Source organism: Astyanax mexicanus, chromosome 20 (assembly GCF_023375975.1).
Source record: "Astyanax mexicanus isolate ESR-SI-001 chromosome 20, AstMex3_surface, whole genome shotgun sequence".
In the NCBI taxonomy this organism is placed as follows: domain Eukaryota; kingdom Metazoa; phylum Chordata; class Actinopteri; order Characiformes; family Acestrorhamphidae; genus Astyanax; species Astyanax mexicanus.
In genome coordinates, this window is record NC_064427.1 from 15305558 (window position 1) to 15424261 (window position 118704).

At 38.5% G+C, this 118704-nt stretch overlaps 4 protein-coding genes and 1 long non-coding RNA gene across 5 annotated transcripts; 1 reads left to right on the forward strand and 4 right to left on the reverse strand.

Annotated features, from left to right (window-relative positions):
* Nucleotides 1–29569: 29569 nt before the first annotated feature.
* Nucleotides 29570–43697, reverse strand: LOC103022541 (alpha-1-microglobulin/bikunin precursor). Its single transcript, XM_022680933.2, has 10 exons — nt 43553–43697; nt 40979–41121; nt 39796–39872; nt 34940–35056; nt 34207–34308; nt 34061–34101; nt 32955–33033; nt 31988–32155; nt 30542–30715; nt 29570–29737 (listed from the first exon to the last, which is right to left on the reverse strand). The coding sequence occupies exons 1-10, from the start codon at nt 43661–43663 to the stop codon at nt 29709–29711; spliced, it is 1041 nt and encodes a 346-aa protein (XP_022536654.1). The 5' UTR covers nt 43664–43697; the 3' UTR covers nt 29570–29708.
* A 1456-nt stretch (nt 43698–45153) lies between these two features.
* ptgdsa (prostaglandin D2 synthase a) lies at nt 45154–57161 on the reverse strand. Its single transcript, XM_022680934.2, has 7 exons — nt 56988–57161; nt 52415–52554; nt 51098–51174; nt 50839–50949; nt 46954–47055; nt 46542–46567; nt 45154–45674 (listed from the first exon to the last, which is right to left on the reverse strand). Exons 1-6 carry the CDS (start codon nt 57078–57080, stop codon nt 46542–46544), a joined length of 549 nt encoding a protein of 182 aa, XP_022536655.2. The 5' UTR covers nt 57081–57161; the 3' UTR covers nt 45154–45674.
* Nucleotides 57162–60105: 2944 nt separating this feature from the next.
* LOC125784862 (uncharacterized) lies at nt 60106–88215 on the forward strand. The gene is made up of 2 exons (XR_007427458.1): nt 60106–60151; nt 88026–88215. It is a non-coding gene; the product is annotated as an uncharacterized LOC125784862 (long non-coding RNA).
* Nucleotides 61754–99891, reverse strand: slc27a4 (solute carrier family 27 member 4). Its single transcript, XM_049468822.1, has 12 exons — nt 99582–99891; nt 91098–91259; nt 88423–88817; nt 79249–79484; nt 78317–78404; nt 75724–75833; nt 75316–75525; nt 74306–74432; nt 73320–73457; nt 72123–72287; nt 69833–69979; nt 61754–68523 (listed from the first exon to the last, which is right to left on the reverse strand). Exons 2-12 carry the CDS (start codon nt 91256–91258, stop codon nt 68366–68368), a joined length of 1935 nt encoding a protein of 644 aa, XP_049324779.1. The 5' UTR covers nt 91259; nt 99582–99891; the 3' UTR covers nt 61754–68365.
* A 4197-nt stretch (nt 99892–104088) lies between these two features.
* swi5 (SWI5 homologous recombination repair protein) lies at nt 104089–109172 on the reverse strand. Its single transcript, XM_007231445.4, has 5 exons — nt 108996–109172; nt 107100–107148; nt 106898–107007; nt 105659–105753; nt 104089–104358 (listed from the first exon to the last, which is right to left on the reverse strand). The coding sequence occupies exons 1-5, from the start codon at nt 109097–109099 to the stop codon at nt 104294–104296; spliced, it is 423 nt and encodes a 140-aa protein (XP_007231507.2). The 5' UTR covers nt 109100–109172; the 3' UTR covers nt 104089–104293.
* Nucleotides 109173–118704: the final 9532 nt, after the last annotated feature.

Consider the following 118704-nt stretch of genomic DNA (forward strand, 5'->3'; position numbering starts at 1 on the left):
GTGTGATTGCAGTAATGCAATCACAGTATTGTTCTTCTTAAGTCTTATTCTTCTTCTTCTTCTTCTTCTTCTTATTATTATTATTAGTGTGATTGCAGTAATGCAATCACAGTATTGATCTTCTTAAGTCTTATTCTTCTTCTTCTTCTTCTTATTATTATTATTAGTGTGATTGCAGTAATGCAATCACAGTATTGTTCTTCTTAAGTCTTATTCTTCTTCTTCTTCTTATTAGTGTGATTGCAGTAATGCAATCACAGTATTGTTCTTCTTAAGTCTTATTCTTATTATTATTATTATTATTATTATTATTATTATTAGTGTGATTGCAGTATGCAATCACAGTATTGTTCTTCTTAAGTCTTATTCTTATTAGTGGGATTGCAGTAATGCAATCACAGTATTGTTCTTCTTAAGTCTTATTCTTCTTCTTATTATTATTATTATTATTCCACCTGTTTTTTGTCCGGTTAACTAGTGCCGCAGTTTTCGAAATATCGACTTCGTTCAAAAGAGAAAACGTGCGTCCATATCGGGAATGGTGGGCTTGTATACAGCTTTCCGATCGGACTTACGTTTTTCGTAAAAACTTCGTAAGTACGCGTTTTTTTGACCATTGAAAATGAATGGGCAGAACTTTGCACGCCCGTGGACGTCGCAATTTTTGAAATACGAAGATGAAACCAATTGAGGACCTGTAGAACTTATTGAGCTCTTTCCGAAAATATGCGTTACGAAAAGTTACGTCGTACGGATTTCGTACGATTGTCGTACGAAGTGGCCCCATTGGAATGAATGGGGCCAATCGGAGGACGGCAGCTAGATCGAAGGACAGGTAGCTAGAACTCCAGTACTGTGAGTGTATGGAGCAGCTATGGGATAAAACAGCATTAGGTCAAAAGTTTGGACACCCCGGCCCCCTAGTACTGTGTGTAATGGAGCCACGGGTCAAAAGTTTGGACACCCCGGCCCCCCAGTACTGTGTGTAATGGAGCCACGGGTCAAAAGTTTGGACACCCCCGAACGGCCAGAGCAACCTAGCGTGCATAGCTGATTGATGTATTTGCACGTTGCGTAGCAACGTGCAAACACCATTTAATCTAATTTATGCATATAAATCACCTAGCAACCACCTAGAAACACCATAGCAACCACCACAGATACCATAGCAACACCTTAGCAACCGCCTAGCAACACCTTAGCAACCACCTAGCAACCACCTAGCAACACCTTAGCAACCTCCCCGGATACCATAGCAACACCTTAGCAACCGCCTAGCAACACCTTAGCAACCGCATAGCAACCACTTAGCAACACCTTAGCAACCACCCCGGATACCATAGCAACACCATAGCAACCGCCTAGCAACCACCTAGCAACCACCTAGCAACCACCTAGCAACACCTTAGCAACCACCCCGGATACCATAGCAACACCTTAGCAACCGCCTAGCAACACCTTAGCAACCACCTAGCAACCACCTAGCAACACCTTAGCAACCACCCCGGATACCATAGCAACACCTTAGCAACCGCCTAGCAACACCCTAGCAACAACCTAGCAACCACCTAGCAACACCTTAGCAACCACCCTGGATACCATAGCAACACCTTAGCAACCACCTAGCAACACCCTAGCAACCACCTAGCAACCACCTAGCAACACCTTAGCAACCACCCCGGATACCGTAGCAACACCTTAGCAACCGCCTAGCAACACCCTAGCAACCACCTAGCAACCACCTAGCAACACCTTAGCAACCACCCTGGATACCATAGCAACACCTTAGCAACCGCCTAGCAACACTCTAGCAACCACCTAGCAACCACCTAGCAACACCTTAGCAACCACCCCGGATACCATAGCAACACCTTAGCAACCGCCTAGCAACACCTTAGCAACCACCTAGCAACCACTTAGCAACACCTTAGCAACCACCACGGATACCATAGCAACACCTTAGCAACCGCCTAGCAACACCCTAGCAACCACCTAGCAACCACCTAGCAACACCTTAGCAACCACCCCGGATACCATAGCAACACCTTAGCAACCGCCTAGCAACACCCTAGCAACCACCTAGCAACCACCTAGCAACACCTTAGCAACCACCCCAGATACCATAGCAACACCTTAGCAACCGCCTAGCAACACCCTAGCAACCACCTAGCAACACCTTAGCAACCACCCCGGATACCATAGCAACACCTTAGCAACCGGCTAGCAACACCTTAGCAACCACCTAGCAACCACCTAGCAACACCTTAGCAACCACCCCGGATACCATAGCAACACCTTAGCAACCGCCTAGCAACACCCTAGCAACCACCTAGCAACCACCTAGCAACAGCTTAGCAACTACCCCGGATACCATAGCAACACCTTAGCAACCGCCTAGCAACACCCTAGCAACCACCTAGCAACCACCTAGCAACACCTTAGCAACCGCCTAGCAACACCCTAGCAACCACCTAGCAACCACCTAGCAACACCTTAGCAACCACCCCGGATACCATAGCAACACCTTAGCAACCGCCTAGCAACACCTTAGCAACCACCTAGCAACCACCTAGCAACACCTTAGCAACCACCCCGGATACCATAGCAACACCTTAGCAACCGTCTAGCAACACCCTAGCAACCACCTAGCAACCACCTAGCAACACCTTAGCAACCACCCCGGATACCATAGCAACACCTTAGCAACCGCCTAGCAACCACCTAGCAACCACCTAGCAACACCTTAGCAACCACCCCAGATACCATAGCAACACCTTAGCAACCGCCTAGCAACACCCTAGCAACCACCTAGCAACCACCTAGCAACACCTTAGCAACCACCCCAGATACCATAGCAGCACCTTAGCAACCGCCTACCAACACTCTAGAAACCACCTAGCAACCACCTAGCAACACCTTAGCAACCACCCCGGATACCATAGCAACACCTTAGCAACCGCCTAGCAACACCTTAGCAACCACCTAGCAACCACTTAGCAACACCTTAGCAACCACCCCGGATACCATAGCAACACCTTAGCAACCACCTAGCAACACCCTAGCAACCACCTAGCAACACCTTAGCAACCACCCAGGATACCATAGCAACACCTTAGCAACCGCCTAGCAACACCCTAGCAACCACCTAGCAACACCTTAGCAACCACCCTGGATACCATAGCAACACCTTAGCAACCGCCTAGCAACACCTTAGCAACCACCTAGCAACCACTTAGCAACACCTTAGCAACCACCCCGGATACCATAGCAACACCTTAGCAACCGCCTAGCAACCACCTAGCAACCACCTAGCAACACCTTAGCAACCACCCCGGATACCATAGCAACACCTTAGCAACCGCCTAGCAATACCTTAGCAACCACCTAGCAACATCTTAGCAACCACCCCGGATACCATAGCAACACCTTAGCAACCACCTAGCAACACCTTAGCAACCACCTAGCAACACCTTAGCAGATACCAGCCAGCACTGCAATCACACTCGCAGTTTCTGCAGGAACTGCAATCTAGTTATTATTATTATTATTCCACCTGTTTTTTGTCCGGTTAACTAGTGCCGCAGTTTTCGAAATATCGACTTCGTTCAAAAGAGAAAACGTGCGTCCATATCGGGAATGGTGGGCTTGTATACAGCTTTCCGATCGGACTTACGTTTTTCGTAAAAACTTCGTAAGTACGCGTTTTTTTGACCATTGAAAATGAATGGGCAGAACTTTGCACGCCCGTGGACGTCGCAATTTTTGAAATACGAAGATGAAACCAATTGAGGACTTGTAGAACTTATTGAGCTCTTTCCGAAAATATGCGTTACGAAAAGTTACGACGTACGGATTTCGTACGATTGTCGTACGAAGTGGCCCCATTGGAATGAATGGGGCCAATCGGAGGACGGCAGCTAGATCGAAGGACAGGTAGCTAGAACTCCAGTACTGTGTGTAATGGAGCAGCTATGGGATAAAACAGCATTAGGTCAAAAGTTTGGACACCCCGGCCCCCCAGTACTGTGTGTAATGGAGCCACGGGTCAAAAGTTTGGACACCCCAGAGCCCCAGTACTGTGTGTAATGGAGCCACGGGTCAAAAGTTTGGACACCCCAGCCCCCCAGTACTGTGTGTAATGGAGCCACGGGTCAAAAGTTTGGACACCCCAGCCCCCCAGTACTGTGTGTAATGGAGCCACGGGTCAAAAGTTTGGACACCCCAGAGCCCCAGTACTGTGTGTAATGGAGCCACGGGTCAAAAGTTTGGACACCCCAGAGCCCCAGTACTGTGTGTAATGGAGCCACGGGTCAAAAGTTTGGACACCCCAGAGCCCCAGTACTGTGTGTAATGGAGTCACGGGTCAAAAGTTTGGACACCCCAGAGCCCCAGTACTGTGTGTAATGGAGTCACGGGTCAAAAGTTTGGACACCCCAGAGCCCCAGTACTGTGTAATGGAGCCACGGGTCAAAAGTTTGGACACCCCAGAGCCCCAGTACTGTGTGTAATGGAGTCACGGGTCAAAAGTTTGGACACCCCAGAGCCCCAGTACTGTGTGTAATGGAGTCACGGGTCAAAAGTTTGGACACCCCAGAGCCCCAGTACTGTGTAATGGAGCCACGGGTCAAAAGTTTGGACACCCCAGGGCCCCAGTACTGTGTGTAATGGAGCAACTGGTCAAAAGTTTGGGTACCCCGGTCAGCTCTGCAATCACACTCGCAGTTTCTGTAGGAACTGCAATCTAGTTCCACCTGTTTTTTGTCCGGTTAACTAGTGCCGCAGTTTTCGAAATATCGACTTCGTTCAAAAGAGAAAACGTGCGTCCATATCGGGAATGGTGGGCTTGTATACAGCTTTCCGATCGGACTTACGTTTTTCGTAAAAACTTCGTAAGTACGCGTTTTTTTGCCCATTGAAAATGAATGGGCAGAACTTTGCACGCCCGTGGACGTCGCAATTTTTGAAATACTAAGATGAAACCAATTGAGGACCTGTAGAACTTATTGAGCTCTTTCCGAAAATATGCGTTACGAAAAGTTACGACGTACGGATTTCGTACGAATGTCGTACGAAGTGGCCCCATTGGAATGAATGGGGCCAATCGGAGGACGGCAGCTAGATCGAAGGACAGGTAGCTAGAACTCCAGTACTGTGAGTGTATGGAGCAGCTATGGGATAAAACAGCGTTAGGTCAAAAGTTTGGACACCCCGGCCCCCCAGTACTGTGTGTAATGGAGCCACGGGTCAAAAGTTTGGACACCCCGGCCCCCCAGTACTGTGTGTAATGGAGCCACGGGTCAAAAGTTTGGACACCCCGGAACGGCCAGAGCAACCTAGCGTGCATAGCTGATTGATGTATTTGCACGTTGCGTAGCAACGTGCAAACACCATTTAATCAAATATATGCATATACATCACCTAGCAACCACCTAGAAACACCATAGCAACCACCCTGGATACCATAGCAACACCTTAGCAACCGCCTAGCAACACCATAGCAACCACCTAGCAACCATCTAGCAACACCTTAGCAACCACCCCAGATACCATAGCAACACCTTAGTAACACCCTAGCAACCACCTAGCAACCACCTAGCAACCACCTAGCAACACCTTAGCAACGACCCCGGATACCATAGCAACACCTTAGCAACCGCCTAGCAACACCCTAGCAACCACCTAGCAACCACCTAGCAACACCTTAGCAACCACCCCGGATACCATAGCAACACCTTAGCAACCGCCTAGCAACACCCTAGCAACCACCTAGCAACCACCTAGCAACACCTTAGCAACCACCCCGGATACCATAGCAACACCTTAGCAACCGCCTAGCAACACCCTAGCAACCACCTAGCAACCACCTAGCAACACCTTAGCAACCACCCCGGATACCATAGCAACACCTTAGCAACCGCCTAGCAACACCCTAGCAACCACCTAGCAACACCTTAGCAACCACCCCGGATACCATAGCAACACCTTAGCAACCGCCTAGCAACACCCTAGCAACCACCTAGCAACCACCTAGCAACACCTTAGCAACCACCCCGGATACCATAGCAACACCTTAGCAACCGCCTAGCAACACCCTAGCAACCACCTAGCAACCACCTAGCAACACCTTAGCAACCACCCAGGATACCATAGCAACACCTTAGCAACCGCCTAGCAACACCCTAGCAACCACCTAGCAACCACCTAGCAACACCTTAGCAACCACCCCGGATACCATAGCAACACCTTAGCAACCGCCTAGCAACACCCTAGCAACCACCTAGCAACACCTTAGCAACCACCCCGGATACCATAGCAACACCTTAGCAACCGCCTAGAAACACCCTAGCAACCACCTAGCAACCACCTAGCAACCACCTAGCAACACCTTAGCAACCACCCCGGATACCATAGCAACACCTTAGCAACCGCCTAGCAACACCCTAGCAACCACCTAGCAACCACCTAGCAACACCTTAGCAACCACCCCGGATACCATAGCAACACCTTAGCAACCGCCTAGCAACACCCTAGCAACCACCTAGCAACCACCTAGCAACACCTTAGCAACCACCCCGGATACCATAGCAACACCTTAGCAACCGCCTAGCAACACCCTAGCAACCACCTAGCAACACCTTAGCAACCACCCCGGATACCATAGCAACACCTTAGCAACCGCCTAGCAACACCCTAGCAACCACCTAGCAACCACCTAGCAACACCTTAGCAACCACCCAAGATACCATAGCAACACCTTAGCAACCGCCTAGCAACACCCTAGCAACCACCTAGCAACACCTTAGCAACCACCCCGGATACCATAGCAACACCTTAGCAACCGCCTAGCAACACCTTAGCAACCACCTAGCAACCACCTAGCAACCACCTAGCAACACCTTAGCAACCACCCCAAATACCATAGCAACACCTTAGCAACCGCGTAGCAACACCTTAGCAACCGCCTAGCAACACCTTAGCAACCACCCCAGATACCATAGCAACACCTTAGCAACCACCTAGCAACACCTTAGCAACCACCTAGCAACATCTTAGCAACCACCCCGGATACCATAGCAACACCTTAGCAACACCTTAGCAGATACCAGCCAGCACTGCAATCACACTCGCAGTTTCTGCAGGAACTGCAATCTTTATTATTATTATTAGTGTGATTGCAGTAATGCAATCACAGTATTGATCTTCTTAAGTCTGTTTCTTATTATTATTCCACCTGTTTTTTGTCCGGTTAACTAGTGCCGCAGTTTTCGAAATATCGACTTCGTTCAAAAGAGAAAATGTGCGTCCATATCGGGAATGGTGGGCTTGTATACAGCTTTCCGATCGGACTTACGTTTTTCGTAAAAACTTCGTAAGTACGCGTTTTTTTGACCATTGAAAATGAATGGGCAGAACTTTGCACGCCCGTGGACGTCGCAATTTTTGAAATACGAAGATGAAACCAATTGAGGACCTGTAGAACTTATTGAGCTCTTTCCGAAAATATGCGTTACGAAAAGTTACGACGTACGGATTTCGTACGAATGTCGTACGAAGTGGCCCCATTGGAATGAATGGGGCCAATCGGAGGACGGCAGCTAGATCGAAGGACAGGTAGCTAGAACTCCAGTACTGTGTGTAATGGAGCAGCTATGGGATAAAACAGCATTAGGTCAAAAGTTTGGACACCCCGGCCCCCCAGTACTGTGTGTAATGGAGCCGCGGGTCAAAAGTTTGGACACCCCGGCCCCCCAGCACTGTGTGTAATGGAGCCACGGGTCAAAAGTTTGGACACCCCGGCCCCCCAGTACTGTGTGTAATGGAGCTATCGGTCAAAAGTTTGGACACCCCAGAGCCCCAGTACTGTGTGTAATGGAGCCACGGGTCAAAAGTTTGGACACCCCAGAGCCCCAGTACTGTGTGTAATGGAGCAACTGGTCAAAAGTTTGGGTACCCCGGTCAGCTCTGCAATCACACTCGCAGTTTCTGTAGGAACTGCAATCTAGTTCCACCTGTTTTTTGTCCGGTTAACTAGTGCCGCAGTTTTCGAAATATCGACTTCGTTCAAAAGAGAAAACGTGCGTCCATATCGGGAATGGTGGGCTTGTATACAGCTTTCCGATCGGACTTACGTTTTTCGTAAAAACTTCGTAAGTACGCGTTTTTTTGACCATTGAAAATGAATGGGCAGAACTTTGCACGCCCGTGGACGTCGCAATTTTTGAAATACGAAGATGAAACCAATTGAGGACCTGTAGAACTTATTGAGCTCTTTCCGAAAATATGCGTTACGAAAAGTTACGTCGTACGAATTTCGTACGATTGTCGTACGAAGTGGCCCCATTGGAATGAATGGGGCACATCGGAGGACGGCAGCTAGATCGAAGGACAGGTAGCTAGAACTCCAGTACTGTGTGTAATGGAGCAGCTATGGGATAAAACAGCATTAGGTCAAAAGTTTGGACACCCCGGCCCCCCAGTACTGTGTGTAATGGAGCCATGGGTCAAAAGTTTGGACACCCCGGCCCCCCAGCACTGTGTGTAATGGAGCCACGGGTCAAAAGTTTGGACACCCCCGAACGGCCAGAGCAACCTAGCGTGCATAGCTGATTGATGTATTTGCACGTTGCGTAGCAACGTGCAAACACCATTTAATCTAATTTATGCATATACATCACCTAGCAACCACCTAGAAACACCATAGCAACCACCACAGATACCATAGCAACACCTTAGCAACCGCCTAGCAACACCTTAGCAACCACCTAGCAACCACCTAGCAACACCTTAGCAACTTCCCCGGATACCATAGCAACATCTTAGCAACCGCCTAGCAACACCTTAGCAACCGCATAGCAACCACTTAGCAACACCTTAGCAACCACCCCGGATACCATAGCAACACCTTAGCAACCGCCTAGCAACCACCTAGCAACACCTTAGCAACCACCCCGGATACCATAGCAACACCTTAGCAACCGCCTAGCAACACCTTAGCAACACCTTAGCAGATACCAGCCAGCACTGCAATCACACTCGCAGTTTCTGCAGGAACTGCAATCTAGTTATTATTATTATTCCACCTGTTTTTTGTCCGGTTAACTAGTGCCGCAGTTTTCGAAATATCGACTTCGTTCAAAAGAGAAAACGTGCGTCCATATCGGGAATGGTGGGCTTGTATACAGCTTTCCGATCGGACTTACGTTTTTCGTAAAAACTTCGTAAGTACGCGTTTTTTTGACCATTGAAAATGAATGGGCAGAACTTTGCACGCCCGTGGACGTCGCAATTTTTGAAATACGAAGATGAAACCAATTGAGGACCTGTAGAACTTATTGAGCTCTTTCCGAAAATATGCGTTACGAAAAGTTACGACGTACGGATTTCGTACGAATGTCGTACGAAGTGGCCCCATTGGAATGAATGGGGCCAATCGGAGGACGGCAGCTAGATCGAAGGACAGGTAGCTAGAACTCCAGTACTGTGAGTGTATGGAGCAGCTATGGGATAAATCAGCGTTAGGTCAAAAGTTTGGACACCCCGGCCCCCCCCCCAGTACTGTGTGTAATGGAGCCATGGGTCAAAAGTTTGGACACCCCGGCCCCCCAGTACTGTGTGTAATGGAGCCACGGGTCAAAAGTTTGGACACCCCCGAACGGCCAGAGCAACCTAGCGTGCATAGCTGATTGATGTATTTGCACGTTGCGTAGCAACGTGCAAACACCATTTAATCTAATTGATGCATATACATCACCTAGCAACCACCTAGAAACACCATAGCAACCACCCCGGATACCATAGCAACACCTTAGCAACCGCCTAGCAACACCCTAGCAACCACCTAGCAACCACCTAGCAACACCTTAGCAACCACCCCGGATACCATAGCAACACCTTAGCAACCGCCTAGCAACACCCTAGCAACCACCTAGCAACCACCTAGCAACACCATGGCAACCACCCCGGATACCATAGCAACACCTTAGCAACCGCCTAGCAACACCCTAGCAACCACCTAGCAACACCTTAGCAACCACCCCGGATACCATAGCAACACCTTAGCAACCGCCTAGCAACAACCTAGCAACCACCTAGCAACCACCTAGCAACACCTTAGCAACCACCCCGGATACCATAGCAACACCTTAGCAAGCGCCTAGCAACACCCTAGCAACCACCTAGCAACCACCTAGCAACACCTTAGCAACCACCCAGGATACCATAGCAACACCTTAGCAACCGCCTAGCAACACCCTAGCAACCACCTAGCAACACCTTAGCAACCACCCCGGATACCATAGCAACACCTTAGCAACCGCCTAGCAACACCCTAGCAACCACCTAGCAACCACCTAGCAACACCTTAGCAACCACCCCGGATACCATAGCAACACCTTAGCAACCGCCTAGCAACACCCTAGCAACCACCTAGCAACCACCTAGCAACACCTTAGCAACCACCCCGGATACCATAGCAACACCTTAGCAACCGCCTAGCAACACCTTAGCAACCACCTAGCAACACCTTAGCAACCACCCCGGATACCATAGCAACACCTTAGCAACACCATAGCAGATACCAGCCAGCACTGCAATCACACTCGCAGTTTCTGCAGGAACTGCAATCTAGTTATTATTATTAGTGTGATTGCAGATCACACTATTGATCTTCTTAAGTCTGTTTCTTATTATTATTATTATTATTATTATTATTCCACCTGTTTTTTGTCCGGTTAACTAGTGCCGCAGTTTTCGAAATATCGACTTCGTTCAAAAGAGAAAACGTGCGTCCATATCGGGAATGGTGGGCTTGTATACAGCTTTCCGATCGGACTTACGTTTTTCGTAAAAACTTCGTAAGTACGCGTTTTTTTGCCCATTGAAAATGAATGGGCAGAACTTTGCACGCCCGTGGACGTCGCAATGTTTGAAATACGAAGATGAAACCAATTGAGGACCTGTAGAACTTATTGAGCTCTTTCCGAAAATATGCGTTACGAAAAGTTACGACGTACGGATTTCGTACGATTGTCGTACGAAGTGGCCCCATTGGAATGAATGGGGCCAATCGGAGGACGGCAGCTAGATCGAAGGACAGGTAGCTAGAACTCCAGTACTGTGAGTGTATGGAGCAGCTATGGGATAAAACAGCATTAGGTCAAAAGTTTGGACACCCCGGCCCCCCAGTACTGTATGTAATGGAGCCATGGGTCAAAAGTTTGGACACCCCGGCCCCCCAGTACTGTGTGTAATGGAGCCACGGGTCAAAAGTTTGGACACCCCCGAACGGCCAGAGCAACCTAGCGTGCATAGCTGATTGATGTATTTGCACGTTGCGTAGCAACGTGCAAACACCATTTAATCTAATTTATGCATATAAATCACCTAGCAACCACCTAGAAACACCATAGCAACCACCCCGGATACCCTAGCAACACCTTAGCAACCGCCTAGCAACACCCTAGCAACCACCTAGCAACCACCTAGCAACACCTTAGCAACCACCCCGGATACCATAGCAACACCTTAGCAACCGCCTAGCAACACCTTAGCAACCACCTAGCAAACACCTAGCAACACCTTAGCAACCACCCCGGATACCATAGCAACACCTTAGCAACCGCCTAGCAACACCTTAGCAACCACCTAGCAACCACCTAGCAACACCTTAGCAACCACCCCGGATACCATAGCAACACCTTAGCAACCGCCTAGCAACACCTTAGCAACCACCTAGCAACCACCTAGCAACACCTTAGCAACCACCCCGGATACCATAGCAACACCTTAGCAACCGCCTAGCAACACCTTAGCAACCACCCAGCAACCACCTAGCAACACCTTAGCAACCACCCCGGATACCATAGCAACACCTTAGCAACCGCCTAGCAACAACTTAGCAACCACCTAGCAACCACCTAGCAACACCTTAGCAACCACCCCGGATACCATAGCAACACCTTAGCAACCGCCTAGCAACACCCTAGCAACCACCTAGCAACACCTTAGCAACCACCCCGGATACCATAGCAACACCTTAGCAACCGCCTAGCAACACCCTAGCAACCACCTAGCAACCACCTAGCAACACCTTAGCAACCACCCCGGATACCATAGCAACACCTTAGCAACCGCCTAGCAACACCCTAGCAACCACATAGCAACACCTTAGCAACCACCCAAGATACCATAGCAACACCTTAGCAACCGCCTAGCAACCACCTAGCAACACCGTAGCAACCACCCCGGATACCATAGCAACACCTTAGCAACCGCCTAGCAACACCCTAGCAACCACCTAGCAACCACCTAGCAACACCTTAGCAACCACCCAAGATACCATAGCAACACCTTAGCAACCGCCTAGCAACACCCTAGCAACCGCCTAGCAACACCTTAGTTACCACCTAGCAACCACCTAGCAACCACCTAGCAACCACCTAGCAACACCTTAGCAACCACCCCGGATACCATAGCAACACCTTAGCAACCGCCTAGCAACACCCTAGCAACCACCTAGCAACCACCTAGCAACACCTTAGCAACCACCCCGGATACCATAGCAACACCTTAGCAACCGCCTAGCAACACCCTAGCAACCACATAGCAACCACCTAGCAACACCTTAGCAACCACCCCGGATACCATAGCAACACCTTAGCAACCGCCTAGCAACACCTTAGCAACCACCTAGCAACCACCTAGCAACACCTTAGCAACCACCTAGCAACACCTTAGCAACCACCCAAGATACCATAGCAACACCTTAGCAACCGCCTAGCAACACCTTAGCAACCACCTAGCAACATCTTAGCAACCACCACGGATACCATAGCAACACCTTAGCAACACCTTAGCAGATACCAGCCAGCACTGCAATCACACTCGCAGTTTCTGCAGGAACTGCAATCTAGTTATTATTATTATTCCACCTGTTTTTTGTCCGGTTAACTAGTGCCGCAGTTTTCGAAATATCGACTTCGTTCAAAAGAGAAAACGTGCGTCCATATCGGGAATGGTGGGCTTGTATACAGCTTTCCGATCGGACTTACGTTTTTCGTAAAAACTTCGTAAGTACGCGTTTTTTTGACCATTGAAAATGAATGGGCAGAACTTTGCACGCCCGTGGACGTCGCAATTTTTGAAATACGAATATGAAACCAATTGAGGACCTGTAGAACTTATTGAGCTCTTTCCGAAAATATGCGTTACGAAAAGTTACGACGTACGGATTTCGTACGAATGTCGTACGAAGTGGCCCCATTGGAATGAATGGGGCCAATCGGAGGACGGCAGCTAGATCGAAGGACAGGTAGCTAGAACTCCAGTACTGTGAGTGTATGGAGCAGCTATGGGATAAAACAGCATTAGGTCAAAAGTTTGGACACCCCGGCCCCCCAATACTGTGTGTAATGGAGCCACGGGTCAAAAGTTTGGACACCCCGGCCCCCCAGTACTGTGTGTAATGGAGCCACGGGTCAAAAGTTTGGACACCCCCGAACGGCCAGAGCAACCTAGCGTGCATAGCTGATTGATGTATTTGCACGTTGCGTAGCAACGTGCAAACACCATTTAATCAAATTTATGCATATACATCACCTAGCAACCACCTAGAAACACCATAGCAACCACCCTGGATACCATAGCAACACCTTAGCAACCGCCTAGCAACACCATAGCAACCACCTAGCAACCATCTAGCAACACCTTAGCAACCACCCCAGATACCATAGCAACACCTTAGCAACCGCCTAGCAACACCCTAGCAACCACCTAGCAACCACCTAGCAACACCTTAGCAACCACCCCGGATACCATAGCAACACCTTAGCAACCGCCTAGCAACACCCTAGCAACCACCTAGCAACCACCTAGCAACACCTTAGCAACCACCCCAGATACCATAGCAACACCTTAGCAACCGCCTAGCAACACCCTAGCAACCACCTAGCAACACCTTAGCAACCACCCCGGATACCATAGCAACACCTTAGCAACCGCCTAGCAACACCCTAGCAACCACCTAGCAACCACCTAGCAACACCTTAGCAACCACCCCGGATACCATAGCAACACCTTAGCAACCGCCTAGCAACACCCTAGCAACCACCTAGCAACCACCTAGCAACACCTTAGCAACCACCCCGGATACCATAGCAACACCTTAGCAACCGCCTAGCAACACCCTAGCAACCACCTAGCAACCACCTAGCAACACCTTAGCAACCACCCCGGATACCATAGCAACACCTTAGCAACCGCCTAGCAACACCCTAGCAACCACCTAGCAACACCTTAGCAACCACCCTGGATACCATAGCAACACCTTAGCAACCGCCTAGCAACACCCTAGCAACCACCTAGCAACCACCTAGCAACACCTTAGCAACCACCCCGGATACCATAGCAACACCTTAGCAACCGCCTAGCAACACCCTAGCAACCACCTAGCAACCACCTAGCAACACCTTAGCAACCACCCCGGATACCATAGCAACACCTTAGCAACCGCCTAGCAACACCCTAGCAACCACCTAGCAACACCTTAGCAACCACCCCGGATACCATAGCAACACCTTAGCAACCGCCTAGCAACAACTTAGCAACCACCTAGCAACCACCTAGCAACACCTTAGCAACCACCCCGGATACCATAGCAACACCTTAGCAACCGCCTAGCAACACCTTAGCAACCACCTAGCAACCAGCTAGCAACACCTTAGCAACCACCCCGGATACCATAGCAACACCTTAGCAACCGCCTAGCAACACCTTAGCAACCACCTAGCAACACCTTAGCAACCACCCCAGATACCATAGCAACACCTTAGCAACCGCCTAGCAACACCTTAGCAACCACCTAGCAACCACTTAGCAACACCTTAGCAACCACCCCGGATACCATAGCCACACCTTAGCAACCACTTAGCAACACCTTAGCAACACCACAGCAGATACCAGCCAGCACTGCAATCACACTCGCAGTTTCTGTAGGAACTGCAATCTAGTTATTATTATTATTCCACCTGTTTTTTGTCCGGTTAACTAGTGCCGCAGTTTTCGAAATATCGACTTCGTTCAAAAGAGAAAACGTGCGTCCATATCGGGAATGGTGGGCTTGTATACAGCTTTCCGATCGGACTTACGTTTTTCGTAAAAACTTCGTAAGTACGCGTTTTTTTGCCCATTGAAAATGAATGGGCAGAACTTTGCACGCCCGTGGACGTCGCAATTTTTGAAATACTAAGATGAAACCAATTGAGGACCTGTAGAACTTATTGAGCTCTTTCCGAAAATATGCGTTACGAAAAGTTACGACGTACGGATTTCGTACGAATGTCGTACGAAGTGGCCCCATTGGAATGAATGGGGCCCATCGGAGGACGGCAGCTAGATCGAAGGACAGGTAGCTAGAACTCCAGTACTGTGTGTAATGGAGCAGCTATGGGATAAATCAGCGTTAGGTCAAAAGTTTGGACACCCCGGCCCCCCAGTACTGTGTGTAATGGAGCCACGGGTCAAAAGTTTGGACACCCCGGCCCCCCAGTACTGTGTGTAATGGAGCCACGGGTCAAAAGTTTGGACACCCCCGAACGGCCAGAGCAACCTAGCGTGCATAGCTGATTGATGTATTTGCACGTTGCGTAGCAACGTGCAAACACCATTTAATCAAATTTATGCATATACATCACCTAGCAACCACCTAGAAACACCATAGCAACCACCCCGGATACCATAGCAACACCTTAGCAACCGCCTAGCAACACCATAGCAACCACCTAGCAACCATCTAGCAACACCTTAGCAACCACCCCAGATACCATAGCAACACCTTAGCAACCCCCTAGCAACACCCTAGCAACCACCTAGCAACCACCTAGCAACACCTTAGCAACCACCCCGGATACCATAGCAACACCTTAGCAACCGCCTAGCAACACCCTAGCAACCACCTAGCAACCACCTAGCAACACCTTAGCAAACACCCCGGATACCATAGCAACACCTTAGCAACCGCCTAGCAACACCCTAGCAACCACCTAGCAACCACCTAGCAACACCTTAGCAACCACCCCGGATACCATAGCAACACCTTAGCAACCGCCTAGCAACACCCTAGCAACCACCTAGCAACCACCTAGCAACACCTTAGCAACCACCCCGGATACCATAGCAACACCTTAGCAACCGCCTAGCAACACCCTAGCAACCACCTAGCAACCACCTAGCAACACCTTAGCAACCACCCCGGATACCATAGCAACACCTTAGCAACCGCCTAGCAACACCCTAGCAACCACCTAGCAACCACCTAGCAACACCTTAGCAACCACCCCGGATACCATAGCAACACCTTAGCAACCGCCTAGCAACACCCTAGCAACCACCTAGCAACACCTTAGCAACCACCCCGGATACCATAGCAACACCTTAGCAACCGCCTAGCAACACCCTAGCAACCACCTAGCAACACCTTAGCAACCACCCCGGATACCATAGCAACACCTTAGCAACCGCCTAGCAACACCTTAGCAACCACCTAGCAACACCTTAGCAACCACCCCGGATACCATAGCAACACCTTAGCAACCGCCTAGCAACACCTTAGCAACCACCTAGCAACACCTTAGCAACCACCCCGGATACCATAGCAACACCTTAGCAACCGCCTAGCAACACCTTAGCAACCACCTAGCAACCACCTAGCAACACCTTAGCAACCACCCCGGATACCATAGCAACACCTTAGCAACCGCCTAGCAACACCTTAGCAACCACCCCGGATACCATAGCAACACCCTAGCAACTGCCTAGCAACACCCTAGCAACCACCTAGCAACACCTTAGCAACCACCCTGGATACCATAGCAACACCTTAGCAACCGCCTAGCAACACCTTAGCAACCACCTAGCAACCACTTAGCAACACCTTAGCAACCACCCCGGATACCATAGCAACACCTTAGCAACCGCCTAGCAACCACCTAGCAACCACCTAGCAACACCTTAGCAACCACCTAGCAAACACCTAGCAACACCTTAGCAACCACCCCGGATACCATAGCAACACCGTAGCAACCGCCTAGCAACACCTTAGCAACCACCTAGCAAACACCTAGCAACACCTTAGCAACCACCCCGGATACCATAGCAACACCTTAGCAACCGCCTAGCAACACCTTAGCAACCACCTAGCAACCACCTAGCAACACCTTAGCAACCACCCCGGATACCATAGCAACACCTTAGCAACCGCCTAGCAACACCCTAGCAACCACCTAGCAACCACCTAGCAACACCTTAGCAACCACCCCGGATACTATAGCAACACCTTAGCAACCGCCTAGCAACACCCTAGCAACCACCTAGCAACCACCTAGCAACACCTTAGCAACCACCCCGGATACCATAGCAACACCTTAGCAACCGCCTAGCAACACCCTAGCAACCACCTAGCAACACCTTAGCAACCACCCAAGATACCATAGCAACACCTTAGCAACCGCCTAGCAACACCCTAGCAACCACCTAGCAACACCTTAGCAACCACCCCGGATACCATAGCAACACCTTAGCAACCGCCTAGCAACACCTTAGCAACCACCTAGCAACCACCTAGCAACACCTTAGCAACCACCCCAAATACCATAGCAACACCTTAGCAACCGCCTAGCAACACCTTAGCAACCGCCTAGCAACACCTTAGCAACCACCTAGCAACCACCTAGCAACACCTTAGCAACCACCCCAGATACCATAGCAACACCTTAGCAACCGCCTAGCAACCACCTAGCAACCACCTAGCAACACCTTAGCAACCACCCCGGATACCATAGCAACACCTTAGCAACCACCTAGCAACACCATAGCAGATACCAGCCAGCACTTCAATCACACTCGCAGTTTCTGTAGGAACTGCAATCTAGTTCCACCTGTTTTTTGTCCGGTTAACTAGTGCCGCAGTTTTCGAAATATCGACTTCGTTCAAAAGAGAAAACGTGCGTCCATATCGGGAATGGTGGGCTTGTATACAGCTTTCCGATCGGACTTACGTTTTTCGTAAAAACTTCGTAAGTACGCGTTTTTTTGCCCATTGAAAATGAATGGGCAGAACTTTGCACGCCCGTGGACGTCGCAATTTTTGAAATACGAAGATGAAACCAATTGAGGACCTGTAGAACTTATTGAGCTCTTTCCGAAAATATGCGTTACGAAAAGTTACGACGTACGGATTTCGTACGAATGTCGTACGAAATGGCCCCATTGGAATGAATGGGGCCAATCGGAGGACGGCAGCTAGATCGAAGGACAGGTAGCTAGAACTCCAGTACTGTGTGTAATGGAGCAGCTATGGGATAAAACAGCATTAGGTCAAAAGTTTGGACACCCCGGCCCCCCAGTACTGTGTGTAATGGAGCCACGGGTCAAAAGTTTGGACACCCCGGCCCCCCAGTACTGTGTGTAATGGAGCCACGGGTCAAAAGTTTGGACACCCCCGAACGGCCAGAGCAACCTAGCGTGCATAGCTGATTGATGTATTTGCACGTTGCGTAGCAACGTGCAAACACCATTTATTCAAATTTATGCATATAAATCACCTAGCAACCACCTAGAAACACCATAGCAACCACCACAGATACCATAGCAACACCTTAGCAACCGCCTAGCAACACCTTAGCTACCACCTAGCAACCACCTAGCAACACTTTAGCAACCTCCCCGGATACCATAGCAACACCTTAGCAACCGCCTAGCAACACTTTAGCAACCGCATAGCAACCACTTAGCAACACCTTAGCAACCACCCCGGATACCATAGCAACACCTTAGCAACACCTTAGCAACCGCCTAGCAACACCGTAGCAACCACCTAGCAACCACCTAGCAACCACCTTAGCAACAACCCGGATACCATAGCAACACCTTAGCAACCGCCTAGCAACACCCTAGCAACAACCTAGCAACCACCTAGCAACACCTTAGCAACCACCCTGGATACCATAGCAACACCTTAGCAACCGCCTAGCAACACCCTAGCAACCACCTAGCAACCACCTAGCAACACCTTAGCAACCACCCCGGATACCATAGCAACACCTTAGCAACTGCCTAGCAACACCCTAGCAACCACCTAGCAACACCTTAGCAACCACCCTGGATACCATAGCAACACCTTAGCAACCGCCTAGCAACACCTTAGCAACCACCTAGCAACCACTTAGCAACACCTTAGCAACCACCCCGGATACCATAGCAACACCTTAGCAACCGCCTAGCAACCACCTAGCAACCACCTAGCAACACCTTAGCAACCACCCCGGATACCATAGCAACACCTTAGCAACCGCCTAGCAACACCCTAGCAACCACCTAGCAACACCTTAGCAACCACCCCGGATACCATAGCAACACCTTAGCAACCGCCTAGCAATACCTTAGCAACCACCTAGCAACACCTTAGCAACCACCCCGGATACCATAGCAACACCTTAGCAACCACCTAGCAACACCTTAGCATCCACCTAGCAACACCTTAGCAGATACCAGCCAGCACTGCAATCACACTCGCAGTTTCTGCAGGAACTGCAATCTAGTTATTTATGTTATTTTGTATCTTAATTGATAATTTTACTTTACCTTTACTATTTTTTTCCTTTTTATATTTTTTTCTTTTTATTCTGATGACCTCTCTGTATGTACAGCACTTTGAGCTTCAATTTAATTGAATTGAATTAAATTTTATTTATACAGTGCTTTTTACAACAGAAGTTTCACAAAGCAGCTTTACAGAGAAAAACAGCTCTACACCTCTTATGAGCAGTACCACAGAGATGCCAATTTTATGGTGACACAGTGGCAAGGAAAAACTCCCTTTAAGAGGAAGAAACCTTGGAAGGAACCAAGACTCAGTCCGAGGAACCCATCCTACTCGGGTTAACCTGCTCAGTACAATCAAATAACAAACAACAAACAAATAACAAGCTGCGTTTTAATGTATGAAAGGCGCTCTATGAATAAATGTTTTTTTTTTTTTTATTTGATTAAAACACAAACTCTTTTTATTAAGTGTGTGAGTGTGTGTGTTTAGGGGGGTGGTATTCTGAAGCGAGGGATCCTAACAGAGGCAGAAGAAGTAAAGAACACCCCCCCCTCCCCCTTCTCTCTCTCTCCTTGGCTCTCTCATTCAGGCCGGTTGGAGATGTGGATGTTAACTATTTGTGGGTTTGGTTTAAGGGAAGTTGAACTTGCAGATCAGGCTGTGTAACAGAGCGAATAGCTCAACACAACAATTCTGCTTTATACAACCTGAAAACGAGTCCCTCCCTCTGTTCCTCAGTCCCCCCGTCGCTGTACCACAGTTTAATCTTCGTCTCTCAGCAGGAAGAGCAATCGCTCTCTTCCCAACCAGCCTGAGATCCTTTACTGCAGCTCCAGCAACTCCAGCACTCACATACCAAACATTACTGCACACAGAGCAGTTTCCCATTTCCAAGTCAAGTGTCCCATGACTTTTGCCAGGTCCTATGGAAGGCTGAGGGATACGTTTGTGGGGGATCTGTTGTATTGAATGTGAATGGGAGAGTCTCTGGTGCACACGTGACACTGTGGATCAAGAAATGTTAAATGCACAAATGCACAACCCTAAAAATGGAAAAACATCAAAAATGGGAAAAAAATCTTTTCCTATTTGAAAAGCATCTCAAAGTTCTTTCCAATATGCAGCTCTAGTAGAAACTCAACCCCAGCAAGACTGACCCTCTGCTCATTCCAGGAACTACAGCTCTTCACCACAATCTCACCTTCATCTGAAGGACTTGCTGGTAAATCCATCGGCAGAAGCACGAAGCCTTGGCATAGTAATGGATGACCAGTTATTGTTCTTGAGCCATGTTGCAAATCTGGTGTTTCTACAGTCTCTTGTCATCTCAAGGCTTAACTACTGCAACTCTCTACTGACTGGTGTTCCAAAAAAAAAAAATACATTTCTAAATTAATCTGCGTTTATGTGTATTTTTTGTGTATTTGTGTACGTAAGTATGTAAGCTTGTGTGTGTGTAAATATACTGGTGTGTATGACTGTGTGACCTGATATGGATTGGCCATCTGTGTTGAGTAAAATGCTCAAGTGCCAATGCATTTCTCCAGGTGGACGGTTGTTTCCGGTTGAAAGTACGCTGTGCGCTATTGGTTGCCGCTTCTCACCGGTGTGTGGATGAGTGCTGAGTTTAAATAGTTGTGTGTAAAAATGTGTTTAAAAAAATAAAATTATTTATTTAAAAGTACATTTTACATCAGATTTCTCCTTTAAAAAGGCTCTCAGTGGCTTCATTTGGGTAGTGTACCTCTTGGTGAGAGGTCACTGACTGTTAGACGTGACTCTGTGATGCACTCTAAAGATTTTGAGGGGGGGCACATCATTGGATGGAGAAAAGCAAGGTAGTCTTTTTGTGTAATTGTTCACCTTCTAGGCATTTTGTCAGAGAAACTGGCTTCCAACTGGCATTTTTCAGCAGGAAAATGCTTGCCCAGGAACATCTTGGTCAGATTGTGACACTTCTTTGGTCGCCTGGTTGCCAGATTTATTGCAGATTAAGCATTTATGGGACCAGCTGTGACGTTAGCTTTGACGAGTGTAGAGCAGGATCTACAGGCCCAACTGCAACATCTGAGCATAAGTGTGCCTCAGGATGCCGTATAGAACCTGTATGGCTCCATGTCTAACTGTATACCCAACAGAAAGTGCATTGTACTTGCTTTCCTTAATAAACCCATTCTTTCACTCTAATATATGTAAAAGAAAACACTTTTCTCATCATCTTCTCACGTTCTGACATTTTTCACACAGCACGGACGCATTTAAACTCCCCAGGCCTCAGGTCTCTGGTCAACCACAGCCACTGATTTTATCTATTGAGGACGGTGATGGGGTTGTGCTGTTTCTCTCTCTTGCTGTGATGGAGCTGTACTAGTTTCTGTCGGTTTGTGATGTTTATCACTGCTGATAAGATCAGGGTGGTGGAGCTTCTGTAGGTGCACAGCTGAAATCAGGTTAACATGAGCAGTAAAATATCTGCTGCACTGTGCAAACGGCCACATTCAGGCCACCAGAGAAACTGTGTGAAAGTGGAGATGCACCAATAACAGTATATTTCAGATTTCTGGGTTGTGAAAAGTTGTGAAACGGTTCACTGTAGAGATTAATCTGTGGAGTCATCAAATCTACAGTGCATTTAGAGGAACCAAGCAAAACGGACCCCACCACAGACCATCATCAGTATCAGTCTTGGCCAAAAAATAATATTAATAACGTTATAATAAATAACTTTGGTTATTTATTTCGGTTCGCAGTTCAGTTAAATAAACTTAAGATAAATAAGGACATGTAAGGTTAATCATATATTGTCAAATATAAAGAACAGGTTGAGGTTTTGTTGTGTTGTTTCCATGATTTGTATGTAAAATTATGTCGGTAGCTTGTGTTAAAGACATGGTAGCTTGTGTGGTGCGCATGGATACTGCTGAACATGTTCCAGTCGGGTTATATTCTACTGTCAGCAACTGGTGGGAGCATGCCCTTAAGGGGGGATTCTGATAACAGTGTAGTTGTACTTTTCTGTGCTAAACATCACAGAATTTAATAGGCCTTTGACACAGTTTTTGGTCATTTTCTGTGTTGGGGAGTTGAGGATAAAGTAATTGGGTAAAAAGATGATCATCCACTGTTAAATATATATGTTTTTGAAAAGGACAAGAAACAGTGTGTCCTACAACATAAGAATGGACTCTTTGAAGCAGATAAACCTAATCAACCTAATGAAACAATGTGTAATGCTCTTGTAATGTGTAAACACTAAAAAAAAAACAAAGTATTTCTTCCAGTGCCAGAAACCACATAAGTGAATCTTAGGCTACGTTCACATTACTATAAGCCACGTTGCTCAAATCTGTTTTTTTGCTCAGATCTGATTTGTCTATCTTGACGGTTCACATTCTCTGTAAATGTAAGTGATCTGTATCTGTGTGTAATGTGAAAGAATCTGTTTCTGAAACGTCTCACATGCTGCACATTGATACCTGTATAAACGTCTCCTTCTTCACCAACAACAAAAACCCTCATATTAGAGAGACGAGAGACTCGTCGTTTTATAAAGGGAAATGGATGAGTTAGCAGCTCATATGTGGAGCATCTTTTGCTGGAGTGGAGAGTAAACAGCTCCTCTGAAGTTCATGCTCAGGTCCAGGAGGTGAAAAAAGGACAGGCGGTTTGCTTTTGCTGTTTTTTTGCAGCTATAGCTGCACAGCTGCACCAAGAGATGCAGTGTGGGTATGAGAGAGAAGCACGTAGCACTAATGCTAATGCATAAAAGCAAAAAGGCAAAAAGATGCATGAATTCAGATTTGACTGTTCACATTCATGCTGCATGTCCATCTATCAGATACGTATCTGATTTAGGAACACATATGAAAACAACTCAAAATCTGATTTGAAAAAAAAAATCAGGCATTCAGCCTGATTAATGTGAACATAACCTAATAGAGACCATTGTGAGCGCCATCGTTCACCATTAATCTGTATGTGAACGCGTAGAGCTGAAAAAGTGAAGAAATCGTATACTGTAGGTGTTTCATCGACTAAGAATTTCTTGAAATAGAAAGTCTAAGATGTTCCAAAGAAAAGTGTGTGTGTCTGTTTGTGTGTGTGTGTGTGTGTCTGTGAGAAGTGAACCCTTCAATGAGCTGACACACTTTGATCCTATCCAGTGGACTGAATCTGTTTGAGTTACCGACCAGCCTGACACACACACACACACACACACCCCTTGGCCCTCCATATATTTACACACCAGCCCTCTTCCCACAGCAAAGACACACCACTAACCAGTCCCAGTCTCTCTCTCACACACACACACACACACACCAACGACACATTCATTTCATTTACCCGAACCGCAGCACTGTGGGAACGGCCTACACTGCAGATTTGCAGGAGCTCTGTCCAGCTGGTAACTTCATCCAGCCGCACCGAATCTGTGAGAACTCAATTATGTTTAAACACATTTACGCTGAGAGTCTGAGTAACAGACAGATCACTGGAGTCGCTCCTCATTTCTCCAGAAAACCCAAACGCCGGGCTGGTGTGAGGTACCTGTGTGTGATTGTTGGGAAGGTTTCAGAATCGTCTCGCCAAATTAATGGTCCAGTCATGCATCTGAATCTTCATTCAGTGCTCAACACAGCTTTACCCACAACTCACTGCTGCAGTTATCCTACTGATTACTGTGGAGAGTTTAGGCCCAATTCCATTTCACCATTTCATCTGGTCCCACTTTCTTTTATAGTGTAACCCTTCCTCTTAGAACAGAGTTAGAAGGCAAAGAAGTGAAATCACAATCCTCCGGCTAAGAACTGGGAAACCCTTCATACATCACGACCGATACGCCATCAGGAGCTCTAAAGTTCAGTAACCAAGCTGCTGCTGGATGTCACGTCTGGTGCTGTTAGCTCCTCTGTCCCTTCCACACCCAGCTCTAACGAAGGTTCTCAGGTCAACAACTACATTACCCAGAATGCACCACCCGCTGACATCACGCACTCACCTGACCACGTGACACCTCACCTGCTTCCTCCAGGAAGCCCCGAATACTGATTACTGGCACTATAAAAGAGCACTCCACACAAACACCCACGCCGCGTATTGTAGGTTCTCCTCATTACAAAGCGTTTCTATATCTCTTGTTTCAGTTTATCTTGTGTTTGACCTTGCCTTTGTTTTCTCGACGCCGATTATTGCCTTTGCCTCTGATTTTGGATTGCTTGTGTATTACCTGGACTGTGTTTTCACTACTGCCTCTTGGATTACCTCTGACATTGGACCTCTCTTGTATGAACTCTGGACTGTTTCTCGTTTATGGTATGGTTTTGTCTTCATTGCTCTGGTTATTGGTGATTACCCATTTTTCTGTATTGACTACGTGTTACATCTGTTTATTTTATAATAAACACGTTTTTATCAGTATCTGCACGTGTCTGCATTCTGTGCTAACCATGACAGAATACGCGGCCGTACAAGATCAGATAGCAGATACTGAGGCTATTAGATCTGGTTTAGCCAACCAGGGGAGGCTAATCGGTCAGCACCAGCAAACGCTCGCTGGTGTGACCCAAGCTGTTTCTGAGCTAGCCCGCCAACAAACCACGCAGCAGCAACAACTTTCGGAGATGCTAGCTCACCTCAGAGGCTTAACTGAGCCTAGCCCCAGCCCGTTAGCTGCCCCCAGTATGCCCAACGGTGCCTGGTTTTTCTGTGTCTAAACCGGAGATTTTTGATGGGGATCTGGAAAGATGCAGCGGTTTTCTTTTGCAATGCTCCGTGTTTTTCAGTAATTCACCGCCCACAACCGATAATGCTAAGATCGGTTTTATTATCTCCCGGCTTTCTGGTAAGGCACTTGAGTGGGCAACAGCTATTTGGGAGGAAGTTTCTGGGGCTAGTTATACTGATTTTTTGGCTATTTTTCGCTCGGTTTTTGATCATTCTCGTTATGGACAGTCTAATGGAGAACTTTTGCTGGCTCTCAAGCAAGGTCAGAAGCCGGTGGCTTCCTGACCGGTTCACCGCCTAAACTCCATCCCATAGCCTTCTTCTCACGTAAAATGTCACCAGCTGAGCGTAACTATGGGATAGGGGATAGAGAATTACTGGCTGTTAAACTTGCTCTAGAGGAGTGGCGTCACTGGTTGGAAGGTGCTACACATCCATTCACCGTACTAACAGACCATAAAAACTTGGAATATCTCCGTACAGCTAAACGCCTAAACCCCCGTCAAGCTCGTTGGTCATTATTCTTCTCACGTTTTAATTTCTCTATCTCGTTTCGACCTGGTAACCGTAATACCCCAGACGACACATGCCACGCTTCAGAACCCGAATACATTCTGCCACCCACAGTTAGAGTGGCTGCCATTAGGTGGGAGCTTGATGATCTTATTCATCAGAGCCAGGTTAACACACCACCTCCGGAGGGCTGTCCTCCTCACAAGATTTTTGTACCTAAACAATTTCGCGATCAACTCATTGGTTGGGCACATGCTGCCCTTACTTCTGGTCATCCCGGCGTTACACGTACACTACAACTAATCTCAGCTCGTTATTGGTGGGAAACCATGCGAGCTGACATACAAGCTTTCGTAGTTTCATGTTCAGTCTGCGCTCAATGCAAAACACCCAAAGCCCTTCCAGCCGGTAAACTATGTCCTCTGCCTGTTCCTTTTCCGACGCACCGGAGCCGAAGAAGAGAGTGAGCGCTTGGGACGCCCACGGGGTCTAGGAGCAGGTTTTCCAGGGTGATGGGCATGAAATTCGGCCAGTAGAGCAGGATCCAGCACGTCACCGGCAGCAACCCAGCAACGCTCCTCAGGGCCGTAACCCTCCCAGTCAATGAAGTAGTGTAACCTTCTGATTGCTCTGGTTATTGGTGATTACCCATTTTTCTGTATTGACTACGTCTTACATCTGTTTATTTTATAATAAACACGTTTTTATCAGTAGCTGCACGTGTCTGCATTCTGTGCTCACCATGACACTGGATAACTAGTTAACTTTAGGGTTTATTTTATTGTATGTCTTCAGAAAGGGAGGAGATGGTGCAGAAATGATTATAAAAAATTATTATAATTTTTTAATAATTCTATTTAAATTTTTTCCCATTTTCTAAATTTTTCAATTTTGCCCAGCCAATTACCCAACCCACTCATTAGGACTCTAGTGATGCTCCAACACAAGGAGAGGGAAGACCAGCACACGCCTCCTCCGACACATGTGAAGTTGCATTATTGAGTAGCATCACAGCGCTAATGCTCGGAGGAAAGCACAGCGACTCGGTTCTGATACATCAGCTCACAGACGCAGCCTTGTGCTGATCCACATCACCCTAGGAGTGATGTTGGGAGGGAGCGCCATCCACCCACCCGGAGGGAGCAGGGCCAATTTTGCTCTCTCTGAGCGCGTTCAAATCGGCGACCTCCTGCTCATAGTGGCAGCTCTTTAGACATCTGAACCACTCTGCACCCTAGAAATTAATTATTATTGTCCATTCCTTCAGTCTTAACTCTGTGATGGGGAGCAGGTAATTTGGTTTGGAAAGGCAAGACAGGACTGCATACAGGCAGACCAAGTACTCATTGAGTACACTGTAGATGTGTATGTATGTATGTATATGTATGTATTTATGTGTGTATGTATGTTTGATTGTGTGTGTGTGTGTGTGAGACAGATGAAGAATGGACAGTAATCTGCAGTGATTTTTGTGGCCCCTGCGGTCTGTCAGTGTTATTAGTGTACGTGCGAGGCTGGGGGTTCTGTTGGCGTCCGTTGTTTTTAAGCCGTGCGTCGTTCAGAGCTTTGTGGTGCTTTAGTAGAAAGTGTGTGTATGAGAGTGTGAGTGTGATGTGAGCAGGTGATGTGGCCCTGGCCGGAAGGTCACAGAAAGCCGTCAGTTCCTTTTTCCTCTCCGGATATTCCCAGCATTCTCCAGCCAGTATCGACGGCCGAGAACGCTGGGAATCTGCGGGGCAGGAAGCTGGACCGGGCCGCTGGGGCTCGGGCCAGAATCTCCCCCATTTGCCCTGGTCTGGGAACAGTTGCCCTTACCCAAATCCTGACCTTAACCATTAGTGCCCCAAGAACTCCAGCGGTCTCAGATCAACAGCCTGAACCAGAGGAGGATCTTTATTCAGCCAACACTGACCCCTGCAGGACACTGCTGGTACTACCAAACCTGATCACTTACTGTTTCTCCTGAAATAAAGGCCTAACTCCATTTCTATTTTGTACCAATACCCCTTTTAACGTTTTTGAGTGTAACCCTTCCTTTTAGAACAGAGTTACAAAAGAAAGGGGTGAAATCCTCCCACTAATAAAATAATTGGGACAATCCTTTAATCCCCTGATACAGATATATAGCACTATAGCAGTGGAGCACTAACGTTCAGCAACCTAACTGCTGCTCCTGGTTAACTAGTAACTTTAGTTTGGATTGTATATCTTTAGAAATGGGGCAGGTGCTACAGAAATTAAGGAAACATTTTACCTGGATGGTCCATTTTATGACCTCATTGATGCTCAACTGACATTCAACTAACATTTAACATTAAATGTCTAATAAATGCAACTAAAAACTGAAAGGTGAAAGTACATGGTTCTCTATTAAATGTAACCTTACATCCAACTCGAACCCAAACTCTAATCTCAACATTTTAGCATTGGGTTTAGATTTAGATTTAAAGTTTAGGTTAAGGTCAAGTTTAGGATTAAGTGTAGAGCTCTGTTTTGTATCATTCAACAAACAGTACTGTGCAAAAGTTTTAGGCACCTGTGGGAATTTTTTCAGTAAAGAAAAAGCTTCTTATCTGTGCAGTAAGTGTTTATTAGCTCAGTAAAACACATTACAGCATTACAAAAAATACACATTAAATATTTTACAAAAAGAAAAAAAGTTTTCCTCAAACACCTCCTAATCTCTCCTCCTCATCGGAGTTTAATATAGTTATTTCTAGTTCTCATCATATTACTCAACACCTGGTTTGGTAAATTACTGGTAAATGTGGTAAATCAGGTGAGCTGCTGACGGAACTGAACATAATATAATATACACATGCTGGCTGAGGAGCATCCAGGAGAAATCTGGTGAAAACTACACTTTGTTCTTCAGCTCGATTCACAGGGCAAAACATACTTATAGTTAAAATTGAGAATTCCTTGTTGTGTTTTACTGTATTTATGTTTATTTGCATCTGTTTAAATCATATGTGGTGCTTTTTTCAGGTAAAAAACTCATATTGCTGAGATAAATGGATTAGTGTCAGTTGCTCTGGTGCCTAAAACGTTTGCACAGTACTGTAGGTTTGAGTAGTATTTGATAAACATTCAGTTGAATGTTATTTGAATGTCAGTTGAGCATCAACAAGGCCAAAAAAGGACCATGCAAGTAAAATGTTACTGAAAGTAATTTTTATTTCAATTCCTTAATTTTTCTGTGATATAGAGCTGAAATGTGCTTTTATTAACTTTTACTTTTATTTTTCTGTTCCTTATCTGTTCCATACCTTAAATATTGCAGTCTCTGCTGTCTTTTTCACATTTAAGGTGGAACGGGAAAGTTAGTTAGCTTGCTAGCTACTACTAGAAACTACTAGCAATGTATTTTATGCTCGTTATGAAGAAAATGGCATTACAACATTGAAACTATGCATTAAACTATGGTTATAAAGTGGTTATTGTAATTTTTAACAAGAAAATATAAAAATGTGTAGGTTTTCTTTAATTGCTTGTGCCGCTGCCATCTTTCCAGTGATTCTCAAAGCCCACTGTTATGAGTGAGCCTGTTTCAAGGGTCAAGTAGCCTAAATCCTAAGTATTGGAACACCCAATTGGGCCCAAGGATAATAAAGTGTTTTTTATTGTAATTCATTTTTGCATTCTTCAAAGAACCATTTTTAACAGCTTTATTTTTGATATTGCAGCTCCAAACCACTTACACACTTATATCAGTAATACAATAATAGAGGCATGTGGAGTAATGGTTCTCTGTTTATTAGGCATTTGTATTATTTTAGGATTTCAACCATTAAAGAACAGATAGTTTGGCTGGTTTGGTAAAGCAGATCTCTGCTGTGTTCTGCTCAGTTTACTGAGAATGATCTGACGTTCCTTAGTTTACTTTGAGTAAATCTTCATCACCTGAAATGAGAGAAAAGTAATTTTTTTAGGAGATTAATATGCTTAATTTGAAATGTAATATTAGACAGTATGACATTTTATATATTAGATTAAAAAAAAGACTGTAGAAAACGATTTAAAACTATCCAAAGCTAATATTTGTATACAGCTATAAAAAAAATAAGAGAGCACCTAAAATTGATGCTTTTCTTTGATTTTACCTAATTAAAAACCTGTGGAATATAATCAAGAGGAAGATGGATGATTACAAGCCATCAAACTAAACTGAACTGCTTGAATTTTGGTGGAGGAGAACATGATGCCAAGAGTTAACCAGAGTTATTCCACCAAATACTGATTTCTGAATTCCTGAAACTTTATGTAAATATGAACTTCTTTCTTTTTAGCATTATTTGAGGTCTGAAAGCTCTGCATCTTTTTTGTTATTTCAGCCATTTCTCATTTTCTGTAAATAAATGCTCTAAATGAGAATATTCTTATTTGGAATTTGGGAGAAATGTTGTCTGTAGTTTATAGAATAAAACAACACTGTTCATTTTACTCAAACATAAACCTATAAATAGCAAAATCAGAGAAACTAATTCAGAAACTGAAATGCTCTCTTCATTTAATCCAGAGCTGAATTTAAAAGTAGATTAATTGATTAGGTTATAGATTTAAAACTATACACCTGTGTAAACTGGACTAAACAGAACACCTGAATTTAATGATTAAGAGATGTCCCAAAGTTGTGTTTGTATAGTGAATCTGCACACAGTGATGAGTAAAACTAAATGAGTAAAGGAGTGATTAGTGTGTATTTACCTTCTTTCATCACTCCGCAGTACTCCTCACACTCCTTCTGGGTGTAGAACTTGTTGCCGTTGCCCTTACAGCCTCCGTATTTGAAGGACACACACTTGCCGATGGACGAGTCGAAGGCCCACAGTTCCTGAGGCGTGTTACAGGGGCCGGCGTCCATCGGGAGCCTGCAGGCGGCTGGAGTGGGAATAAAAGTACGCATTAAACAGTACTCTTCATTTTACAATAGTCACAGAATAGACACATTAACATGTAGCGGGTCCGTACAATCAAGGAGCCACGCCACCGTTTCTCTGCGTTGTGTTGAAGAAATACTTGGAATCTCTATTGCTGGTCCCAATCCGGGAATCTTTAATTCATGTAGAAGTATAAGACAGAAAGTAGTGAGACATAACATTCAGCCTCATCTCTGCCTGCACAAATCTCTCTCTCCAGCAGTGCTCTCAGCCAACTGAGCATAGAGAGTACCTGAACACAAGAGACACAGCGCCCCCAGGAGGAATGAAGAAAAATAAAAGTCATGGAAAATAAATATATTTTTAATCATAGAAAAATGCTAGCAAGTGAAATCTGAAGATTTTGCTTGAAAAAAAAACCCCGCAAACAAAATAAAACCTGTTACACACGCATTTAACATAGTAAATATATAACCATACGATCACCACCGACACACACATAAGTAAACTTCTAAATAGGAAAAATCACTTGGAGCATTTACAGGCAGAACACCATGCACATTCACACACCGAGCCTGAATTACATTGGAATTCAACATTCAAATCTAGGCCTAATTCTGGCCCAAATGCTCAGCTTATATCTGGGCTGAGTGCTGCACGAGCCAACACCCCGGTTACCAAGTATAATATAGTAATAGGCCCAAGTTGCTTGTGGCAACACCCAGATTGACAAGTGAAATATAGCAATCGGCATAAGCTGCCTGTGCCAACACCCTGGTTGTCGAGTATAATATAGCAGTCAATTTAAGCTGCATGTGGCGACAACCCTGGTTTCAGAGTATAATATAGAAATTGGCCCAAATTACATGTGGAAACAGCTAAGTTGTCAAGTATAATATATCAATCTGCATAAGTTGCCTGTGCCAACACCCCAGTTACAGAGTATAATATGGAAATTGACCCAAGCTGCTTGTGCATACACCCCGGTTGCAAAGTATAATAAAGCAGTACAAGCCACTTGTGCTACCCATTGGTTGCCAAATATAATACAGGAACCAGCCCAAACCACATTTAACAACATCCCAGATAATAAAGAGTATAAAATGGAAATTTGTCCAAGCTGCTTCTGCCAACACCCCAGTTGCTGAGTATAATATGGCAGTCGGCCTGAGCCAATTTTCCGGTTGTCATGTATAAACCTTAAGCTGATTCTTCATGCTATCTGAGCACAGTCCCAACCCCCACCCCCCACCCCCCCCCCCCCCCCCCTTACCTTCAGTGCGGCAGGTCTGCAGACATTCCTTTTCCGTCACAAAGTTGTTCTGGTTTCCCATACAGCCTCCAAACACAAACTGCTGACAGGCCATGAGGGAGGAGTTATAGTAATAACGCTGGATCATCCCAAAACACGGGCCGGAATCCGGCTCAGCAGTGCAGGACTCTACACACACACACACACACACACACAGGTTAGGTTTAATGTAATATCACGACCAGTATCAATATTTTAGAACCAATTACATGTAGTCTTGATTAGGTAATGATTATATCCCACATGTATTATCTGACATTTATGTTACTTTTACTTTTTGTAAGTACCGTATTTTTCACACTATAAATGAATGTCTATTTTCAGGTCTATTTTCATATATAAGGCACACTGAATTATAAGGTGCATTATGTGACACTAGTAAGGAACAGGGGTATTGCCATGTTTCCCTTGTAATTCAGCAGGTCTCTCACCTCTGAACGGTCAAAGAGCTATTGCTTAGCATGGTTAGCGGCTAATGCTAATACTGCTCCAGAACTAAACTGTAACTGCTGTATAACTCTGTCCTTCAATGGAGTTGCTATACTGCTCCTTAATACCTGACTGGTATTTTAAGTGCAGCTTATAGTATATATATAAAAATACGGTATATGCAATAATTTCTCAGCATAAACAGTTGCTCCCAGAAAGAAGTGCAAGATTGCAATGCTATTCAGAAAGAAAATAAATATAGGCAACTCTTGATCATATTTATTAATCTTCAGTATAGAAGTAGTGTTTAATGCATGTGTAACACAACATGTCAGATGTCAGTGTGGAGTTGTAGAGGTTCCCAATAGTATCCAGTGTTTTTTCCTGCAGATTTTGTTCTTGGGTTTGAGTGTTAATAACACATTCAATAACACATTTTAATTTGAGAAAAGGTCTTATTTAATTCATTGATTTGAAGCAGGTTTTGATCAGCCCTCACCTGCTCCTCTGAACAGCGGAGTATCATCTGCTGAACCTTCCTCTGCTGCTGGAAGAACTGCAGCTCTCCTCGCCCTGGCCTTTACACACACACACACACACAGAATTATGGGATTGGTAGGCCTTTATAAAGGGTTTATAAATATTTTATAAAAGAGTTTATTAATGGTTATGAATTAGAGCTGCAACTAATGATTATTTCTGTAGTCAATTAATCTGATGATTTTTTTTCGATTAATCGATTAGTCAACGGTTATTTCTGCCATGTCCTCCATCTTTAAAAACAACAGAAAAACAGCTAAACATGAGATTCAAAAGGCATTTAAATGTCTGGATGTTGTTTAAACACTGAAAGTACTGATATTTAATGAGTAAATATGTAATATGTTGTGTTCGAGCACTTTTGGAGACACTAAGTTGAGACTATAAGTTGAGTGTAAACTGTGTGAGACATTTACTAATCTGCCATTGCGCTTCTGTCCCCAGCACTTTGTGTAATGCAGTACCGTTACAAATTAACAATTAGCCGACAATTAAATTTGTAGTCAACAAATTTAAATAATCGGTATTGTTGATTATAATGATTAATGGTTGCAGCCCTATTATGAATTGGGTTGTAAACCATTAATAAGCAGTTGCAACACATAAATAGTAAGGGCAACAAATAGTGATTCTACATTCATTTATACTGTTAAACCTCAGATCTTACTAGATGCTTATCTAATTTGTCTTTTACATCAGTTATCATTAACATTTCTGTTAATAACTTTATTACTTAGTTAACATAATAAATAACATATTAAATGACCAAACTAATCTGACTTTCTATATTATTTTATTAGATATGTTAAAAAAGTTATTTTCACTGTTGTTTTTTCTATTTATGTGTTTATTAAGTGCTCATTATTTTGTAAGTATTTACAACTTAATTAATAACCATTAATAAACTCCTTTATAAACAATTTATAAAACCCTTATTTTATAAAGCCTTATTTTAAAGTGGTACCTGTGAAAACTGTTGACAGCTCAGCTAATAATAAATCTCAGTCAGGCATCATTACAGTTGTATATAAATAAAGCAGCACCTGTACATTACTGCAGTATTACCTGAGACGGCTGGGCGGTCTGCTCACCTGGAACACATTCACCTTAAAAAACGAGAGGGAGAGAGAGTTTCAGAGTTTTCATTTGTGTTTATAGGTCCTCAGTGTGTGTGTGTGTGTGTGTGTGTGTGTGTGTGTGTGTGTGTATACCTTTGTTTATTTTAATGGAGATGGTATCTGCACTCAGGCCCTGTTCAGACACCAGGGTCTTGAAGTCCTCTATCAGAGTGGGGCGCAGTTCCATCTTCCGGCCTGCAGGCGGCGACAAAAACCACAACCTCAAAACTACTTACTCATCATTCGAGTATAAAATAGAGTAGAGTAAAATACACTTCTATAGAATTAAATAAAGATTACAACAGAATAGCACAGATAATATAAAATATTACATCTTACTAAAACTGAACGTAATAAAATTTTGTAAAATTAAATAATAATAAAAAAAATTGTAACTTCTGTGTACCATTGTCAAAAAAATTGACAATACAATTTTAATTAGCAATCAATTTTAAATTATGATAGGATAAAGGTTTTACAATAGATTAGAACAGAATATCATACAACTCAATACTGTTGATAAAACAAATAAATAAGAACAGATTATACTAGAAGAAAAGAGAAGAGGAAAGAAGAGGAGAGAAGAGAAGAACAGAATAACATAGAATGGAATACAACAAAACAGACATTAAGAAATATAATAATAAATCAAATAAATACGATTAAAAAAGGATATAACAGAGTTGAACAAATTAGAGTAGAATAGAACAGAACAGAACATTACAGAAGACAAGAAAAGGAACAGAGTAGAATAGATAGACAGATAGACAGACAGATAGACAGACAGATAGACAGATAGATATGATAGATAGATATGATCTCTCACCGTAGAGTTTGACGGAGGTGGTCTTGTTTCCTCCCTGTCTCTGTTTCAGCATCACCACCAGAGCGTACTCATCATAATTAGTGTGAACCACATACGCATCCACATCAGCCGACCACTCTACACACACACACACACACACACACACACACACACACACACACACACACACACACACACACACACACACACACACACACACACACACAGGCAGTCAGTACAGTACACTGTTACTGTATCTCACTACAGTTTAATGTAGAAAGTGTAAGTTTTCAGTTTTTATCTGAAGTAGTTTAAGACTGTATGCGTGTGTAGATTAGAGTTAAGATCGAGCCCAAAAAACTCCAGCCAAACCCGGCCCAAACCCGAACACGTTCTCCCTAACCTGTCCCACCCCATAAACTGTTTTTAATCAAACATTTTTAAAGCATTAAAACTGCACTTTTTAAAACATTGGGGCTGTTTATACGGTCAAAATCCATTTAGAATGATGTTAATTAACAGTACAACACTGAAGAAGCATAGACCCGTTATTTAATAAAATGTTTATTAAGAACAGATCTCCTCTGTCACTCTAATATAATTAACAATGTCTAAGAATATAAAATACTTTCTAATCAAACTTTTTTTTTAGGCATTTAGCCTAAGTGCAAAACACATAAAACAACAATACAGCTACAACTTGTGCAACATTTTATTTAAAACATAGTTTGATTTGTTTCTTTGCTATATTGTGATTATCAAACCATAGCTTTATATAAAATAAAAACAGCATTAAAAAGTTTGGTTCGGGTTCGGGGCAGAGGATCTGAGCTCTTATGTAGATGTGTTCAGTGTGAGAGCTGCAGTATCTGAGAGCTGTACTCACTCAGACTGTATCTGTGTACATTTGTGTGTATATTTGTGTGTATATTTGTGTATATTTGTGTATATTTTTGTGTGTATTTGTGTGTGTATTTGTGTGTATATATGTGTGTGTATTTGTGTGTATATTTTTGTGTGTATTTGTGTGTATTTGTGTGTATATTTGTGTGTATTTGTGTGTGTATTTGTGTGTGTATTTGTGTGTATTTGTGTGTATATTTGTGTGTGTATTTGTGTGTGTATTTGTGTATATTTGTGTGTATTTGTGTGTATATTTGTGTGTATTTGTGTGTGTATTTGTGTGTATATTTGTATTTGTATGTATACTTGTGTGTATATTTGTGTGTGTATTTGTGTGTATTTGTGTGTATATTTGTGTGTATTTGTGTGTATATTTGTGTGTATATTTGTGTGTATATTTGTGTGTGTATTTGTGTGTATTTGTGTGTATATTTGTGTGTATATTTGTGTGTGTATTTGTGTGTATATTTGTGTGTATATTTGTGTGTATTTGTGTGTGTATTTGTGTGTGTATTTGTGTGTATATTTGTGTGTGTATTTGTGTGTATTTGTGTGTATATTTGTGTGTATATTTGTGTGTGTATTTATGTATATTTGTGTGTATATTTGTGTGTGTATATGTGTGTGTATTTGTGTGTATTTGTGTGTATATTTGTGTGTGTATTTGTGTGTATATTTGTGTGTATATTTGTGTGTGTATTTATGTATATTTGTGTGTATATTTGTGTGTGTATTTGTGTGTATTTGTGTGTGTATTTGTGTGTATTTGTGTGTATATTTGTGTGTGTATTTGTGTGTGTATTTGTGTGTATTTGTGTGTATATTTGTGTGTGTATTTGTGTGTATTTTTGTGTGTATTTGTGTGTATATTTGTGTGTGTATTTGTGTGTATTTGTGTGTATATTTGTGTGTATATTTGTGTGTGTATTTGTGTGTATTTTTGTGTGTATTTGTGTGTATATTTGTGTATATTTGTGTGTATTTGTGTGTATTTGTGTGTGTATTTGTGTGTATTTGTGTGTATATTTGTGTGTGTATTTGTGTGTATTTGTGTGTATTTGTGTGTATATTTGTGTGTGTATTTGTGTGTATTTGTGTGTATATTTGTGTGTGTATTTGTGTGTATTTGTGTGTGTATTTGTGTGTGTATTTGTGTGTATTTGTGTGTGTATTTGTGTGTATTTGTGTGTATATTTGTGTGTATATTTGTGTGTGTATTTGTGTGTATTTGTGTGTGTATTTGTGTGTATATTTGTGTGTGTATTTGTGTGTGTATTTGTGTGTATTTGTGTGTGTATTTGTGTGTGTATTTGTGTATATTTGTGTGTGTATTTGTGTGTATATTTGTGTGTGTATTTGTGTGTATATTTGTGTGTATATTTGTGTGTGTATTTGTGTGTATTTGTGTGTATATTTGTGTGTGTATTTGTGTGTGTATTTGTGTGTGTATTTGTGTATATTTGTGTGTATATTTGTGTGTGTATTTGTGTGTGTATTTGTGTGTGTATTTGTGTGTGTATTTGTGTGTGTATTTGTGTGTATTTGCGTGTGTATTTGTGTGTATATTTGTGTGTGTATTTGTGTGTGTATTTGTGTGTGTATTTGTGTGTGTATTTGTGTGTGTATTTGTGTGTATTTGTGTGTGTATTTGTGTGTGTATTTGTGTGTGTATTTGTGTGTGTATTTGTGTGTATATTTGTGTGTATATTTGTGTGTGTATTTGTGTGTATTTGTGTGTGTATTTGTGTGTGTATTTGTGTGTATTTGTGTGTGTATTTGTGTATATTTGTGTGTATATTTGTGTGTGTATTTGTGTGTGTATTTGTGTGTATTTGTGTGTGTATTTGTGTGTGTATTTGTGTGTATTTGCGTGTGTATTTGTGTGTATATTTGTGTGTGTATTTGTGTGTGTATTTGTGTGTGTATTTGTGTGTGTATTTGTGTGTATTTGTGTGTGTATTTGTGTGTGTATTTGTGTGTGTATTTGTGTGTGTATTTGTGTGTGTATTTGTGTGTATTTGCGTGTGTATTTGTGTGTATATTTGTGTGTGTATTTGTGTGTATTTGTGTGTGTATTTGTGTGTGTATTTGTGTGTATTTGTGTGTATATTTGTGTGTGTATTTGTGTGTATATTTGTGTGTATATTTGTGTGTGTATTTATGTATATTTGTGTGTATATTTGTGTGTGTATTTGTGTGTGTATTTGTGTGTGTATTTGTGTGTATTTGTGTGTATATTTGTGTGTGTATTTGTGTATATTTGTGTGTATATTTGTGTGTGTATTTGTGTGTGTATTTGTGTGTGTATTTGTGTGTGTATTTGTGTGTGTATTTGTGTGTATTTGCGTGTGTATTTGTGTGTATATTTGTGTGTGTATTTGTGTGTGTATTTGTGTGTGTATTTGTGTGTGTATTTGTGTGTATTTGTGTGTGTATTTGTGTGTGTATTTGTGTGTGTATTTGTGTGTGTGTTTGTGTGTGTATTTGTGTGTATTTGCGTGTGTATTTGTGTGTATATTTGTGTGTGTATTTGTGTGTATTTGTGTGTGTATTTGTGTGTGTATTTGTGTGTATTTGTGTGTATATTTGTGTGTGTATTTGTGTGTATTTGTGTGTGTATTTGTGTGTGTATTTGTGTGTGTATTTGTGTGTGTATTTGTGTGTGTATTTGTGTGTGTATTTGTGTGTGTATTTGTGTGTATATTTGTGTGTGTATTTGTGTGTATTTGTGTGTGTATTTGTGTGTGTATTTGTGTGTATTTGTGTGTGTATTTGTGTGTATTTGTGTGTGTATTTGTGTGTATTTGTGTGTATTTGTGTGTGTATTTGTGTGTGTATTTGTGTGTATTTGTGTGTGTATTTGTGTGTATTTGTGTGTATTTGTGTGTATTTGTGTGTGTATTTGTGTGTATTTGTGTGTATTTGTGTGTGTATTTGTGTGTGTATTTGTGTGTGTATTTGTGTGTATTTGTGTGTATTTGTGTGTATTTGTGTGTGTATTTGTGTGTATTTGTGTGTGTATTTGTGTGTATTTGTGTGTATTTGTGTGTGTATTTGTGTGTGTATTTGTGTGCATTTGTGTGTATTTGTGTGTATTTGTGTGTATATTTGTGTGTGTATTTGTGTGTGTATTTGTGTGTGTATTTGTGTGTGTATTTGTGTGTATATTTGTGTGTGTATTTGTGTGTATATTTGTGTGTGTATTTGTGTATTTGTGTATTTGTGTGTATATTTGTGTGTATTTGTGTGTATTTGTGTGTGTATTTGTGTGTGTATTTGTGTGTATTTGTGTGTGTATTTGTGTGTGTATTTCTGTGTATTTGTGTGTGTATTTGTGTGTATTTGTGTGTGTATTTGTGTGTGTATTTGTGTGTATATTTGTGTGTGTATTTGTGTATATTTGTGTGTATATTTGTGTGTGTATTTGTGTGTGTATTTGTGTGTGTATTTGTGTGTGTATTTGTGTGTATTTGTGTGTGTATTTGTGTGTGTATTTGTGTGTGTATTTGTGTGTATATTTGTGTGTGTATTTGTGTGTATTTGTGTGTATATTTGTGTGTGTATTTGTGTGTGTATTTGTGTGTATATTTGTGTGTGTATTTGTGTATATTTGTGTGTATATTTGTGTGTGTATTTGTGTGTGTATTTGTGTGTGTATTTGTGTGTGTATTTGTGTGTATTTGTGTGTGTATTTGTGTGTGTATTTGTGTGTGTATTTGTGTGTGTATTTGTGTATATTTGTGTGTATATTTGTGTGTGTATTTGTGTGTGTATTTGTGTGTGTATTTGTGTGTGTATTTGTGTGTATTTGTGTGTGTATTTGTGTGTGTATTTGTGTGTGTATTTGTGTGTATTTGTGTGTGTATTTGTGTGTGTATTTGTGTGTATTTGTGTGTGTATTTGTGTGTGTATTTGTGTGTGTATTTGTGTGTATATTTGTGCGTGTATTTGTGTGTATTCAGAGCTGTACTCACTCAGGCTGTGGTAGTAGAATCTTCCTGGAGTTTCTGTCAGAACATAATTGCCAGTGATCATCTTACACACACCACTCCTACAGAGCAGAACATCCACAACTCAGATCTGTAAATTTACCTTAGCGATTATTCAGTTTCACTGTCAGCATTAAAACCTGCACAGAGAGCATGTCCTACACCCTCATCTGATCAGATCGGATCAGATTTTTCCCCTTTAAGATAATTAGTTATAGCAAGAGTGTAAGTTAATCTTATTTATTATAACTAATCTAACTAATTTGACTTCTTATAGAATTATTATTGCTTTCCAAAACTAGGCTCTTTCACTGAACTAATCTTTACCGTTCTGAGCTCAAGCTAATTAAAAATATAAAGCACTTCTTATTAATACAGGCTAAAGGTTATTAATATGGAATAGTTGTTATAAAAAAATAGAATTGATTTTTTTTTAGTATTTTTTGTCAGCATTTGTAGTCCATTAAGCTAGCTAGAAATGATTATAATATATAATAATTGTATAATAATTTTATATTATAATCTTATAATAATTGGTTCTGCTGCTCGCTGCTATCCTAATCCGTCGCTCATATGATTTTCTTATTTCCTGAAAAACTTAAAATAAAAGTGGTAATTAGCGATGTTGATACACAAAATACAAAAGATAAACAAATATTTATAAAGAACTTGTAAATGACAAAAAAAAAGAATGTTGAAAAATGCTAAAATTATAAAAATACAAATTAAACATATAAAATGCAGACAAACACAAATATATATATACAATGCATGAAAACAGAACATAAAAAACAAAAAACTCCTGTGATTAATAAGTTGCAGAAAATCTAAAATTATTACGTCAAATTAATAAGTTGTAGACACAAGGCCACAGGCCAAGTACCACACGTTATAGCATGAACATTGAGTGTATTATTGAGAAAATAGGTCCTTACAAGTCCTTTTAAGACATATATTTAATAATGAATAGATAAATGGAAACCTTACATCTCTAGAATTGATATAAAATAAAAGAAAGTTTAAGAATAATTTAAATTTAATTTAACCTAAATAATTTTTATTAGGTATTTTTTGTGTTTTTATTACTTTGTTTTATATATTAATAGAATAATGAAGTGATAGCTCTGTGAGATAAGGGAAGGATATCTGAAATGTTCAGAAGAAGAACCTGGACATGATGCGCTTCATGCTGAGGCTGGTGGAGTCGGTGGTTTTCTGAAGCTCCAGGGATCCGATGGGAGAATCAGCTTTGTGCTTCTTCCTCCAGGGGCAGTTTGAGGCAGAGGCGATATCGTACCATTTCCCCAAAAACTGCAGCAACACAAACCACACAGTGCATATCAGAGAGTGTGAGTGTGTGTATATACTGGGTGCCGCTTATATAAAATGAAATTAATTGCAATCTACAGTATATATTTACGATATATAGCGCAGAAAACGGACCAAAGAGTCTAAAAGCGGAGAGAGTGCGCAGTTTTAGCGCAGAAAACGGACCAAAGAGTCTAAAAGCAGCGAGAGTTCTCATTTGTAGAGGAGAAAACGGACCTAGAGAGTCTAAAAGCGGCAAAAGTGTGCATGTGTAGCGAGACTGCGTGGTTGTAACGCAGAAAGCGGACCAAAGACTGTAAAAGCGGAAAGACGGCGCAGTTGTTGCTCAGAAAATGGGCCAAAGAGTCTTAAAAGCGGAGAGAGTGCTCAGTTGTGGCACAGAAAACGGACCAAAGAGTCTAAAAGCAGAAAAACTGCGCAGTTGTAGAGCAGAAAATGGGCCAAAGAGTCTAAAAGCGGAGAGAGTGCTCAGTTGTAGCGGAGAAACCGAGCTAAAGAGTCTAAAAACGGCAAAAGTGAGCATGTGTAGCGCATAAAACAACCAAAGAGTCTAAAAGCAGCGAGAGTGCGCAGTTGTAGAGCAGAAAACGGGCCAAATGTTTACTACTGGCATAAGTACTACTAATTAATGTTATTTTATTGTAAAGTGTTAGCAAAATGCAATGAGGCGAAATGATAAAAAAAACTGCATTATAAAGTCAAATGACAAGAACAGCAGTTTGGCATCAGACTCAACTCTAAATCAGATCAGATCAGACTGGTCCATTTCAGCAACAGATAATATAAATAAGTTTATAATTAAAGACTCAGTGTTTACTGTGCACACAGAGAGCGAGCGCTCTTTGATCGAGAGGTAAACTCTGCATCTGTTTAGAAACACTGTCAGGAGAGAACAGCAGATATTGATTAACATGAAGATCAAACATCCACATTCTCTACACCGAGGAAAGAGCCAATCAGAACCTCAGTTACGGTCTTACAGTGCCAGAAACTGTCTTTAAAAATGTCCAAAGATTTAATAAAATGGGCACAAAGGGGTTAAATGACAAATTCTGTTAATTTTCTTAGTGAATACATTCAATACAGAAATAAAAAATAAGTATACATATTTTCTGCCAGTTTAAACAAAACAATTCTCATTAGTTTATTTTATTTCACCTATTGGAAATAAAAAAAATAATGTATTTAATTTGTCATTGTTTTTTTTTCATTTTTATTATATTTTAGGATATGTATTAGTGTATCTGTAAAGAAAGAGACATAATCACACTTCAAAAACATCAAAATCATATGCATCTTCAAAAGACTGCAGTCCTATATTTGTTTAATTCTGTATTTATTGCATTAACTCTTTTCCCTTTATTTGTACCATTTCTTAAAAGTTTAAACAGCTTGTACACTCAATACATTTTTTTCTAAAAAATGTAATTTAAATACTGGTACATTTCTGGCATTGCTTAGTTATTTAATTACTTTTTTCATTTTTTTTTTATTTTTTTTTTTTTACTTTTTTGCAGTTATAAACACATACAAATAACAAACATTTATTGGACCAAACGACAGAAAATGTCAATTTTATTTTGTTTTACAGTTAATTTGGTTAATATTTCAGTATAATAGCTGTTTAAAAATAGGTAGTAAATTGCATTCACTTTCACACAGAAATCATGCTTAACCATTATGAGTGCATGTGTATGTAAATACAATGTATGGTAAAAATAAAATAATAACTATTATTATTGGTAGCAGTAGTGTTAGTATGTATGATATATTAAAATACTGAAATTATTATGAGATGATTTGTTGGTATTATGAGTATGGTAAATGTTACTTTACAGTATATAAATATATTTTTTATATATTGTATATACAGCTCTGGAAAAAATGAAGAGAGTTTCTGAATCAGTTTCTCTGATTTAGCTATTTATAGGTTTATGTTTGATTAAAATGAACATTTTTGTTTTATTCTATAAACTACAGACAACACTTCTCCCAAATTCCAAATAAAACTATTGTCATTTAGAGCATTTATTTGCAGAAAATGAGAAATGGCTGATGCAGAGCTTTCAGACCTCAAATAATGCAAAGAAAACAAGTTCATATTCATAAAGGGAGTTAATAAAGGAAATTAATATTTGGTGGAATTATCCTGGTTTTTATGAATTTGGGCATCATGTTCTCCTCCACCAGTCTTAGACACTGCTTTATGATTTAAGATAACTTTATGCTGCTTTACTCCTGGTGCAAAAATTCAAGTAGTTCAGTTTGGTTTGATGGCTTGTGATCATCCATCTTCCTCTTGATTATATTCCAGAAGTTTTCAATTTAGTAAAATCAAAGAAACTCATAATTTTTAAGAGCTATATTATTTTTTACAGAGCTGTATATATTGTGTATATCTGCAGGTTCTTACCCGGTTGAGGTTGAAGTTCTCCTGGGTTTGGATCAGTGGGGTTGATGGTAGGGGACTGGCCTGAATCAGGGCCACGGCGGCCAGCAGGAAACACACCAACACACTCTTCATCTCTGCCTGACTCTGATCACACTGAGGCAGTTCACTCTCTCCTCCTGAAGCTGTTCCTCTCAGAGAGGACGTCGACCTGAGGGGTTTGTGTGTTTTGGCCCCTCAGATCCTCATCCAGCATCAGCAGAGCAAAGTTCTCCTTATCTGAGTATCGACTGATCTGCAGATGTTTACTCTGGAGAAAAACGCTGTAAATAAATCTAAACTCAGAGTCACAACTGAAACCTGAGGAGAAAAACGGCTGATCTGCAGCAGAGGGTTTGAGTTTACTCTATCTGGGTGATTCTCTTTTGGATCATATTTTTAATGAATAAATACATTTAAAAAATGTATTTCTGATTATTTAATCTGATAGTTGATTAGTTGAGAGTTCAACCCCGTCACAAACAGTATCTGTATGATTATGATTTAAATAGATATTCAAGCAAATTCTCGGAGAACCTGAATAATGAGATTTGCCTTGTTTATTATCACTCAATAATAAGATTTTATTACTCTTTTATAGAATTTTCTGATTGCTCTGTGAATTATACTAAATATTTAACTCTTCTTAACAAAAATATTAATTAAAAACAATTAAATAACAGAGTGGAACTCAGAATAACTGTTTGGTCTGATTATGATGCATGCATTTAATTTAAACTAGGGATTAATCCAGGGCATTGACTAATCCTGGATACAAATCTGCCCTGAATTGAGTGTAATGGGGTTGAGTGTGTCTGTGTGGAATGTGACAGGGTTGAATAAGACGAGGTTAAATGAGACGTGATTACAGGGTTGAGTGTGACAAGGTTAAGTGTGACAGGGTTGACTGTGATGATGTTGAGTGTGATGGGGTTAAGTGTGACAGGGTAGAATGGGACAGAGCAGAGTGTGACGGTGTTGAATGATATGGGGTTAAATCTAAAGGGGTTGAATAAAACAGGGTTGAATAAAACAGGGTTGAGTGTGACGGGATTGAGTGTGACGAGGTTGAGTGTGATGAGATTGAGTGTGACGAGGTTGAGTGTGGCGAGGTTGAGTGTGGCGAGGGTTGAGTGTGGCAGAGTTGGACATGACGGGTTGAATGTGACAGAGTTTAGTGTTATTGAGTTAAGTGTGGCTGGGTTGAGTGTAACGGGGGTTAAATGTGACAGGGTTGAATATGATAGTGTTATATGTAGTGGAGAGTTGAGTGTGATGAGTTGAATTTGATGCGGTTGAATATGATGGTGTTAAATGTTGCGGGGGTTAAATGTGATGGGGTTGAGTGTGACAGTATTAAGTGTGAAGGGGTTGAGTGTGACGGGGTTGAGTGTGACAGGGTTGAGTATAATGGGGATGAGTGTGACAGGTTTTAGTATGACGAGGATGAGTGTGACAGGGTTGAGTGTGACGGGGTTCAGTGTCCCAGGTTTAAATTTAACAGGGTTGAATGAGTGTGTGCAAATCCCCACAGTAATGCTCTAAATTATACTAGAAAGTTTTCCCTGAACAATAGAGACAGTTACTCCAACAAAAACAACTATTTTTAATTCCCTTCATTTCAGAATAAACATTGCACAAGCAGGTGTCCCAATACCTGTGTTCACATGGTGTACATCACCTTTGATGATCTTGCACAATAAATGACACACACAGACACACACACACACACACACACACACACACTATATTACACATAAATAGTCTATTAATGAGAACAATTTAACTGTAATCAAACTTTAATCAAACTTAAATTATTATTCTTTAATCATTTGGAAATTAGAAACAATCAACAGCTGATGATTCAGTATAAGATTAGCATTAGTTTTAGAAGATGATCATAAGTATAATAACTGAGTATTTACTGATTATTAATGTGCATTTTTAATGTTTTAGACTAAAAAACAGCGTGAGCAGTTAAATTTATTAGGGTAATGTTGATCCAGGCGTTTCAGCGAAGCTTCTATATGTAAATGTTCTCAAGGTCAGCTGATTCACTGTGAGCTGCACCACAATCCCACGAGCTTCAGATGAACCTTATCCTCTCCTGAAAAGAGAAATATTACACAATTATTATTATTTTTTATTATTTTTAAGTGTGTTTTTGTTATGGTGACTGTGAATATTTTGATCTGATCTGAACCTTTTCACACATGTGCGGAATAACCCAGAAAATGAGCTTCATATACAGCTCTGAACTAAGATAATAAACCACTTAAAATTTTTCTTTGATTTTACCAAATTGAAAACCTCTGGAATATAATCAAGAGGAAGATATATCATCACAAGCCATTAAACCAAACTAAACTGCTTGAATTTTTGCACCAGGAGTAAAGCAGCATAAAGTTATCCAAAAGCAGTGTGTAAGACTGGTGGAGGAGAACATGATGCCAAGATGCAAGAAAAACTGTGATTAAAAACCAGAGTTATTCTACCAAATATTGATTTCTGAACTCTTAAAACTTTATGAATATGAACTTGTTTCTTTGCATTATTTGAGGTCTGAAAGCTCTGCATCTTTTTTGTTATTTCAGCCATTTCTCATTTTCTGTAAATAAATGTTCTGTTGCTTAAATCAACAGAACATTACCTGTAGTGAGAATGCACCTGAATACAGGTAAATATTGTTGGTTTTACCCTGCTTTAGCCAAAGAAACCTAGCAGAAGTCTGTCTACTAATGTATCACCAATATATTGTTTGGCTAATAAAAATAGTATAGAATATAAAAAGTTTTAGTTATTTAGTTTTGATGGAAGAGCACTGTTAAGCTATTGTTTAACACTTTCTCAGTAACAAGATAACACCTCAGAACTTACAGTTTTAGGTGAAATGGCCAGTTTACATACTGCTATCCCATGACTTTTGGCATATTGTGTAAGTATGTAGGTTAGGAAAGGGTAGGTTTGTACTCACCTAATGGCTGGGAAGAGGACAGGCTTCTACAAAAAAAATAAAAATGTTAAAGGGGTTTAAATATATGAGTATACTTTTATAAACCCAATATCACAGCTAACAGAGAATCTTATAAGAACGTTTAGCAATGTTTTATAAATGTTTCAGAAAGGTTACATTACAGATGCTGTCACATTTCAGAAATAATGTTTCTGTAATGTTCTGAAAACATGTGACCATAAACAGTTCATCACAACATTATTAGAACATTTCTCACAAAACTTTCCTGGCTAGATGAATGCTAACATTATGTAAATGTTACGAGTAATGTTCCCAAAACGTTTACACAAATTTAAAAAAGTTAAATAAAAAAGTATCAGAAACATCCAAACTTGTCAGATTGTGGTGATGTTTCAGCTATATCCTCTCTCACCTGCAGGGGGCGGGGTTATGATGGACTCATCGGGGAAGCCGTGCTCCATGGAGTATTTTTTAAACTTCTCGATCAGATCTGCTCTCAGTTTCTGGGTACGACCTGAAGAGAGAAAACAGACATCAGAGTACACTCCAGAGTGCTATGCCAGAGAATCTCTATAGAGGAGAATAAGTAACTGAGTTACTAACTGAGTTACTCCACTGTAAAAGTAACTAGTTTCTAGTAAAAGTAACTATTGCATTACTTTTTGTGTTACTCGCCCCCGTTAACAGAACCCTGTTCTTACATACAGTCATATGAAAAAGTTTGGGCACCCCTATTAATCTTAATCATTTTTAGTTCTAAATATTTGGGTGTTTGCAACAGCCATTTCAGTTTGATATATCTAATAACTGATAGACACAGTAATATTTCAGGATTGAAATGAGGTTTATTGTAGTAACAGAAAATGTGCAATATGCATTAAACCAAAATTTGACTGGTGCAAAAGTATGGGCACCCTTATCATTTTATTGATTTGAATACTCCTAACTACTTTTTACTGACTTACTGCAGCACAAAATTGGTTTGGTAACCTCATTGAGCTTTGAACTTCATAGCCAGGTGTATCCAATCATGAGAAAAGGTATTTAAGGTGGCCAATTGCAAGTTGTTCTTCTATTTGAATCTCCTCTGAAGAGTGGCATCATGGGCTCATCAAAACAACTCTCAAATGATCTAAAAACAAAGATTGTTCAAAATAGTTGTTCAGGGGAAGGATACAAAAAGTTGTCTCAGAGATTTAACCTGTCAGTTTCCACTGTGAGGAACATAGTAAGAAAATGGAAGACCACAGGGACAGTTCTTGTTAAGCCCAGAAGTGGCAGGCCAAGAAAAATATCAGAAAGGCAGAGAAGAGGAAAGGTGAGAACAGTCAAGGACAATCCACAGACCACCTCCAAAGAGCTGCAGCATCATCTTGCTGCAGATGGTGTCACTGTGCATCGGTCAACAATACAGCGCACTTTACACAAGGAGAAGCTGTATGGGAGAGTGATGCGAAAGAAGCCATTTCTGCAAGCACGCCACAGAGTCGCCTGAGGTGTGCTTTTGCACACCTCAGGCGACTCTGTTTGTGTCGTGCTTACAGAAATGGCTTCTTTCGCATCACTCTCCCATACAGCTTCTATGGCTATGAAGTTTAAAGCTCAATAAGGTTACCAAACCAATTTTGTGCTTTAGTAAGTCAGTAAAAAGTAGTTAGGAGTATTCAAATCAATAAAATGATAAGGGTGCCCATATATTTGCACCTGTCAAATTTTGGTTTAATGCATATTGCACATTTTCTGTTAGTACAATAAACCTCATTTCAATCCTGAAATATTACTGTGTCCATCAGTTATTAGATATATCAAACTGAAATGGCTGTTGCAAACACCTAAATATTTAGAACTAAAAATGACTAAGATTAATAGGGGTGCCCAAACTTTTTCATATGACTGTATTCTACTGCATATTCTCACTGTTCTGCATATTCTAGAGAAGGGGTTCTCAACCTTTTCTACCTTACGGCCCACCTGTTTATAACTTGAAAGCGTCAAGGCCCCCCTAATAATAATAATAATAATAATAATAATAAAAATAATATAAAATATTAAATAAATATTAAATAAAATATCTAAAAAAACAGAGTATAATAAACTCTTACAACCATAACTTTACCCTAAACTGGGATTTAGGCTTTCCAAATAAAGTACATGAACGCCTTACTGGAAACATGATCTAATATTGTGCTTCTTTTGTATTTTTACCTTTAAATATACACATAAGGATAGCATGGTTTGACATTGTAGCACAACTCGACAGAACACCTGATGACTCGGCTCGCCATGTGGGCGTATCTGTGACTTTTTTTTTTTTTCAAATGAAGCAACAGGTGTAGTCAATCATAAGTTTAAGATTTTTAAATCAACCTCTGGGATCTGTGATCAATAGTTCTACAAATCCATTTTCAGCTTGTCCTCCATGGTTGAAAGGCAGCTGTTCTGTGTGTGTAAAAGGCTCATGTGTGCGGCCCCGCGGCCCCCCGGTTGAGAAACCCTGTTCTAGAGCTTCCTCTGCTCTGAATGCACGTAATAAAGTAAGTGGTGGTATGATGTGTGTAATACACTGCTGATATACATAATGATTTATTTAAGATCAAGGGGGCTACATAGATTTTAACATATAAACTTAGTAAATGACTGTTATTAGCTAATCAGTTGGATCTGGTGGAAAACACACAATTTTAAGGCAGTGATCAGGGTTAACAAACTGCTTTAAACCACAAACATAAAGTACTGTACTAAATTCTCCACAACATCCAGCTTCTAGATAACTAGTTAGCTAAATTAATTTTCGTTCATTATAGTTCACAGTAAGTCCTGTAATCCTAAATTAATAAACAGTTTGAAAATGAAATAGCTGATCAGGTACAGGGCAAGTTAAACATTACGTATATAGTTAATTCTTTTCTTAAACCATGACTTCCTATCAAGCTAATTCCAAAGTTAAGCTAACTGACTCACACAGCTGCAGTTTATTAATCACACAGTGTTTTTGTTATGTGTGCTGATTCAGAGACATGTCTTTTTAACCAGCTATCAGAAACAATCTCATCACAGTTTATATGATTAGCTCTGTTACCTTTCTTTTAGTAAAATCTCTGTATATCCAGATCTGTTCTAAAATCAGCTGCTGAACATCACGGTCCCGCTGCTAAATCTCACAGCGAAGGGGGAGGGGCTTCCCCCCACCAGCACACTGACTCCCCTCCGTGTGCAGCAAAACCAGTCACCTGATTGGCTGTTTCTAGTGGGAGGCGGAACTTAATTTCTGAACTGGCTCCGTGATTGGTGTTAACAAATCCACCTGTTTCTAATTCCCCAGTTCCTACGCCAGTGGGCTTAAGTAACGTGCAGTAACGGGGTGTGGGAAATGGTAACAGCGTTATGGTTACAGTCAGAGTAATTAGGTAGATTACTCCTTACTGAAAAAAGTAACGGCCGTTATTCCCATCACTGTAAATAAATGTGTGATCAGTTTTATACTGAAATATTAACTTATGTCCTCAACACAGAACTATAACAAATGTTTCAGTACTGCAGACATCATTTTTTATCGTTTTGAACTCCAGTTATAAAAAAGCCTTTTAAACATGCTCTACCTGATTATCTCCAGGAACAGCTCACCAACGAACCAATCAGCTCACAGTAGCAGTAATGCTAGTGCTTTACGGTGTAACCTTTTCTGTTTTCTGTAGATAAACTGAAATATACAGGGAATCTTTTGTGTTTTTTTTTAGTAAAATACATTATTCTACTTTTGTTCTAATATTAAGGAAATATTCAGAACAAGTAGTTTATTATTATTTATAATTGAAAGTTTTTAGCTTTTAGCTCCATTCACCTCACTCATAGAGGACTCACATGTGAAAAATCTTGAATCTTGTGAACTCCGTCTAAAGTTTAACATTAATTTACTGATATAACAGGGGGACAGGAAGTGATCAGACTCTCCATACAGGTAAAGCAGGGGGTGAGTTTTGGACCCGTGGTTCTTTCTTTCTGTGATCCCATTGGCTGTATGTAGCCGCTGCGCGTGACTCCAAGTCGCTGACTGGGTCAGATGTCTAGCATGCCAAATATTTGCCTGGCTTCTGTGACTGGTTGGCGATCATCTTTTAGTAGATTACATCAGTGAAAATCTGTCTGTAACTGAAATACTGGGCTAAAATTATGTAGTCTGAACCTGGCATCAAATGTTACATTCAATTGTTTTCATTTATTGTTCCTAGTAACTTTTATTGTCTTTCAGAATTACATTGTAATCAGATAATATTAAATTATTCTTGAATTATCTTACCGTACAGAGACACCTGAGAATATTCCCGGTTAAACTTCTTGTACTTAAAGAGCAGAGCGTACTCAGTGTAGTTAGTCTCCACCACCGTCACGTCCTTTATTATCTTATGGCCTAAAATAAACCAACATTAGCTTAACGTCAGGTTTGGACCAGGAAATGTCTGTTTATAAAATGTTTGTTCAACCACGCATTTATCAAATGCCAATTTTGGCTAAAACTGTTTTTAATGTTAAGTAAGAAAATGCAGATTAATACTAACGTGTGCTGAAGTACTTAAACACTCCAGGAACAGTGGTCTTCATATAGGAGTACAGCTTACTCTTACAGCCTTCAGCCCTGCAGACAGACAGAGAGACAGACAGGTAGACAGACAGACAAAAAGTTACACACATCACTAACATGGCAAAAGTGATAAAATTTCACTAGTAATTTATATAGTACAGCAGTATATAAGTTGCTCAGTTAGATGTTACTTCGGGAACTTTTTCACAACTTGTAAGTTGTGAGGTGTTATCTTGTGATAACATTTTAGCTAACAGCTCTGATGTCTAAAACACATCAGAGCTGTTTATAGAGAGTCTGATCATTTCCCGTCTCCCTGTTTTATCAATAAATGACTGTTAAACTTTAAAGGGAGTTCTCTATGACTGGGATGAATGGAGCTAAAAGCTAAAAACTTTAAATGGATAATAATAATGAACTTATTGTTCTGAATATTTATATAATTTTGAAAAAAAAAAAGAATAAAGTATTTTACCAAAAATAAAACTAAAAACATTTGCCTGTATATTTCAGTTTATCTACAGAAAATAGAAAAGTTTACACCGTAAAGCACTAGCATTACTGCTCCTGTGAGCTGATTGGTTGTTTGGGGAGCTGTTCCTGGAGATAATCAGGTATGTTTAAAAGGCTTATTTATAATTGGAGTTCAAAATGATAAAAAATGATGTCTGCAGTACTGAAACATTTGATATAGTTCTGTGTTGAGGACATATATACACATTTCAGTATAAAACTTATCAGACATTTATAAACTCTGATTTTACTCAGTTGCTTCATATGTTGCTTCAGTTGCTTCAACTCGTTTATGTTGGACTCATATTAAGTGCGTATTCTCCTCTATAGAGCTTCTCTGGTGTGCCGTCGCTAGTTTTCGTTTGTGTGTTTAAGTTCAGGTGTGTTCTCGTGATGAAACGTGTTTCTGAAGAGCAGCCAGGTGATTCAGTGATTTCCTGCGGTGTAAAATCGTGTAATTTGTGACCTTGTGTCGCTGATCAGTTGTGTACTGTGAAAGTCTCAACAACTGAGGGACTTGTGATTACAGCACAAGCACAGTCCTGTAGTGTGAACCTGGCTTCAGACGACATGAATTAGAGCTGTTGGAGCGAGGCCTTATTTACCACCCACAGTGGCTGAAATCACATCTATATTTAATACAGCAGCATTCTGTAGCTTCTATGGGATGTGGCAAAAGTCATGGGACATGAACTAATTTATATATTTTTACAGTGTAATAGAATTCTTGCCTTGATAAATGAATAAGTGAAGAACTTTCTGGAGTTTATAAAACACTCACTTGGTTCTCCACACCGTCATGTTGGCATCTCCGTTGTCTTTTGGGTCCACTTTTCCCATAATGACTCTGAGGGAGCTTCTGTACTGGGCGAATGATGGAGCATCGTAGGCCAGACCGACACGGAACCACTTACCTCCAAACTACACACAAAATCACAATAACACAATAACACACACACATTTAACACATTAAACCTGGGCACACCCTCTAATGAATGCATAGTCTTGTCTAGTCCCTGTAGAGACTTTTTCGCAGTAGTATAATTAAATGAAGTTATACCTACATAGTACCTTTCTAAACACCCAAAGACCCAAGGAGACTTTAAAATAACATTTTACACACAGCTATTTACACTCAGCACTCATATAGGTACACACACACACACACTGGTGAGAAGCAGCAGCCAATCACGCACAGCATACTCTCAACCGGAAAACCACTGCACACTTACACCCACTCAAACACACTAGGACAGTTGAGAGTAAAATAGAGTATCCAGGTTTATGGACTATGGGAGGAAACCAGAGTTCCCAGATAGAGACTTGATCCCAAGACCCAAGAACATTTTAAGACTATTTTATGCCACTAATATATTAGCATAAAAATGCAGTTGCTTTTTTAAAAATATAATTTTATTTCAGTTTTTTCCCCTTTTCTCCCCAATTTCGCTCAGCCAATTACCCAACCCACTCTTTAGCATATTTATTATTTATTATTTATTAGTTATTAAGGATGACACTGAAATTTGAATATATATTTTTGTAATATACTAAATAAACAAAACAAATCAAATTGTTTTTTTTTCTCTTTTAGCAAAGTCGATATACAGGTTTGATCATTAATGGATTTTCCTTGCTAGGAAATATACTGTATAATGAGCAATACTAAAGACAGCAAAAATGATTACGGTTGATATTTTATTATCACATCCATATACTGTACAGTGTGTTGTGTACTGTGTATGATAGTCAAATTAAAAGTTCACGTGGTGTTTATATTAAAATAAAAAATAATTGAGACACAGATCAGATGGACAGATGGACAGATATGGGCTGTTTGAAGTGAGTGAAGATCAAATTCAGATAACAGCTTCCCAGCAGAACTTGCTGATTCGTCACAAAAACTTTTTGATGTGTTCATTATAATTTGAGACATGAAATTTTGAAACCGCATTTACAGCTAATCAGCAAAAATATGATGCCCTGTTTCTGATCTCACTTTCCATCAACAACAACAACAACAAAAAACAAACAAAAACAACAACGAAAACTAGGTCAGATCTGACCATCAAACACTACCTTTAACAGGTGTGTTTTATCAGTTGTGCGATCGTGGGAATTTGGCACAATTTTCTGCGTAATTTATCTGAGCCAGTACCCTCGCACCATTACCTACGGGGCTCCTAAAACTAACGCAGGGTCAGGACAAGCGCATGCCTCCTCCCATACATGCATATATGATGCAGCATTACTAAACAGCCAATGCAATTAAAGGAAAGCACCAGATCCCCAGCTTTAACCCAGCGTTCACACTGGAACGCGACAAACCGACAGATGACTGTGCATTTATTATATAGCAGGGCGTTGAGACATGGACTTGAAATTTTCTCAGCTTTATGAAAATGAACTATAACAGGGTAAAGCAACATTCTAACCCGATTTGCTTCTAGCATTTCTTTGGAGTTATAGCTGCAGAATAAAATGATTCCTCAAATTTGTTCAGTATTTTTTCTCCAAAATGTATATTTTTAAGCAGGACTAAAAATAACTGGATGGTGTATGTTACACCAAAAAAACATTCACCACATTTTATTGAAATCAATTTATTTTAGTGCAATCAAGCATTTTAGTGATCTTAATTTAGTTAGAAATACATATTTAATACCAACACACATTTAATAAATCATATTTTTTGTTGTACTAAGTTCATGTCCTCATATCCGTTTCTGAACACAACAGAGAGGATTATATCTGCGGATTATTCATTTTCTGTTTTATATGATGCATCTTCACTTAATCATTTAAACTTCGAGTCTATAACTAACTCTATTTAGCCTGCCACTTTTAAGCAGCTTTTTAATGTTTTTGGCAATCCGTTCTCTCCAATTTATTAATTTTAAGACTGAATACTACTATCATCACAATATGGATTTTTCTTCATTCAATCATTTAAAAAGCTTATGATAATATCGTCATGTATTCTATCCATTCATACACCTTTAAACCAACCTTTGAAACTAGAGAAGCCTGATATGGCGTAAAGTATTATCACAAGATATTTCAGGGTTCTTTTGAAATAATTTAATATGTATAAAAACAAAACTGAATACTACTAAAAATATTAATTTTATTAATAAGAATATACTACTGCAAGAGAATGAATGTTACAAAATCAATAGAAAGAAAAGTCATGTAGTAAAAAAATCATCTTAATACTAAAGTAAAGTATATTTAATTAATGCATATAAACAGCAGAACCAGCATTAAACATATTTATACAGACAGAATGATATCCGCAAATGGAAAAAAATAAAATCTATATATATTATTGTGTTCAACACAATATGACACCTCCTTTCTTTTAGGAATTGAAGAATATCAAAAAGTACATGTTTAAACATTTCAAATTAAAATCTAAATTATATTTACTAAATTAACTCATTGTAAACTATTTCTACATCACCACACAGAGAAATTAAGCAGAATTAGTGGAGTCAAGTGGGGGCAGGGAGGGCAACCGCCCCTCTGGTGCCCCTAAAACAGGGGTGTCCAAACTACGGCCCGGGGGCCATTTGCGGCCCGTTTCCTTTTTTGGAGCGGCCTGCGAGGTATTTTAGAAATAGAATGAAAGTTGGCCCGCTGTTAAGCAGATTTTTATGATGTGAGATTCAAAGCTTGAACGCTAGCTGTCAGAAACGGGCAAAAGAGTCTAAAAGCGGAGAGAGTGCCCATTTCTAGCGCAGAAAAACGGGGCCAAAGAGTCTAAAAGCGGAGAGAATGCGCATTTCTAGCGCATAAAAAGGGAGCAAAAGAGTCTAAAAGCGGAGAGAGGGCGCAATTCTAGCGCAGAAAAAGGGGGCAAAAGAGTCTAAAAGTGGAGAGAGTGCGAATTTCTAGCGCAGAAAAACGGGGCAAAGTGTCTAAAAGCGGAGAGGGTACGCATTTCTAGCGCAGTAAAACGGCCCAAAGAGTCTAAAAGCGGAGGGAGTGCGCATTTCTAGCGCAGTAAAACGGCCCAAAAAGTCTAAAAGCGGAGGGAGTGCGCATTTCTAGCGCAGAAAAACGGGACAAAGAGTCTAAAAGCGGAGAGGGTGCGCATTTCTAGCGCAGTAAAACGGGCCAAAGAGTCTAAAAGCGGAGAGGGTGCGCATTTCTAGCGCAGTAAAACGGGCCAAAGAGTCTAAAAGCGGAGAGGGTGCGCATTTCTAGGGCAGGAAAACGGGACAAAGAATCTAAAAGCGGAGAGGGTGCGCATTTCTAGTTGCCGTAATTAAGGAGTTTAATATTAAGAGACATCATGAAATTAAACATCAATTTGAAAAATCTTAGTTTACACAAAACTGTCAAAGATAAAAATAGTAAGTAAGTCAAGTAAAATGGTGTGTAAATGAAATAATCAGGAAAATGTATTATTTAAAGTGGTATATTTCATTATTTGTTTTATTACAAAGTGTGGCCCGTGACTTCAAATATATTTCTACTTCTGGCCCCCAACAAAATAAGTTTGGACACCCCTGCCCTAAAGTTAAAATAGCAGCACTAAAGCACAGCTAAAGTGCCTCTATAGTGGCAAAAAGGAAACAAAGTGCCCTATTGGCTGCTGTTCTTGTGAGAAAAGGGAGTCAAGTGTCTGCTAGGATAAAACTTCTTGTGATGAATGATGAGGATGTGCTCAATAGATCAAGAATAATATTTAATTAATTAGAATATGCTACTGTAAGAGAATGAATGTTAGTTTTATATACCATATAAGTTTTACAAAATCAATAAAAAAGAAAAGTCATGTAATAAAAAAAATCCTCTTAATACTAAAGTGAAGTATATTTAATGCATGCATATAAACAGCAGAAACTGTATTAAAAATAGTATGTATACAGACTGATGACTGATGTGAATGATATTCACATTTGGATTTTTTTATTATTTAAAAAAATCAATATATTATATTGTATATTATATTGTATAATTATATTGTATATTATTATTATATTGCACTTTCTTTCTTTTAGGAATTGAAGAATATCAGTAAAGTAAACATTTAAACATTTCAAATAAAAAACTAAATTATATTTACTAAATTAACTGTAACTGTAATTGTAAACTATTTTTACATAAACATACAGAGAAATTAAGCAGAATTAGTGGAGTCAAGTGGGGGCAGGGAGGGCATCCGCCCCCCTGGTGCCCCTAAAGTTAAAATAGCATCAATAAAGCACAGCTAAAGTGCCTTTATAGTGGCAAAAAGAAGATAAAGTGCCCAATAGATCAAGAAATTAATGAGGGCCCTAATGTATTTACAGGTAAACTGCTGCCCAGGTATTTGACCCTGACCTCCGATCAGAGCTTCCTCTTACCCGCTTCAGGTCGAAGTTCTTCTGAGGATGGATGTGTCCACGGGCCTCCATCAGGATCATGGCCAGCGAGACGGTCAGCAGCAGGACCTTCATGTTGGCAGGAGATTTGCAGGAACTGAGCCAGGAAAACACAGACAGGGCAGATGCACCGGACTGAGCTCCAGCAGGGCTTGTGTAAGATGGTGCCAGGCCAAACAGCTCCTCCCCCAACCCGGCCGGCCAATCAGAGGCAGGGAAAAGCATCTAACAAGGTAACTTTTCATGGGAAGGTAGGTCAACATGGAAAAAGAAACGAGTGGAAAAGCAGCTGCGTTGGCGTTTTCCAGCATCTGCTGCTCATATTACACATATTTAATAACAATGTTCTGTACTGAGTGAACAGCGGTTAATAATAACTAAACACACAACGATTAGCTTATATATTTTATAAATATAGATTTTTTTAGATGCTATGTCCTTTTTGTTGAGACAAGAAGACTTCAGTGTGACTGATCACACATACTGCACTATTTACTTACTCAACCACAAGCTCAAAAACACTTTTCCCCCCCTGTCTCTGATCTACAACTCCTTTAAAAAGCATTAGCAGACTCCAGGGTGGGTAACGAGTGGGTGGGGGCCAAATGCCGCCCCACACTAGCTGAAAAAAAGAGCATTGCTTAAGTGCCTCTAGAGAAGCAAAAATTAGCCAAAAGGTCAAGTTAAGTATATGCTAGGGTTCCCCTTTACTGTATTTACATTACATTTACATTTATTAGCTTAAGCGCTAATCCAGGGTCAATGTATTGTTTGTGTTTGTGGTCTTGCCCAAGGACCCACATATCTCATATATTGGTGTAGCGCAGCTTTCAGTCACCCAGACCAATTCCAGGAATTGAACCAGTCTCCCACTGGCAGGAAGTGATGTTATCCACCACGCCACATAAATGTGTAGCCATATTTTTGTGCTCTTTTATCCTTTCAGTAGAAAATGGTGCCTTTATAATGAAGTGCTCTCTATCTCTATATGCCACCCAGACTAGTCTACTAAAGAAAGCACTAGTGTCCCAAACAAAAAGGATGTAGCACGGTATGATTCTACTACAGGTGAGAAATCAGGATAAATAATAATATGAATAAGTGAATAAAATGCACACTGTTAAGCACAGCATACTCTCACCGGAAACAACTGTATTGGGTCATACTAGTTAAAATAAAAAGTGATTAAGCTGGAAAATATGATTTCTGTGTAGTCTGAAGTCTACATTAAATTTACATGTTTTTGGAGTTCCACAAGTAGAACCCAGGTGGAGACTTGAACCCAAGACCCCAGCGCTGGAAAGTGAATAAGTTGACCACTAAGCCTTAACAATGTTTTATTTTTAAGGGACTGAAGACATTTACTTGCCGCATGTTTCACAATTAATAATCTTATTTTCACTTAATACTTTTCTAATATTTCTCATATTGCCTCCATAATAAAATTAAAGAGGTAAAGCTGTAAAGATGTCCAATCTGTCACAGTAAATTATCATACCAATTAAAAAAGAATAGAAAATCAAAATGTTTTTCTAAAACAGAACAAGAAAAGTAAAATAAAAAGAAATATGAAAATATGATTTATGTGTAGTCTAAAGTGGTCAGTGTAACAAGCAGTGTAATGCTCTGCTTATATCTTAATATATATTATAGCTTAATTCAAAAATAGAAAATTGGGTATAAAACTTTTTTCCATTTTTAGTATAGAGAAAAAGAATTGTTTTTTTAAAATCCCAATTTTCAGTTATTTAGTTTTCATTTCAGCTTTTCAAGAAACAGAATTTCAAGAAAAATTGTAAAAATTTGAATCTTCGTATCATGTAACATATATATGATTTAATAATCCAACTTGCAAAATGCAAAAATCAGAAAATAAAGATTTTTTAAAATTTTTCCTGAAATTACCATTGTGAGGGACACAAAAATGGGAAAAGTGGATGAAAACTTTTCTTGTACATTGCACTACATTAAAAAATGAGTTTTTACATTCTATTTTCTAATTTTCAATTTAGCCTTAAACGGTCAGAAAATGTAATTATTAAACGTTAGACTGACCTTAAGTCTTATAAATGTGATGAATAGTCAAAATAATTCAATTAAGTCAAGTTTTGAGGGACAAAAGGAGCAGTATTCTGATTATAACCTATAATTCTAAATGAGTGAAATTAGTATCCCCCTACAGGATGGCTGTATGCACTGCCTGCACTAGGTTGGATTTTCTTGCACCACAGTTTCAATGCAAAATATAAATATAAATTAAAAGATAAGAAAAAATATAACAGACAAGCCAGTAATTACCAGTAGTTTATTGATGGGAATTTTTTTGTAGAGTACCTCAATATTACCTGATATTATCAGCAAACTGATGTATCGGTCGTGCCCTACAAAAGACAATGCATTCCAACCTCAATGACCAGTGCACTGGTAGCCTTTATTTGGCCTTTAGTATTCGGGGCAAAATATAAAAAAAATCACTGCTCACAGCCTCCTGCTCACACAGCAACACACCCAACCGTCCTCCTCTCTTCATACTGAACCCGGAGTTACTCTGAGGGGTCGGAATAAAAATTATAACCACATTCACTCCACTCTTACACAGCAACATTATCCAGAACTGCTGTTTCACACATGTAGCTCAGAACCAGAACTTTTCCGTATCAGACGTCTCCTATTTACTGAAACATCATGAATGTTGAGTTGAATTCTCTGAAAAATGACCTTCTCTCTTAATACTTAAAATTATTTCCAATTTTATTTTTGCAATTCGGAAGGCCAACTATTCTCATTATACAACACTCATTAATGTTTTCCACAATCAATAGTAGAATGAAGACCAGCGCATGCCTCCTCTGATACGCCGATGGATGCTGAACCCTCAGGCTCTCCAGACTGATGGAAGTTTCTGAAGTCAGCTCTTCTCCATCCATCACCCACCACAGATCAGCTGCTCATCATCCATCTTACTCTCCATTACAGATTACATCCAAGCTTACATCAACTCTAACTGCTTCCATTAGTGGTGCTGCTATTCTCCTGAAAATATATAAGCTATGTGGATGTATAAAGACTTTTAAATTTTAATTTAAAAGCCATTTGACCAGTGGTAGGATGGTCCCTCCTTATATGTGAGTCTTGGTCCTCCCAAGGTTTCTTCCTCCTCCTGCAGCTCTGAGGGAGTTTTTCCTTGCCTCAGCGCTCACTGGGGGTTCTGTCTCATGTATTTTCTATGTTTAATGTTTTGCCTAATTCTTTGTCCTGTAATCACGTTTCTGTAAAGCTGCTTTGTGCCGATATCAGTTGTAAAAAGCGCTATACAAATAAATTTGATTTGAATTGATACCAATTTTATGAATTTTTGCACCAAGAGTATGCATAAAGTTATCCAAAAGCAGTGTGTAAGACTGGTGGAGGAGAACATGATGCCAAGATGCATGAAAACTGTGATTAAAAAACAGGGTTTATGAATATGAACTTGTTTTCTTTGTATTATTTTAGGTCTGAAAGCTCTGCATCTTTTTTTGTCATTTCAGTCGTTTCTCATTTTCTGCAAAACAACAATGCTCATTTTACTCAAACATAAACCTATAAAGAGCAAAATCAGAGAAACTGATTCAGAAACTGAAGTGATCTCTTTATTTATATATCGTCACTGTCCAATGAAAATCAAGTATCTCCATTTTTTGTTGATTTTTAGTTTACTACATAATTGAAACAGAAAAACTGTTTTTTACACTGTGCCAAAATTTCTTGATGCACGAACCAATATAAATACTTAAAAATTACCTGTAATTAACTTTTTTTAACATTGATTTTTTTTTTTCTCTTTCCTGTGAAGTTGCTTTTGATGTTTTGGAGATTTGTTTTTTTTTTTATTGCGCTCTCTGTGACTGATCTAGGATTTTAAACAGGTGAAATTTGGTGGATTATGGTGTCAGTGCCTTAAATCTGCTAGACCACAACTATCCCCTAAATCCCCTGAAGAAACTAGAGGACAGATCAATAGGCAGCTTAGATTAATAGCTTAGATTAGCTAACATGCTAACCATGCAAAAATTTAGCATTGTTTTATATATATATATATATATATATATATATATATATATATATATATATATATATATATATATATATATATATATATATATATATAATTTTTTTTTTACATATATATTAGTGCACCAATGTTTTTTTTAATCAATTTTGAGATATCTAACAGTGTTATCGCATCTTTGTCCAAATCATATTGTATTTATATCCCTAGTGGACAGACAGGGTGAAGTCATACACAAATTTACATTTAGCATTAACAGTTTCTTCAGATTTCGTACGGAAAAGTTCTTGGTTATCACTTTTGTGTAAAAGAAGCTTCAAAAACAAACACATTTTAGAACTATCTGAGCCACAAATTCATTTCTCTCACAGCTAGACAGGTGGTGACATTGCTGAACGTATGGTTTTTAAAAAATGGGCAAAACAAAACAATAAAACAAAAAATAAGAAAGCAAAACTATCTACTCTGTTCAGAGCATCCCTTAAAGTTGTCAATCAATTAATCCCTCCTTGGTCCTCAGCAAATAAAGCTAATGAATTAATATAAAACAACAATACAGTGTTTTCTCAGAGCAAAACTTCAAATTTCACATATCAAGATGTGAAATAAATGTACAATATCATTTATATGACAAAAAAAATTAAACAAAAAAAACACATACGTGATACACCAGCAAGAACTGAGAGTGACGCAGCCATTCAGAGCTGTCAGTGTGAATAATTTATGAAAACAAGAAAACAAAATGGTTTTGGTCAACTGAGGGGAAACAGTACCGTCTACAGGACAACAGCGATACCTGCTTCCATCCTGCAGTTCATTTTTCCCTTTGGACAACAAACAGGTCCTTTATAAAACATAGAACAGAAAAATAAACCATAAACAATAAAAAAAAATGAAGAAAAATAAAGAAAAACAAGAAAAACGCACTCACACACTTGTTGACACAGTTTTAAGCTCTATAAACTAATGAAATAAAATACAATAAAATATCATACACAGCACCCTTCAGTCTGAGAGCAGTTGTCTTGCAGCTGAGCGTCTTTATGATCGAAGACAATGAAAAAATAACAAATACTTTTTTTGTAAATTGTAGAAAATCTGAAATGTCTTTACAAGTTCTGGTTGGAGTCGTTTTTGTTCACAGTTACAGGAAAAAAGCAAAGAAAATCCGGGTTTACCTCATTTCACCAAAACACAGCTGCAAGACGACGGCCCCTAAGACTTCATTTGTTGTTTAAAAAGGGATATTGGGATTTTTTTTAGGGTAGGTGTCGTGTCTCAAAGTCCCAAATAGAGCATTAATGTGCATTAATGGTGCTCCGTGATCCTCCTCTCAAAGCTTTTTCTTTACAGAATGTAAAGCTGATCAAGGGTGAAAGCTTTAGTGTGGTCTAGTGCAGGTGCAGAAGCTCTCCGCTCCCTGTGCTGCGTGTAGGGTCGCATGCATGGTTCATTGTGTATTACTGATATACTGACGGAAAGGGAAGTATATTGAATAAAACAGGAAATAAGAATAAATCAGTGGTTATGAGCCTTTCTTATTTCTACTTTTTTTTTTTTTTTACTGTTTTTATCAAAAGAAAAATTCACACTGTTCTCATAATTTCCCATTATATATCTACTAGAGACAGATTATATCTGTCCAGTATCATTTATTTAACTTTAATCCTGGATATATGGAGATATTTGGAGTGTATTATTATTATTATTATTATCATGACTAATAATTCTGGATTCCTGGCTTCTGTTACAAATCTGATAAAATTCTTGTATTTTTTTATAACATCTCAGATAGGGGTGTGCCATATATTATATTGTATGCAATAATACATTTTAATTTTAATTTTGTTGCAGTAGTGTATTCTTGAAATATATATATATATATATATATATATATATATATATATATATATATATATATATATATATATATATATATATATATATATATATATTTAAATCAGTGTTTTGTCATATCGCCAGAAGTATTGTGGAAAATCATGATATTATTTTAGGGCCATATCGCCCAGCCCTACAGCATATTACCTGTTTAACCAATATGGACCTTAAATCTAGTGGAAATTCCGTGAGTAAATCTTTAAGATACGTATTTGATTATCTGTGCCCCAGAATTCTGCCTTATTAAACAGCATTTCTTACATTTTAGACTACAGGACCACCACAGCTAGGCCAGTCACAATAATTGCAATGTCGATTCATTGCACAATAAATGAACACAACCTCAATCATTTTTAATAATCGCAATATCTATATCTATATTTCTGTTGTGTTTATTTGTATGTTTGTTTAGATGTATTACAATAAACAGTATTTTATCCAGTCATGCTTCAATAACTGTGACAGAAGTAGGTGAATAAATAAGTATATAATTCCCAAACTAATTAATATAAAATAAATAATAATTCTTTCTTTTCTGGGGCTGTCTTTAAAAAGTGTATAATTGTATAATTTTACGCTATTCTGTTATCATTATATCAGTGGCATTTAATTACAAATAAAATGGCAAAAATATTGTGTATCACAATAACTTTTGGGACAATATATCGACCACAAAATTGTTTGTGTGACAGGCCTAAACACTACTGAACCATTTGGGACTGTGAGACTGTATGATGATCAACAGACCAAAAGAAACAGCATAATTTACATAAACATAAATCCTTCACATAAAGAATCTGCTTCAGAAATATAAAATATTAAAGCAGGATTTGTGAGAAAGTAAGCAATGAAGTGTGTGCTTCTGAGAGAGAGAGAGAGAGAGACAGACAGAGAGAGAGAGAGAGAGACAGGCCTCAGCAAAGTGCATCGACTACCTGCTGTCATAGGACTGCATGTGCAAACACCAACACACACACACACAACACACACACGTTCAATCCCGAGTCTCAGGTGAGCTCAGGTGAGTTCATGAGTGTTTGTCCTCTCTCTGTTTCTCACACACACCCACAACAAACACAACACACACCTATAATAAAAAAACAAAGAGAACCCAAAACACACACACACTAAAGCAGACCAACACAATTCAACCCCTTACAATTCCGAACAAATCAAGTCTTTTAAAAAATAATAATTTAAAATACAAAAAAAAGCTAAAAAGAGTGTGGAGTGTACAAGCTAGGGCTCGTCTGATATGAAAACGGAGATAGACACCAGTCGCAAGCGTCTAGAAAAAAATATAGGCCAAATAATTCTGTTCATATGCTTTTAAAAAAAAAATCTCTTATGTTTTAAAAGCTTAAGTTTATATATGTATATAATGTTTCATTATTTTTTTGGAGAATTTAATGTTTTTTGCCTGGCTTCATTTGTGTAATTAACATATAATTGGAATTAATTCGGTCTAATTTATCAAATATAATGCATTCCCAATCTGCAACTTTAATAATACATTTTTATCAGTGTTGGACTAGATCCTAAAGGATGCAGTAATCAATATTGTGTTGTTATATCGGATTAGTGGAAATTCAAATGCTATCATGCCACCTTAAAGGAGAACTCCGGTGTAAAATGGACTTTTGTTGTAGTAAAACATCATCAAAAAGTACTAACCTTTTGTTGAATAGCTCACCAGGTTTTAGAATGAATGATATGGGCATATTTTACCCTGCAGATAAATCACTTTTTACACAGCTTTTTATTCAGCTCTGACATCGGCAAAATATGCCCCAAAGTGCCCTTTGTAAAGAGTGCTGGGCAAAAAGCACAAGATTACTGGATCTCAGAAAGCTGCTGGAGAGCGGAGTGTGCTATTTAACAAAGTTTAGTACTTTTTATCATGTTTTAATACACCAAAAACTCAATTTTACACCGAAGCTCTGCTTTAAGCATGCATATAAGTGAGCCTTAGAAGTGAGAGTTTCCAGTACAACATAATACTAAATAAAAGACAAGCCAATATTTATTAATACAGTATAGATCAATATATATATACATATATATATATATGTATATATATATATATACATATATATATATATGTATATATATATTTATCATTTGGAATTCTGTCCTCAGAAGCTCAAAATCGGCTGATATTATCAGAAAACTTTAAGATTTATCAGACAGGTTCTAGTAAAGACAACACCTCCTTCCAACCTTACTGATCAGTGCATTTGCTGCCCTTGCTGGATGTAAAAGTATGGGGACAAAACTCATCAAAAATCATCAACAATAATCAAAAAAAGCAGCACAATTAGCCTCCTGCTCAAACAGCAACAACATGTGACTCAGACTAACACCTCACTACTAACAGCCGTCACAAGAAGCTATTCATTTCCTTTCCTTTCATGTGGACACACACACACACACACACACAAACCCCAACACACACACATTTATATAAATAAATTAACTGGTATCATTATTAGGAATGGAGTTAAGGGGGTATTGGATCAGGTCCACTTCTTCAGCTTTCCACATTCTCCACATTTCCACTCCCACTGTCTCTATTAAACACAATCTTTTGGCTTTAAGGCTTTACATTCACACAACAGGTAAAAACAAATAGTTTCACTTCAATATGTGATGCTGAAATGCTGTATAACTGCGATTCTGGAGATTCTTGGTTTTTAGGATGAAACCGAAACTTCATGTGAAGCGCGAATCAGTGCATTAGTGCATTAATGGTGCTCTGTGATCCTCCTTTCAAGATTTTTTCCTTTACAGAATGTAAAGTTGATCAAGTGTGAAAGCTTTAGTGTGGTCCACTGCAGGTGCTGAAGCTCTCTGCTCCCTGTGCTGCGTGTAGACATGGTTCATTTTGTATTACTGATATACTGACACAAAGGGAAGTGTACTGAATAAAACAGAAAAATAAGAATCAATCAGTGGTTATGAGCCTTTCTTACATGTTTACCGAAACATCTTAAAAGTTAAACAGCACTGAGACTGTTTAGTTATACAGCAGATCACATTAAAACAGGAGTACAGCCCTGGATAAAGGTTTTTGGTTGGATTTGGTCAGAAAATTTGCAGAATTATTGATTTGGGCCTCTTTATTTGTATTTTTTGACCTGCTGATGCTGTTGTGTGAACGCAGTCTGACTGTGGAGCTTTTTAAAGAGACCAGAGGGTGGTGGTGATGGTGGACAGACTGAAAGGAATGGAGAAATGGAGTGGATTGCTGTTTTTTGAGGAAAAAGGGAATAAAAAGTGGTTGAAGTTTTAAAATGTTCTAATTTTCTTATTTTCTAATATTACAGTGCAATGAATAAGAGTGCTCACACACCACGGATGCTCGGACGGAATCAGAGAAGTTTACGGATTTGATATGGGGTATGGGATATTGGATATATGGGATACGGCAGGAGCAGGGAGAGGAAATACAGTAAGACACAGGGTCTGAATGCTTTAGTATAGAAAGCTGAAGGGAGGGGCTCAGCCAAGCATGCACAAACCAACAGTGACTCGGCATGACTCTTCAGACAGGCAGCCTAACGAGGGACCCTAACGAGGGAACAAAGCAAGTGTGCACAAGCTAAATGGAGGAGGGTTGATAAGAGGATTGGGAGCAGGCCTGTAAGACCAGGTGCTGCTGAGCTCACAGTAAGGCACAGTGCTCTGTTTGTGTTGATCATTCATGATGCTGCAGATAAAACACAATAGAAGAGATAAGCAGGGGGTGATCCAGATGAAGAAGCAATCGTGTTCCTTCCCTTTGGAGTCTTTTATTTGTATTTTTAGAGCTTGTTCGGCCATTAGGGGGCGCTGCTACGGAGCCTGTGGGAGGAGGTGGTGTTCTGTAGCGCCAGAGTGCCTCGTCGCGCTTCTCGTCTCGTCAGACTTCATGCAAAGACGTCGAGAAAAATCCAGCAGAGAAATAAAAAATAAAGACAAAAAAAGCGATGTTTCCTTACAGATCTGAAGCCTGACCAGCCCAGCCTAGTCTGCACAATGTACGCTGCCTGTAGTCCTTTCTAGACTGGATTAGTTTCTCAACCTCTTTTATGGGGGGTTTTTATCCTCTGTGATTTTATTCACATCCAGAACAACCATGTGCGCTGAATTATCTACTGTTTTTCTCTGAACTCCGTGCTTCAGATTTCGTGTCCTCGCCTTTTATGTAAAATAAAATAGCTATTTGTCCACTGCCGCGCACCGTAATTACTGTACACTTTGGGCGTGCGTTTCCAAGGAGATCCGTGTAAAACAACACAACAGCGAATGGAAATGGAGGAGCTACTGAACATCGAGATGTCATGTGACTGAGAAAACCTAAAAACTCTCTGATCCTCCTGTTTTTTTAATTGCAGTCCGGATGCAGGAGTTTTATCATTTAGAAGTAAAAGAGTGAAATATTTTACACATAAACTAATCCCGTCCGGATAGGGCTAAACACACCTTTACCTGACAAAAACAATACCCCAAACAAATAAAAAAAAATAAAACCTGCCCTCTACTGACAGGCACATATTTGGCAAATATATAACATACAACACATAATGATGCTCATGTATGATATATCATACATATACACATAGATACATTCATACACTAAATTATAAATTGATAGATAACATACAGTAATCTATTCTACTTAAATTAACTTAAATATATTTGGTTCACGCACACACAGAATGAAATAAATAGCACTGATATCAATTGATCGACGGATCGATTGATTTTATGGCTGTCTATTGCTCTGCCAGGGCTGGACTGATATTGCACGATAATATCGATTATAATAATATGAATAATAATATTAATAAATCATGCATTTTTGGTTTGGTTGCAATCCACCATCCAACTCTGAGCAGAAGCAGCAGAAGCTTTTTGGAGTGCGTAGGTTCAGGTTCAAGTTCAAGTAAACCCTTTTCTTAGATTTTAATCCCATTCCATCATTTTACTGAGTGGAATTTATTTAAAGTTATTTTTTGTCCTTCTTTTGGATAAATCTAATCACATGTTTTTTTATTCCAGGTCAGCAGACATTGTGCAGGTTAGGCAGAGGAGGAAAAGCTTCAGCTTGTTGTATTTTATTGTATTGTATTATTTTATTTTATGTTTTTCTAACAGAAGTGTGTTCTTCATTGTGTTCCTCTCGCGTTTCTCAGTCTCTCGCGTATCTTGCGTTTCTCTCAGTCGCGCGCCGTTGCGTGTGATGCGCTCCCGGGTGTCAGAACGGATGGACGGGTCGGGATCAGGAGCGTAAATGTGTGAGTTGAATGCAGTCCTGCTGCCCCTCACTGTGGATGCTGAGGTAAAAAGGGGCGGGGGCAGTGGAAGGGGGCGGGGCTCGGGGCGGAGTTATTTATATGACTGAGCAGGCGGGGATGGTAATGGCCTCTCACAGTTTCTGCTTTCCTGAGACGATGGAACGGTGGAGTTCTGCATCCAGCGGCACGTAGCTTCCCTTACTGCAGTCCAGGAAATACAGTCTGTCCGACACCAGCGACGGGTCGAAGCCCTCCCGACGCATTTCAGTCTTCTGGAACTTAAAGGTCCCTGAGAGAAAAGAGAGAGAGAAGAGAGAGATGATAAGACAATAACATGAGATTAGTACCGTTTTTTTGCACTATAATTGCACTTATAGGGCCGTTTATTATTATCATGTTTAGTATTTTGAGATGGAATGTTGTAACGGAGATTGAGCTCTTTTATTAAATACTGAAACCAGGGTTCTCTCCCACTGCCATCATCACTTTATTAAAAACTAAAATAACAGTATTACTTTAACTAATGCTTAAACTACAAATATTTTACTCCTAAGCATATTACAAGAGAAAGAGAAAGGTGTGTGTCGTACTATAGTCTGCTGCTAACCCCAGCTAGCACTGCTGGAGCAGCATTAGGATTAACTACAGCGCTAAGCACTAGCTCTTTGGCCGTTCAGAGTTATTATTGGCCTGTAGCCTGCTGCTAACCCTGCTGGAGCAGCATTAGCATTATCTGCAAACCACAGCCCTAAGCGCTACTAGTGTCACATAATACGACTTATAATCTGGTGCACCTTATAGTGCAAAAAATACAGTACTTTGTAAGGAACCACAGTTTTTGTCCGTACTCTGCATTAATTTCTTCCATATTTGTGCACATTCTATGAAAGCTTATGAATATGGAAAGAATTGTACTATTGGAACGAGTACAAACTTTTGTTGAATAGCCCACCTCTATTGTCCCTTCCTATATACAGCACTTTTAGCTGATGCTCCCAACAGGCTAGAGATAGGGGCATAGTGTTGTCTATTCAAAGGAATCACATTTTTTACAAATTTACATAGGCTCAAAGTAGCCTTAAATTAAGATCACGATAAGTCGACTAAAGAGAATTAACAAATAGGTAGGATAGGGGAACAGATTGCTAAATGAATTCTGGAAAAGCATGATTATAGATATATTTTTAGCAACAGGTAGAATTCATGTACCTCAAAATACTGTATTTATAATGGGTTTTTAATAAATTATCTGTTTCTTAGTGCTTCACTTTAAATGTCAGGACCCTCAGAATTCTACCAATTAGGTATAGAGCTACTTATTAATGGTTAAAAAAACTTTTTTATGGACGTCAGTGTAAAAATATTCAATTTCCAGGGGTTTTAGTTAATTTCTCTTTTTTCATCAAATTCTGACCCAATGACCCGTAACCCAATGTAAAGAACTATTGCCAGAAATTACCACCGCTTTAGGTCAAAAGGTAAAAATATCAAAACTACGCACTATAAATACACATCAAACTACACACAACAAACATCCCGCAGCACTCAGAGCACGTATCTCCCAGCACTGCTATCAGCCAAACACAGCACTGTCTTACCTGTCTTGTTGACCTCTGGCAGGAAGCGCAGGAAGACAGGACGAGCGTACACAGGCAGAGCTTTCTCCAGATCCCTGCTGAACTTCTCCAGATCAGTAGAGTTCTCCGGATCTGCAACCGCCGCCATACCAGCCTTACCCTCCACACCTGACGGGGGCAGCAGAGAGGAATTTAGAAATGTTAAAATTCACAACTGTATTTATAAATTCACAAAACCTTCACAAATTTACTCAATTCGGAATCTGAAACTAAATCTAAAAAATAAAATAAAATTAGAAATGTAAGTTTTTACTAAGAACCTGATCACTGTATAAAGAATTAAAACTAAAACAGTGCCAGAATCCCAAGCAGCTGCTGAGTCACTCTGGATTTAATAAGGCAGATCTGAACGGAGTGATCACACACTCAACAAATCACCATCATCGACTACAGATTTAATTGTCGACTAATCAATAACTTGTTACAGTACTGCATTACACAAAGTGCTGGGGAAAAAAGTGCAATGGGACATAGGTAAATAATATAATAATTATAATAATATTAATAAAAATAATAATAAACTTTTTATATAGCACCTTTCCTACATAAAAATGCAGCTCAACGTGCTTTACACAGGGAGACAGAGTAAGAAATAGCACACAAGCAAGCAAGACAAAAAAAAAAAAAAAATAAAATAAACATTAACAAAATTATGATCTAATTAAATGCTGGAAAAATAAAAAGATAATAATGAAATCAGAACCAAACAGTAGTAATAAATAAATAAAAAGAAGGGTCTAAATAAACGCTACAAAAATAAGAATAAGGTCTAATTATAATTAATGTAAAACGAAATGTTTTTAGCTTTTTCTTAAAAATAGTGAAGAGAGAAAAGAGGTTACTTGATGAATATTCATCAGTAGTGTGTTCCAGATTTCTGGTGAATAAAAACAGAAATCCTCTTCTTTGCTCTTTTTGAGTTTTATACGGGGGATCTGGAGGAGTTTATCAGCTGATGATTTTAAGACACGATTCTTAGTCTGTGTCTCCAAAAATATTTACTCACTAAATATCAGTACTTTCTGTGTTTAAAGAACATTCAGACATTTAAATGCCTGTTAAATCTCATGTTCACCTGTTTCTGTTGTTTTTAGAGATAGAGGACATGGCATAAATAATTTTTACTAATCGACTAATATTAGTTTATAGTCACATCTCAGTTCTGACTCCTCACAAACCCAATCCTGACCCTGAAACAGAGAAACAGGATCCAGCTGGAGCAGCAGAGCTCGGCTGAGCTCAGCACAATTACAGCACCACAGAGCAGAACAAACGCCCAGCTATAATCACACACACGCGCACACACACACACACTCGTGCATACATACATGTGCACAAACTCACTCACACACTCATACTGCAGACCACAAGAACAGACAGACCAGCGCAAAGAGCTGTCAGATACACTCTGTCTACAACAGAGAGAGAGAGAGAGAGACAGAGGACAGAGAGAGAGAGATAGAGAGAGAGACAGAGAGAGACAGAAAGAGAGAGAGATTATTTATATACAGCTCTCTAAAAAAAATAAGAGAGCACTTAAAATTAACAAGTTTCTTTGATTTTACCAAATTAAAAACCTCTGGAATGTAATCAAGAGGAAGATGGATGATCACAAGCCATCAAACCAGGAGTAAAACAGCATAAAGTTATCCAAAAGCAGTGTGTAAGACAGGTGTAGGAAAACATGATGCCAAAATACGTGAAAACTGTGATTAAAAACCAGGTTTATTCCACCAAATATTGATTTCTGAACTCTTAAAACTTCATGAATATGAACTTGTTTTCTTTGCATTATTTGAGATTGAAAGGATGAGAGAGAGAGAGAATGTGTGTGTGTGTGTGAGAGAGATAGAAAGAGAGTCTATGAATAGTAGAAACACAAGGCTTACAAGAAGGGACACAAGAAAAAGCAATAAAAAATAAAGAAAAAAAGACAAAATGAGAAGAACATGAAGAAAAACAAACAAACAAAAAAAAAAACAAATAAAATGTTTAAGAAAATACTTACTGTCCTAAAATCTCCAACCAACTAACTACTTCTAACCTATTTAATTTTCCCCCCCATATTTCTCTTCTATCACACTATTTTCCTTTGACCTTCTTTCGGCCCTGTCTAAAAATGATATTTTTGTTATTTTATTTTTTTTACCTGGAACTTCTATGTCCTCTATTACTTGATGTACTTCATTATTGTATGTCAAAAAAGACAAAAGTGTCCGCAAAATGTAATGTAATGGACTGTAACGAGTACCTGGCACCTCCACCCCGTACACCACCACGTCCTTCATATCCAGCAGGCGGCTCAGTGTTCCCTCCACCTCAGTGGTCGAGACGTTCTCTCCTTTCCAGCGGAACGTGTCTCCTGTGCGATCTCTGAAGTACATGTAGCCGCACTCGTCCATCACCAGCACATCACCTGGAGAACAGCGGGAGAGAAAAGAGAGTTACTCCTGTCCTGGAGTATCGAATTCTATTGTACTGCATCATATTGTATAGAAATGTATTGAATCATATCGTATCATATTGTGTTATATTGTATCATATTGCATTGTATCGTACCGTATCATAGTGTACTGTACTGTATCACATCGTATCATATTGTGTTGTATCATATCGTATCGTGTTATATTGTATCACATTGTATTGTATCATATTGTATCAAATTGTGTTGTTTCATATTGTATCGTATAATATTGTACTGTATCATATTGTACTGTATTGTCTCGTATCATATTGTACTGTACTGTATCATATTGTATGTACTGTATCATATTGTACTGTACTGTATTGTATTGTATTATATTGTACTGTATTGTATCGTATCATATTGTAGTGTATTGAATCGTATCATATTGTACTGTACTGTATCGTATTGTACTGTACTGTATCGTATTGTACTGTACTGTATTATATTGTACTGTATTGTACCGTATCATATTGTATTGTATCATATTGTACTGTAATGTATCATATTGTACTGTATTGTATCGTATCATATTGTACTGTACTGTATTGTACTGTATTGTACGGCATCATATTGTATTGTATCATATTGTAGTGTATTGTATCGTATCATATTGTACTGTATTGTATTGTATCATTGTATTGTATCATATTGTACTGTATTGTATGGTCTCATATTGTATCGTATAATATTGTACTGTATTGTATTGTACTGTTTTGTTTTGTCTCATTGTATTGTATTATATTGTACTGTATTGTATCATATTGAACTGTATTGTATTATATTGTACTGTATTGTATCATATTGAACTGTATTGTATCGAATCATATTGTATTGTATTCTATCGTATCGCATTGTATCGTACTGTATCGCATAGTAATGTATTGTACTGTAGTGTATCCTAAAGTAAAGTAAAGTAAACCATTTTCTGACTACCAATAAAACACTAGTCTTTGTAGTGATGTCAGGTTTTGAAGAGCGTACCTGACAGGTAGGCACTGTCTCCTTTCTTAAAGACACTGTGGGCAATCTTTTTATTGGTGGCGGTTTCGTTAACGTAGCCGTCAAAGCGTCTCAGCGGGTCGTTCTGTTTAATTCTGCCCACCAATTGACCGGGTTCACCTGTAGAGAAACAGAGAAAAGGAGAAATTAAATATCACCTGTGTTTAGCAAGAAACATGCAGCATATTACAGCTGCAACTAATGATTATTTTTGTTAGTCGCCTTAGAAAAGTAAAAAAAAAAAAAATTACACTAATAACAGTCTTTGCAATGTCATATGTTACTTTACAACATGTGTAATAATGCCCTGGGCTAAGTGCAGTTCAGCCACTGACCTAGACCTAGTAAAACACCAACTCCAGAGATCCCATGTAAACCTACAGATACTTACACACAGAGGTGGGTAGTCTAGGTCCAGAAAGTAAAAATCCAGGCAGTTGGAACAAAACCCCGGGGTGGATTTTTTACTTTTTACTAGTGTAAACACACACCTACCTATCTGAATTGTACTTGGCTGGTGGTGTTCCTCTATAGACTAATTCTAACCATTTGTTTCTTAGCTCTAAATTACTGGGTAAATAATATAAACACTGATGTGTTATTCACACAAATAACACAGGAATGAACTGCATGCTGTTCCTAGCGCTGTTAGCTCCTATCTGACGAGATGGTGTCGCCGCCTGGCTTCAGCTCCACCTGTGGGTGGTCCCGAGCCGAGGTGGGCGGGGCCATGAATACTAATTCAAGGGTTGATGTAGAGACGGTGCATTTCCTGATCGACTTGTTTTTCTGAACATTTTATTTTACTAGCTGCTGCAGACAATGAGGAAGAGTTTGAGAAAGAGTTTCATCATGTGCAGCATCATAAACAACTCAGAGACCTACTGTATTTCACAAACAACAAGAACAAGAGGTTTTTAGCAGAAGGACTTTTTCAGAAATGCAAGTGTATGTATGTGTATGCTAACCTGGACCACAGGGTATACACACTCCATCAGGTCCTCTGATGAGCTCCATGGTCTCCTCATCCACTCTGACCAGTCGGATTGGGTAAACATAGGGGAGGATCCGGCTGTTGAAGCCACAGGCACCAGTCTGTCGAGATCCCACACACATCCCAATAAACCAAATAATCAATAAACAATGTTATATAGAGTGGATTTCAGGTAGACACTCTCACTGATCACTGGTTTTATGTTTATTTGTGTTCATCTATGCTTGGAAACAGAGTTTTCTAATATTAGATCTCAGTACAGAGAGAAACAGCCTCTCACTGAATCACTACAGACACTAAACTCATCCCCACACGTCCTCTTAAACATGCATTAGGCAGCATCCGGACACCAGCAGGAGAGCAGGAGCTGAGTGAGTTTAAGTATGTGTGAGTGTGTGTAAGTGTGTACACAGTGACAGTGCAAATCAGCACAAATATTCTGTATATAGAGATGAATCACAAATCTCCAGCATAAAGATTATATATAATAATATATGAATTGTAACCCCTGTATTGTATGATACACATCATATCTCTCAGTTCTTGACAATATATAAATCTAATCTGACCACAGGTGGCAAAACCAATGCATTAGACTGTAGAGTCTATTACAGACATATACACACTTATATTGTCTAAAATAATGCGTGTGTATACACAGTGCTAATGGATTCTGCTCATCCAGGCTATTGTTCTTAAGTGCTCTGGGCTCAGGCTTTGGCTCAGGCTGGGTTTTGGGTTGGGTTGGGTTTTAGGTTTTGGGCTTTGGTTTGGGCTGGGGTTTGAAGTTTGTGTTTTGGGCTTTGAGTTTGGTCCGGGCTGGGTTTTAAGCTATGGGATTTGGCTCTGGCTGGGTTTTGGGCTATGGGTTTTGGGCTATGGGTTTTGGGCTATGGGTTTTGGGCTATGGGCTTTGGTTCGGGCTGGGTTTTGGGTTTTGTTTAGTTTTTTTCCCTCGGGCTGGCTTTTGGGCTTTGGGTTCACCTTGTTGTTGAAGTTGCCAAGGCTGCAGTTACACTCTGTGGCTCCGTAAAACTCGGCGATCTGCGGCACGTTGAAGCGCTGCATGAACTCCTCCCAGATGGACTGGCGGAGGCCGTTACCCAGAGCCATGCGGACTCGGTGCTGCTGCTCCGTATGCCGAACCGGCTGATTCAGCAGATACCGGCAGATCTCCCCGATGTACTGAACAATCTGCACACAGAGACAGGAACATTGTAGATTACTGTACAAAAATATCATGTTACTGTCCTTAACAATATATTTTTTATTTAACAATGTTTATATTCCATTCTATTTTAATAGCAATTATTTCTTTAATCATAGGTTTTGTATTATTTTATTTTTTTGGCATTTATCATACTGTTTTTAATTATGTCTTTTGACACTCACAGTGCAGTTATACTTGATGCAGTCATCCCAGAATTTAGATGCTGAGAACTTCTTCTTGATGACGACGGTCATCCCATGAATCAGGCACTGTCCAACTCCCACAATGTTACCTGTAACACAGAACAAATATCCACATGATAATGAAAAACAATATATATCCTTAAATGGTAATGGACATCAACAAAATAATATTTCTATTGGTCCATTCTATTGGTCCCTAACCAACCCCAAAGCTAATAAATTACAGCCTTCAGAGGTCCCTGATTGGCTGAACAGGGTATGTGAGGTTTGAGTTGGAGCTGAGCTGCAGAAATGTGCACTAAATGTCCAAATGTTTATGGACACCCTTTCGCCCACTGCTGTTTGTGCGAGAGAGCAATTAGGCCATCAAATTCCCACAGCAAAGTTCCAAAATATAGTAGAAAACATCCTCTGGATAGTAGATATTTTTACAGCAAAGGGTGCCACTTTAAAGAATCTGTATTATACCGCAGTTAGTTCTGACCCTGAAATGTGATTGGCTGAGAGGCATTCTATGAGTCCCACTATCAGCCGGTAATGCACTGTAACCAAAGCTCTCCATGTATTAGTGTATTACTCCACCACATACAGGTAACCTAGCACAATGCAGCGCTTACAAGACAAACAGCGCAGCTACAAACAGAGCAGCAATGGAACTACTTTAACTGGCGGAGTTTTTATAACCAAATCCAGATCCTATTTTCTCCTCCTCTTTACCTCTTTAAAATCTTTCAATAAACAGTGATAATTAAACTGTGGTATAATCACAATAACACACTCGAGGTTCGTGCTGTAACATGTAATATTGGCACTGCTGTGCTGCGGTCGTAGTGCCAATATTACACATTATAGCACTCCTTCTTGTGAATTATTGCTTAAGTATAAACATATTTGGGCTTGTTTAACACTTTTTTTAGCTGTATAATTACATATGCATTCCTTTATAGTTTTGATATATTCAATATTAATCTACAATGTACAAAAATCAAACAAACAAACAAAATTAAATGAGAAAGGGTTTGTCCAAATGTTTGACTGGTACTGTATATAGACTTGGCCATCTCAACATAAAATTATTCAATGATTCAAGAAGATTTTATTGTCATTTCACATTATGTGTGGAACAGGAGGTGGAATGAAATTGTATTCTCATAGTCCAGTTAATGCCCAAGAGCAATTGTTATGCTGATGCTGTTATGCTATCACAAACACCAACCTGCCTTCTGTGATCGTATTGTAGTGATCAGGAGGACGAGTGTGAGTTCAGTAGACAACCGGATTCAGAAGAGTCAGGATTTGAATGTGTTTGAATGTGAAACCTGGTGGTCAGCAGTTTCACGCAATTAAGATACAACAGTGGAGCCTTCAGTCTTACTGATGGATCTGAGATTGTGGGATTAGACTGGTTTACACACTATAAAATGTGTGGTTGGTGTGGCACAGTGGATAACACCACTACCTCCCAGAAAGCTACCATTATGTGGGATACTGGGGTTCAATTCCAGGTCTGGGTGAATATGTTGGGAGTCCTTGGGCAAGACTCCTAACACTACATTTACCCACCTCTGAAATAGCCTCGTAAATTACTCGAGATAAATGCTGAAAATGTAAATGTAAAATAAGTAAAGTATGGCCATTATATATCCCATTTCACCCATTATCCCTACCATAAAGCGCTACCCCCGTGTGTAGCAAATTTACTTTTAGGGGTGGGCGGTGTCCCGAGTCTTGTTAGATTTGAGTGTTGGGGCTACATGATCCTTCAAACCAAGATTTTTCAGAGGAAAACTCCAAACAGAGGGATATACGATTTACTTGAAAGATGGTCCAGCACAAACGACATAAGAAACCCACAAATTTAAGCATTTTCCTTGTTAAAAATGACAAAAACCTCAATATTATCATAGTTGAATGTGTAGTTTCAAATGTTTTTTTAGCCACTTTCTTCATAAATAGCTCCACATCACAAAAGAACTAAGGAATGGACTATAATAATAATTAATTGCTGCACCACCTGTCTTCTTTCTGAAGACAGTTGTCCCAACACCTACAAGATGGATGATCACAAGCCATCAAACCAAGATTTTTTGCACCAGGAGTAAAGGCATAAAGTTATCCAAAAGCAGTGTGTAAGACTGGTGGAGGAGAACATGATGCCAAGACGCATGAAAAAAAAAAAACTGTGATTAAAAACCACCAGAGTATTCCACCAAATATTGATTTCTGTACTTTATGAATATAAACTTTTACTTTGCATTATTTGAGGTCTGAAAGCTCTGCCTTTTTTTGTTATTTCAGCCATTTTTCATTTTCTGTAAATAAATGCTCTCAATGACAATATTTTTATTTGGAATTTGGGAGAAATGTTGTCTGAAGTTTATAGAATAAAACAATAATGTTCATTTTACTCAAACATAAACATATAAATAGCAAGTTAAAAACCTAAATAAACTTAACTAAACTGGACTAAAATAAACAGGATGAAAAAGCTGTGGCAATCTCTCTCTCTCTCTCTTTCTCTCAGGAAATGGCCTTCGCTCTCTCGCTCTCACCACAGCGTATCTCAACTCACCTGCTGAGTGATACAGCGGGAGGCAATCGTACAGCACGTCCTCAGACCTCATCCCAAACCCGTAATACACCAGAGCAGCCATGCGGTAGTACCTGCAGAACACCACAGAGAACAGTGAGGAGAAACCAGGAGAAACCAAGAGAAATACACAACAGAGGAGAAACAAGAAGATCAGAAATAAGAAAAGAGAGCTGAGGAGAAGAAAGAAAACAACAAAAGTAAAGAAGAAATGAAAAAGGAATAAAGCAGAGGAGATGAGAGGAAGTGAGACGAGTGCTGAGGAGAAAAGGAATGAGATGAGAGAAGAGAAGAAAAGAGCATTTGATATATATATATAGGAGAAAAAGTGGAAAAAAGGAGCAAAAGGTAAGAAAAGAGAAAAGAGCTAAGAAGAGAAAAGAAGGAAAGCAATGTAGTGAGAAAAGAGAACGGCAAGTGAGGAAAAAGGAAGAGAAGAAATGAGAAAAGAAATATGGAGAAAATAGAGAAAAGGAAAGAAAGAACAAGATAAGAAATTAGGAGTTTAAAACAGGAGAAGAGAAGAGAAAGAATGAGAAGAGAAGAGAAGGAATGAGAAGAGAAGAGAAGGAAAAGAGAAGAGAAGAGAATGAATGAGAAGAGAAGGAAAGAGAAGAGAACAGAACAGAATGAGAAGAGAAGGAATGAGAAAATAACAGAAGAGAAGAAAAGGAAAGAGAAGAGAAAAGAAGGAAATAGAAGAAGAGAAGAGAACAGAACAGAATGAGAAGAGCAGGAATGAGAAGAGAAGGAATGAGGAGAGAAGGAATGAGGAGAGAAGAGAAGAGAAAGAATGAGAAGAGAAGGGAAGAGAAAGAATGAGAAGAGAAGAGAAGAGAAAGAATGAGAAGAGAAGAGAAGAGAAGAGAGGAGAAGAGAAGAAATAAGAAGAGATCCTGGTTTCTCAGGTGTAGGTACCTGCTGTGTACTACAATAGCAGCTTTAGGCATGCCGGTGGTTCCGGAGGTGTAGATGTAGAAGAGGCGGTCGGTGAAGCCGCGCTGGGGGGGGTTACTGGGTTTGTGGGAGGGGGCGTTCTCCACCAGCGGCTCCAGGCACTCCGTTCCCTCAGGGACACGTTTAGGATCCCAGTCTCCAGAACAGAACAGATTCACCGTCTTCCCCATAGAGCTGTGCACCTCACACATCGCTGACACAGAGAGAGACAAAGTGATCATTAATACAATAACTATAATAACAATTATTATTATTATTCATTCTTATCTCTAAACATCCCTCTGGTTAAACTCTGACTATAAAACGCATCAGATTAAAACACTAGTGAGGAATAATGGTGTTAAGTCAAAAGATCTAACAATGTTTATCTACACAAACTTCTGTCCTGAAAACTGTTTGTTTACTTGGGTGAGTAAAGAGCTTCTGTTTATTTACAGTTTATAGTTTCTTAGATTTTCAATATTTTTAACAACACGGTTAGCAGTAAACGCTGCCTGAAAAAGCGCTAGTAAATGCCACCCGAAACTGAGGAACCCTGAGTTTTCCAGTAAGCCAGGGCACTATCAGCTAGCGGTTCATTCCACATAGCTTATTTTAACACGGTAAACACGCAGATTACAGTCCAATATTCTCTTCTCTGAACGGTGAAAGAGCTAGTGCTCAGCGCTGCGGTTAGCTGCTAATGCTAATACGGCTGCTCCAACCTTAGTGCTGGAGAAACTTCACAAAAAAAAAAACTGACTCTTATAATGTTGTACTTCATTGGAGTGGCTTTACTGACCCTTAATACCTTACTGGTAGAATTCATACATAAGAAGCACCAGATTGTTTAAAGGAACACTGATGCCTTTTTTAAGTGCACCTTATATTCTGAAAAATATGGTACATGGCTATTTAGTACTATAGTACTTGTTATAATTGGCTGTTTTGATACTGCTGTTTCAATAATAATTAAAAATATTTACTTAAGGGATGTGTTCTTTCTTTTTTTTGCTGCATTGCCAAAGTATCAGATCGTGAATCAAAATAAAATGACTTGGAGGCAAAAAAAAAAAAGAAAAGTGATATCTATTTGCTAGTGTTTTTTTTTTTGTCTGGAGGCAGGGCGGTGGTACCTAGTCCGGTTAGGTCCACTATTACTATATATATATATATATATATATATATATATATATATATATATATATATATATATATATATATATATATATATATATACATATATATATATATATATATATATATATATATACACATATATATATATACGTATATATACATATATATATGTATATATATATATATATATATATATATATATATATATATATGTATATATATATATATATATACATATATATATATATATACACACACACAGTGAGTCCAAGAAGTATTTGATCCCTTGCTGATTTTCTTTGTTTGCCCACTAATAAAGACACTATCCTTCTGCACTTTTAATGGTAGATATATTCTAACATGGAGAGACAGAATATCAAGACAAAAATCCAGAATATAATTTTAAAGAATATATTTTAATTAATTTGTATTTCAATGAGGAAAATAAGTATTTGATCCCTCTTGCCAAACACACTCAATACTTAGTGGCAAAGCCTTTGTTTGCAAGCACAGCGGTGAGACGTTTGTTGTAGTTAACCACAAGTTTAGCACACACACCACTGGCTGGGCCACTCCATGACCTTAATGTGATTTTTCTTGAGCCAATCCTTTGCTGTATGTTTAGGGTCGTTATCATGTTGGAAGACCCAACCACGGCCCATTTTCAGATCCCTGGCAGAGGGGAGGAGGTTGTCCCTCAGGATTGTGCGGTACATGGCTCCATCCATCTTCCCAGTGATGCGGTGAAGTAGCCCTGTACCCTTGGCAGAGAAACACCCCCAAAACATTATGCTTCCACCTCCATGCTTGACGGTGGGCACAGTGTTCTTGGGGTCATAGGCAGCATTTTTCTTCCACACATGGCGGGTGGAGTTGAGGCCAAAAAGTTCAATTTTGGTCTCGTCTGACCACAAAACCTTCTCCCAATAACTTGGTTAATCTTTCAAATGATCATTGGCATACCTTTCGGGCACTGCAGGATGTGAATCCATTGTTGCGCAAAGTGTTGCCAATTGTTTCCTTGCAGACTATGGTCCCAGCTGCCTTCAGGTCATTTGCTAACTCCTGCCGAGTGGTTGCAGGACGATTTCTGACCGTTCTCAGCATCATTGCCACCCCACGATGCGAAATCTTCTTTGGAGCACCGGGCCGAGGTCTGTTGATTGTCATGTTATACTCTTTAAACTTTCTGATAATTGCACCAATAGTTGTTACTTTCACATCCAACACCTTACTAATCTTTTTGTAGCCCATTCCAGCTTTGTGAAGGTCAACAATTCTGACTCTGAGGTCCTGTGACAGCTCTTTGGTTTTACCCATGTTGGAGACTTGAAATCTGTGTGATCTGTCTGATTCTGTGGACAGGTGTTTTTCACACAAGTGATTAGTGAGAACAGGTGGCTTCAGGTCAGGTAACAAGTTGATTGGGAGTGTCTAACTGGTCTGTAAAAGCCAGAACTGCTAATGAATACTAAGGGATCAAATACTTATTTCACTCCATGAAATACAAATCAATTAATATATATTCCTTAGATTTATTTTCTGGATTTTCTTTTTAATATTCTGTCTCTCCATGTAAGAATACATCTACCATTAAAAGTATAGAATGATCATGTCTTTATTAGTGGGCCAACGAAGAAAATCAGCAAGGGATCAAATACTTCTTGGACTCACTGTGTATATATATATATATATATATATATATATATATATATATATATATATATATATATATATATATATATATATATATATATATATATATATATATACACATACACACACACACACACATTAACACACACACATTATATACTGTAATAAACGAAATCTTAACCTAATCAATCTGTATCTCAGGGTAAAGATGGAGAGACTGAAATAAAGAGAGAGAGAGAGAGGAGGAGAGAAATAGTAACAGATCCAGCAGAGTCTGAACATCCCTGTAATACGAACAGACCGACCAATAAAATCGTCCGTCTCTGCTGAATCTATAACAGAATCTGCTGACTCAATCCTGCCTTCCTTTCTCTGCCCTGCGTCCAATTACTTACAGCACAGCCAGCTGATCACACATCCTCTCTCACTGTTCACCACACTGCACTACTGCTGCTGGACTTTCACCATCATGAACATTTATCTACACTGACCACAACTCAAATCACCGTCAGATTTCAACAGAAAAATCCTTTAAAAACCTGTTCTGATGAATAAATTACTGCACTCGTACATACACTGACCTTTGGCCCAGTTCCACTTCCCATCCCTTTCACCAGCCTGTTAATTATTCAATCATTTACACAGCAGCAGGCCCCGCCCCTTGACTGTGAGACGCTGTAGTAACGCAGGATTACGTCCTGTAAGAACTGCTCCACCAGCTACATTCCCTTCTGTCTCCACCCTTTTCTCCATTCATAAGACTTTCTCAATCAGTGGAGTCGTACTGAGCATATCAGAAGCCAGTTTAGGACACTACTGCAGTTTGGTGTAATCTTACCTTTTATCCACTAAAAAAAACCTTGATTGAATGTATATATTTGTTGCCTAATAATATCAGCTGATACTTAATAATTTAATTTAATTTAATTGACACTGATATTTTGATTGCAATTTGAGAATTTCTGATTGTAATCTAATATAAATTTTAATCACATTGTTTAATGTTACAATTATGTTTAAATACTAGTTAAAAAAAAGGTAAATGGAATCATGTGTCAATAAAGTGGGATTCATATAAAATTAAAATACACCATTAAAATCTAACTACATTAATTGCCTCAAAAAAATTAAATTATATAATTTAATGCAATTCCTGGTTGATGTTACCATGCATTAGAACTACTTAGCTGCTGCACGACGACGCTACACTGAGGAACCCTGAGTGTTTCAGTAATCCAGAGTGATATTAGCTAGCGGTTTGTCTCACGTAGCTTATTTTAACATGGTAAACACGCGGACTACAGTCCGATATACTCACCTCTGAACAGTGACAGCGCTAGCACGGTAAGTGGGTAATGCTATTGCTGCTCCAGCAGTACTCGCTGGGGTTAGCAGCAGGCTAAGAGCTAGCACTTAGTGGGTAATGCTAATACTGCTGGAGAACTAAACTGAAACTTCTGTATAACTCCGCACTTCAGTATTTGTACTAAGTGTGAGATAGCTAGCACCTTGGTGGATAAGGTGAATAAGTTAGAGCTGCACGTCCGGGGTTTAATAAGGGATAGACAGCAGGATTCACTGTTAGCAGCCCCGGGTGTCTCAGGGAGAGTTAGTACCCCCTCGACTCCGGCCTTAGAGCCCTCACAGCGGGGCGAATGGGTAACGTCTCGGCAGCATAGTCGAAAGGCTAAGGCTAATGCTACCGCAAAGGCCACAGCCAGCCCACCTGAACACCACGCTCCCCCAGTTCACGTGTCAAACAGGTTTGCCCCGCTCAGTGAAGCACCAACTGAGGAGCCTGTTAAAGGTACTCTGGTGATAGGAGACTCTATCGTCCGACACGTGAAATTAGCTACTCCTTTAGGGGCACCAGCAGCAACAGTTACTTGTTTACCGGGAGCCAGAGCACCGGACATTAGTGGCAACCTCAGGTTAGGGAATAGGAGATATTCGAGGGTAGTAATTCATGTAGGGGCCAATGATATTCGTCTGCGGCAGTCTGAAGTAACTAAGGCTAATATTAAAGAGGTGATTAAACAGGCCCAGGCGCTGTCCGAGGAGGTAATCTGCTCTGGCCCCATCCCAATGAGGCGTGGTGATGAAGCTTACAGCAGGCTTTCTTCGCTGAACCGCTGGATGTCCAAGTGGTGTGCAGAAAATCATGTGGGCTTTATAGATAACTGGCTACACTTTGAGGGCAAGCCTGGTCTTTTAGGTAGGGATGGTGTCCACCCCACGCGGGAGGGTGCTGCCTTACTTTCATGCAGCATAGCTCATAGTCTTTTAGCTAGTCGGCAGAGTAGTATTAGAAGCTGCTGACAATCCAGAGCCGGGACCAGGCCGCAGACAGAGAGGCTTAACCGACCGTCTGCGAGCTGCAAAGAGACGTTACCTATATACCAATGTATTCAGACTGTGTCTGTCCCCCGAGTCAAACAAAAACATCAAAAAACTAAAACAGTAAATCTAAATAACTTAACTTATATTAAACAATCATATCCAGACTGTAGTACTAACATTTCAAGCCTAAAGATTGGTTTACTTAATATTAGATCTCTAAATTCAAAAGCAGTTCTAGTGAATGAAATCATAACTGATCAGAAATTCGATGTTCTGTGTCTGACAGAAACCTGGATTAGGCCAAATGAATATGTAGCATTAAATGAAGCCACCCCTGCAGGCTATAATTATATACACAATCCGAGATTGTCCGGTAGAGGAGGTGGGGTCTGCATACTTTTCCAAAGTAGCTTAGTTAGCAATCAGAAACACTATGAAAATTTTACTTCTTTTGAGCTTCTTTACACCAGTATAATTAATCCAGTTACAAAAAAGAATGCATTTTCTTTTATTAACATCTACAGACCACCAGGGCCCTATTTAGAATTCTTAAAAGAATTTAGTGATTTTGTCACAGACTTAGCAGTAAGTAATGATAAAGTGATTATAGTTGGAGACTTCAACATTCATTTCGAAAAATTGGATGATCCATTAAAAAAGGCATTCACATCAATTTCAGACTCAGTTGGTATTATTCAAAATATAACAGGACCTACTCATTACTGTAATCATACTCTGGATTTAGTTTTGACCCTGGGTGTGAGCATAGATAACCCGAATATTCGTTCTCAAACCTCCGCAATTTCAGATCATTACCTTATTTCATTTAAATTACATCTTAGTCATAATATACGTACATCCCCTAGCTACTCTGTAAAACGTTCAATTACGCCTTTTACAGCCCAACAATTTACAGATAAGCTTCCAGACTTATCAACTCTAATATATTCTCCTATAGACCCAGTAGAACTAGACAAACGAACCGAAGGTTTAGAAAATACCTTTCGCTCTACCTTAGATGTTGTAGCACCCCTTAAACACAAAATAAAGAGACAGAAAAAGCTCGCACCGTGGTACAATGATCAAACTCGTACCTTAAAGCAGTTAGTACGAAATTTAGAGCGTAAATATCGATCAACTAAACTGGAAGTGTTTCACTCTGCGTGGAAAGACAGTCTTGTTAAATATAGAAAAGAACTTAATAAAACCCGCTCAGCGTATCTGGCCTCACAAATCGAGATTAATAAAAATAATCCTAGAGCTCTTTTTAGTGTTATTTCCAAATTAACTAAAAACCAGGCAGGTACTGAACCTCAGATTCCAGCCATTCACACCAGCAACGATTTTATCGACTTCTTCGATAGTAAAATTAAAAACAGGATATAATAAAATAAATCCTCTCTGTCATCTGGTGTGGCTGATCTAGAACAAAACCCTGTTACTGAAGTTAGGTTGGAAGTCTTTAACCCACTTCCACAGCTAGAACTAGAGAAAATTATCTCCTCTTCAAACAGCACAACCTGCACACTTGATGCTGTTCCCACAAAATTACTAAAACAGGTACTGCCAGATATAATTAAACCTCTGTTAATGATAGTAAACTCATCGCTCACCCTGGGCCATGTACCCAAAGCCTTTAAAACAGCTGTAATTAAACCTCTGATCAAGAAACCAAATCTTGATCCTAGTGTACTGTCTAACTATAGACCTATTTCAAACTTACCCTTTATTTCTAAGATTTTAGAAAAAGCTGTAGCCCAACAACTTTGCTCTTACCTGCAAAGAAACCAGATCTATGAAAAATTTCAATCTGGATTTAGGCCCCAATTATAGCACTGAGACAGCTTTAGTTAGAATAACAAACGATCTACTTATAGCCGCCGACCAAGGCTGTGTTTCCCTACTGGTACTTCTGGATCTGAGCGCAGCCTTTGATACAATAGATCATACTATCCTTTTAGAAAGACTAGAGAACATGGTCGGTGTAACCGGAACTGCCTTAGCATGGTTTAAATCGTACTTAACCGATCGCTATCAGTTTGTGAGGTTAAATGATATGTCTTCCAGTTATACCAAGGTAAGATATGGAATTCCACAAGGCTCTATATTAGGACCATTATTATTTACATTATATATGCTCCCACTGGGCAAAGTTATTAGAAAACATGATGTGAATTTTCATTGTTATGCGGATGACACGCAGCTCTTCATATCAGCCAAACCTGATGACAGAGTGAGATTAAAGAAAATCGAGGATTGTGTAGAAGATGTAAAATCATGGATGTCGCACAACTTCCTCCTATTAAATAGTGATAAAACAGAAGTTCTCCTATTAGGCCCCAAAGCTGCTAGAAATAAATTATCAGATTTAATGCTAAATCTGGCTGACTTCTCAGCCACCCCGGGTTCAGCAGCTAAAAACCTTGGAGTTATCATAGATTCAGATCTAGCATTCGATAAACACATATCTAATGTTACTAGAACAGCTTTTCTACACCTACGTAACATCGCCAAGCTAAGAAATGCCCTATCACTGCATGACGCAGAAAAATTAGTACATGCCTTTATTACCTCAAGGCTAGATTATTGTAATGCGCTACTGTCTGGATGTTCCGGCAGTAACTTAAATAAACTTCAGCAAGTTCAAAATACTGCAGCCAGGGTCCTTACTAAAACGAGAAAATTTGACCATATTAGTCCAGTACTATCAGCACTGCACTGGCTTCCAGTCAAATTCCGCATAGACTATAAAATTCTCCTGTTAACGTATAAAGCCCTACACGGGCTCGCTCCTGAGTATTTGCAAGACCTCATCTCCTGTTATGAACCACCGCGATTACTTAGATCTCAGGGTGCTGGTTTATTAGTAGTTCCTAAAATTCAGAGGAGCTCTGCAGGAGGAAGAGCTTTCTCTTATAAAGCGCCTCAACTCTGGAATAATCTCCCCGAATATGTTCGGGACTCAGATACAGTCTCAATCTTTAAGTCTAGACTGAAAACTTACTTGTTTAGTTTAGCTTTTGGTAATTAATGTTTTTCCCCTTAGATAAGGCTGCAGATTCAGGGGTTCATGGACAGAGGAAATTGTGGTAAACTGAGATGCTGGTGCTGTTGTTCTCCCACGGCACACGGTCACTTGGGTTTGTGGACGGTGGAGTGGGTGGATGCCAGTGTTTCAGGGAGCCTCCATGTCTATGTTACCTTCTGGCTCTCTGCCTTTAGTTAGGCTGTTTTATTTAGATCTGCCGGAGTCATTTGCCACACTCTGATAATGTTTTATATTCTCTGTTTTACATAAATCCAGTCAAAACTAATTCCATCTCTCTGCCTTCCTCTGAGTTACTGACTGCCCACCTGTCTGACCCGATACCGAGGGATGTTGGACCCTCAGGCTCTCATGTCCTCTGTCTGGCCAGACTGGAAGTTTCTGAAGTCAGCGCTTCTCCATCACCCACCACAGATCAGCTGCTCATCGTCCATCTTACTCTATAAGCCATTAGTGGAGCTGCTATACACCTGAATATATAAAACCTATGTGGCTGTATGAAAGACTTTTTAAAATTAATTTAAAAGCCATTTGACCAGTGGTAGGATGGTCCCCCCTTTAATGTGAGCCAAGGTTTCTTCCTCCTCCTGCAGCTCTGAGGGAGTTTTTCCTTGCCTCCGCGCTCACTGGGGTTCTGTATTATGTATATTCTATGTTTAATGTTTTGCCTGATTCTTTGTCCTGTAATCATGTTTCTGTAAAGCTGCTTTGTGCCAACACCTGTTGTAAAAAGCGCTATACAAATAAATTTGATTTGATTTGATTCAGCAGAGTGAGTTTACTGCTCCTTAATACCTGACTGGTAGAATTCATACATAAGGAGCACCGGATTTAAAGGAGCTCTGATGATGTTTGGGAAAATTAAAGGATTTTAAGTGCGGCTTATAGTGCAAAAAGTATGGTAACCGAAATTAATGCATGCACTCCTCCCATCCCCTTGCTTTATAACGTACAGTTACTGAACTCTCACCATCAGTCAGCTCACTGCCGAAGATCACGGCCTTGGAGCCGGAGATGTTGACGCAGTGCACCAGGGCTTCCAGCCGCAGGTTGAAGTTGATGAGGGCCGCCTCCACGCCGATTTTAGCCATGCCCAGCCACAGCCCCACGTACTGCGAGCGGTTCTCCATGAACAGCGCCACCACGTCCCCCTCCCTGAAGCCGCGCTGGTACAGCAGGTTGGCCACGCGGTTGGAATAGTCGTCCAGCTCCCGGAAGCTCCATTTCTCCCCCGTCCCCTCGAAGATCAGAGCCGTTTTATCACCATATTTCTGCACAGTCTCCGCGAAGATCCTGGGTATGGTGTTGCGCTGGCGTAAGTGACGCTTTACATTGAGCTTTACCTTTAGTAGAACACCAGCAGCACTGTGAAAAACACAAACAACCAATCAGATTACAGGCAATACAATACAGGGCTTGGGATACAATAAATTGTGATTATATTGCAATAATATAGATTTAAGATTCAAAGATTTAAAGAGTTTGTTATCTGCACAGTAAGGAAACAAGTTTACTTCTATAATGAAATTTCTAAATAAACACAAAGAAAAGCAGAAAAATACAATAAACAAGAAATAATAAACTAACTAAATATATAAATAATAGTACATCATACACAAGTAAGAACGTGATTATCTACAGCAATTACATATGACAACAGTGAGAAATTACAGTGACATGTAAACACGTATATAGTGAAGTTCAGGATTATTTTTGAGGTGGGCTGAGGAGTCTGATGGCAGTGGGGAAGAACCTGCTCTTTAACCCTTTAATCTTATTATTCATCAATTCTGAGTAAAAGAAAATTTACTTTCTAATAACACACTGCCATATAGTTGTCAGAGATTAAACACTACACTAAATGAACCACTGCCTGAAATCAATATTTACACGTAAACTAATAAATACAAATTGACTAGATACAGTATTGCAAAACTAAATCTTGATATGATACAATAAATAATATTCATTGCAGACTTGTTATTAAAATTGAACAATAAAACAGACATTTCCTAAAACAGTAAGGTCCTGTTCACACCTGGAATTAGCACCTGTAGCATTACAGTACTTGTCAGACAGTCTTATCCTTTAAATTTATTAATTATGAATTAATCTGAAATAAAAGAAGAAGTCGACCAGGCATAAATTCAGAGACATTCTGATTTATTTATTTTTTTTTAACAAAGGTGGGCAATATGGACCTACAATCATGATATTTCAAGGAATTTTGCCGTTATCAATATTCTTTGCAATATGACAAAACATTGAATTAAAGTTAAATGATTTCAAGAATAACTACTGCAACAAAATTGATATTAAATTTAGTGTAGCGATATGCCATGCTTATGATATGTCATGGTACACTACTAATTGAGATTTTCACCAGGTTGTATAAGAAATAAATGATGCTGAACAGATATAATCTGTCTTTAATAAATATTATTTAATGGAAAGTGATAACAGTGTGAATTATTATTTTTACTACAAACTGTAAAAAGAAGTACAATATTTTAAGGTATTTTTGCGATACAATATTCAGAAATGTTGGTGATTCACACACAGTGAGCGTGTAGTAGAGAGCAGACTGAGTTGCACATCATGTTTTATTTGACCGCTGAGTCGGAGCTGATGGGGAAGTGGTGTGAACGCACTGCCACAAGATGGTGAACCAAACCAAAGTGACCTCTGACCCAGAATAGTGACTTTAACAGCTATTTAAAGTTCATATCTGTAGCTCTATTCCCATAGAGATCTAATCAAACTTAATCAAAAATAAAACCAGCTCTGATTTAGTTTATTGAGAAAATCTACAACAAATCAAATGATCCATCTATTATTATACTACCACTATATAAACATGCCTGTGTTTACATACCCGAGATTCTCTAACATACCTGAGATAACATAAACGATAACAAGACTTAACAATATGCAAATGCAACACAAATCACATATAACTCTACTGTAGAATCCGGTTAGACTCTGATTAGAGAGAAAACAGGTCCGACCTGCTGCAGATCTAACTCAGTTCTGCTGAGATAATCTACCACACCGTCACCACTCAAACATCCAGAACCAGATCCTGCAGAACCGGAACAGGCTGTAAAACTGGATTCTGAGAACCTCAGTTATCAGAGAAACTTCTAACAGCAGGGGGATGAAGACCCAGAGACCATACAGTGTAAACTGCTTGAAGACAGGCTTTCCAGGTAATACTGTATATAGTCAATTGTTTCACACCCAATAACAGGGGTGCGCTAGTGCTGTGTGGTATACGGTTCATACAGTATACCACCATATCACTAGAGGCGCTGCAGAGCGCTGTTAAGAACAGCACAGCCAAAAAAAGCACAGTAGCAGAGCTCACTAGCTAACACTAGTCAGTTAGCATAACAAGCTAATACAGCTCGGTGGAGTCTCAAGCTGTCCTGCCTGGAGAAACATAAGAACAGAATTCCAGAAGCTTCTGCAGCTGCTGCTCCTTGCAGTAGGAGTAACTATAGCCCTATTTACAGAGTGAAGGACAATATTTAACTGAACTGGAGAACCAAATTTATTGCGACAAACTGATTAAAGAGTTCCATATCGCCCACCTCTAGTGACCACGTTGTCACGGCTGTACTGCACACACTCACACACACTTACTGTAAATCCCGGCCGATGGTTTTCACAAACACCCGGAAGGACGTCCATCCTCCAGTGCCGAAGAAGAATATGAGACAGGCAGCGACAACCTGAAGCCACGGCAAACCGAGAAGGAGCCTGAAGACGAAGAGGAGCGCTGTGGAACACGCCAGCCGCAACATCCTGCAGAGAAACACACACACAAATACAGTCAGGAGAAGAACAGCAAACTGCATCCAGAGAAACATCAAGAGTCCACAACAGAGTCAGCAGAGTCCTGTACTCTGTAGTGATAAAGGACTACAGGATGATGAAGACTGTAAACTGTGCAGCAACAGATTCAGATCTTCTGTCTCTGACTTTCCTTTATCTACAAGATGGAGCATAGGGCTAAGCGATATGGGTCAAAGCTAATATCTCAATATTTTTAGCTAGAAGGTGATATACACGTACAAATTATGCTTTTCTTAATTTTTACCAAATTGAAAACCGCTGGAATATAATCAAGAGGACGATGGATGATCACAAGCCATCAAACCACCAAACTGAACTTGCTTGAATGATTTTTTGCACCAGGAGTGAAGACATAAAGTTATCCAAAAGCAGTGTGCAAGACTGGTGGAGAACATGATGCCAAGATGCAGGAAAAAACTGATTAAACACCAGGGTTATTTCATCAAATATTGATTTCTAAACTCTTAAAACTTCATGAATATGGAATTGTTTTCTTTGAGCTGCTAACTCATTCATTTTCCTTTATAAAGGAACAAGTCTCTCGTCTCTCTAATATGAGGGTTTTTGTTGTTGGTGAAGAAAGAGACGTTTATACAGGTATCAATGTGCAGCATGTGAGGAGTTTCAGAAACAGATTTTTTCACATCACACACAGACACAGATCACTTACTTTTACAGTAAATGTGAACCGACAAGATCTGATCTGAGCAAAAAATCAGATTTGAGCAACGTGGCTTGTAATGTAAAGGTAGGCATACACCAAGCTAATCAGTGCTAATCACTGCAGTGCTGAAAAAAATAAAAACACCCAACACCCAAATAATAATAATATTAATAATAATAATAGCAGTTCTGTGTTGGTCCATACTGTGGGTAGAGCTGCAACTAATGATTATTTTGGAAGTCAACTAATCTGATGATTTTTTTTTTTGATTATTCAATTAGTCAACGACTGTTTCTGCCATGTTCTCCATCTCTAAAAATGATCAAAACAGCTGAACATGAGATTTAAAAAGCATTGAAATGTCTTAAGATTGTTTAAATACAAAAAGTACTGATATTTAGTGAGTAAATATTTTTGGAGACACAGACTAAGAATCGTGTCTTTAAATCATCAGCTGATAAACTCCTCCAGATCCCCTGTATAAAACGCAAATTTTTATATTTTTTATCCTATTATTATCTTATTTTAATTTTTTAACGTTTAATTAGATCTTATTTATATCTGTCTGGTTTTGATTTTATTTTTATTCTTAAATAATTTGTTTTTGAGTATTACATTACATTATTAATGTTTATTTTATTTGACTTTTTGTAATGTCTTGCATGCTTGTGTGCTATTTATTACTCTCTTTTTATGTAAAGCACTTTAAGCTGCATGTGTGTGTGTGTGTGTGAGAAAGGTGCTATATAAATAAAGTTTATTGTCATTATTGTTATTATTATTTACCCATCTCCCATTGTGTTTTTGTCCCCAGCAGTTTGTTTAATGCAGTACTGTAACAAATTAACGATTAGTCGATAATGGAATTTGTAGTCGACGAATTAAAATAATCAACATTGTCAATTATATCGACTAATCGTTACAGCCCTAACTGTGGGGTGATAAATATTAAAGACCAGGCTGAAAGGAGGTTAATAAAGTGCTTTTATATGGTAAAAGGAAGCAGAAATATAGGCAGAGAGAGAGTAGAAACAGAGGGATGATGTTAATAAAGTAATGTCTGACAGTGTGAATAAAAAGGGCTGTTCACTGATGCTCTTTATAATAAACCAAGAGAAAAACAACAGACAACAGACCACAGATAAAATAAAATAAAAATCTTATCATAAAGAAGACAGGATCAGGTGAGGGGACTCCGACCTGTGAACTTTGACCTGAGTTATAAACTCATCAGGAGAAGGAGCACGGCGATCTCCTCGCTCTCATAAATTAAAGATCAGCTCAGGAACAGATCCTCCTTACAGTGGATAAGATTGCAGAGGCTTCAAGGCCACCATATTCCAATCAAACATTAACAGCGTGAAGAAAGACATCCCCTATAACCTATAGAACACGGCTATAAAATACTATAGACTTATGCAGTAAGCTGAGTATATTATAATACCCCTAATTATGTACCCCTGACTGGAATGCAAAATTGTCTATATTCATATAAACAATATTGTCTCTTACATATCTTACATCTCGTATAAAATATATTGATAATACTGTCATTAGACATGGTGTCAATAGGTTTATAATTATTAATCTGCTCCAGAGAGTCCAATACTTCTAAACCTACAGGGAGTAAACAATAATTTGCACACCTGTGTCAAAAATGTGTAAAACGTAATGCATTCATTCATTATTTATACCCAAATCTAACACACACTGTTCAGCCAATCAAAGACTTGTGTTGACTTTTGATCAGTGTTGGAACATGTTATCGTGATGGTGATAATAGTGATAATAATGATGATAACATATCATCATATTGCCCACTCTTACTTTTATAACTATCTGTTAGTTTTAGTTTTATCTATTAGGGTTAAAGGTTTCTGTATTTTCTGTGTTATTTATTAATCGGTTTTCTCTCAGACCTGCAGTCAGTTCAGTTCAGATACAGGATAAAAATGTTTATATAGTCGTCAGTCTGGACATCCTGCCCGTCCACTTTATCATAAACAGACGCACAGACCAAGCGCTTCTTTTAATCAAAACTAGTGAAAACAGAGACATTTAAAACACCACTCTAAACTGAAAAACTAACTTATTTTTTAGTATAACATTTGGTCATTAATATTTCCCTTTTAATCGACCTTTATTTCCACTCTGAATTATATATTAAGGGTAACCCTCATTTACAGTGTCGCAGAACATTTCCAGTTTAAAAGGTATTAAAAACATTAAATGAGAAATTAGAAAAAAAAAATAATAAAAGAAATACAGATTTTAAATGTAGATTAATAAAATATATAAATGAAAAAAGAAAAAAAATAGGAAATTCTATATTTACTTTCAATAATGGATGCACATTAAGTGGACCTACCCTTGTGTAAAAAGGAAGTATACTTAGGAGCATTAAAATTAGGTAAAGAATACTAAAAGTACATTTTCTACTTAATATACTTTATGAAAATACATAAAATTAAATATACTTGCTCTTTCTATGTAAGCAATATTCTTTAAATTAAACTTTGTGTTGATAAAAATATATAGATAAAAAGAAGTACATTTACCATATTCTTCAATTGTTTTAAAAATTATGTTTAAAAAACACACAGCATTACTTAAATCTACTTAAGTTTGGAGAAGAAAAAAAATCACATGCTAATGCTTTGATGTTGTATTTAAATAAAGCTTAATTAGAACATCATGAACATAAGGAATAATGGTGAACTGAGAGGCTGCTGCTGTCAGCTGCCACTTGCAGGCTTTAATCTCTCAGGTTTGTGGATAGATGCCAGTTTTTAAGTGTTTCAGTGTCCCCCTCATGTCCATGTTACCTCCTGGCTTTTAGCTGGAATGTTATAATCAGATCGAGCAGAATCATTAGCCACTAGGCGTGGACGATATGGCCCTAAAATAATTATCACAATATTTCATGATATTTTCTTGATAACGATACTCTTGGTGATATGACAAAACACTGAATTAAATATATATATATATATTTCAAGAATACACTACTGCAACAAATTAGGGATTACATTTTATTATTGCATACAATACGATACGACCCCTAACTGAGATATAAAAAAATACAAATATTTTATCAGATTTGTAACAGAAGTCAATGATCCAGAATATCATGATACTAATAACAATAACACACTCCAAATATCTCCATATATCCAAAATAAATGATACTGGACAGATGATCTGTCTCTAGTAGATATATATTGGGAAATGAGAACAGTGTGATTTTTTTTCTTCTGATAAAAACAGTAAAAAAGTAGAACCCTGATGTGATAAATAATTAGGGGTGGGTGATATGGCAACATATTTCAGGGTATAATATTAGTATCGTTCACCATATTCAAAAATGTTGGTGATATTATTGTGTACGATAAGATATGGCTGGATATATTGCACTGTTTTACGTTATTCCACTGTATTCCTTAAATTTAGGAAAATATGGATTGGATCCAATGATTGGTCACTGGATTGTCTAGTCTGACGCTTTATTTTTAAATAATATAAAAAAAAAGAATGTTGAATCACTGAATTTTGCTGTCATTTTTTTCAATCCTATTATAAATACAATTTATACATTTTTGTTTTTGCTTTGATAATCAAAACACTGTTCTCTTTGATCTTCTTTTATGAAAAGAAAACAATAATGATACAAAAACCCTGTCAGGACCGAAAAGTTCAGAGAAAAGGATACTATGCAAATACACTGTCACATTCCCACAGTACATTTTCTACTCTATTTTATCTGTGCTACTGTATATACTCTCAAAACTATAATAATATTAGGCTGAACTGTTTAAATATTTGTTGAAAAAAATATATATATATAAGATATTATATCATGAAATATTTTATCACATCACCCACCCCTAATTATCACATCAGGGTTCTACTTTTTTACTGTCTTTATCAAAAGAAAAAAAATCCCACTGTTCTCATTTCCCATTATATATCTACTAGAGACAGTTATATCTGTACAGTATCATTTATTTTACTTTAATCCTGGATATATGGAGATATTTGTAGAGCACTCTTATTATAAGTATCATTACTAATAATTCTGGATCATTGACTTCTGTTACAAATCTGATTTTAAAAAATGTTTTGTATTTTTTAATATCTTAGTTAGGGGTGTGCCATATTATATCATATCCTATTAATTTCCATTAATTTGCAGTAGTGTATTCTTGAAATATATCTTTTTTTAATTTTGTGTTCATTCAGGGTCAAATCATCCAGAGTATTGTTGACGATGATATATATATATCATGGTGTATATTATTTCCGGGCCATATCGCCCACCCCTAATTTAAACACTATTTACATGTTGTCCAAAGGACACTGGCGTTGATGGATTTTTCTCAGTGCAGCAGCGACACTGAGGTGTTTAAAACCTCCAGCAGCACTGCTGCAGTGCCTGATCCACTCTTATAAGTGCAACAAACACTAACACCTCATAAACCACCTTGATATATCAATATCAATACAGTCAGTGACTGCAGTGCAGAGAATAAGAATAACCTAATAGCCTAATAGTTCTACATATTAAAGAATAGGGTGAAAATAAAAATGAGAATAATAAAGTACACAGTATTATAAAGTAGGAGACTACGTCTGTAACGACACAGCAGTTCTTCAGTGTTCAATGGAGCTGAAACAGTCCAGAAATGAGAAGGTGGTTTTAATATTATGGCTGATTTATTACGTACAGTTTAGCACATCTTATATGAAGTCATTATTATTATTAACACAAACACAACCTCTCAGAAATGAGAAGGCAGCTACTCTCAGTAGCTGCTGTGATTATATATGTTACAGTATGTTTCATATCTCTGCATCTTATCCTCACTATACACTTTATTACACAGTATATACAGAGTACTGCTTTGTCCTGTCTGTTGAACTGTCTCGTCTGCTGTATATTTATTGTATTTACTGTCTTTTCGGAGAAACGTAATTTTTATTACACTGTGTCCCTGTATTCAGACAAAAAGACAAAAAGAAAAAAACCTCTTAAATTTACTTGAAAATAATATTTTAGTGTTTAGAAACTAGTCTCTGATTCTCTGAGTTTCGTCTCCTCAAGTTTAGGCCTGTCAAAATAATTGAAATATCGACTTATTGTACAAAACATTAAATTGATCTCAATAATTTTGATAATCGTGATATCGTCTATTGTGTTATTTGTATATATATAACATTGAACTGTATTTTAGGCAGTCATGCTTCAACTGTGACTCCACAACATACACATAGTGTGGACTAAAGTAGTTGAAGAAATAAGTATATCATTCTAACACTAATTATAATAAATTATTAATTCAGATTTTGATGTCTTTAAAATTAAAAGAGCACAATTGCTTTTTATGCTATTCTGTTATCTATATGTCAGTGGCATTGAATAGTCTTAAATTAAAAAAATATTGCGTATCGAAATAATTTCTAGAACGATTTATCATCCACAAAAAAAAATTAGCGTGACAGGCCTACTCGCGTTTTTTAAAATAGATATTTATGCACTGCCCCGCAATTACACTTAGATAGATAGCTAGATAGATGGAAATATAGGCCTTTTGAAAATAGATTTTACTTAACCCTAAGATACAGAGATATTATTATTTTTTATTATAGGCTATACAAATACTCTTTTCTCCTCTTCTATGTTATAATAATCTGCTTTATTTTTGGTATTGTTAATTTTCCATAGTTTTTATACATATACACTATGCATGGTTTGGCAAGGTAGCACATTTTGACAGAACACCTGCGAACTCATCTTCCCTCATCTCATCAGGTATCATCAGGTATAGGGGCAAGGTTGTAGGGAGGACAGCCGAGGGAGAGACGCGTGCGGGTGCGTTCCAAACCACACAATATATAACATAACCAGCGATATAGATATTTACTGTGGCTAATACCAGCACCACATTATTATTATTATAGTGGACAGCTGTAAATGTTGTATTTATTAGGGCATAGCTAATAGAGAGAGACAGAGAGATAAAGAGAGAGAGAGAAAGAGAGAGGTAGAAAAATGGGTTTTTATTCGTTTTCAGATCCAGAAAATAAAAATCCACCCCAGGATTTAGTTTGGATCATCTGCCTGGGCGGCTCTGCTGCAGCTGCTCGGGCGCGTTCAAAACCACACATATAGCACACTACAGCAAGGCAGCCATTTAATGTGCCTAATAAGACACAATTGTTAGTAGTTATCTATAGCATTATATTTTTTGTAACCTATTTTAGTTAAATGTATATTTCACGCCCAAAATCCCAGACTTTTTTTGTTTTAACTGCCTGGGTGGCTCTAGGGTGCATTCAAAACCACACAAATAATAGTACACTAAATAGTTAGCCTAGCGTGACATTTAGTGTGCCTAATAAGACACAATCTTTAGTAGTTATATATACCGTTATTAGTTTGATTTATAATCCAGGTCCAAAATCCCAAGATTCTGTTTGTTTTAAAAGCTATTAAAAGATTATTAAGCTATTAAAAGATATTTAGCCTAGCGTGACATTTAGTGTGCCTAATAAGAAACAATTTATAGTATTAATCTATAATGATACATACACTTTTAATTATTAGTTTAATGGGTTATCCAAATTCAGACATTTAAATAGTTTATTAACTGACTAGGAATCTCTTAGGTGTGTTCAAAACCACATAAATAGCATATTAGCTAGTTACCTAGCTCTCAATTGTTAGTAGCTATATATAACGCTATATATACTTTTTATTATTCGTTTTTTTAGTTTATTAGGTAAATCTGGTCAAGAAATTAAAATAAATAGTTTGTTTCAAATGCCTGGATGACCCTGCCTGGATGACCCTGGTTCATCCAGGGCTCTGGGGTGCGTTCAAAACCACACAAATAGCACACTAGCTAACTATTAAGTGTGCCTAATAATAAGACACATTTGAAGGTAACGTTAGTCATCACACACACAAATGTTTCGCTTATGTATAATCCAAGTCTAAAAATTAAAATAGTTTGATTCAAATGGATCTGGTTCTGTATACAAAACACCATAAATATATGACACACTAGAGCAAGTTATCTATAACGTTATATTTTTTATAACGTTATATAAAAGTCTAGGATTTTGTTTGATTTAGCTGTCTGGACTGCTTTGCTGCAGCTGTGTTCAAAAACATGAAAAAAAAAACATACAATAGCTAATTAAACGCTACCTAACCTAGGACACTTAGCTACAAGTTACCCTAGTTATATAGCTTTATCTACAGTGCCTAATATTATTAAGGTATATGACATTTATAAGTGTCTTTTAGCGATAGCTAGCAATGCGGTCCAGATCCAGAAAGCACTAAATAAATAAATAAATAAATAACATCACAAAAGCCTGGGCTGGATTGTTCTCTTTCTGGATCTGGACTGCAGATCTCCTCTAGCTGATATGATGGTGGTGCTGTAGCTGGTGTCTGTATGGAGACGCATCCACTGCCTTCATTCATCACAGCTCAGCACAATGCCGGAAACAGAGAAACACAGCCGCAGCAGCAGCAGTTCACAGAGAGGAAACACAGGTAAACCCCGCAGTGATGATGATGATGATCCAGCTCTACGTACCTGTCTCTCTGTGTCCGCAGTCCCTGGCTCGTGCGTGTGGAGGCAGATAGCGCGTGCCTGCTGCCCCAATCCCACCTTGATCGGCTTTAGCAGAGAAACCTCCTCCCGTTTCCCGGTTTACCCGCACCCGCACCGCCGGCACCTCTCCGCCGCCCTGCTACTGAACCCCGGGTCCGCTGATTCAGCTCTCCGCCTCTCAGTTCATCCCTCCTCGGATCTTCCTCCGTCACCGCGCGTCCACTATCTCCATTTTCCCGTCGCTCTAATTCATATGACCTTATAATTTTCTTACCCCTCCCTACAGCCTGCCGATAAGCGCCTCGACTGTCAGGCGCCGCAGCCAATCGCCTGCGAGAACGCGCCCAGAAACGCTGACGTGTTCGCGGTGGAGGCGGGGCTTCCCGCGAATAGTGAAGAAAATGCGGCCCGAGTCGATTCACTGAAGCGGGCAGTTTGAAAAGGATGCAGGCCAGAAGCCGAGTCATGATTCAGCTGTTAACATATATTATACAGGACCGGTCAAAAGTTTGACTATTTAAAAAAAATCTGGAAATTAATATATAAATTAAAATATAAATTTATAAAATAAATTAGTATATATATTAATTTCCATTTCCAATTTCCTGCTAGGATCAATAAAGTATCTATCTATCTATCTATCTATCTATCTATCTATCTATCTATCTATCTATCTATCTATCTATCTATCTATCTATCTATCTATCTATCTATCTATCTATCTATCACCATTGTTCATAAAGATCATAAAGTATGAAACATATTCTGGTTTGTTTATTTTTTTTTAAACTAAATAATTCTGCTTTTTTCCATTTTTCATAGGTTTAGTTTTAATATAGTCTTCAACATGAAATTTACAATGTTCTACTCTTTCTGAGTTTAGATTCTCTGCCCGAATTTGGGCCGGATCGGATCGAGTTTTCCCTTCACTTTCTTTGAGTTCTGCCGGCTTGGGATCATAAAAAAAGTTCTGTGACGTAGGCCTACATTATTTAATGCTATTTTATATTTTATATAAAGCTATGGGACAGAACTAATCCCACTGAAGCAAAGTAACAAATCACACTGTGATCATAAAAAGGCTGGACAAGGTATACACATTACAGTGTATAGAGTTTGATTCTTGATAAACAGGTTTCTTTATTAATAGGCATGTGCTTCTTTTGTTTCATTAATATCCTTCTGGACAGATTGTGCTTATTTAACAAAAAAAGGAATTGTAGTTAAAAAGCTCAGTTTTAGAGTTTTTCTTACTAACACGACAGATTGTGCACAAGCTCGGGTAGGGTTGGGTTTGGCTGGATTTTTAGGGACTTGGAATGAAGTGGCCTGACCTGACCTCAGTAATTTCATCTGTATCCAACAAAGAATATGAAAACAAATAAAATAAATTGAGTGGTTGTTCTGTATCCATTCATTTATTCAATTTCTACCATATTATGGAGTTTAATAAGCAATACATAAATATTTAAATATTGTGTGGTTGTAATCAAATACGTTTTGATTCAGCTCGACTTGTGAATCGGTTCGGCTCACAGAGATTCACAGGAAAGAACCGATTCATAAAAGAACGAACCGTTCACGCTACCAGACAACGAATCACGTCGATAAGAGAGAAAGCATGGCAGCTGGCAGCCGAGAGAGAGAGAAATACTCTGCGGAAAAGAGAGAGAGAGAGAGAGAGAGAGAGAGAGAGAGAGAGAGAGAGAGAGAGAGAGAGAGAGAGAGAGAGAGAGAGAGAAGAAAGTGAAAGAAATGTAGAGAGAGAGAGAAAATGAGAGGGAAACAGAGAGAGATAGAGAGAGAGAGAAAGAGAGGAAGAGAGAGAGCTAGGAAGAGAAAAAGAGAGGAAGAGAGAGAGAGCTGGGTGGGGAGATGCGCACAGTCGCGCCACACCAACACGTGCTCCTCTGCGTTCATTTTGCGCAGGTGCAAAAAGGCCCTGAGAATAGAGCATTAAAATAAATACTAATACCACTTAAATATGCTTTCTAACCATAAAACAGCTTCTTTGGTGAAAGTCAATCCACTCCTTTGTCTTCTAACAATAATAATATTTTTAATGTTTGTTTTTAAAATGTGAAACAAAACTGCTGTTTAAAAACCTGAGATGAAAACTGCTGGATGGTCATCATTTGTAGCTAAATCCTGTGTTTTGATGCTTATGTGTGGAGTATTTATGGTGGAATTGTGGAGTGAGTTGAGCTACTTTATTTTGAATGCACATTTTGCTTTGTTGCTGCACACACTGATACTGCAGTTAGGAAAAGATAAACTCCCTACTATTAACAATCTGGACAATAATTCAACATCTTCACCTGGACTAGAAAATGTTTTAATAAAAGTGATTTGATTTTAAACACATATTTAATTTATGGATTTAGTATTTTATAATTACAGGTACAGACATCCGCTATATGTATTCTTGGCAGTTTTTCTGTGGTCTTTATATTATTCATATTAATTATTCTGTATTGAGGGACACAATTTGGCCATATCGTTTAAACTCTAGCCCTAATTTTATGATGAATGTTCAGAAATTATTACAGCTTTAACAGTATTTACAACTAGACCTAGCTGAGCTAAAACTAACCAAAGCTCACTTAAGTTAATTTAAGTAAATAAAAGCTGAAATTCCTCTTCTTTAAATCAATACAGTCTCATTATTTAATCTTGGTGAGTCTTTCTGTGGGACAAAAGTGAGATGTGACTCTGCTAAAAGAGGAAATCTTTGCATTAGTGTATGTGTGTATGAGTCTGGTATGTGAAAGGGCCTTGAGTAAAGAGAACGCTCTTTGACTCGAGAAAAGATAACAGTGAGCAAATGGGAGAAAATATTGTGGGTCATTATCATCTGATCAAACAAACACAGTTATCTGTGCCTTCTACATATTGTGCCATAAAAATCTACATTTATTATAAGCAATAGACACTGCTAAGTACTAATGAAAAAAAGGGATAATGGGTTAGCTGTAAATAGGCCTATAAACACGACTGCTATTTTTTTGGGTGATACAGTATATTGTCTGTAAGACTATATAATTGGCATTTTGAGAACATTTCATGCTAATACCCACACTAACAAACACACACAACAATGCAAGAAATATGTACATATAGAGCTCTGGAAATAATAAGAGAGCAATTAAAGTTTGAGTTTCTTTGTTTTTTCCAAATGAAAACCTCTGGAATATAATCAAGAGGAAGATGGATGATCACAAGCCATCAAACCAAACTTAAATCATAAAGTTATCCAAAAGCAGTGTGTAAGACTGGTGGAGGAGAACATGATGCCAAGATGAATGAAAAAAAAAACTGTGATTAAAAACCACCAGGATTATTGCACCAAATATTGATTTCTGAACTCAACATGAACTTGTTTTCTTTGCATTATTTGAGGTCTAAAAGCTTTGCATCTTTTTTTTTTGTTATTTTAGCCATTTCTCATTTTCTGCAAATAAATGCTCTAAATGATACTATTATTATTTGGAATTTGGGAGAAATGTTGTTTGTAGTTTATAGAATAAAACAACAATGTTCATTTTACTCAAACAAACATATAAATAGCAAAATTAGAGAAACTGATTCAGAAACTGAAGTGGCCTCTTATTTTTTTCAGAGCTTAAGATATGAAAGCTAAGAGCTAATACTTTCACAACCAACCTATACCCACACAGGTCCTTATTATCTCGTATTGTGTCTAAGTACTGCATCAGGATTTAAATAAAAATGTGCTGCAATGTATAAAGATCAAATAAATAAAACAAATACTGTACATTTCTACATCTGTACATTTTTTGTTATTTAAACAGGCAGATCATAATGAAACTCACAGGCCTGTTACTCAGTCTTGTGCAATGGAGGCTGTTTCAGTGGGCGTGTTTATGGGTGTGAGAGAGTGGACCAACCATGGCTGTTCTTTTTGTTTCCACACCTAGTATTGGTTATTCCTGTTCTTCTAATGAAATAAATAATACATGAATCGCTCCCAGAGATGCTCACAGTATAATGAATATACACACACACACACGCACACATACATGCACACACACACGCACATGCACACATACATGCACACATACATGCAAAGAAAACAAGTTCGTATTCATAAAGTTTTAAGAGTTCAGAAATTAATATTTGGTGGAATAACCCTGTTTTTTTATCACAGTTTTCATGCAGCTTCTCCTCCACCAGTCTTACACACTTAAAACACCACTTAAAATGATGAGTTTCTTTGATTTTACCAAATTGAAAACCTCTGGAATATAATCAAGAGGAAGATGGATGATCACAAGCCATCAAACCAAACTGAACTACTTGAATTTTTGCACCAGGAGTAAAGCAGCATAAAGTTATCCAAAAGCAGTGTGTAAGACTGGTGGAGGAGAACATGATGCCAAACTTTATGAATATGAACTTGTTTTCTTTTTTTGCATTATCTGGGGTCTGAAAGTTCTGCCTCTTTTTTTTCTCATTTTCTGCGAATAAATGCTCTAAACGAAAATATATTTATTTGGAATTTGGGAGAAATGTTATATAAATAACAAAATCAGAGAAACTGGTTCTAAAACTGAAATACTCTCTTAACTTTTTCTACTATACTGCATTTCACCTGTACCCTGGCTTTAACCTCCACAGATGACACTGGCAACACCATCCTCCATCCTCCCTCCTCCCACCCAACCCAGCCTCTCTCAGTCGTCCAGATCCATGTGGAATTGGCTGTACAAGTCGCGTGTGGTCACTCCACGCAGTCCAGCTACAAGAAAAACACACAGAAGATCAGTTGTGTTGACACACAGTGGAAAACTGTGACACGGCACATGTCGGCTGTGGCTGGCCGCTGCTCGCTCTCGCCCCCAGGCCAGCTGGAGTCATGCTCGAGCTGCTGTACAGAGGGCGTTCGCTGGGCCTGACGTCTAAAAGGAGCCCTTTATGTAGAGAATACTGCTCTAATAGGATGCCGTTATTATGGTTCTTATATTACATTACAGCCCCTATGTTGTATTTCTATTGCTCCGCCAACTAGGAGCATTTGGGCCTTAGAAAGGAGTTTCCATGCGTCTAATTAAATTGTTTTAATAAATGGCAAATGGTTTTATACAAGCCATTATTATTTCCTATTAACTAATAAATATAACTGCAGGGTTCACACACTTTTTAATAAAATTCCATTATTTTTTCATGACTTTTTCATGCCTTTAAGGCAAATTTTCATGACCATATGATTTTTAAAACAACAGTTCAGACATGGACAACAGAACCAAAAATCAACTAAAACTATAGTTAAAATTAATTATAGTAGGTCCTAAGAGCTCAATTGTGTAAGGTTAAATTAACTCTGCTGACGTATTTGTAGCTCAAAATAGATTTTGTAATTTTTTTTTTTATAAATATAAATGTTTGATTGAGCTTCATAGCACTGTCTAGTGAGCACAACATATAGGCTAACAAACGCAAAATAAACCTTTTCCAATTAAATGATATATATTCATATTTTCAAAATATTAGTGTCTCCCAGTCTTTTATATTATTTATCTTTTTCTGTACTTGCTGTAATTTTTGGGAAGAAGAGTAACACATTTCAATTCTCTGTATGTCCTGTACATTTGCATTATTGACAAAAAAACTACTTGACTTGATATAAATAGTAAATTACCTATTAAGTTATTTAGCACTAGTTGATATTCTGCCTGTTAACGGTCATCTTATCAATATTACAAATATTACATATATTGCAAAAAATAAAATGGCAACTTATTAGAATGATTCTATTAAAATAATAAAAGTACTAGCCCATCTGATAAATGAATTCTCTACAAATGCATCAATGGATGGTGAAAGGTTATTAGGTAGGTTGTGATGTAGCATTTGGTTAAAATGATTTATGTAGGTCTGAAGCAAAAAACTGGTTTATGTTAAAGGCTAAAAACTACTAAAAAGGGCTGCTGGACAGAAACTAAAGGGCTAACCTACTGTTGGAGGACGATAAAAGCGTCTATCAAGTGTTAAAAACACAGATTAGAAGTAGATAAAGCTCAGCCTTTCAGCATCCTTACCCAATCTGCCTAAAAGGGTCTGTCCGATGTCCTTGATGTCGTTGTATTCATGCAGCAGATCAATGTGCTGATCCAGCTCTTCCACATCAATGCCTCTGTAGTGACAATTATATTAAAAAATAAATTAAAAATATATTATTATAAGTTACAGCTGTATGCAATGCTAAGAACTGTATAGTTACTATTAAATAATAACTAAATACTGTTATGCCAATGCTATTTATGACTACATGCATATAAAAAGCAGCAGAATTGAGTCTTAAAGAAGAACTCTGGTGTGAAATGGACTTCTGCTGTAGTATCTTTGTTGAATAGCTCTCCTCCGCTCTCCTGCAGCTTTCTGAGATCCAGTATTCTGTGCACTTTGCCCAAACAGGCTTTAGAACAAGTGATATGGGGCATATATCTGCAGATAAATCGCTTTCTACACCGTTATTTAAGGTTAAAAGTAGCTCTACACTTCATTGGTAGAATCCAGAGAGACCTGACATTTAAATCGAGGCATTTCAAGCTTTAAAACTGCACAAGAAATTTATTAAAAACTACTGTTTCCCATAGCGTAGATAAATCTCCAGCGCAGCCATCTTAAATTTAAGTCACAATAGAAGTCAACCGTCGAGCAGAACTAATAGGTAGGAGAGTTTTGAGCAGATTGTAAAATTAATTTCTTTGAAAATGCATGAATTCCAGCTGTTGCAAAAAAACAATCTGGTTACGGTTGATATTAGAATGCAAAACAGAACCAACAACAAATTATATAAACATTGCTCAAAATGTTTTACTATTCGTTCTTGTGCTCGACGGTTGACTTATTGTGGCCTAAATTTAAGATGGCGGCTCCGGAGATTTATCTACGGGATGTAAACAGTGGGTTTTTATAAACTTCTTGTGCATTTTAAAGCTCTAAATGCCTCGTTTTAAATATCAGGGCTTTTCGGATTCTACCAATGAATTCTAAAAGCCTGTTTGAGCAAAGTGCAGAAAATACTGGCGGCCAGAAACCTGCCGGAGAGCGGAGGAGAGCTATTCAACAAAGATAAGTACTTTTTAATCAAATTTTAATAAATACACCCTAAGTCCATTTCACACAGGAGTTAGACACGAAAAAGTGTCTAAAGTATCTATGCTTAATGTTGTACCAATTTCATGCCTAAAGGTCCATTGATAAAACTTATGATACTTGGTATCTAAATAAATGATTGCTTATAAACAGACTATTATATACACACACACACGTACTCATTTTCTAAAAGAGAGATTTGGGAGTCCAGCTCTGCTACTTTTATCTGTAGTTCTCTGATGTCCTCCTCACTGCAGACAGCAGAGCTCACCGTGTTGGAAACCTGAACCTAATAAAAGCACAGTAAGTGATTTACAGGATCTTATTAAAACTTGTTGTAAAAACTCTTTATTATTAAACTTTGAATTAAAAGCTACTTACTGGAGATTTAAAACTGGAATTCACTTTCTTTGATCCGGAATAAGGGGTCCTATTCAAGAGAAAATAGTCAGGAATCAATAAGGCATGTATTCAAAACATAAATTTAAAACAGACACTATGATCAATATGCCTTAAATATTATGATATAAAAGGATAAATGATATTATATAAAACTGCAAAAGTACAATATTAAAGAATTAACAGTGATACTTTTACTTTATCTGTTGTGTTTGGTTGCTTCTGGAGACAGAAACCAAGCAAAGTAAATAAACTGTACATAATAATAAAAAAAAAATAATAAAAGAAAATAACAACAATAATAATAATAATAACAATAACTATAACAATATTTACAATAACACCAATAGTAATAATATTAAAAAATACAATAGATTTTATCCGATGAGAAAATAACTGACCTAAACCTTACCACCTGACACTGACTTTTTCACCAAACAATTTTACAAAGGATTTGAAAAAGAAAACATTTTGCAGTAAGTATGCCTTACATGGTTCTTACTTTAATATGTACCGTATTTTAAACACAGGCAGCACTTTAAAGTCAATATACTTTGTTATTTTATTTTGCACTACTTTGTGTTATTGTGCAGTGTTATTTTTTGAGACAAACAAGTTTAATAAATACACATTTTGCAAGAATTATGTTCTTTATTGTTTTTCTATCCAAAACAAAGATAAATGTATAGCAGTGAAACAGTAATTCTTTGCAATACAAGGTTGTCGCAAAAAAGGCTTATAGGCAGAGTTTAAGACAACATATACTGTATTAAAAATATATCAAGGACTAACAGTGTGGCAGAAAAATAAACTGTTAAATAGAGACAAAAGTTGTGAGTCTCTGATAATAAATCACAGTATTGGTATACAAAGGCAGCTGTGGCCAAAAGGTGCTTCTGTTTCTGCTCTATTGTGAAACAGCTTATCTTCTTGTTATAGTCATCTGTTCATGTTTAAAAACTCAATTAGTGGTTATTAAGCTTAGTAGTATATCTAATATACATCTCTAAAATAAAGGACTGCAATTATTGTATATACAAACGTATATCCATGCATCTTTATAATTATTTTTAAGGTATTATATGGAAATATATTTAAGTACATTTCCTAAAAGTCATTTCTTAAAACAAGAAAAGTAACTTTTGCTGTTATAAAAATCTGACTTTTATTCTACCAAAATTAGGCTTTTAATTTGTAAACTGCTCATGCAATTCTCCGTATCGCCAGCAGATGGCAGAACAATCTAATGAAACATCACTACTTTAAAGCCAGACACAGCTGAATATAAAATAATACAATATATAAATTGCATAATTAATATTAGTAAACTAATAAAAAAAAGATAAATAATCAGAAATAATCTAATTGGTCCTGCAAATAGTGAACCTACAAGATCCCCAGTCTTAATAAAATATTTGTGACTAAAATAATATTACAGGCTTAAATAATAATTAAGAAAATAATAATATAATATTGAATAAATATAAAATTATAACAAGCATTTTGAACTCTTTCAGACCCTGCAGCCATTGCAATAGACATCATGCATTTTCTTTATTCTTGCACATAAGTTAACACTATTGGAGAGCTGTTTTTCATTGATTTTTTTTTACTAATTTAGTGCAATTTAAAACAGTTTGTCACGTTTTTTTAAATAAAAAGGTCAATATGAATGATAACATATTACACACAGGCTTCTAATGCAACTGAAATAAAAAGCTATTAAATATTTTAGTTATTTGGATTTATTTGCTATGTAGATTTTATAGCAGAGTCTTTCACTGGAACTAATTCAGGTCTTAAAGGATTAAAGTAGTCTATTAAATGGTTAAGTTAGCATAACTAGTCACCCACCAGCTAAGCTAATCACCTGTTTACCTTCTTCGGGAGGTTAAAGACACAGCTGCTCTCTGAGGAGTAAAATTCAGCGACGTTTCCGCTCCAGAATCAGCTTTAAACTCCTGAACCGAGTCTGAATCCATCTCTAACACCTCTATTACACCCAGACTGACGATCCTGCGGAGTATTTATTCTAGTGATGCTACCCTTGAACCTGAAGCTTCGAGGCGTGTGTTGAAAAAACGACACGCATTGGTTCGAATCACTGAGCCGATGCTTGATTCGTTCTACAAAGATCACGTGACCAATGACGTCCGAAGCTTCATTTCGGCACACAACCACGTGACTGCTTCAGGGAAAGATTCAAAAGCGGCAAATCCTGGCGCGCAGTTCGAGGGTTGTTAGCGGAGATACAGATACAGAGACAGAGAGCGAGAGCGAGAGCGAGAGAGAGAGAGAGAGAGAGAGAGAGAGAGAGATAGATAGATAGATAGATAGATAGATAGATAGATAGATAGATAGATAGATAGATAGATAGATAGGATAAGATATAGATAGATCATATATAGATAGATAGATAAGATATAGATAGTAGATAATAAAATATTAGAATGGAACCAGTAAGAAAAAGAGGCCGTTCTGAAGTTTGGGAACACTTTGAACTTTTGCCATCAAATAAGGTAGAAAATTATTATTTAGAAAATATAAACTTTGAAAGAAAACTATGCCTTTTAGACATATGGCATTTTATTAGTTCTGTAAGAGTGTACAATAATTATATATATATATATATATATATATATATATATATATATATATATATATATATATATATATATATATATATATATATATATATATATATCCTCATAGTTCAATGTGTGTACTGTCATGGCATACATCCAGTAAAAGTGTTGCCTTATGACAACATATTTTGAAATAACCAACTGAACCCCAGCACTGTGGAAAATTTTTTATTCCTAAATAAAAACTAAATTACACATGTACATAACCACGTCCATTAAATATGTGCCCCCTGCCCCTTACACAAGCACCTTCACCTTTATGAGCATACATTTCTTTCATCAAATTCTTCCATATCCCCCATGCAGCATATCTACATGAGCCTTGCCTATGGAAAAATAGGCAATGGACTAGTGATACATGTAAACATGTTACAAACCCTGCTTGGAAAGATGTGAATAATAGTGAATAATATAATTTTAAAATTTGGTATATTAACAGATTAATAACATGGTGAAGGGAAAAAAGCAACAATGTGAATGCAATTAGAATTACAAGTGTAGTTTCTCCAGTGTGCCTTATCAAGGTACATTCTAAGTGTATTATATATTAATTAAAAATATATTACAGTTATGTCTTTTAATATAATGCATTAAATTACCAAGACATCAAAGTATTCTTCCATTTCCTTTTTTCAGTTTTTATTTAAACCTCAAATGTCATGTAAATGCACTGGAACAGGTTTAAAAACTGTAAAAAGACAAAAAAAAAAACGCCCCTCGTCCTTTAAATACACAAAGCACTTTCAGGTTTTGCCCACCAGGTGCCGCTGATGTCCACTGTGTTATGAAGCTCCGAGTAATGAACCTTTTTTCGATACAATTAGGAAAAAGGCTTCAGTGCTTCAGAAAGCCTCGGTTTGCCATCACTAATTTATTCATTAAATAGGAGAAAAAACCTTTAATAGATGATAAATAACTCAGTACAGTAGATTAGCCCAGCAGCTAACACACAAACACACCAGCGCGCCACGCTTCGGACTGGCTGACGTCACTTTTTTCGGAGAATTTAATTGGATGTTACAGAAATGGGGCGGAGCTCGTGTTTAATATTTAATATAATAAATATTCGACACTTTTGTTTATTCAGACTTGTATAATTATATACACTTACTGACAATTTTTTTCCACAAATGAAAAATAATAAAAAAAAAATAATATTTTTATCGAAATTTTAAAGCTTTTCAATTTTTTTTTAATCACACTTTTCTTTTTTCGTTTCGTTGTTTGTTTGTTTAGGTTTGTTGTTTGTTTGTGTTTATGTTTTCATGTGTTTGTGATGTTGGTGGTACATGCTGTGAATTTGACCTTTTCATGCTTTTGGATTGTATTATATACAAAAATGTAAAATAATTATGCATAATATAAATAAGGGATTTTTTTAATAAGACTAAAGACATTTACACAATTGTATTGTCAAGTTAATGTTTAATAATGATCTTCTGATCTTAAATTGAGCAAAATTATATTTAAACATGTAAAAGGCCTTTTTTAACGAATGTTGCAAAAATAAATGCAACATTTATCCTTTTTATTTACACATATTCATTGATTTTATTGCCTGCAACGACATTTTTGTTTTGTTAAATTAATTTTAAAATTCTCCATAAATATATTTAAAGTTGTAAAATGCACATTTAAAAACATTTTTTATTTTTATAAATAAAACACAACTATTCTTTATGCTTAGCACTATATCTATCTAATATTTTTCTCTAAAGTAAACGACTGCAATTGTTGTATATATATAAACGTAAATTAATTTATTTTTAGGTATTATTTGGAAATATAATTAAGTGCTTTTATTAACAGTACTTTTTTAAACCAATAAAGGAAACTTTAACGCATTAAAATCAGACTCTTATTTCACCGGATGTAGGCTTTTATTTTGCTCCACGTGCAATTCTCCGCCTCGCCAGCAGATGGCAGGACAATCTAATAAAACATCACTACGTTAAAGCGGCCAGAAACAGCTGAATATAAAATATAATATAATAAAATATTACATAATTATTTTCCATTCCCTTACATAAGTATTATTCTTATTCTTCCTAGCTTCCCAATATAAAATATAATGATTTTCATATATTCTGTTAAAAAAAAATCTTTAAATATATAGAAAAGAAATGTAGTAAAAATTATATAAAAACATGTTAACCATGTTTATTTTGAGTTCATGACAGATGGTTTTTGATAGATGTAGAAACTTGGTTTAAAAATGGTGTATATCAGACAAACCAAGTCTCCCTGAAGCTGCGGGACTCTCCCGCATTTCGGCAGTGGCTCCGCCCACTCAGCGCTCTCCATGAGTTGACACAAATCTACCTCAGGAGATTTGTGTTGAGTGATATTTTTTTACACTCTGTTAATTTAAGAAACTGAAAGAACTGCACTGAAAGAAAGACAATTCCTTTTTTTTAGAAAAGATGTCTAGAATTAGAAAAGATGTCTAGTGAGGGTAGAATTTTTATTTTATTTTTTTAAAGACATATATTTTCCTAATGTTAAGGCAAACTTTGTTTTGTTACTGTTCCATTGTTTCTAAACAAAAATGTTGATTGTGATAAAGTATTTTCCCTGAAATCAACTTTTGCAACTTGGGATGTCTGATATAATATATATGATGCCGCACAAATTTAGCCATTAAAAATCAATAGCAACAAAGGCAATGTTCGGACTCCAAGCTCAAATCTAGATATGCTGATTTTTGCCACATCTAGATTGTGTTCAGATTGATTTTGGACAGAGAGCCCCATAAACTTGGAGGAAGTTCGAAAAGCGATTACAAGCTCTGGGTGCTTAAATCAGATTTTACTGTATCTTCACATCACTCAACAAACACAACAAACAACCACCTCATTAAATCCTGAGTGAGGAAAGAAACTAAAAGTAACTAAAAGTTAGTTACTGATGCTGATCTCCATACCAAAGCAGCCCACATGGCAGAATGGTGTATTTATGGTTAGTGAATTCCAGGTTCAAGGGTCTACCTGGGTGAAGTTTCCATGTTCTTCCTGTGTCTCTGCGTGTAGGTTTCCTATAGAAACTCTAGTTTCCTTCCACGGCCCAAAAACAGATGTTATGTTATGTCAGGCTATAACAGGTAATAAGAGTGGACCCTCTGCCAGAACAAACAACGGACGCTGATGTCATAAACCAGAGGATTTTATAGATGAAAAGGCCTAAGCAGGATGTTTTTTCAGGTTATGAAAGGGAGGAGCCCTAAATATCTATTTTTAGAAGTGCTCCTCCTCTTTCACAACCTGAAACAAATAAACAAAAAAAAAAACATCCTAGGTAGGCCAACCCAGCACTGGAGATCAGGTAAATTAACAACATTTCTCTCAAATTCCAAGTAAAATATTGTCATTTAGATCATGTATTTGCAGAAATTAAGAAATGGCTGAAATAACAAAAAGATGCAGAGCTTTCAGACCTCAAATAATGCAAAAAAACAACAACAACAAGTTCATATGTATAAAGTTTTAAGAGTTCAGAAATCAATATTTGGTGGAATAATCCTGGTTTATAATCACAGTTTTTTTATGCATCTTGGCATCATGTTCTCCTCCACCAGTCTTACACACTGCTTTTGGATACTTTATGCTGCTTTACTCCTGGTGCAAAAATTCAAGCAGTTCAGTTTGGTTTGATGGCTTTTGATCATCCATCTTCCTCTTGGTTATATTCCAGAGGTTTTCAATTTGGTAAAATCAAAGAAACTCATCCTTATAAAGAGCTCTCTTATTCCTAATATCTCTTATTCTGTGTTATTAAATGTGCTTTACTCTTTTCTTTCTAGCAGTTTTAATTCCAGCATTTGATTTCCTTTTTCGGAAGCCACGTGTACACAGAGCACAGCAGGGGACGTCTCCTACAGAGGACGAGTGTAGCTGGCGGATCACAGGCTGAGGGCTAAACCCAGAATCCACTTCACACTGAGGCCTGTAACAGATTCCTTCAGCTGCTGTTTAAAAGATAAGCTTCCTGCTTTTCTTCTGAGTCTTTTTCTTTCTTTCTTCTCTTTTTCTCCTTTAAAGGCGCGCTGCTGGTGACCGCGGGCGGAGCTCTGGACTCTGATGATCCAGGCTTTAGGAGGTTTAGGGTGAAGGTTTTTAGGGCATTGCTGGATCCAGCGCTCGGTCTCCGCAGTCTCCTTGCCGGTGGTGAAGTGGCCGCGGGCGGAGCTGGGCTGATGAGTGCATGGTCTCAGCCAGTGATAAGCCGTCTGAGTGGTAAATAATAATTGCTGGAAATATCCAGAATATTTATCATCTTGGAGTAAGCGCTTATTAGGTGACCACCTAATATTAAAAATGCGCCTGAAACCGAAACTTGCTTATGAGGCTCGGAGTGGATTATTCATCGTTTCCCAAGCTTAAATATATGAAAAATATTATTAATTAAGAATCTAAATTGATAAATTTAACCAGATCTGGTCTAAATGGCTAGTTTATATAGAACCCCAACAATGTCCAGTAAAAGACCCCAACAGATGTCTTGTAGACCCTATATTTGACCCTCTGATTTGGATCTTTGGATCTTTTGTCCTCTTTATATTAAAATATTTATATAAAGAGGATACTGCTGTATTTCTGCCGTATTACTTAAAATACAGCAGTATTGGATATCAGTTGTGGGTATTATGAAGACAATTTTTGGAGTTGATCTAGACCTCAACCCTCTTTTATTTATTCTAAGCATTCCAAGTGAGACACTGAAAAATAAAAATGACTATTTTTTAAGATTATATAATATTCTTAACTATGCAGCAGGAAGAATATCTTACTGTCTTGAATCAGTGAAAAAGCTCCCTCTGGTAAAAATGGCAAAAAATTGTAAGAAAGTGTATAAGTATGGAGTTTCTGACTTGCTTTTAACCAAATATGGACACATTATCTGCAATTTGTTAGTAATTCTGATTGGATGCCGATTAGTCTGCTATGACATTTGTTTTATATATTTTGATTAGTCTGGTTTTAGTTACTCTCATTTTATTGTTATTGTTTCTAAGTAGGTAACATCAGTACTGTGGTGGATATTTTATTTTATTGTATTTTATCTTTTGTCTTTTCTTAAATAAGTGAGCTTGTGTGTTGCTTGTGTGTACTCATATAAAGAACATTACACTTCTGCTTTTCTGCACTGTGATACTTAATGATCCTCATTTTTTCCAAATATTGACCCTTCAGTCTCACACAAAGACAAGAATTTCTTCTTTTGATGAATAGATCTGTATAGAAATATGTTCGTAAATGAGTTGTGAAGTACCTTTGAATGTGAAGAACCTTTTAAAAGTTTAAAGCACCTCCATATATAATGGGGAAAGTATTGTAAAATATTATGTGATGTTTAAGAGGTTTCTCACATTCTAAAATCTCATTTCCAAACTCGGTTTCATTAAAGGAGCAAAAGTGGTTCTGTGGCGTCGGTCCAAGCCTATTTAGTCCTATTTCGTCATTTATTTCCAGCATAATTACAACATTTATCAACCCAGGATCAGTTTAGACACTGCACAGACTGACCAGACCTGTTCTGATTCTAAAATAGGGGTTGAAGAAAATAAGAATACAGATGAGTATCACAATGTTGTGTTCTGCCATACTGTATTGATTCTCTCAAAAATTATTTTGATGTTTAATTAACATTAAATCCAATGTCAAAAATGATAAATACAGCTTTAAAAAACTTTACTCAACAAAATAACTTTCAAGAACTTTAAAAGTATTCTCAAGTGCAGTTGCAAAGACTGTCAAAAATGTTACTGAAACTGGCTCTCATCAGGACCGCCCCAGGAAAAAAAAGGAAGAGTAAGAGTTTCCTCTGTTGTACAGGATAAGTTGATCAGCCTCAGAAACCACAAGCTAACAAACAGCTCCCCAGATAAGAGCTCCTAAATACTTCAAAGAGTATTTTGGTTTGTTTAATACTTTTAAGTTACATGATGCACTGTATTAATCTACAATGTAGGAAAAAATAAAAATGTTAATGTACTATTGACCAGTACTGTATATTAGGCAGTAAAAAAAGTAAATGAGATTTTTTTAGTGAACAATGACGAGAACAAATACTAATTTTAACTACTATTAACTAGGCAATAGTGAAATAGCTATTATTTTATCAACTTTTGGTCAAATGCTTAATTTTGTTCGGCTTTGGACAAATATTTTATTATAGTTAATCTATGGTTAAAATATAGTTTTACTCTAATCATTTAGAAACAGTGTCATGTGGCCCAAACCGAAGACAGACACATGCAGATACCAATCAAACAATTTATTAGCAAAAGGGAAAGGCTTTTGGTAGTCAGGGACAGGCAGGGTCAGTAAAAAAAATACAGGAATAATAAAAAACATACCAGAGTGAGCAGGCAAAACAAGCATCACGAGATCAGCAGAGTCAGGGAAGTTCGGTAAGAGAGCATGCTGGGAATTGGAGTCTTTGTTGTTAATATCAATATTGTAACGTGTTGGGTTACTGAGTTCTGGTGAGCTCTGGTACGTATTGCAAAAAGACAAATGTATTGCAATGTCATATTTTTATATATTGTGCAGCTCTAATCTATGGTGTCCTATTTATAGCATATTTTGTAGCATTATAAGCATAAATGGGTCTTAATACTAACGCAAAATTCACAATTGTTATCATGGTTTAAAACTCTATAAACATGCTGAAGCTCAGACAGAGGCAGATGGGAACATCACTGTGCTCCTCAGGCCAAAAACTGATGCAAGGCCAGTTCAGGATGAGGTTCTACACAGAGATGAACGTCCCTCAAGCTGGCGTTTGGGTTTTAGGGTTATCTCATGCCAACCCAGCCGAGGGCCTGTCTGGTGACGTCGAGCATTTCCATGAAAAATAAAATCTGATGAAAATTTAGTTTTTGTTTAAGTAACCATGCAGAATATCACATCTGTGCCACATTAAACTCAAACTTCCTTAATATTGAGATATTTATTTAGTTATCTGCTTACAGAAACAAAAACACAACTGGATATAAAAACAACATTATGAGTAATATTGCGTATAGGCTTGATATGTGGTGGATATGTAAAGTAATAATGCTTATCTTCCAAAGCAGATTCATGACAACATGAGCACGGTGATTATAATCCCAGTTTTATTCTGCTGTATACACCCAAATTTACAGACCAAAATATTTTAAGATGAAGTTCTAATTACCATTAGAAAAACATATTTTAAATCACTGACGAAATCTGACAAAACCACATGAAGTGTTATTCCAGCAGTCCCAACATGTTCAAACACTAGAATGTATTTTAAAAATCTTACTGTCAGTCCAGATGCTGTCAGTCTGCTTGCTTTGAACTCTGAACTAAACAACGACTAAAATTCCCAGCATGCTCTCACACCGCACCTTATTGACTCTGCTGATCATGTGATGCTACAGCGTTCCGCTCTCCAAGTTACTAATTGGCTCCACCTGTCCTCTCTAGTATATATACCCCTCAGATTGCTCAGTTCATTGCAGCGTATTTAATTTACGCATTTCTTTTGTATTTCTGCAATTTTATCTGCAAGTATCTGTCCCTGGTGTGACCTGTGTCAGATTTACACAGTAAAATCTATGGAGTTATTTTTGTGCCAAAAGTTTCACAAAAAACACTGCAAACTAAATTTTAAAATTAAAAGGAAAAAAGTGTATGTTGCAATTTGAAAACAAAAAACAAATATCAAAAATATATTCTTAAACATAATTACCTCATTTTCTTTATTATTCTTTGCAGTTATTTGAAAATTATTTGCAAATGGATTTTGCTTCTGGAATCACTTGTTTGCTTCTATATGTATATGATCTGCAAATTGGATGGCAGATTATATATATTTTTGTAAAATGTTAAAAGTAAAAAAAAAAAATTACTTTTACTTTTTACTTTTACATGCATTTTTACTGTGCATACACAAAATGATTGACAGGACAGGGGCACTTCAGGGGGCCAATCAGATTACAGCTGGGGTCATTGCCCCTGTAGCCCCGCCTCTAGAATTGCCAGTGAGTTGGGTTCCAAGTGGGCATTGGCTCTGAATAGGTTACGTGGATTCAATTGGGCTTCCAAAATTGATCATTATAGCCCACCCAATGGGATCTAGCTTACTGGCATCTACAGCTCTGGAAAAATAAAAGAGCACTTCAGTTTCTGAATCAGTTTCTCTGATTTTGCTATTTATAGATATATGTTTATGTTTGAGTAAAATGAACATTGTTGTTTTATTCTATGAACTACAGACAACATTTCTCCCAAATTCCAAATAAAAATATTGTAATTTAGAGCATTTATTTACAGAAAATGAGACATGACTAAAATAACAACAACAAAAAAGATGCAGAGCTTTCAGACCTCAAATAATGCAAAGAAAAAAAAACAAGTTCATATTCTTAAAGAGATATTAAGAGTTCAGATATTATTCCAATATTTGGTGGAATAACCCTGGTTTTTAATCACAATTTCTTTTAATCTCAATTTTTTCATGCATCTTGGCATCATGTTTTCCTCCACCAGTCTTACACACTGCTTTTGGATAACTTTATGCTGCTTTACTCCTGGTGCAAAAATCCAAGCAGTTTAACTTGTATTGATGGCTTGTGATCATCCATCTTCCTCTTGATTATATTCCAGAGGTTTTCAATTTGGTAAAATCAAAGAAACTCATAATTTTTAAGTACTCTCTTATTTTTTTCCAGAGCTGTATATGTTTGGCTCCCATGGAGCTGCCCATCCAGGCCTCTGGAATCTGGAAATATCATGTTAATCCAACACTAAGATCTTCAGATTCTACAGGACTGTCCCTCAGAGCTCCTCAGGGCCGCCGCGGGATCAGTCCTCCAGCCGAGAGCCGTGAGGAGATACCTGCTGTCTGTGTGACAGTCTGGAGCTGCGAGTAAACGTTCACACGACACATCTGTGTACAGATCTGACCTTCAG

Coding starts and splice junctions, on each gene's coding strand:
- LOC103022541 (XM_022680933.2), bottom strand. CDS start 43,663: ATGAAGAGTGTGTTGGTGTGTTTCCTGCTGGCCGCCGTGGCCCTGATT. Junction 32,156..32,954: donor TCCGCTGTTCAGAGGAGCAG/GTGAGGGCTGAT, acceptor GTGTGTGTGTAG/AGTCCTGCACTGCTGAGCCG. Junction 30,716..31,987: donor GCAGACCTGCCGCACTGAAG/GTAAGGGGGGGG, acceptor TTCCCACTCCAG/CCGCCTGCAGGCTCCCGATG.
- ptgdsa (XM_022680934.2), bottom strand. CDS start 57,080: ATGAAGGTCCTGCTGCTGACCGTCTCGCTGGCCATGATCCTGATGGAG. Junction 50,950..51,097: donor GTTTAAGTACTTCAGCACAC/GTTAGTATTAAT, acceptor GGTTTATTTTAG/GCCATAAGATAATAAAGGAC. Junction 47,056..50,838: donor TTCTCAGGTGTCTCTGTACG/GTAAGATAATTC, acceptor TTCTCTCTTCAG/GTCGTACCCAGAAACTGAGA.
- slc27a4 (XM_049468822.1), bottom strand. CDS start 91,258: ATGTTGCGGCTGGCGTGTTCCACAGCGCTCCTCTTCGTCTTCAGGCTC. Junction 72,288..73,319: donor AGACAGTGCCTACCTGTCAG/GTACGCTCTTCA, acceptor GCTGTTCTCCAG/GTGATGTGCTGGTGATGGAC. Junction 68,524..69,832: donor GCCAGAGGTCAACAAGACAG/GTAAGACAGTGC, acceptor CTTTTCTCTCAG/GGACCTTTAAGTTCCAGAAG.
- swi5 (XM_007231445.4), bottom strand. CDS start 109,099: ATGGATTCAGACTCGGTTCAGGAGTTTAAAGCTGATTCTGGAGCGGAA. Junction 107,149..108,995: donor TCTTTAACCTCCCGAAGAAG/GTAAACAGGTGA, acceptor TCTCTTGAATAG/GACCCCTTATTCCGGATCAA. Junction 104,359..105,658: donor GACCCTTTTAGGCAGATTGG/GTAAGGATGCTG, acceptor TTTTTCTTGTAG/CTGGACTGCGTGGAGTGACC.